The sequence below is a fragment of the Coptis chinensis genome, chromosome 7, assembly GCF_015680905.1.
Source record: "Coptis chinensis isolate HL-2020 chromosome 7, ASM1568090v1, whole genome shotgun sequence".
NCBI lineage: Eukaryota > Viridiplantae > Streptophyta > Magnoliopsida > Ranunculales > Ranunculaceae > Coptis > Coptis chinensis.
Window position 1 is genome coordinate 5323979 of NC_141462.1, and position 123297 is coordinate 5447275.

The 123297-nt window shown below is 36.5% G+C and overlaps 12 protein-coding genes, 2 long non-coding RNA genes and 3 pseudogenes across 18 annotated transcripts; 8 read left to right on the forward strand and 9 right to left on the reverse strand.

Annotated features, from left to right (window-relative positions):
• The first annotated feature begins 1924 nt into the window (after positions 1-1924).
• Positions 1925-2527, forward strand: LOC147485481 (secreted RxLR effector protein 161 pseudogene; annotated as a pseudogene).
• Positions 2528-4197: 1670 nt separating this feature from the next.
• Positions 4198-6409, reverse strand: LOC147485482 (F-box protein SKIP28-like). Its single transcript, XM_086571540.1, has 2 exons — positions 5866-6409; positions 4198-4790 (listed from the first exon to the last, which is right to left on the reverse strand). Exons 1-2 carry the CDS (start codon positions 6271-6273, stop codon positions 4284-4286), a joined length of 915 nt encoding a protein of 304 aa, XP_086427666.1. The 5' UTR covers positions 6274-6409; the 3' UTR covers positions 4198-4283.
• A 12021-nt stretch (positions 6410-18430) lies between these two features.
• LOC147485483 (uncharacterized) lies at positions 18431-20319 on the reverse strand. The gene is made up of 2 exons (XR_015201784.1): positions 19200-20319; positions 18431-19102 (listed from the first exon to the last, which is right to left on the reverse strand). It is a non-coding gene; the product is annotated as an uncharacterized LOC147485483 (long non-coding RNA).
• Positions 20320-20418: 99 nt separating this feature from the next.
• Positions 20419-20507, forward strand: LOC147485484 (U6atac minor spliceosomal RNA; annotated as a pseudogene).
• A 1913-nt stretch (positions 20508-22420) lies between these two features.
• Positions 22421-23809, forward strand: LOC147485485 (senescence-specific cysteine protease SAG39-like). Its single transcript, XM_086570661.1, has 2 exons — positions 22421-22946; positions 23064-23809. Exons 1-2 carry the CDS (start codon positions 22484-22486, stop codon positions 23651-23653), a joined length of 1053 nt encoding a protein of 350 aa, XP_086426787.1. The 5' UTR covers positions 22421-22483; the 3' UTR covers positions 23654-23809.
• Positions 23810-24162: 353 nt separating this feature from the next.
• On the reverse strand, positions 24163-26983 carry LOC147485486 (Dynein light chain type 1 family protein). Its single transcript, XM_086570662.1, has 2 exons — positions 26455-26983; positions 24163-24428 (listed from the first exon to the last, which is right to left on the reverse strand). Exons 1-2 carry the CDS (start codon positions 26686-26688, stop codon positions 24273-24275), a joined length of 390 nt encoding a protein of 129 aa, XP_086426788.1. The 5' UTR covers positions 26689-26983; the 3' UTR covers positions 24163-24272.
• A 424-nt stretch (positions 26984-27407) lies between these two features.
• Positions 27408-30651, reverse strand: LOC147485487 (uncharacterized). The gene is made up of 4 exons (XM_086570660.1): positions 30354-30651; positions 29898-30278; positions 28569-28983; positions 27408-27949 (listed from the first exon to the last, which is right to left on the reverse strand). Exons 1-4 carry the CDS (start codon positions 30550-30552, stop codon positions 27742-27744), a joined length of 1203 nt encoding a protein of 400 aa, XP_086426786.1. The 5' UTR covers positions 30553-30651; the 3' UTR covers positions 27408-27741.
• A 10421-nt stretch (positions 30652-41072) lies between these two features.
• LOC147485488 (uncharacterized) lies at positions 41073-45106 on the reverse strand. Its single transcript, XM_086572927.1, has 5 exons — positions 44851-45106; positions 44588-44776; positions 44368-44468; positions 44124-44248; positions 41073-41297 (listed from the first exon to the last, which is right to left on the reverse strand). Exons 2-5 carry the CDS (start codon positions 44653-44655, stop codon positions 41166-41168), a joined length of 426 nt encoding a protein of 141 aa, XP_086429053.1. The 5' UTR covers positions 44656-44776; positions 44851-45106; the 3' UTR covers positions 41073-41165.
• Positions 45107-49591: 4485 nt separating this feature from the next.
• Positions 49592-62107, reverse strand: LOC147485489 (uncharacterized). 3 transcript variants are annotated; one of them, XR_015202694.1, is made up of 9 exons: positions 61919-62107; positions 61721-61803; positions 61559-61619; positions 60176-60318; positions 51942-52232; positions 51760-51842; positions 51596-51682; positions 51266-51511; positions 49592-49606 (listed from the first exon to the last, which is right to left on the reverse strand). It is a non-coding gene; the product is annotated as an uncharacterized LOC147485489 (long non-coding RNA). The 3 variants fall into 3 exon arrangements; XR_015202693.1 differs by having other exon boundaries at positions 51760-52232; positions 61721-61799; positions 61919-62106; XR_015202692.1 differs by having other exon boundaries at positions 51760-52232; positions 61919-62105.
• Positions 62108-62314: 207 nt separating this feature from the next.
• LOC147485490 (F-box protein SKIP28-like) lies at positions 62315-63944 on the forward strand. Its single transcript, XM_086575136.1, has 2 exons — positions 62315-62908; positions 63224-63944. Exons 1-2 carry the CDS (start codon positions 62501-62503, stop codon positions 63800-63802), a joined length of 987 nt encoding a protein of 328 aa, XP_086431262.1. The 5' UTR covers positions 62315-62500; the 3' UTR covers positions 63803-63944.
• Positions 63945-68504: 4560 nt separating this feature from the next.
• On the forward strand, positions 68505-78297 carry LOC147485491 (aspartic proteinase PCS1-like). The gene is made up of 6 exons (XM_086573532.1): positions 68505-68655; positions 68744-68845; positions 69286-69401; positions 70110-70164; positions 70400-70451; positions 76675-78297. The coding sequence occupies exons 1-6, from the start codon at positions 68545-68547 to the stop codon at positions 77958-77960; spliced, it is 1722 nt and encodes a 573-aa protein (XP_086429658.1). The 5' UTR covers positions 68505-68544; the 3' UTR covers positions 77961-78297.
• Positions 78298-80603: 2306 nt separating this feature from the next.
• Positions 80604-86653, forward strand: LOC147485492 (uncharacterized). 2 transcript variants are annotated; one of them, XM_086571897.1, is made up of 9 exons: positions 80604-80941; positions 81017-81077; positions 81496-82208; positions 82481-82529; positions 82599-82727; positions 84479-84583; positions 84700-84791; positions 85009-85162; positions 86175-86653. In XM_086571897.1, the coding sequence occupies exons 1-9, from the start codon at positions 80808-80810 to the stop codon at positions 86445-86447; spliced, it is 1710 nt and encodes a 569-aa protein (XP_086428023.1). In that variant the 5' UTR covers positions 80604-80807; the 3' UTR covers positions 86448-86653. The 2 variants fall into 2 exon arrangements, with proteins under 2 accessions (XP_086428023.1, XP_086428024.1); XM_086571898.1 differs by lacking the exon at positions 82599-82727.
• A 1419-nt stretch (positions 86654-88072) lies between these two features.
• Positions 88073-89525, reverse strand: LOC147485493 (non-specific lipid transfer protein GPI-anchored 3-like). The gene is made up of 3 exons (XM_086572429.1): positions 89047-89525; positions 88356-88412; positions 88073-88258 (listed from the first exon to the last, which is right to left on the reverse strand). Exons 1-3 carry the CDS (start codon positions 89402-89404, stop codon positions 88164-88166), a joined length of 510 nt encoding a protein of 169 aa, XP_086428555.1. The 5' UTR covers positions 89405-89525; the 3' UTR covers positions 88073-88163.
• Positions 89526-101855: 12330 nt separating this feature from the next.
• On the forward strand, positions 101856-104822 carry LOC147485494 (Phosphoglycerate mutase family protein). The gene is made up of 7 exons (XM_086570080.1): positions 101856-101941; positions 102765-102891; positions 103002-103052; positions 103397-103507; positions 103622-103753; positions 103900-103975; positions 104418-104822. The coding sequence occupies exons 1-7, from the start codon at positions 101910-101912 to the stop codon at positions 104636-104638; spliced, it is 750 nt and encodes a 249-aa protein (XP_086426206.1). The 5' UTR covers positions 101856-101909; the 3' UTR covers positions 104639-104822.
• A 2406-nt stretch (positions 104823-107228) lies between these two features.
• Positions 107229-111261, reverse strand: LOC147485495 (uncharacterized). Its single transcript, XM_086573533.1, has 6 exons — positions 111125-111261; positions 110934-111005; positions 109590-109741; positions 108686-108769; positions 108286-108594; positions 107229-108076 (listed from the first exon to the last, which is right to left on the reverse strand). Exons 1-6 carry the CDS (start codon positions 111259-111261, stop codon positions 107229-107231), a joined length of 1602 nt encoding a protein of 533 aa, XP_086429659.1.
• A 34-nt stretch (positions 111262-111295) lies between these two features.
• Positions 111296-112878, forward strand: LOC147485496 (triacylglycerol lipase OBL1 pseudogene; annotated as a pseudogene). Its single transcript, XR_015202735.1, has 3 exons — positions 111296-111320; positions 111582-112231; positions 112341-112878. The product of XR_015202735.1 is annotated as a triacylglycerol lipase OBL1 pseudogene (transcript).
• Positions 112879-113531: 653 nt separating this feature from the next.
• On the reverse strand, positions 113532-120824 carry LOC147485497 (putative disease resistance protein At4g27220). The gene is made up of 2 exons (XM_086573535.1): positions 120773-120824; positions 113532-115273 (listed from the first exon to the last, which is right to left on the reverse strand). The coding sequence occupies exons 1-2, from the start codon at positions 120822-120824 to the stop codon at positions 113547-113549; spliced, it is 1779 nt and encodes a 592-aa protein (XP_086429661.1). The 3' UTR covers positions 113532-113546.
• Between the last annotated feature and the right edge of the window lie 2473 nt (positions 120825-123297).

Here is a 123297-nt window from a genome sequence, read left to right on the forward strand (position 1 = left end):
TTAAATAGGATGTTCATCTTGCTAGCTACATCTTGGCCAAAAGCATCCACCTGTTTCAACACAATCACAGAAGACTTAACTCATCTTTGGCACTGTAGATATGGTCATTTGAGCTTCAAAGGTCTGAGAACTCTTCAACAAAAGAGGATGGTGACTGGCTTGTCACAACTCAAGGCTCCTTCAAAGTTATGTAAAGACTGCATGGTGGGGAAGCAACAGAGAGATCCATTCCCAAAGAAGAGCACATGGAAGGCTTCTCAGAGACTTCAACTAGTACATGCTGATATCTGTGGACCAATCAAGCCCATCTCAAACAATAAGAAGAGGTACCTGATTAGTTTCATTGATGATTTTAGTTGTAAAACTTGGATTTATTTCTTGGTTGAGAAGTCAGAAGCCTTTGTTACTTTCAAAACTTTTAAGAATCGTGTCGAGAAAGAAACAAACTCATATATAAAGTGTCTACGTACTGATCGCGGAGGTGAATTTACATCACAAGAGTTCATCAATTTTTGTAATGTAAATGGTATAAGTAGACAAGCCGGTTACCGCGCGATACTCCACGCGTGTGAGCGGGATTGGCGGAAAGAAAGAATAGAATCATTATGAATATGGTTCGTAGCATGCTCTCAGAGAAGCAGATTCCAAGAAACCGGCTCGCCCGGAAGCGGTCAATTGGAGTTGCATATGTCTTTGAATCGAGTCCAACGTTCTTTGTGAGAAATATGACCCCAAAAGAAGCTTGGAGTGGAGTTAAACCATCCGTTGATTATTTTTGGGTTTTTGAATGTGTTTCTCATGTTCATGTGCCTGATAGTAAAAGAACAAAGCTCAATGACAAAAGCTTCAGTTATGTTTTGCTTGGCGTTAGTGAGGGGTAAAAGGCATATAGATTATATGATCCAGCTTCTCGAAAGATTATATTGAGCAGAGATGTTGTGTTTGAAGAAGATAAGAGTTGGGATTGGGACAAGAGGCATGAAGAAGCAGTTATAGCTGATTTGGAATTGGGTGACAGTGAAGAAGAAACAGCCGTAGTTGATAATAGTGAAGAAGAAACAGCCGTAGTCGATGACAATGAAGCTGATTTCAATGGTGATATAGGAGTGGAGAACTCGTCTTCCGATGAGCCAACTGAAGACAGTTCACCTAGCTCAAATGAAGGAAGAAACAGAAAACCACCATTCTGGATGATAGATTATGAAAGTGGAGAAGGCCTTTTTGAAGAAGAAGATGTGGAAAATATGGCCATGTTTGCAGCTGCAGATCCAATTTCTTATGAAGATGCCGTGAAAAATGCAAAATGGAGAAAAGCTATAGATTTGGAAATAGAGGCAATAGAAAAGAATGGTACATGGGAATTGACTGATTTACCTGCTGGAGGAAAGAAAATTGGAGTAAAATGGGTTTATAAAACAAAACTCAAGGAGAATGGGGAAGTCGATAAATACAAGGCACGATTGGTAGCAAAGGGATATGCTCAACAACATGGGATTGATTATACTGAAGTGTTTGCACTTGTGGCACGATTAGATACAATTCGTTTCGTTTGGTGATTGCTCTTGCAGCTCAGGAAGAATGAGCTATCTACCAACTAGACGTGAAGTCTGCTTTCTTACATGGTGAACTGCGCGAAGAAGTCTTTGTTGAACAACCTCGTGGTTATGAACATAAGGGTAATAAGCAGCAGAAGGTGTACAAGCTGAAAAAGGCCTTATATGGACTGAAGCAAGCTCCATGAGCTTGGTATAGTCGTATAGAGTTTTATTTTGTGAAGGAAGGGTTTGAAAGGTGCCATTGTGAACATACCTTGTTCATCAAAACAGAAGAAAAAGGTAAAATTTTGATTGTAAGTCTTTACGTTGATGATCTTATATTCACTGGCAATGATGAGTCTATGTTTGCTGAGTTTAAACAATCCATGATGCGTGAGTTTGACATGACTGATCTTGGGAAGATGAGATATTTTCTTGGTATTGAAGTAATGCAAAGATCTGATGGTATTTACATTAGTCAGAGGAAATATGCGCTGGAAGTGTTGGAGAGGTTTGGGATGGATAAAAGCAATCCAGTTCACAACCCAATTGTTCCGGGTACTAAGCTCTTGAAAGATGAAGATGGAGTAAAAGTAGACAACACTTTCTACAAGCAGGTCGTGGGAAGCCTTATGTATTTAAGTGTTACTCGACCAGATGTGATGTTTGTAGTAAGTCTTATCAGTAGATATATGAGAAATCCTACTGAACTTCACTTGCAAGCAGCAAAAAGAGTCTTAAGGTACTTGAGAGGTACAACTGACTTTGGTGTTTTTTACAAGAAGGGAGGAAGTGAGGAATTAATTGCCTACACAGATAGTGATTATGTTGGGGACTCAGAAGATAGGAAGAGCACGTCAGGGTATGAATTTTTAATGAGTTCAGGGGCAGTGTCTTGGTCTTCAAGAAAGCAGCCGGTAGTCACTTTATCCACCATTGAGGCAAAATTCATCGATCAGCGACTTCATGTGCTTGTTAAGCGGTGTGGTTGAGGAGGGTTTTGGAGAAGCTTAGTCACACACTCAAAGTAAGTCTACCACTCGTATATTGTGATAATAGTTCAAAGAATCAAGCTTTCCAAAAATCCGTTGATGCATGGACTCAAAAAACACATCGATGTTCGCTTTCATTTCCTTCGTGAACTCACAAAGGTTGAGGCGTGACGATGGTTCACTACAATACTAAGGAGCAAGTAGCGGATGTGATGACTAAACCTCTACAGTTGGATGCATTCTTGAAGCCCGGACCATGTCATGGTGTCCAAGATTTTGGTGTAAACTGATTGCTAGTAGCATTCAGTTTAAGGGAGGATGTTAAGTTGTTAGGATTTGTTACTGCTTTGTTAATAATCCCTATTATTAGGGGATTGTTTGCTTCTTTGCCATATTCTTTAGCTTCATACCACGTAGTGAAGTAGCGTTAAACGTGGGTTGCATCTTCCTCTGCTTTCAGTTACTTTGTAAGGCTATTTAAGCCAACTTGTTTTGTTCAATTCAATAAGATAATTCTCCCAACTCTTGCATACTTTACATCAGTTATTTGGTTCTTAACATGACCCACATTTGATGTATACAAAATGCATGACCTTTAGTTTTGACATACACAGTTAGAACAATCGGTACATAAAATTACCTAATCTAGAACTTTTGAAGGCGCTCCTGCATGACAAACAAACTTTAAAAAAAGTGAAGAAAAGTACTTCTTGATCAACTAGTCCATAGAGGAACTGCATAATACTAAGATGAGACTGATTCCCGAATTGCAACGATAAAAGAAGCTGATGCATTGAATTAACCTCGAGAAATCGGAAACTGGATGAAAAATGCATTGAACTAACCTCAAAGAAGAATAATTAATTAGAAATCGAAAACTAGATGCAACTGCATTGAACTAATCTCAAGAATAATTAACAGAAAATCCAAAACTAGATGCAACGAAAAATACATTGAGCTAACCTCAAAGAATAATTAACAAAAAATCGAAAATTGGATGCAAATACATTGAACTAGTGAATAATTAATGAGAAATCGGAAACTGAATACTCAATAAATAATTAACGGGAAATTGGAAATTTGATGCAAATGTATTGAACTAACATCAAAGAATAATTAATAGGAAATCGAAAATTGGATGGAACTGCATTGAACTAACATCAAAGAGTAATTAACAGAAAATCAGAAACTAGATGTAAATGCATTGAACTAACCTCAAAAAATAATTAATGTGAAATTGAAAACTGGATGGAAATGCATTGAACTAATTTCAAAGAATAATTAACAAAAAATTGTAAACTGGATGCAAATACATTGATTAAACTAATCTTAAATAATAATTAATAGAAAATCAGAATCTGGACGGAAATGCATTGAACTAACCTCGAAGCATAGTTGTATTATATGTAGTGGGAATGTCTCAACAAGTGTAGTTTTACATTTAAAATAGTGTTTATCATATTTTTTTTTTCGTATGATTGGGAATGTGTTTGCTATTCAAATAACTTCAATATATTCTTTGCCTCATTTGACATTCTCACAAAACTTCAGTCAAACTTCTATTATTAAACAACAAAAAAAACTGAAAGGTTTTATCAAAGGTGGGTTATTTATTTGGTTTTTATGGAGAATGAGGTTTTCACATTGCAAATTAAAATTTGGACGAGTGATCAATATAAAATTCATATCTCAATTTTTTAGAATAATTTAATATAACGACACCCGTTTATAGGACAGGTTCGAAACACTCTAAATTCTACATTAGATTACAATTACAATAGGGATTGTTACTCAGGTTGCATTGCCGAAGTTGAAGCCAACATTCCAGACATACTAGATTCAAGCAAACAGTTTCCCCTGTTTTATCGAAGTCGACACACCCTCCACACCCTTCACACCTTGGAATGCAGAGTAAGCATCCTTTACATGTAACCAAAGGTCTCTCATTCATACTCCTGCAGTTTTCCCTTGGGCATTCAAACACTAGTCTCACATCTTTGCACTTTGGGCATACCTCAATATCAATTGGATCTTGATCATTTTGTACTTGAAAATGACTGTAGCCCCGATACAATTTGGACTTTGGTTGGTTTTGTTCCTCTTGGTTTAATTTCAGACATGACTGAATTATCTGTAGGTGCTCCGTGGTTATGTTGTATATATTCTCCAACCGTAAGAACAATTTATTGTTGTGTTCTGCTAGTATCTTCACTACTCTTACAACTCCATCGGGTGTCAATTGGATGCAAGATGGTAAATAGAGCTGCAATTGACACTTATATTAGTTCATTTGTTAACATAGAAATTATCGGTAGTGTTAGACTGTTAGGCATATTTGTTTATTTGCATGTCATAATTTGCATCAAACAACTCAAAAAAAAAAATTTCTGTACTGCAAATCTGCAATTTGTTTCTATGTTAGCTTGTTAAAGTTAATACAAAATATCGATAAGCTCACCAACCGTGTTGATCAGTGATCACACCATATCCCCAAGCAGACCAATGAACTTAAAAAATACAGCTAAACAGGAAAAAAAGATAAAAGAAAGCTTTTTTTTGGGTACCAAACTATATATATTTTTATTAGAGATCTCTTTTTATTACTAAACATGTCTATATATTTTTTTTGGTACCAAACTATGTATATTTTTATTTTTATTTTTTGGTAAGACCATATACAGCCCCGGCTCCTAAAATGACCTTAAATAAGTACCAAATCTAAAACACCCACAATTTCACCTATAAAATAATTTAAAACCTAATCTTTTGTGCATATGATCTACTAACCATAAAGAACGTCTCTACAAAAATTCAACTCGTTTGATATCCTCTAACTTAGATAAAATTGTTTTCCACTTTTGAAAATATATATAAATGTCCAGAAATGTCTGTTTTTGAAATCATCTTTTGCCAATGTTAAAAATAGTCAAACGAGTTGAATTTTTGTAGAGATGTTTTTTATGGTCAGTAAATCATATGCACAAAAGATTAGGTTATAAATCATTTTGTAGGTGGAGTTATGGGTGTTTTAGATTTGGTACTTATTTAAGGTCCTTTTAAAAGCCGGGCTATATATATATATATATATCACACTAAAGTGCGTCAGGTACCTGAATATTACATATTATATGATCATCCTGCAAATGTCCTAGTAACCAAGCGGGTGTTTCCATCTCCCAAAAACAGTCTCTGAGATGATGAGCACTGGTCGCTAACAGATGTGCGACGTTATTACAATTTACTTAACATGTCTATATATGGAGCAAGTTCATATATATATTTTTGGTACCAAACTATATATATTTTTGAACAGAGATTTAGTGGTAAAATGCATATACCTTGTTGATATGAGGATTGTTCTGAATGACCCTAAGAAGTCCATCATCAGTAATTTTTACACAACTTGGCAAAACCAAACTTCTCAACCTCCCTTGCGCCTTGGATGTACATTTTAGCAAATTATCGTCGTTGATTCTCGAGTTCAGAGGTGGTTCAACGACGATATCTAGCCATAGTAGTATATCACTTTCAATGGCATCCCTCAATGATTTGCAAACTTGACTCATTCTAAGAAGTTCAAACAAGTTGAGGTAAGACAGGACCAGGACTAAAGCTTCATGGGGCTGTGCAGGTTCAACCAATTCTTCTCCAACCTTCAGACTAGATATCATATCATGAATGTATTGGGGGCTGGAACTAGACCTGGATTCATAGTTTTTCTTGTTCTCACTTTGTGATATATCCATGACTATAGAGCTCAAAGAATTTAGGAGAAAGAAAGGATAAGAGGTACGAATGACTTTTAGTTGGCCGAGAAGGATTTGGTCATGAGATAAATCAGTGACATTGCTTAAATTTTTATCCAATTATTAAAATCTCATTAATTTTGCCCAAGGACTGTTGCTATAAATGTGGACTACAATGTTGCCTAGAGCTAGATGTGGACTACAATGTTGCCTTTTACTCAGGTAACCAATATCTTGCAAAAGAGAATAGAACAATAATTTGAAATAAAGATAAACCATCCCCAACGTATCCTTGAAGGAACATCTGAGAGTCATGAAATGTGTTGGAGAAGAAGACAAGATGTCAGAATAGGAGGCTTGGTCGTCCATGAGCTACCGACCAAGTATTGGCTTATGTTGATTTTGCCTAGTTCGGCCAAGTTGAGCCGTTCCAGCTTTTGGGTTCGGGTGGTTTTCGGGGGTTTTGTGATACAAACCCAATTTCGTGTATATTTCGATTTACTTGTTGAAAACTATCGATATTTCGGCCATTAGGCTGGAGAGATTTGTGAGTTTCTTAAAAAAGAGGTTAAATAGATACATACTTAATTTCTTGTATAACTATTCACTAACTTCTTATATAATTCCAAATGAATTGAGAACAAATATACATAGGATGTTGTTGGGCATTCTCTTCTGTTGCAGCTGTGGAAGGTATTACTTAACTCTTAACGGGTAAGTTGATATCCTTATCTGATCTGAGCAAGAGCTTGTCGACTGTGACACTAGTGTGGATCAAGGCTGTGGAGGCGGTCTCATGGACAATGCCTTTGAATTCATTGAACAAAACGAAGGTCTCATGACAGAAGATAACTACCCCTACAAAGGAGTAGATGGGACTTGCAATGCGAAGAAGGAAAGCTTCTAAGCCTTGACCAAGATCAATGGCTATGAGGATGTTCCAACCAACAATGAGGCAAATTTTACTAAAGGCTATGGCTAACCAACCAATTTCATGTCGCCATTGATGCGGTGGTATTAAGGAGTCTCAAGAAGATCTCGATCAGGGCAAGAAAAGTCGAGCCGACTCATCAAAATATCACCAATCACATTGTAACAGCTCATCATATTGTAACTAACTTGTAACTGATTTCTGTTATATATATAAAAGACTTGTAAGATCATAATCAAGTAATGAAACAAACACATTTCATTCTCTTTTGTGTTCATTTTATTTTGGTATCAGAGCGGGGGAGAATCACCAAACAGTGTTCATCGATCAATTTGAGCTCAATCATTTTTTTTCTTATCTTTCAACAATGGCAAGAACAAACCAAACAAGTTTACCCTCAGACCCAAATCAATCTTCAAACCCCAATCAAATCAATACTAATGTTGAAGATCAAATCAACATTCAAAGTGAAGAACAAATCAACGTTGCTGCCGCTAATATTCTAGCACGTTTGAATCAAGAACACCAATCAATGTTACTGCTGCTGGTATGATTCCAACACAATTGAATCAAGATCAATTTCATAATCGTTTTTCTATTGCTGCTTCTATTCCAACAGACTTACAACAAAGAAATCGGAATTCGCAAGGTTTTGATATGATGAATCAAGGTTTTAATACCTTCAATCTACCAAATCAAGATTTCAGCTCTTTCAATGTTGGTTCTAATCTGACTTCAGCTCAATTCTTTAATGGATACAATGCTTCATTGGCGGTTCCACCAACTAATACATCATACTCATTTCAAAACATCTCTAACATGGTGCCTTTGAAGCTTAAGCGTGAAAATTATTTGATGTGGAAGCAGTTGTTCTAACCAGTTCTGAAAACTCATGATTTGATGGGTCTTATTGAAGCTACTGATTTATGTCCTTCTCGATTTCTTATGAATAACACTGACAATTTTACAAATATTGTGAATCCTCATTGTGTTGTTTGGGTAAAGAGAGACCAAATATTGTTGATTTGGATTAATGCGACTTTATTTGAAAAAGTCTTACCTTATACTGTCGGATTACCAACTGCTAGAGATCTATGGCTCACGTTAGAAAAGAGACTTAGTACAATCTCTGTAGCACATGTGATGCAATTGAAAAATCAGTTACAGGATTTTAAGAAGGGAGACTTGTCCATGGCGGATTACCTTTAGAAGATAAAAATTATTGCTGATAGCCTTGCAGCAATAGGGTCACCAATCTTAGATTATGATTTGATATATCATACACTAAGAGGATTACCTGAAGAGTATAATTCTTTCACCACATCAATCAGAATTAGATCTACTAATGATCCAGTTCACCCTGAGGAATTACATAGTCTCTTATTAAATGAAGAAATTACACTCATTCAAAGAAATAGAGGAGTTACTCTAAGTCCTGAGCAGATACATCAAGCTTTTGCAGCTTTTCAAATGAGTGGCAGAGGTTCTTATAATGCTAATAGAGGAAATGGTAGAAATTTTGGCAGAAGAAATGGAAATGGTTGAGGAAATGGCTCTTACAGAGGAAGAGGGTTTAATAATGGTATCAGTAATAATCAAGGTTACTACAATAGTGGTTTCAATAATGGTGGCTATAATCAAGGATACAACAATGGATACAATCAGAATGGTTATAACAAAGCTTCTAGGTCAACTTCTGGATCATCTAGACCTCAGTGTTAGATTTGCAACAAATATGGACACATTGCCCTAGATTGTCACAACAAGATGAATCATAGTTTCATTGGAAGGATACCACCTGCAAAACTTGCTATGTTGGCAAGTTTCAATGACACAAATCCTCAGTTCAATGAGCAAGGCAATGGCTCTCAGTTCAATGAGCAAGGCAATAACTCTCAGTTCAATGCATATCAGAATGCTTCTCATTAGTTTCCTGATTTTCATCAGAATGCATATCAAGCTTCCACACCTCATCAAAATGATTCATGCTGGTATGCTGATACTGGAGCCTCTAATCACCTCACTGCTGATCTGGCCAATCTAGCTTCTCATTCAGATTACAAGGGAAAAGATAAAGTACTTGTTGGCAATGGTCAAGGTTTGAAAATCCTTCACATTGGCTCCACTTCTTTTCATGTTCCTAATTCTACTCATGCGTTTCATCTTAAAAATATTCTTCATGTCCCTACTATAAAATATAATCTTCTCAGTGTTCATAAATTTGTTTATGATAATCATTGCATGCTAATTTTTACTCCCAATGCCTTTTTTGTCAAGGACATGGCATCAGGGAGGATGCTTTTCCAAGGACAAACTAAGAATGGTTTTTATCCTTTGCATCTCTCATCCCAGTCTCATTAGTTCATTCACTCTCCAACTGCTTTCATCACGAATAAAGCACCAACGTCTACTTGGCATAGCAGACTTGGACATCTTGCAACTCCCATTCTTCATCAGCTAACTCAAAATGCATTGATGTTCAAACTCAGCCAAATAAACTTTTGTTTTGTAATGATTGGGCTGTTGGAAAGATAACTAAACTTCCTTTTGTATCGTTTGTGTGCAAATCTACTGCACCATTACAGCTTTTACATATGGATCTTTGGGGTCCATCTCCAGTTATTTATGTTAGTGGTAATAGATTTTTTGCTACTATAGTAGATGATTTTTCCAAATACAGTTGGTTTTTTACTTTACAGTCTAAATCTCAATTTTGTTATGTTTTTCAATCCTTCAAAACTTTTATTGAGAATTTTCTATCTTATAAAATTAAAATAGTAAGATCTGACAATGGTGGTGAATTTATAAGTGACAAATTGGAAACCTTTTTGTACATGCCTGGTATTGCACATCAATTTACTTGTCCACACACTCCAGAGCAAAATGGAGTTGTGGAAAGGAAGCATAGACATATTTTGGATATGTCTCAAACTCTTATCTCTCAATCTTGTATTCCTTCTAAATATTGGGTAGATCTTTTCTCTACTGCAGTATATCTTATCAACAGATTACCATCTCCATCTCTTCTCTTTATCTCACCTTGGGAAAAACTTTTTCACAGAAAGCCAAACTATTCCATTCTTAAAACTTTTGGTTGTACCTGTTACCCCTGGTTGAGACCTTACACTAACAACAAATTAGAGTTAAGATCTAAGCCATGTGCTTTTATTGGATATTCTTTAAATCACAAAGGATATAGATGCCTTCATATTGAGTCTGGCAGAGTTTATATTTCAAGGCATGTTATTTTTAAGGGTTAACTAGTATTACCCCCCACTAGATGAGCCAATTAGGATCTCTCTCTCTCCCCCCCCCCCCCCTAGATGGGAAATTAGGGTCTCCCCCCTAAATACACAAAAAAAAAAGTCAAAGTGGGTTGACCAAAAAAATTTTGTGTGTATTTAGGGGGGAGTAATACTAGTTCACCCTATTTTTAATGAACATCAATTTCCTTTTCAAATATCCAGCTCTTCATCTTCTTATAATTGTAATCTTCCTCAACAGTTTCCAAAACAATCTTCTATTTCGTCATCTTCTTGTGAAACAGTTCCATCTATTCCTTCTTCTATTCAAACTTGTGATACTGGTTCAGTTCTTCCTCTCATCAATGCTATATCCATCCCTACTCCTTCAAACATTCATCCAATGCATACAAGAGCTAAACAAGGCATTTTCAAACCTAAAGCCTTTCATACAATCAAGCATCCTTTACCTCATGCATTGCATACTGCTTTTTCTAATATTCCTTCAACTCCAACTTGTTTCTCTCGAGCAATCAAGGATTCTAATTGGAAAGATGCCATGGTACTTGAGTTTAATGCATTGCTTAAGAACAGAACTTGGATTTTAGTGCCTCCCTCATTTGATCAAAATATAGTTGACAACAAGTGGGTGTTTAGGCTAAAACAAAAAGCTGATGGTGCTATTGATAAATATAAAGCAAGGTTAGTGGCCAAAGGTTTTAACCAGCAGTATGGATTTGATTACCTAGAAACATTTAGTCTTGTTGTTAAACCTACCACCATCAGACTCATCTTATCCATTGTAATCAATTTCAATTGGGAAATAAGGCAGTTGGATGTCTCCAATGCCTTTCTACATGGTCATTTGAAAGAGCAAGTTTTTATGAAGCAGCCACAAGGATTTACTGGTCCTATGAAGCCACATTATGTATGCAGACTTTTAAAATCCATCTATGGTCTTAAACAAGCACCTCGTGCTTGGTATGAGGAACTTTTTCAAGCCTTACTAAGAATTGGTTTTACTACATCTGCAGCAGATCATTCTCTATTCATCAAGAAAGATATGAAGTCAATCATCTACATCCTAGTTTATGTAGATGATATCCTTATTTTTGAAATATTTATTACTTTATTTAGTATTAGCAAGTATCTTGTAATCTTAGTAAGTGTATTATCTTTTCCTAGATATGTGGATCTAGGAGATCGTTTGTATTCATGGAGCTCCTTTTTGTATATATATCTGCTGGTTATATCAATAAAGACTATCAGAAATATTCATTAAACATATTTGACATGGTATCAAGAGCCAACTCCGATTCTCTTTCCACTACCCCATTACTATAGGAATCGGAGTTTTTTTTTGGTGTGTGGTTTCTTTTTCTGGTCATATAATACAAGTTGTTACACTATATCAGATTGTATTTATTACCCTCTTCTTCCTTATCGTTCTTGTCTATTGATCTAGTTTATTGTTTGTGTTATATATCATAATGACAGACTTACCTACCAATAGTGATTCCGTTGTTGTGCATTCCAATAACGATTCTACTGTCATGTCTACTATTTATATAAAAGAAATGTCCTCACTAATTACTCCAAAACGACTTGATGGTACTAACTACATCGAGTGGTCCTTGAATGCGCAGAACAAGATCAGGGGCAGAAAGCGTTGGGGCTTTATCTCTAGTACTAAGGCTGCTCCAACAAACATAAATTCTGAGGAATATGAAGCTTGGGAGGACGAGAACTGTCTGGTCAAGTCTTGGCTTCTTGATGTAATGACCAAGGACATTAGGTCAATTTTTCTTTGCTTGTCTACGGCCAAGGATATCTGGGACACTGCAAAACAAACTTACTTGGTCAGCCAAGATGCATCAAAGGGTTATCAGCTATATTGTGAGGGAATTTATGTCCACCAAAATGGCGGTTCTGTTATTCCTTATTTTGGAAAACTAAAGAAAATATGGAAAGAATTTGACGCTATTGAAGACTGCACTATGGAGTGTGCCAAGGACATTAAGAAATATACCACAAAGGTTAATTCTCAGCGTGTGTATGTTTTCTTGGCCAGACTTGATTCTCATTTGGATGTGGTTCATGGTCGTGTCCTTGCTAATAGACCACTTCTAGACATACAGTCCGTTTATGCTATAGTTTGTGCAGAGGCGAATCATCAGGACGCCATGCTTGGTGGACATCAAATGAAGGGACTGCTATGGCGGCTCGGAAATCATTTGCTCATCCGGATTCAAAGAAAGGAGTTCGTAAGTGTACCCATTGTAATGGTGATAACCATGTAGTTGATACCTGCTTTAAGCTCCATGGTTATCCAGATTGGCATCCAAAGGGTAAGATGGTGTCCCCCATGTCTTCTAATTCTAAGGAAGAGGGTTCCAGTTCGAATAGTCACTTAGTCACTGCTGTCGGATTTGTTGCCCAGTCAGGTATATCTAACTCTGCTCTTATTGCTTTTACTGGAAATAGTGATTGGATAATTGAAACGAGTGCTACTGATCATATGACTTGCGATCGCTATAAATTTAACCATTTCTCTTATAGTTGCTCCAAATCAGTCATTACTAATGCTAATGGTGTGTCATCTCCAGTTGTTGGCATGGTGTTGGCACTGTACCTATGTCCCTTTATTTATCTATCCATGATGTTTTATTTGTTCCATCACTAAACTGTAATCTTCTCTCTGTTAGCCACTTCACCAAATCTAATAATTGTGTTGCCTTGTTTTTTTCTACTCACTGTATTTTTCAGAACATCCATGCCAAGGAGAGGATTGGCAGTGGTAAACAAAGTGGAGGATTGTACTATCTGGAGGATGGTTTTCAACGGTCCAATCAAGGAGTACAAGCTCTTGTTATGAGTGACGATAAGGTTAATAAAAATAAAGGCGAGATTGGCTTTGGCATAGATGACTAGGACATCCCTCATTTGGTTATCTTAGGAGATTATTTCATCTTTATTTAATGGTTGTAGTCTTTCTGATTTTGCTTGTGAAACCTGTGTAATGGCGAAAAGCCATCGTACTGTTTTCTCTTCGAGTGATAATAAAGCTGATGCTCCTTTTTCTTTAGTTCATTCAGATGTTTGGGATCCTGCCCCACGTCCTACACATAACGGGATGAAATGGTTTATTACATTTGTCGATGACTGCACTCGGATGACCTGGGAATATTTTTTGAAACATAAAAGTGATGTCTATACAATTTTTCCCCTTTTCCATCTGATGGTGCTCACACAGTTTGGAATCTCTGTAAAGGTTGTTCGCTCTGATAAAGTATTTCAAAAAGGAATTGACTGGCTTTATGCATTCGGCTGATATTCTACATCAAACATCTTGCTCTTATTCCCCTCAGCAAAATGGGGTTACAAAACAAAAAAACATACATCTTTTGGAGGTCACTCGGTCTTTATTAATTGGTGGCCATGTCCCATCTCACTTATGGGGCGAAGCCTTGAACTCTGTTGTTTACTTGATGAATCATACACCTTCTAGTGTTGTCCAATTTCGGAGACCCTTAGATGTGTTTTCTGATCACTGTACGCTTCCGCCCATTGTTCATTTAGCACCCTATATTTTCGGGTGTGTGGTGTATGTTCACTTACATACATAACAACGCACCAAACTTGATCCACGTGCGTTGAAGTGTGTCTTTGTTGGGTATGGCTCAACTCAGAAGGGTTATAAGTGTTATCATCCATCTTCTAAATTTTTTTTTGTCTCAATGGATGTCATTTTCCATGAACACGACCTCTTTTATACAGAGATCACTGATTCTTCACTTCAGGGGGAGAATAGAAATAAAATGCAGAATCATGATGATATAATGGTCTTTGATTTATCGAGACCACAATCACTTAGTGATAAAAACTCAATAGAAGAAGTCGATGCAACCTCCACTGAGTGCTCAAGTGAAGGATGTGAATATCAAGTCCATGATAGTACATTACCTCCTACAACGGATCCACTAATCCAATCTTCTCCACAACAATCTTCTCCAGAAGACCCATTAGAGGTATCACCTGACTCTATTATTGTTGATTCCAATACTCATAATGTTGGTGAGTCTAATATTCATGATGTTAATCTACCTAGTCTTAATTCTGAACTAGTTCAATATCATCTTCCACCTCGATCTAACCATGGCCAACCACCAATTAAATATGAACTTGATCCTAAAGCTAAAGTGAAATATCCCATAAGCAACCATGTGTTATCTCACAAGTTGTCCAAGTCATATGCATCTTATGTATTCTAGTTATCATCTGTCTTTATTCCTAGTAAAATGCAGGAAGCTTTAGCAGATTCTAGATTGACCAAAGCTATGGCAGAAGAAATGGCAACACTGAAAAAGAATGCCACTTGGGAACTTGTAATCTTACCAAAGGGAAAGAAGACAGTGAGGTGCAGATGGGTATTTACAGTCAAGCTCAAAGCAGATGGGGATATTGAGAGATACAAAGCTCGGCTGGTTGCGAAAGGGTATACACAATCTTATGGTGTAGATTATCAAGAAACTTTTGCATCGGTTGCTAAACTCAATACTGTGAGAGTACTTTTGTCATTAGCAGCTAATAAAGATTGGCCTCTTCTTCAGTTTGATGTAAAAAATGTTTTCTTACATGGAGATCTTACTGAAGGAGTATATATGGATCCTCCCCCAGGTATACCAGAATACTCAGATACAACAATGGTCTGTAAACTAAAGAAGGCATTGTATGGGTTAAAACAGTCTCCAAGAGTTTGGTTTGGCAGGTTCACCAAGTCTATGAAGAAGTTCGGCTACAAACAAAGCTACTCGGATCACACTTTATTTTTAAAACACAGAAGAGGTAAAACACTGCTTTGATTATCTATGTTGATGATATGGTGGTACGTGACAGGTGATGACCATGAGGAGATTTCTAGTTTACAACAGTATCTGGCTTCTGAATTTGAAATGAAACAGCTCGGAGACCTTAAATATTTCCTTGGGATTGAGGTAGCCCGATAAAAAAATGGTATTTTCTTATCCCAGCGGAAATATATTCTTGATTTATTATCTGAGACGGGAATGCTCGGATGTAAGCCAATTGATACTCCCATTGAACAGAACCACAAGCTGTTTCTGTATTTGAATGCAACTCTAACCGATAAGGAGAGATATTAGAAGCTTGTAGGGAAATTGATCTATTTATCGCATACTAGGCCAGAAATTGTGTATGTAGTTAGTGTCGTGAGTCAATTCATGCATGACCCACGTAAACCTCATATGGATGCTGTAGAGCGCATATTGAGATATTTGAAATCTACTCTGGGTAAAGACTTATTGTTCTCAAATCATGATCACCTAAAAGTAGAAGGCTACACTGATGCAGATTGGGCAGGTTAAGCCGACAATAGAAGGTCTACCTCAGGATACTTCATTTTTGTAGGTGGAAACCTTATGACTTGGAGGAGTAAAAAATAGCCAGTAATATCAAGATCAAGTGCTGAAGCTGAATATAGAGGTATGACATATGGGGTATGTGAGTTGCTGTGGTTGAGAAATTTGTTGGAAGACTTGGGTTTTAAACCAAAAGTGAAAATGAATTTGTATTGTGACAATACGTCAATTATAGAGATAGCTCATAATCATGTTCAACATGATCGGACGAAGCATGTGGAGATTGATAGACATTTTATCAAAAAGAAACTTGTAGCTAGAATTATTACTTTTCCATTTGTAAAATTTGAAGACCAACTAGCTGATGTCCTTACTAAAGCAGTGGCTAGCAAGGTGTTTGTTGACTCTCTTGTCAAGTTGGGCATGTGCGATATCCACGAACCAACTTGAGGGAGGGTGTTGGAAGTACTAGCAAGTATCTTTATTTAGTATTAGCAAGTATCTTGTAATCTTAGTAAGTGTATTATTTTTTCCTAGATATGTGGATCTAGGAGATCGTTTGTATTCATGGAGCTCCTTCTTGTATATATATCTGCTGGTTATATCAATAAAGACTATCATAAATATTCATTAAACATCTTTGACACTTATTACAGGGAGTTCCAAAGCTGAGAGTTTGAAGGTTATTAGCCAATTAAGTTCTAAATTTGCTATGAAAGATCTTGGTCTGCTTCATTATTTCTTGGGATTGGAAGCACAACGAGATTCAAGAGGTATATTTTTGTGTTAGACAAAATATACTTATGATCTATTAAGGAAAGCAAATATGATTGATGCCAAACCAGCTCCCACACCTATTTCATCAAGTTGTAAATTGGATTCTCACTCTGGTGAGATTTTAACAGAACCTACTGTCTACAGATCTTTAGTGGGGGCACTTCAATATTTAACATGGACCAGGCCTAACATATCATTTGCAGTAAATATGGTGTGTCAATTCATGCATTCTCCAAGATCACCTCACATGGCAGCTGTAAAGAGAATTATCAGGTATTTGAAAGGTACTATTGATTATGGAGTATGGTTTACAAGGAGTCCTTTCAATCTTCAAGCTTATACGGATGCAGATTGGGCAGGTTGCCCTATGGATAGGAGGTCTATAACTGGTTTCTGCATCTTTCTTGGCAATAATCTTCTTTCTTGGTCTGCCAAGAAACAACACACAGTAGCAAGGTCAAGTACTGAAGCAGAGTACAGGTCTCGGCACACACAGCTGCAGAAATATATTGGATTTGTTTGCTACTCAAAGATTTATATATTCCTTTACTGAAACCTCTTATTTTTTGTGATAATATAAGTGTTATAGCTTTAGCTAATAATCCTATTTTTCATGTTAGAACTAAGCATGTAGAGATAGATTATCATTATATAAGAGAATTAGTTGTAAATAAAATTGTTGATATTCAATACTTGTGTACAAAAGATCAATTGGCAGATATCTTTACACAAGGTCTATCTTCTCAATGATTTCATCTGTTGCTCTCCAAGCTGTCAGTTATTTCGACTCCCTTCAGCTTGAAAGGGGTTATTAAGGAGTCTGAAGAAGATCTCAGTCAGGCAAGAAAAGTCAGAGCCAGCTCATCAAAATCATCAACCAATCACATTGTAACAGCTCATCATATTGTAACTAACTTGTAACTGATTTCTGTTATGTATATAAAGGACTTGTAAGATCATAATCAAGTAATGAAACAAACACATTTCATTCTCTCTTGTGTTCATTTTATTTAGTGGATCGTCCTTCCAATTCTACTCAAGTGGTGTATTTACTGGGGACTGCGGCACTCAATTGGATCATGGTGTCACCGCAGTTGGCTATATAATCACTACAGATGGAACTAATAAGTATTGGTTGGTTAGGAATAATTCATGGGGTACTTCATGGGGCGAAGAAGGATATATAAGGATGCAACGTGATATCTACGCTGAGGAAGATCTCTGTGGTATTGCCATGGATGCTTCCTACCTGACTGCATATAGTATGAAACATCTACCGATGTACATTGCTTAGATTGTAATTTCTGTTCTTGCTTCTGTGTATATGATTGATACCTACTAGTGTAAAAAGCAACGTAGAAGTTTGTAATGTTCAGCTTGTCAATGTTTATTTGATTCACGTAGACCTTTGTCCTTTCCACTACATAAACTTTTTGTCCATGGCCTTAATCCCAATGTTAAATATGATAATCTTCCTAAAAACCATAAACCATTAAATGGCAATGCACTGTAATTATATCTTGCTTCAATAATCTCATAAGAAAATTGTTGGTGCGTTGCAAGGCCATCAGTTGATGTACCATATGCAGAGTTCTAACTGCAATCCATTATACAGTATCTGCTAGAATTATCAATGCAACAGACAAATACAATACAAAATTTGAGAAAAAAAAAAAGAAAAAGAGAGAGAATTTTGTGGGCTCAGAACTGAACTCATCATCACATTTAATTTGAGGACTGCAATGGTATGCTAGTTGCTAGTCCTTGTTCTCTGAAATTGCTCAATCATCTCCTACTCTAATATATTAAACGAAAAGGAAAAAGAAAAGCCGAGAAATTCCTAATATATTAAGTATGTATGTTTCCTGTCTCCACACATAAGATGAGCACATGTAATACCTATAATTGCTCTAAAGAACTTAACAACAGTGTTGAAGAAAAGGGGGTAAAAGTGCAAATAATATAAGGGGAGTAGTAGCCAAAACCAAACAGAGTTTAAGTCCCAGAATAGGTATAGTATGATAATAGGAAGAGAGGAGAAAACAATGGACCTGGCTCTATGTAGAGGTGCATGTATAAAGCTTATCTAACAGATGTTATATACTGAAAGTCTAAAAAAGATTGCAATAGTATATATCGATGGTAGGATCATTAATTTCACCAAGAGAGCATTGAATCTACTTTCTAGCTTTCTTTGGTTTCTCAATAGTCCTCCATTCATCACCTTGAATCAAATGTGTTGTTAGCATATTTTCAGAGCCAACCTAAATAGTTTGCGAACTAATGCCTTCAACTGTGTTAGTAATATCTGGGACAATGTGGTCTTTGAAGACGCTCTCAATCTCTTTCTCATTACTATCCTCACCATCAATGACATGTGTATAATCATCTTCACTTGTATCCACAAGAGCTTCATACATATGATAGCGCTGGTTCTCAAGAACAGGCGGACTTTCAAAGAGATTGTCTTCGGTTTCTACAACAGTGCACAGTCTCCTAATCTGGCAACAGAAGATTGGACATCAACAGCAGTTGTGTCATTAGCAAATGCAGAAAATATGTTATCTTGTGTACTTATAATTGTAGTTGATGGCCTACCGTGGGATCCATTTGCAGGCTTAAAGCTGCGTACACGAACTTACGCATGCATTTCTTGCATATTCCCATTCAAAGCTTGATCAACACCAACATGTGAGTTTGAGTTTTTCTTTCTCCATATGGTTTTCACATGTCTCCACTTTGAGGGTTTGTTTACATTGTTGGTGTCTGGTTCAGCTCTAGGCACAACTCTAGGTTTGTACAGTGGAGGTGATGTTGGTTTACATTTTGTTGTAGCATGACCGAGCATCTTGCACTCAGTACAAATCAATGGCTTCAATGGATATTGAAACTCCACAGTAGCAATTTTAGAGGATCTAATTCTGATTTGCAGAGTAGTTGGAAGCTCCTTCGTCGCATCAATCTCCACGCATACTCTCGCAAAGGAAAGCATCATCTTCTCTTCTGTATTTTTGTCCATAAACAGTGGCTTACCAATTGTGCTTGCAATCTTACTTAATCCCGTTGCATTCCATAATTGCTTAGGGACTTTGTGAAATTTGACCCACAAAGGAACGTTTTTTATGGAGCCCCTGCTATCCTCAATTTCCCTTGTCCACTTTCTGATGATGAAGAGTTTCCCCATCATATGGAAAGATCCCTCATCCAACACATAATCCCTATCTTCTAAATTGTGAAACCCAAAATAAAACATGTCTCCATCTAATGAGATGTCAAGCTGGCCTTTTAGATTCCATTTCTTCTCCACTTGGGTCTTCACGATAGAGTATAGGAAAAAGCCTACAATTTTGTCCTCCCATTCCTTTGCACCATGTTCTAGAATTTCTTCCTCAATCTCAAGTACTCCATCATTAAAAATTCGGAAGAACAGCAGTGGGAGGCTGTTCTTCCGTTAGCAGATTTGCTAGCAAGGCCAACGGTTCTTCAATGATTTGCAAAGAATCATCAAGGCGGCCATTTGGGAAGGTGTGGTTTGGAGTTTGGTTTGAGGAGATGTTAGGATCATAGTTTAAGATGGTCTCTGGTGTTAAGGATGGGTTTTGGGGGGGGAGAGGGGTGGTGGAGGGGTTGGCCCTCTCCGGCCATAGGAGAGAGGTAATCAAATTTCTAGAAAAGGAGGGAGGAAAACAGTCTCTATTGGTTAGGAATGATACACATCGAGGTATATCATGAGTCATGACACTACAAGCAGGTTAGTCTATTAGTCTCACATCGAACAAGTAATGATACACATCGAGGTATATCATGACACTACAAGCCTGACAGGGACGGGAGCAGCTTTCAGGCTTACCTGTTACCACACCTGGTTAAGGCTACCCACTTCGGTGAATCTTACCAATTTTTTTTGAAGAACTTGAAGCTAGATTTTGCTGTTAATTGAAAATCATCAGCAAAACATACATAATTAATACAAAAATACTTCTAGCGAAGAAGGTAAAATCACTAACAAAAAACAAAGTATTGGGATGATATTTTGGGACTCACTTTGTTGTGATTGCGAAAGATTCTTTTGTAACTACGAGAAAACACAAACTCATCTTAGGAAGGATCATCCTAAGATTGTTAAGAACATTATGACTAGGAAGTAGGATTACTATCTCTACTTTCTTAGGTTCGAATGTAGCATGGTCAATGTGTTATCTTAAGCATGGACCAAAATATCGATAATATATCCGATATATATTGGTATTTTGGTACACTGATATCGATATTTCCGACATATATCCACCGAATATAGAACTCTTTTTTCCAGATATATATCGGAATTTCCGATATAAAACTTTATATCGCCGATATAATCGATATATCCGATATATATCGGTTGATTTTTTGACCATTTTTTAATATAAATCTAATATTTTCAATATATTTCCGATATTTCTGATATTACATTTCCGATATATTCGATATTTCCGATATTTTAAATAGTTTGGACTGGTTACCAAAAAAATAGATATATCCGATATATATCGGTTTTTGGGTACACCGATATATTCATCGATATCGATATTTTGGGCCTTGATCTTAATTATGTTAAGGAGACTTTCTAAGATTTAACTATTTGCAATATAAGAGGTGGGGGTTTACTTTAACCCCAGCTTAATTTTTCAAAAAAAAAAAAACAAAACAAAAAAAAGATTGTATCAACCGAAAGGATGCACTTAAGGGCTAGTAGTGGAACGGGAACTTAGGTGCTCACAAGGTTACCCAGAAAACATTTTCACACAAACATGGTTCCAGAAGTCAATATGGTATTCCTCCAAAATCAATTTGAACCGTGCATAATATGAATCATTAACATTGGTTAATGTTGGATCGTGTATCCAATCGGCACAAGTGTGTGGTAAAAATTCACGAGTGATGGGTATAATCAACCTCACATCGTAAGATAAAACATCGCGTGATGTTGCCATGTCAGGATGCATGGATCCTTGACTTGGGTGCATCAATTAGATGTGGTAAAAAGATGTCAAAATGTTAGCCAACTATTGTAATTAATTTATTGCAAACTTTGGTTACGGATGAGCTTGGGTATATAAGGAATATACTCATTGATTGTATTGATTATATTTTTCTAGAATCATGTCATATACAAGGTAACATATGCTTAATCTATGGAGTTTACGGATGATATGATATGAATTGGCTATATATACACGTATAGAATAATAGAAATCACGCAAAAGATATTTTTAGTGATACAAAACCAACTCATCCTTAACCAGTAATCCGATATTGTTTCCTTCTCTATTCTCTTAGTCTAACAGTTAATTGTTATCCTATTACCGGTCTCACATTTTTTTACCAGTTGGCCAAGTCATTTGACTGCTAAATTTGGAGACTACGACGGTGATGGTTGACCACTATATTGCCTTTTCACTCGGTTGCAGGTACATTATCTTTTGAAAGAGACTAAGCAATTTAATATACATTTATAGTTCTTTCAAACGTCCCCTTGAAGTACCATATGAGAGTGAGGCATACAAAGACTGTTACATTGGATTAAAGTAGTAATATATTTGTCTTAATGTTAAAATTTATTCACAAAGAACATATGTTATGCTGCTGAGAGAATTATATTATTATCGACGTAAGAGGTAAGGTAGAGGCACAATGTCGAGTTTAACGATCAAACTAAATTGTTAATCGTAGTCAATTGAAACTTTTCCGGCACACTAATGAATATCCTATCGAATCCATTTAGTGGTCAATGGCAGAAATGTATCTATATAAAGTAGGACTGAGAATGTGATTACTCACTCAGTAGTCAGTACCAGTATTACATCTGCATTGTACCTTAATCCCAAGTCAAACTGCAAATCATGGTTATCATTTCATCTTGCCAATCGAAATGCATTTATGTGATTTTGTTTGTTTTGGTAATCTGCGCATCTCATGCAATATCATTGCGCACACTCCGTGACCATAGTGAGGGAATGTCACTATCCATGGAAGATAGACATGAGCAATGGATGACTGATTACGGGAGAACCTACAAGGACACGGCTGAGAAACAGATGCGTTTCCAAATATTTAAGACCAATGTCGAGTTTATTGACACTTTCCACAACAAGAATGGAAACCAACGATATACAGTAAGTGTCAATGAATTTGCAGATCAGACCAATGAAGAATTCATTGCATCTCGTAACGGATTCAAGAAGCCATCATCCCAATCCAAATACTCTACATCCTTCAGGTACGAAAATGTAACAGCTGTGCCAACCACCATGGATTGGCGTCAAAAAGGAGCCGTCACACCCATCAAGAACCAAGGCAACTGTGGTAAGTAAAATCGGTCTTCAAAAGTACTGATCCTGTAGCTGTGCAACTATAATTTCTAATATAAGCTACTCAGTGACTTCTAAAATCAATACAATCGAATTTGAACAAAATATGTAGGTTGTTGCTGGGCGTTCTCTGCTGTAGCAGCTATGGAAGGTATTAGTCAACTCTCAACAGGTAAGTTGATATCCTTATCTGAGCAAGAGCTTGTCGACTGTGACACTAGTGTGGATCAAGGCTGTGGAGGCGGTCTCATGGACAACGCCTTTAAATTCATTGAACAAAACAAAGGTCTCACGACAGAAGGTAACTACCCCTACAAAGGAGTAGATGGGACTTGCAATGCGAAAAAGGCAGCTTCTAGCGCAGCCAAGATCAATGGCTATGAGGATGTTCCAGCCAACAGTGAAGCAGCTTTACTAAAGGCTGTGGCTAACCAACCAATTTCAGTAGCCATTGATGCCAGTGGATCGGCCTTCCAATTCTACTCAAGTGGTGTATTCACTGGAGACTGTGGCACTCAATTGGATCATGGTGTTACCGCAGTTGGCTATGGAACTGCTACAGATGGGACAAAATATTGGTTGGTAAAGAATTCTTGGGGTACTACTTGGGGTGAAGAAGGATACATAAGAATGCAACGTGATATTGATGCTGAAGAAGGTCTCTGTGGTATTGCTATGGATGCTTCCTATCCTACTGCTTAGTAAGAAATGTACATCTTTTGATGGATTTTGTTTGTACTGTATCTATTGTTCGTAATTCTGTGTGAAGAAGGTGCTGGTGTAAAAGTTGTGTAGATTTTAAACTTTCAGTCTTGTATCATATTGCTCTAAAAGTAAAAGTTACTTGTTCCAACTAAATCTTACACAGATCTTCTAATCCTAATGTTGAACTTAGCAAAAAAAAATCCTACTGTTGAGTAAAAGGATCCCAAGACCATTTAATGACACTGTGCAGTAAAACTTGTTTTCATCTCCAAAGTCAATCAAACATGGTGCCATGCAAGACCTTATAGGCTTATATTGACATACCATACCCAGTGTTTAACTCATAATTGGTTCCCATGCATATCTAGTACCGTGAAAGTCTCTGAAAGAAGAAATAACTAATGCACACTAAATGAACTGGTCACATTCACACCAGTTAGTACAACGGCTTACTAACCAAAAACATATTTTTTTCTTCAAGAATCTCCTACTGTAACCAATGCATATGGCAAAGCGAAGGTCTAAAATTTGTATTTGCGTAGTCTCACGAGTGTACAAATAAAATAAGTTATCAAATATATATTTCCACAAGCCACATGAGAACTTGTAATAATTGTCAGTGATCTAAAGGCTCAACAGTAGTCTTGAAGAGAAGGACATAAACCTTATCTATAGAGAAGTACAAAAATCCTCCCGCAGAATGTGTGACATAGGAACCAAAGCTTGTACCGACTATGCAATGCCAGGCAGGACCATATGATGAGTCGAATTCCTGATCCAGAAGAGACAAAAGAGAACACATTAAAATCCTATTTCATCCTGTGCTATATCAAACACATTTGAAACAAGCAGTACCCAGAAGAGAACACATTAAAATCCTATTTCATCCTGTGCTATATCAAACACATTTGAAACAAGCAGTACCCAGATTTGCTTGTCAACAAGATCATCAAGGGCTGCAGTGAAGCAAACTTTGTTACTCACTGTTAGTAAGTTCCATTGGTTGACATCAATTTCTTTATTTTGCTAATTTACTTATTTTTTCCAATTATTAGAATCTTCTTATTAAGGACGTGCCTTTCCATTCACTTCCCAAACTAAAGAAGTACTTTCTTGGGGTGGTGGAGGAAGATGTCTAAATTTCAGGAGACAGTGAGGATATCTATTCTTCACTCAATCCTTTAATTCATATGTTAGGAGAAAAATAACTAACACGAGAGAAAAGTTTCGTCACAATGCATAAGCAACCAGGACTATAGCAGTTATCATGCTCAACAATTAATTTTATCTCATAACCTGAGTTTTAGTCTTCTAGACTACACGACTGAATTTCCTATGTCTCAAGTTAATACAGATTTTTTTAAAAGTGTTTTCTTGGGTTCTCAGACATTCGACTGTCTTCTTGACAATCCACATTCCACAGTGACAGAGGAGTTGGCGACACGTTGCTTCTGACACAAATAAAAATTGAAAAGGTAGGATATTTTAGTAGTTTCTCAGCCTTTCCTATCCTAGGGAATGGTCTTAAACATTCAAACAACTAAGAGCATCCTAGGGAATGGTATTAAACGTTCAAACAACTAAGAGCATCCTTCCATGATCAGCCTATATTAGTTTCTTGTTGTGGCATTTGGGGAGGTCATTATACATTTATACTTATATGTTTCTGTATTTCATGCTTAGTTTCAGATGATCTTCTTCATTGGCCTCCACAGCTCAAGGTCAATGGTAAAAATGGTAGGGCAGATCTTCAAGTCCAAACAGCTCTGTTGCCCATTCCACAGCATTCCAGTTGACTAAATAAAAACCAGTAAAAACAAGATACAGGAAAATGCTAAGACATGTCAGAGTTTCCTCTATTAAGCCTTTCCATCAATTCTTTATCACTCCAAGCTCAAGTTCCTACAGCTTACAGTAGGACTCTAGTAGAGTCTAGTAAGTAAAAGAACAAAATAATAACGATACTAGAGCCAAGTTATTTGTGTATTGACCAATCCAGATTATTTTATATATCGCGCTTTACTAGGGACTCTGTGTCTTGTGTTCATAAATCTAGGGAAGATCTATATGTCCCTTTATGCCATCAGTAAGGTAAGACCAAAACTCTAGGTAAATCTCATATCAGACGCATGTGAATACCCAAATATATTACTCTTCAATGTGCATATTAGGATATAAAATATTACTCAGGTGCTCTAGTGCCAACTGCCAAGCATTATAATATCCTAATACAAGTGACATGAGTCCACAGCATTTCTGGTCCATTATCACCAAATGCTTCACTTTATTGAAACATTCAGTGCATCCAAGAGACATTCATATCTTAATATAATCTTTCGACTAACATTTGGGAAATTTTCCCAAAAGAGTTTGCCTTCCTTAGGGCTTAGATGTGTTTAACTTCTACAACATTGCACCGCCTTTATTACCTTTCGAATTTAAACATATTCGTAATGGAGATGGTGCAATGTGGTAGAGCTGCGTATGTTTCCGCTTCACCTGAACACAACCTCAAAGTATACCACTCTCCTCACCATTTTCACATCACTAACACGTTTTCAAAGAGGGAAAAGGAAATTGCACCAACTAAAATGAGCCCATTTCAACCACTATAAACTTGATTAAAAAGGAATCAACCATACATTTAAAATAACCATTAACCACATAAATTCAAGGAACTATAACTAGTTAAACTCAGGAAAAAGGAGTAATCTCTAAAAACTTCTATTCAACAAAAACTGCAAACAACAAAAAAAAAGAAAAAAGAGAGATGGGGTTTCATATATATATAAATATACCTTCTTCAAAGCTAAAGCAAGACGTTTGCTGTCAAGTTTCTTGTTGGGCATAGAGTCAAGTGAATCTCTAGCACATTTAAAGGCTTGGTTTTGAAGTGACAAAGACATATCTGAAGCTCTAACTCGGACATTAAGTAGTTCAGTCTCTTCTTCTTGTTCAACAGCTTTCTTTTTCTTTATAAGACTACTTAGAAACTTGCTTCTTCTTTCTAACTCTTCTTCTGCTTTCTCCATTCTCTTTTGCTCATCTCACTCTCTTTTTTCCTTCTTCTTGTTCAAATGCTTTACTTGTTGTTGTTGTTGTTGTTGGGTGTCATGATTTTGTTTAAAAGAGTGAAGAAAAGTGAGTGAGTGTGAGACAAGAAAAGGCAAAAGAATGAGTGAAACATGGGAAAAAGAGACACAGTCAAACTCTACTGGATTCGAAGACTGTATAAATAAATTCTCTCTTTTTCACTTTTTCAGTGATAGATTCTGAAGAGACACTCTTTGCTACAAAGTTTTTATTTTCGCAGATTGATTCCGGCCTAGTCAAGTGACGACACGTCTACCACTAAACAATCTGTTGTTGAAAGCGTTTACACGTGTCAGAGCCTTGGTTAAGCACATCACTTCTCGAAAACATACTACAGTAGCAGTTACTACTTACTAGTTGGTAAATTATTGGTTCTCCAGTTCTCATGCTGGAAATTGAAATAGCAAGAATCAGCTTGGATTTCAGGTTTGTATGTCAACTGACCAATCCGTTTGCAATAAATGGGAAACATTCAAATAACACACTTCAACTGCAAAATATACTCTTGTGAGTGCGGGATTTATTCCCGACGTGGTGGCCTCCAGGCTAGTACAGGTTCCAACCACCCACGAACACCCCTCCTCGGCAGTGCCATGAAAAAATTTCCTTAACCAAAAAAAAAACAAAGTAAAATATACTGAAATTTGCACTAATTAGGTGAGTCAAAAGTTCAGTAGCCGTAGGTTTAATGATTTCGGAAGAACAAATGTAGAGTACAGAATGAGACGAGATGTAAATGCGTCCAGTGTACAGTACCAGCCACTGAGTTACATACAGCCTTTGAAAAGCAAGAATCAAACATGTATACAAGATTTCAATTAGGGGCCGGAATGCCAGATACATTGTTAAAAGTGGGGAAGCACGTCCAAACTTCTAATAATCTCATTCCATAGCCTTAGGAAAAAGGCCTCTCTGGAAAGTTAAAACTGATCTGTTATTTCAGGCGATGGGCGGAAAGATGCTACAATGTATAAGCTCCAACTGCCGCAATCTCACAGAAGTTTTTCAGCAGATTGAGAACTATTTGTTTTCCTTGTCTTAGCATGTAGCCTCTCCATGAATGCTGGGTTCGCCTTGAGTCTCTCCTTGTGGTAAGAAGTTCGAGTGTCCTCCACAAGCTTTCGGGCTTTGGCAGCTTCCTCGATCAAGGAAAGTAAAGTCCTCATACAATCCTTTCTGTTCTCCTCCCGGTGCTCAAATCTATTAAAACAAATATAGACAAACAAAGAAATAAATAAATGAAAAGAACAAACATGAACATTTTGGCTCGCATCACAGCAGCATGTGTTGAAAAAGGTAAGATATAGTGTGAGACTGTGAGCATGCCGCTCCCCCCTCCCAAAAAAAAAAAAAAAACAACATACACACACACACACACACACACACACGGTGCCCATCCCATGAAAACATCAACAGAGGAAAAAACATTGATACCATCTTCTCATTTTAGCTTTATTTCTTGGAGTTCCTTGCAGCCCACTTCTAGGCAACAGGGAAATCAGCTCACCCTTTTCACAAAAAGGGCGGCTCCTAATGGCAGAACCAAGGTCATGCAAGCGAAGCAGCATTCTTTAGATTTTTCTGGGGATAGAATCCTAATTGCATAACCAAGGACTTATCAGGAGACATGATATGGAACAATTTTATATTCATGAGCACCTTCTCTTGAGAAGGTTGTGTTTTTCTTCTCTTCCATCTTAATAAGCTCTAAAATTTCGTAAAAAAAAGGTCATTAAGAAAGTGGGGCGACCATGAAGACATATAATCAGCTCATAAACCGGTGAGGAAGGGAAAATTTAAAGTAACTAACAAAGCTTACCTCTCACTGGTGATTGTAAGCTCATCCTTGCCAGGATTGTACCTTTTACCAACTAATTCCCTTAGCCTGCGAAAAGCATGCTTTGAGAGACCAAGCTCTTTAACAGTGACTGAGAGCTTCACTTTTCTGTTTTTAGGGTGCCATGCATCACCACCAGGACCAAAGACTACACGTTGTTGCCACCTTAAAATTGGTCCCTCGCCAGGCGGATCATCCGATTCCAACTTCTTGTCTGGTCCACTGGTCTCATATTCCTCTGGGGACTTTTCTGCCGCCGTTATTTCCATACATTCCTGAACCAACTGATCTTCAAACTCCTTAAACAACTTGTATGCTGCCTCCGGTTCAATCTCTCCCCTATCACACATATCCCCAAGCTCATTGTATTTCTCTTCCACCTTTTTCTTTATCTCATCTAAGAAAGTAGGTAGATGGAAAGGAAGAATTACAAGAACATCAAGACTTGTATCATTCAAACTACCGGAGAAATCAGAAACATATCACAAAGTTGAACGCATATCTAACAATAGCACTAACAATGGAAATGGGAAATGTGCGAGAGAAAAGCCTTTGGCCTCTCTCTAATCTCTCCAAAATAAGCCACCCACACAACACATATAATGTGCACGATCCTAACAACCACACAGACAAAAATATGCACTCAGCCACTTAAATCTTAGATAAGGGAAGTACATAAAAATGATAATAATTATAAATAGATTATTCAGTTCTACCAGATTTACAAATTTCAACATACACACACACACAAATAAATAAATAAACACCTTACATAGCTCCAACATCATGCTGAAAACAAAAGTTATTTTCTTCGTATCTTATCAGCTTATTTTATTGTTGCAATTTGGGGGTTCCTAATCAGATCTCATCTTAGTGTTATGCAGTTCCTCTATGGACCAGTCGATCAAGAAGTACTTACCTTCACTTTTTTAAGTTTTTTTGTCATGCAGGAGCGCCTTCAAAAGTTCTAGATTAGCTAATTTTATGTACCGATTCTTCTAACTGTATATGTCAAAACTAAAGGTCATGCATTTGTATAATTGTATACATCACAACTTAAGTTCATATCATTTCAAAAGAAGGAAAAGTTGTTGTAGAGTTTCTCCCTACCAACAAGTGTATGCCTATACGTGTATTCTCCTATTCTGCACGTACACAAGATGGAAACGGAAATGAAAAATCACCATTAACGTAACACAATCATTTACAAAAATCATCACGGAAATTGATCTGAAAATGTAATTCGTCGAATTAAAACACGGTATCGAATGACAAAGCAAGAGCAAAGTATTTGAAGAATAAATAAAATACCAGGAAGAAGCTTATCCCAGTGTTCCATATCCTCGAGAATATCTTCACACTCTTTAGTAACCTTAAACGCCCCATTGTTCACCGCATCCTGAAGTAATTCTTTCCACTTTTCATCATCCATATTAAAATACTTGTCCTTCACCAACTTTTTCATCACGTAATCTCTCGCATTGTACAAATCATCAATATCCTCATCAGTCGAACATAATTCCTCGAAATCATCTTCAATTTCCTCATCCGAAGGGTCGCCCTCTTCCAAAGGCACATCATCAGTATCTCCATGGTCACCCACAAACCTTCTCTTAAACACCGCCTGCACTATCGCCGGAAGGTCTTCGTCATTTTCCCCTTTAACATATTTTTCAATCATAGCCTTCAAATCTACAACAAAATTCACAAATTAAACTCAATAGACACTAAATTAATCTAAAAATTGAAACTTTGACACTAAAATACCTTCAGTGCTGACATCTTTGCCACCAAAAGGGACAGCATCATTTGATGGATCAGTAATTTTAGTTTCTGAATTGTCATTATCAGAAGAGAAGAATCTCAAGTTTAATTGAAGAGGGAAAATAGATTGTTTGAATGGTTTTGGAGAAAAATGGATATGTCTAGTATACAATGGGGTAAATTTGAGTAAAACTCTTCTCATTGTTTGGAAATGTGAATAGGGGATTTAGGGTTTAGAGGGTTTTAGAAATTTTTTACAGGTGAAGAAGAAAATGAAACACCACTGAAATATTGCAACATCAAATGCCGTGAGATATCGTAGATAATATATATCGTGTAAAAACTTGAAAAAATCGGTCAGCAAAACCAATGGGTCAGGGCCCTACCAATCCATTTGCGTGAGGGGTGATAAAAGGGCCGGGCCGGGCTAGCCCGCCTCTCAAACCATAAAAGCCCTCGTGATTGAGGGCCGGATCATCCCTCCCCTATTTTGTATTGAGGGCCGGGTCGAGTAGGGTCAAGCATAAAAACTCATGCCCTTAACCCGCCCCTCGACCCTCATTTTTGAGGGCCAAATGAGGGCCAGTCGGGCCCGATCTAATTATACTTGACTAATTTTATTTATATTTTTTTTTACAATTTTTTATTTATTTTTATCATAGTTTGATTATGTATATCAATTTTAACTAAGTATACAAAACTAATTGTTATGCCTTTAGAAAATAATAATAATAAATAGAGATGGTGGAAGAGATGATATTTTTAAAACATCTACATTTTTCATACTTAACTATGTTGTTACTTGTTAGGTTGAATTTGTTTTTATGTATGACTTATATACATATCATTAAATCAATTACAAAAAAACGCATATGTTATGTTGTATTCTAATTTATCCACTATTGAAAACTAATTTAGTGATTTTTTTTTATACAACTTAGATAATTAGAGTATAATACATAAATATAATATAAAATAACAAGAAAACGTATGAGAGCCAAGTGAGGGCTGGTGAGGGCCGGGCTCATGCTTCAAAACTTAGACCCTAGCCCACCCCTTATAAGCATGAGGGCCGGGCCGGCTAGCCCGCCACTCAAATATGTGAGGGCCAACTTTTGAGGCTTGAACATGCAATTTTGAGGGGCGGGTCGGGGCGGGTTGAGGGCCTGAGGGCCAAATTATCACCTTTATATTGGCGTGACCATTAGGGAACCCGGGTGTTTATAAATTGAAAGTTTATTCTAAACTAGTTAATTGACCCGACTTGCTACATTAATAGTGGATGATCTTACAATTAAGTGACCCAAAAGTTGCATATCATTTATTTTGTTAGCAATTTATAGTTTAGATTAATTGATCATTTTTTTCTCTTAGTTTAGATGAAATGTGATCATTTGAGCTCAATTGTTTAATTGTTTAATGATAATCAAGTGTGTGGGAACAAAGTTTATAGAAGTTGGATATACGGAACTTCAGTAATTTGTTGAACATGTGTTTTAGTAAGTGGAAAATTAAATTGACAAGTTTTTGATTGAATCTAACAATTCAAGTCTGAATATCTTTGCCAAAAAAAAAAACTCGTACTTCGAAAACCACAACGGGAAGATATATGTTTGATCTCAAATCTTAATTGCTCAATATCACAACTATTTAGCTAGATTTGAAGTTACTCACCACTGAAGTATCCCTATCATAGGAAAGTTACATGCAACAACCTGAATGACAATGTAAAGAAAACTACAAACATATGACCTGTATTCCAATTTTATATATTCTGCTACAAAGGTTGGGAATGCATATGCACCCATAGGTTATGTTGCTTCTTCTCACGATCATATCCACACAACCCACTGCTTCAGCTCCTTTCTATCACGGCTAGAGAAAAGAAGTTCTATATTACATTGGATGGTGAGCTCATCATGTCTATCCCTGCCTCTTTTATCACAGACGCTTCTAGGAGTTCCTTCCCAAATAGTGTTAGCCGTCACCGTTGCCATAGTTGGAGTTCCGAGTCACGGATTGATCACCATGAATCGCATGAATGCATAGAGGCCATGCGGAGCTGGAAGGCTTCAAAAGGCAGACCGAAATATTGGCCAAAACAATTGAAGACGTGCCAAAGCAAATTTATAGAAAAACATTTGTTCTGGTCCAACACTCCCATTACATAGTTTAGAAAAATTAATTCGTAGACCGTGTTGTTCAATTATTATTTACAACCTTAAATATCATAATATAGTCTCACTCTCAGATCATATTCTAGTAGCACATAGAATGAACAATGCATACCCCCATGCATATAAAAGAATAAATGCTTTAATTCATTCAATGTGTGTCTATACTCTGTATCATAATGCAAGACAGATATTGTATACTAAATCACAAAGTTGGACATGGTTCATGAAAATCAAATAAAGTTTCAGGTTTGTAACCAAGTTTATTATGATAAAAAGAAATCGTAGGTCCAAGATCACATTAATTATTAATATAAAGAAGAAACACGCACTGCTGTAGCTTTAGACACAACCACTACTTGCAGTTTTTAGAAAATCCAAAATTCAGTTGGAAGTCTGAAAAAACACAAAATAAAAGATAAATTTTAGCTCAAAAAACAAACCTAGCCTTAGTATATGGAAGTTATTCTATATAATCTCCCCACATACATGTTTTATTTTTTCGATAATGGAACCAATAGATGCTCATTTGAAATCGAACCCATTAGAGGTCACATCTTATGACCTTAGACAAAGCACCAATGGTCATCCAGCAACTTCCTCTATGAAATCACTCGGAACATAAACATTGCTTGCCTTCGTAATATGCCCTAAAAGATCATTTTAAAATGTTAAAATTAAATCCCCAATATATGGATTAAACGATACAACTGAAATTGATTCAAGGAAATTGAAAATTAATAATTTAGGTTCGGGATAAGGTATATATAGAGTTAGAATTAAAATTGCATTTAGTGGTGATCTGCAAGAATGAACTCGAATTCCCGCAAAACAATTATCACCTTCAATTGATAAACTCAGTAACAAATAGAAATTGAATAGGTGATCGCAAACATCGGTCAAACACAAATCAAACACCATAATATACTCACTTGATGCTTCGCTACGTCAGTTTGCATCACCTTTAATAACGCATACAATAATGTCGTTTTTTCACACCCCTTTAATTCAACCAAATCCATCTATTCAACCTAGTAATCACTTTGGAATAGACAATAAATTAAATCAATGAGTAAAAATTGATCATGATAAAGTTATCGAGTTTACCCCATTTTGTACTTTGTAACTCTGAATAACTTAAGAGTGTACTGAGAAATAATCCATTACATTAGTTGGTGCATTCAAACTTTCTCCTAGCTAAGATTCATCATACTCCATAAGGGGACTCGAAAAACTCCTCATTTGTGCTCCTTTCTCCTTGTTCGGTTATTCATTGCTCTAGAATCCACCCAATTCAGTGATTCATTAAAAGCAAACTGCGCAAGGACTACATAAGGACCACAAAGATTCAGACTCTCAAGATTTTTACAATAATTAAAAAAATTAGAGATTGCTGCATATAGCAGTACTTCAAACAACACATATCTTTACTTGGATCTCGATCTGGCGGCACAAAGTTGTAAGGCGAAAGGAGAAGAAAGGGTTTTGGTTTTAGAGGAAGGAGATGAGGGTTTCCATGAGAGAGAGGAGGGGTAGGCGAAGGGGTTGTCAAGGAGGTATAGAATAGCTAATTAAGCTAGCATAATTGCAAAAGGCAATGCCAAAAGAAATCTAAGATCTTTTTTTAGTAAAGACGCTTATGGGAAATAAGCAAAATACTTAGATCTTAGACATTCACTTGATATTGGTGAAAATTAATTGTCAATTTAATTCACCAAAAAGGCACTTTCTTACTTCAAATAAATGGTAGTTTAATCATAAAACTTGTGTTCCCTTGGTATGCAGATTGAACTGTCTAAGAAATTATAGAATCACTAAAGTTGAAGGATCTAATCCTTCTTATTTTATTCCTTTAGCAAATTAGATGGTCATATGGACTATGTCCATGGCAAGCACAAAACAGATAGAAAAAGTGCATGAAGAAAGCTATTTCCAATAGTGGCTAGACTGTATGAGCACTTAAAAATTATTGTGAGCCCATATACAAAGTCCCTTCCCAACTACCAGCTGCCCACACTTCCCATCTAATTCAAGAATAAGCCTTTATAGACACTATATTAGTGCTAGAAGTCTTGATTGAATCCTAGCCCTTCCGATACTATCTGAAATACTAAAACCCTCCCTGTAATCAGAGGGGCAACGACTATTGACAATCTTTTATAGAAGTCATAAAAGCCATTTAGTAAAAATCCTATGGAAGGAGTACTCACACATACCTGGTTGATGTTTGATGTGGTCGATCTCTTGGCAACCAAAACAATTGATAGTGGATAATCACTACAACATGGAGGGAGTTAGGAAATGACATGAACAAAATATGAAGTCATGCCTTGCTTAAACAATATTGTTGATTGTGTCATGCTCCCGTGGATTACGGACCAGTTCTTGTGTCAACGTTTCCTGTCAATTTGTATCATCACATTAGAATTCAAATCTATTAGATTTCACAATGAAAACAAAGTTAAGAAAAACCTGATTTATATAAATGTCATTGATATCACTAAAATGAAATTCAGTGGTAAAAAATACCTATTTGTTCAAGTCGATATCGACTTTCTCATAAAGGAGTAATAATACATATTGTAGGCCATTTCAACCTAGAAGAAAAATGAAATATAACCCCATACCCCTTGCTTACGGTAAAAATGACAATCTAATGTATTAGCTCAACCCTTCTTATATGAAAAAAAAATTAACCACACATGTTTATAACCACACATGTTCATATAGGATGACTCAAGTTATAATACACTGAATATTGGCAGTGTAAAGAAGCAGCAATATTATAAATATTTACAGTTTCCTTGAGTGTATTATTAGCAATCCTCGAGCTGAGTGTCATCCACTACATATAAAAATGTGGCCTCGCACATAAACAAAAGTAAAGCAACCAACCCATTAGTCCAAAGCTCTTTCACTTTCTTAAATGTATTTACCTGCTGAAAATGCGCGAGGTGAATTGCTCACTGCCAAGAACACACTTGACCCTTGGACGTGAAGTAAGTAAATAGATTCACATATAAGCCTCTGATCAAATAGAATGAAGATAAATAGATGGCGCACCCTAATCATTTTAACAGTCTGAAAACCAAGTAGAATTTTTGTTGGTTAAAATAGAGCCCAATGTGTAGACAAACTTAGTTCACTAAAAACATTAATCGAATAATAGCAGAAGATCTATTGACAACCATGTGTCACATCGGATCTTAACAGTAACAAAAAAAAAGACAGTACGCATTAGCAGCTCCTGGTAAGACGACTGATTGTAAAGGTGGTAAAACACCCCAGACAAAATCACCCACATATACAATGTCAACGAATTTCCAGAAGCTTGGATTGCTCAGTGATATCCTTCAACCCATTGAGACCATTTGACAAACACAGCCACTGGAAACAGATATAACAACGAAACTATACTAATCCAACCATATAAATTCAGCCCATTCACTTGCTTAAAACTCTATAAACTACGTTTCGAGTAAATGTTCCTAAGAACATAACCAACATCACTAATCAAAGCACCCCAAAGACCTTGAACATTGAATGTCACTTCAGTTACAGCAGCAAGTAAACAACCAAACATAATAGGAAGAATAGAAAGCCAGACACTTAACACTTAACGGGTACCCTTATGTTGCCAGATACTAATGTCATACTAAAACATTACAATACTCAATAGTGGTTCCATAGTCCAATTTGAGAATGCAACATATAAGTTGCCAAATACTAATGTCATGCTAAAACATTTACCTGAATCAAGTCAATCGCTCCTCATAAGACACCCCCAACCATCTGGGGGAAATCATCGAAGCTCCAAAGATCCAGTGAGCTCCCACCATTCAGAGTAGTATCCCTACTGAATAGGCTATCCATTGAACCATCCCAGCTTCACTCAAGATATGGGATTTAAAGAAACTTCATATGAGACTCAAAAGCAGATAGCTATCCAGAAAAATTCTTGGCTGTATTTCCATCAACTGGCACCGCAATCTCAGAATTGGTCTTCTGTTTCTTACTTGGGTTAGCATTATGCTCATTACTTTCTATAACAGTTGAGGACAGATGTTATTTCTGGAGTCTCAGGTTCCTGGTTTCCCATCCAAATTCGGAACAACTGAGAGAGTTGCTCCCTTCGAAGTAAAACACAACGTGTCTCCATCAGCAGGGGTAAAAGACTGGAATCCACTTTGATCTTTCATTGAAGCGAAATGACCAATAAAATCTGGCCCCAGGAGTGGGGGTTTCTCTTCCACAAACCCAAGAGAGTCATCACTCGTGTAGTTCATCAAACTAAAATCCTGATTAAACATTGGCATCTGCAAGGTGTGGTTGCCAGTAGGCAATGCTTTCTGTGGATTTGTTTTCACAGCGCGAGTTTGAGCATCGGGGGAATTCTGTTGAGGGAAATTAACCTTAGCTTTGTTTCCACGGATCCTGCATGCCTCAGCATCATAAGCTTTTGCATCTTCTTCAGCGGTGTTGAAAGTTCCAAGCCACACCCGACTGATCTCTATTGCCCATTTCCCCCATGGACGCTGTATGATACCTCTGTAGTATGTACTGATACTTCCTTTCCCTCTTTGCGGACTTCTCAGCAGATCCATTGAATTCCACATTTTTCAAAGTAGCAGATGTTTCTACAAAATCGAAAAAAAACAAACAAATTCATATACCATGCACCCTTCTTACAAAACCATAGCTAGCCATAACAATGAAACCACCCATGACCTCTTTAGTTTTGGCCAACGAAAAACAACTATGCACAAAGGCCTTTAAGTTATTCTATTTCCAACCTTTCTATTCAATATAAACCCTAATTGAGAAGAAGGTAGAGGAATCTCTCTGTTGACGTATGTTTTTTATAATTGAGAAGAAGAAGATTTTGTTGATGAGTTTTGGGGTTTTCTCAAGAATGTGTAATATAGAATTGGGTTTCTAATATTTAGCTTCCTTAAACAATTGGGTAGAAGCTGCCATAGGAGCTAAATATGGTGGCGATGAGAGATGAGAGAGGGAGAGAGGTATAGAGGTTTTTCTTTTGTTTAGTTTAGTTTTTTTTTTTTTTTTCAGCAGCTCTTCTAAAAGCTAGCCTTAGAGTTTATATACACTCAAAGCTGATCAATATACTTCTCATAAACCTATAGTACGTATGTAACATGAGTGCCACAAACCAGGAATCCAGCCCTATTTAAATTTATTCACAGAAAGTGCATAGTGAAAGAACCTAGGACCTTTCTCTTGATAGTACAAAATAACTTGGTGAAAATATCTAACACATCATTGTGGATTATATATATATAACATAGAAATGTGGTTTTAAAGTTCTAAAGTTTAAACTAAAATGGCTAACTATAGAATTTCCCAAACATATTCATGTCAAATGGTATACTCTACAGAAATATAAAAACCAAAGCATAATTTTAGATCTAGAAACAAGCAATTAGTATTACTTGCTATTTCTAAATAGCATAAATATATGGAAGAGATGGAATTGACTTACTCTATTGCAATATTTCCACCAAGGCCTCCATATTTGCAATGCACATGGACTGCACTTCAGCCTCTCCTCTATGCATAATATAAATAAATAGAAATCAAGTTATACAAAATCCAGCAAATCCAAATTTACAAACTCAAAGAATTAATTTCGTATTCGTTCAAATTTCTTATTTTTGAAAAAAAAATGTTATGGTAGAACCAATGAAAATCAGAAGAGTGCATATCCAACATGCACAATGGCGCTTATCATCAAGTGACGAAATAGAAGATCTCCATGCATGACAAGTTACACTATATCATTCTAAGGAGTTCTCCTCAGGTAGTCAATTAGGCCAATTTCGGATACACATCCCTTCCTAAAAAAGAAATTGTGAGAAGAATAGAGACGCAACTGCCTAGAAAAGAGAATATAAAAACATAGCAATCAAATAAAACACATTTTCTTGGCTTAGTAGCTACACAATACAATATCATCACTTTTGCTTAAAAGAACAGTAGCAAATCACAAATAATTAAATATCTTAAATCATTTCTTAAAATCTTATTTAATTTTTTAATTGGATATACCACGATAAAATGTTGTTAACCTTGACGATATCTTGGTAGTTATTATTGAACATTGAAACAACTCGCTACTAAGCATGCCAACCATAAGGATTACTAAACTACAGAAACAACTCTGTGAAGTGTTGATTGTAAACATTTCAATTAAATATTTTAAGAGTTTTCAATAAACTTTTCTATTTGCTATTTGGTTTTAGAGAAAAATGTTTGTAGCATAAAGAACTCAAAAATGAAGAACTCACCTTCCACTTTGGGAAACGACATGTACAACTACATAAATTCACATAGTAAGAGCATGCCCAGATTCCACTCTTAATAACTTGAAAACATTTTCCAACCAACAATACTGAAAATGGAGAAATACAATATTAGGCATGGAACTAAATATACAACTAGAAATAGCAAGGGAGTTACCATTTCTATTCCATTAATGCCATGAACTGATGAAGTTAGTTTTAGAATTTACTCATCTAAAAGTTTGGTGTTGCATATTGGTACCTTACACTATTTATATTATTAGTTTTGACACGACATAAAAATCCAACGCAGTTATAGTTTACATGACCTTCATTTTGAGTGAGGCGGATCAATATTCACACAGTGAATATGATCATAGAGAGCAATAAAAGAAGATCATTGAATGCCATATAGAGCTAAGAAAGCACCCCGCTCAATACAATTAGGAAACATACAATAATAAACAACTGTATTTAGTAAACTCTAAAAAGTATAGATAAATTTTAGAAGCGAAATATGGAGATTGGCATAGCCACATGCTCTTTCTAGATTAGATTAGATTAGATTTAAGAATATGAGAATTAAACTTCATAAGAAACCATTTTTTTTTATTTCGTCTTGGATTCTCCATAAAACAGTGGTATTCATCTTTTCTGAACAATGAAATATGAGAAGAAGATGTACTATGGAAGAGAAGGAAACAAATTAAAACAAAAAATTAATCAAACTACTATTGATGAACCTTTTCTAATGATGAACCAAGGCAACGTCTTCTTCTTGGTCGAGGTTAAAGTTCATACAAACAACCAAATTGAAGAATTTTTTTTAGAAATTCAAATTGCAAATGTCCTAAAGGTTATGAGCCTTTAGGAAAATCCATGTTTTAAGAAAATCTCATATTTAAACTTACCAACTAATATCCCATTTTAACTAACCTAGCATGTTCCAACCCGAATGGACGCATAGAATTAGTAAGAATTAGACTTGGATTTTGCAGGAAACATATTGGAAACCCATCTATATTGATAGGAATCCATGAAGTGTCATACTATATCCAAGTGAACATCTACAACCAACGGAAATCAAATCCTAAACCCTAAGCAATTAAAAGATGTTTACATGTTTAAACACGTTAAGTAACCATACAATATCAAGCTCGAGTTACACGTGAATATAGAAGTTAATTCTCAATATCTAGTTACGACATTAAGAGAAGATTGTCCCAAAATATGATGCTAGTTTGAAATTTCAGAGCTCATCACTGCAAGCTTTGTTTTTTGCGTCAAATGTATACATGTTCACATACCCTTCCCATTACTGAATTTCTTATTTTTTGGGATTGCTTACAGCTAGTTCAAAGCAACTATAAGCTTTGTTTGGATTGTTATCAATAAGCAATCCCATATGCTGATATGCGCTATCAAGCTCATAAGCTCATTTGATAGTTTTCTTTATAAGCTGCTTTGACTTTCTTCGCTGGATGTTGGCTAATAAGGTTAATGTGCTTACAAATGTCATAAATGGAAGCACATATACACTTATTAAAAACTCAACAACGTGGGAATTGAAAAAAGTGTGCCTAAACCCCAACTTTTGCTATTAACTAATAGTTTATCACAACCACAGATACATGCACATTACAACTAAACATAAATTTAATTAGTAAAATTTCTACTACACTAATATATTCCATTCGATTGATGAATTTTTTTTTTGTAAACAAAGATAAGAGAGTAAGGATAACCCCATCAATAGATACCTTTCACTTCTAATCAAATTTAATGTTGTATACTTAAAGTATAGATCAAATAAATCATACATAAGCTAAAAAACCAAAATCTCATACCCATTGCTTATTAACCTATGTAAATCATTGGAGAAAGGAAGAGAGAGGTTGAGTTTAATCTACTTAGCTTAAAGCCCTAAAAAGTTTAATCTAATTCGGAGCCTACCTATTTTATAAGAAGAAAAGAGGTGTGAGACCATAGTTCAGAACGACACATTGATTTTAAGTACTATTCAAATACAAAAACAATAACAAAATTTAGGCCACCACTACTTTGTCATGAAGGGAAATAATTTGGAGCTCTGAAATCTTGACAGGTTGTGCATTTTATTTTTTTGGGAAATTGTATTTCTATGTCGACTATCTCTGTTTTATCATACATACTCTAGTTTTAGGACACTAAATACTCAAATATGTGAAGAACCCATGTCCTTTATAATGAAAAAAAAATGAGGAAAGTTTTACCCTAGTGTGGCAGAACCATTTGACAGAATGGGTGAAGGTGGGTGTCGTCCTGGTAATGGTATCTATTGGAACTACCGTGATTACAATTATTTAGATAGAAGAAAATTTAAATTTGTTAACCTTGAAGCAAATTGCTATTACCTTTTTTATTAGGCCGCCTTGATCGTATTGTCCCATGGACTGAAATCTCCTTTTATGATTATATGAAATGCCTTCCAAATGCTACAATAAGCAAGCCAAATAAAAATTGGTTCAAAAAAGAAACTCTTACACTACATACTTTAATAGATTTATTCTTTTATTCTAACCTGATTGATTTCTCATTGTCTGGGGAGTTTCTAAGTAGAGAAACAATGGTTTGGTGAGATTCAATCGTGTTGTCGTTTTTTATATTCCTTCTACCATTAGGCTCGAATCAATTTTGTTCTGGCCTTATTTTCTATTTCAATTGTTCGCCATTCTTAACCCCAAAAAAACAACAAACCCACCCGACTTTGCCAAAAAAAAACAGTGGTGTTTTCAGTGTCAACTTTTCTTCACGGTTTTTTTTTTTCTATAGTCTATTTCCAGGTGAAATTCAATATGTATTCTACCAATGGATTCTAGAGATATATATCACTCCTTTTATTGACTAATCCATAAACATTTGCTAGTCGTCAAACGTGAATAACCAAGGAGTTATTAACACTTGAAACAATATTAACATATTCTCAGCTAAGATTCTCTCATAAACAACTTTGATAATCTTACGGCTAGTCTAGAAAAAGAAAAAAAGAATATAAAGCGGAAGCAGTAGGAAGGAGGAATCATAAACAACGTACTTTGTTTTGCCCCATGAAATTCAACGTTGAACTCATTGGTTCAATCATTAATTTGCCTCATACTGGCAAAGGCTTAAATCTGTAATATTTTACAAAATTCAAAGTATATGCTATAGAACGCAAAATATTTCTTAAAGAATGGAAGCGAGCAGGCAGGAAGGAAGGTTGTGAAGAATACACTTAATTTACCACCTGACTCATTAAAGGAGTCAATTTAGATCATAAGATGAGATGCTCACATCTATCAAGGACTTTTGGTTATCAGTCAAGTTACTTTACCAAAACATAATTAAAAAATATATTTGAAAAAAATATATGGGATTAAGTGCTCGCATTAAGAAGTAGGAGAATGTCAATAGCACTATTGATGCTGATTGAAGTGCTTGTTTTTCCTTATCTGTTAGTTCATCTCTTTTTTCTTTGTAGCTGGATTGATTGTCAAGATATTAGAGCATCTGGGATACTTAATCCGCTCATATTCTGAGAACAAATGCTCTGCAAGGTATCAAAAGGAAACACACATGCAAATGCGTAAGTGCCACTATAGTACTCAAAGAATCACAACCATAAAATTAACAATGCCGGAACTGTTGGGTATTTACGGCACAGAATGCCCAATAATATTTTCTTCGAACAAATTGCCATTTATGATAAAGTTCATCGATTTACCTCTCATTGCTTTTACAGATTATAAAGAGAATTTTGAAAACCATAGACAACTGGGAGAGACGGCATGCTGATTTGTAGTTTGGATGAACTTTTCCATTAACAGTTCTTATATCTTCAAAGCTCTATGACTATATTGAGATGCATATAGTAGTACCATACTCGTGGTGTGAAGTAGAAGAAAATCTTTGATTGAATCGATTCCAAAACCACAAAATGAAAAAATAAATTACTGAAAAAAAACTTGAAGCAGAAGCGACGGTGAGTTGAATTGATGCTTGATATTCTCAACAAATTGCTTCATCTTTGTGGAGTTTGAATAGTTGATAAAATTGTGTAAATAAATCAGATATGGAGCCAGGGTTGCTTGGTGGATGGAACGATAAAACATCATCTTTTTTTTTTTTTTTGTTTTGATAGCTTTCTTCTTCAATTTGTAGAGAGGTATTAAAGTAGAGAGTTTAGTGAGAAATCTAAAAAATTTGATTTTAAGTTGCCAAAGGATTTAAATTAAATGAGAAAAGAGATGTGTACCTTTAATTTCTTGCGCCATTGAGAAGAATACGATGGAAGAGAGATTCGACCTAGTTTCATGTGAATCAAAGTGAGAAAAGAGAAAATGAATGAAACTTTGGTTTTAACCAAGCCTCGTCTCTTTCTGCAAAATCCAATCCAATTAATGTTCAAAAAAATCTTTTGAGATAATTTTGTGGGGTTCTTCACTGGAGTTGAATCCGGTAAGTGAGGGGAGAAGAAAGGGTTATTTTATGCGATGAATTGTTTATGCATTTAGTTAAATTAAAACTGAGTTGTATTTTTTTTTTTTTTTTGGTTGTTATTACTTGGGGATGAAAGAAAGCATTCAGCAAAGAGAGATAACTTGTTGTAGCCTCCAAACTGAGTAAGAGCGAGAAACTTAGAAGGAAAGTTACTAATGAGAGGGATAACTTGCCTTCAATCCGCTTTGTAATTAGTTTGGTGTCCACATAATAGAGAAACCCTAAATGAAGAAGAATTTCATTTTTTGGTTTTGACCAAGGGTGTGTTGTTGTTTTATTTGGGTTACCCTAAATCCGATTCCTTCAACAGTTTATGTAATAAAAGCTGCATCTTGGCAACATCATTTTCAGTGAGATTCCAAATAAGACTGCCGGAATGTATTGTTCTCGGTATCTTACTGCACTTTTTACCTAGTCTGTATACATTACAATCCAATGTTTTTGCTATGAAGTTCTCATGAGTAACCTAGCTAATACGTACAGTAGTGGAAATCCATAGTGCTTTTCCCCTATATGTTGGTTTTCTAATTTGCATACCTATGGTCCCCTTGAAGGATCCAAGGCATATAACTTTGTAGTATAAACATGGTGTTTGACCATTGCAGTTATAATATTTGCCAACGGACGGATTGACATCATCAAACAGAAAAGGACAGACTAAAAACTTTAACTTAAGCCCAAAGAAACACAAAATAAAAATGGAATACAGAAACATGAAAATTAAAATAGACTAATATCACGTAACACGCATAAATCAATTAAGGAATAAAAAAGGAACATACCTGGTTTGAAAAGAGTTCCTTGGATAATTTTTTTTTTTCAAATTTTCGGCATATATGAATTATGCTGAATTCTATAATAGTTGACCCGACTATAGCATCGCTGTGTCCTGAGAGCTTAGTGCATTCTACATGTAGAAGTTTCAAAATGAAAAACATATAACACACACAAGACATACGTCCACCAAATAAAATATATATTACCATAAGAAAACATCAACAAAAAGAGAAATATATAGAAATTTACCAATTGCAACCAAGAGAAAGAACAATTGTGGAATTCCATCAAACCTCCATGTTACAATCCATGTTACAGCAGCAAGCGACCGTCTCGTCTTGCACTTCTTCCTACTATCAAAAGACGATTTCATATTGTTGAAGGAAATACCTAACATAGATTTGAAATATTATATATTTAAGCCTAAGCAAATAACTTCTATTGCAGTCTAAGTTTATGCATAGAATACCTGTTCCTCAGTATGAGATTTAAAACTGAAGTGCCAAAGCGTAAACGTTGGTGAAGAGAAATGGTCATAGAACTCGAAGCACAAATTTACCGCTTCGATAAAGTCTCGCATTGTAAAATGTTGCTCCTTGATGACCTTGTCTCCCAAGGACTTCAAACTCATTATGGACAGAGGGCAAGCATTGTGAATCTAGGGAAGAAAATAAACTTAAATTAGTGAGAGAGTGTAAGAGGAGGGAGGCGAGTTACATTAATCATACTTACTTTGCTAGAAATCCAAATAGAAATAAGAGCGATGAGCTAGATATTGCATTCTCTCAAGGGTTGTTACAAAAGCCAATTTGTTGTTCGACTATTTTTCGCTATGAAGCTGAAGTGGAGGACGACAATGAATCTCTGGTAGATTGAAATAAACTTGATGACTTGAGCTGTTTCCAACCCATTTTCTCCTTCTACACTTGCTCACTGTGAAAGCAAAAAAAATCGAATTTAATAGAATAAATTTTCAAATCAATGAGAGAAAAAGAGTTGTGCATCGTGTTTTCAAATGTAAATTAGTAATATAAATAGAAAACTGTTAGAATTTAGTTAGGGTTTTCACTAGGGCAGGGAATCGGGTCGGGTTTGACCCGAATCCGACCCGACCCGAACCCGAATAGTTCGGGTTCGGGTCAATTTTTATATCCGTTTATTTATTCGGGTCGGGGTCAGGTTTGTCGGATTCGGGTTCGGATATATTTTTTGGGCTTTTTTTGAATTTTTAGTGTTATCCGATTGGGTTAGTCGGGTTCGGATATTAAATTTCGGATGTAATCGGGTTTGGGTTCAGGTTCGAATATTAAAACTATTCGGATTCGGATTCGGATATAGCCATATCTGACCCAAACCCGACCCGATCCCTGTCCCAGTTTTCACATACCTTGTTTGTCTAAAGCACTCTAAGAAAATCCCATGTCTCTCTATGAACATGGGGAACCACAGCTAAAATCATCTCGAGATTGTAGAGATACATTCAAGGAAAAGCTGAGATCTATTTTTGTGAGAGAAGATGCTAGTATTTTTTCTTTTTGACGAATAATTGAAAAAGGGCGTGGATTTCATTTTTTTTTTACGAATGATTATTTTTGCCCCAAAAAGCTGACGTATGTATCATGATTTGAGAATAAATGGGCAATGACTGACCTCTTGGGAGCATTCTCAACTACTCGATATTAAACGTCTTCCATCCCAACTCACGTGTATGAAACTCTTCGAGGACTGGGAAGTTGAAAGAGGCTAGTTGAATTGAGCGGTCACCAACCATACAACAAATAAGCTAACTAATGAAAGTTTAAACCTTACCATCTCGTTCAATAGAGTCATTATGTTATATTCAGCTCCAACACGCCATGCATGATTGTGCCATGCATTTCAAAAAAATAGTATGTGAGTACTAAATGGTTCAGATTAATCAATGTGAAAGAAAGTAAATGTCACTTGCATTCAAAAAATGTAAGCAAAAGAGAATGCATCTTCCCTCAAGTCAATTGACCAACCTCCATAGACTATAATACCTATTTAACATGTAAGAAATGAGTTGGCCTCCTCATGAAACTCGTCCAAAAAACAAAGATGATAGTTAACTAATGCTCAACCTTCAACCTTTATCAACACGTTGACAGAAAAAACACCTAAATCTATTATTCAATATAACCATTTGAAATTAAACTAACTAACCGTCCATAGTTCCACACAAATCCCATTTCCAAATCAACACGCTCAGGCTTGCTACATATTTCTTGTCACTCTGTTACAAACTACAAACTACTTTAGGAATTTTGAGGCTTTATTTATTAGGGTACATACGCATCTCTCTCCATCACTTCCATATTACTTCTAAATAGCATACCAAGTAATCAATGAAATCTTGCAGCACAAACTTAATATACTGAGCATATTATATAAACTGCATGCCAGCTACCAATCAAAATGGTCTTAGTTCACCAATTAAGTTTAATCAAACTAACAATGTAATAATATCATGAGAGTCACGTGCAGGATCGCTGATCGTGTTTTTATAATTTCCCATTTTTATTATTATAGCAATACATAAGATCAACCCATGGTATATGCAAAGGGGATAAAATCTTTGAGTTACCAAATTTTCCAAGTTCTCATTTCATGTACATCTAATATAAGTATGTAACTTTGCATATTTCCAACTCAATTCAAATGAAGAACCAAGAATTATAATTTTTTTTGATAAAATTCAGCAATTCCATATGTAATACTTGGTAGTAGACCAATATGGAGAAACTAGCTACTTTGAATGATTGCTAATACTTAATACATAGTTTCAACCATACTCTAGATTATGCTTTTCTAGTAGCTTATGAAATAAGCAAGTAAATCAGACCAACATTTGAGAATTATTATATCAAGAGTTTGACTAGAAAAGTATTTCTAGACATACTAAAGTGAGAAACTCATGCTGATATTGAAACAAAAATATATATTAGATCCAAAATGTGCAGTGGGTGCAGAAAAGAAGAGTGGTGCTAAGACTAAGTGTCATACCAGCAAAACATTTCTAATTCTATAAATACATTTCCGTTATGAATCTATCCCATCAGGCCAACACCAAGAGTTATGCAACTATGTCTCAGAACTATTAAAAGTTGAAAGACTTGTTCCTCATACTGACCAACATACTTATAACAGTAAGCAAATCATGTTCAGACCCATAACCTATTGTTAATGCATGAGGAACATTGACACCTATATCAAAACATCAGCCCTGAAATTTGATTCCTCATTCACTGTATCTATCGCCAGTACAAAGTGAAAATATATGAGACTTTGAGGCATTACACTAAAATCACCATATAGTTAAAAATAGGGGTTAAAGTTTGAGTAAAAAAAGTAGCGTGCAAGTAATTCTGAAACTAAAATAGATAGAAACAGGTGATCATACCTATTTACAAATACAACAGAATAATCCCTCAAGTTCCTTTGAACTCCTAAGCAAGAAGTCAAGTAACAAAGACCCTAGAAGGATACATTCTCCTTGCAAAGAATGTCTCACTCATGAATTTCATGCTAAGTTACTCACTCACCTTCAGTCGATCACTGATCTCAATAACCTCATTTTCAAAATCATGTATATTTCTTGTTAGCCCTGTTGTAAGCAAACCCTTAATTTACAAACAACAACCATATCAATCAAGTGACAAAGTCTCCCAAAAAAATTTATAAAGGTAAAAAGCAACTATAATATCTCCAATATCTCAAAAATCAGTGAGAGCTCTTCAATTTTTGGAGAGAAATCGAGATTTTTTATTATTTTTTTTCAATCGATCGTTCAAAACCATTTTGTTTGATTTTTCATATATATATATAGGGTGAAAGGAGAAGAAAGGGTTTTGGCTTTAGAGGTAGGAGATGAGGGTTTCCATGAGAGAGGGGTCGGGTAGACGAAGGGAAATTCATATGTAATATCAAACTATAAAACAGTTTGTTTAGAGCTTTTGTGGAGAGTTTTGTTTTGTATGAACTGATGAGGAGAAGATATCTGTGCCCAGAGCTTTTTAGCTCATTTCTTTTTTTCGTGAAGGATTTTTTTTTTTTTTTTATCTTTTGTTTGGATTACGAACAATTTAAATGGGTAAAAAGGGGCGTACAATTCCTTTTTTTTCCTGCCGAATTTTTCTTAAATCTGAGGTGTCCACTTTAGAGTAAAAAGGGGGCTGACGTGGCTTCCTGGGAGCATTCTCAACTACTCAATATTAATGGTTTTTTATTTGGGCGATGTGGGACTTTACTTAATGCCCCCAACTTTATGGACCCGCAGTTATCTAGAGTAAAAGGCAATATAGAGTTCAGATGTATGCAGTCTTTTGAACCATGGTGTATTATTGAAGCCATGTCAATCTCTTGGCAAACTAATGTAAGGGCATCTCCAATGGGGGGTGTAAAATTACACCTCCGCATAGGCTCTATCTAGATGTCATTAGGATTTTACAATTTAAATTGCAAATTATTGTATAGCCCATAAATATCCTCTCTATTGTTCCCAATGGAAAAGTGTAAAAAAATCACTACGTCAAAATAACAATATAGGGACGGCTATTGGCCGTTGTATTGTTCCTAAAACAACGGCCATTGGTCATAACACAGGCCGTCCGTAAAATCAAAGTCGTTTCGAAATACAACGACTACTAACCGTAGTATTATTTAAACATAACCACGGCTATTGACCATAGTTAATATTAATCTATTCAACTGCTGAGGACTGTGGTTTTGGATATATCTTCGACGGTTAGTGGCCGTTGGTGACTATATTTTTTATTTACAGGAAAAGATATTTAAAACTTGGGAAACAACTGCTAGTGGCTGTCCTTTTCTATAAATTTTATTTTAATTAAAATTTTGTTTTTTAAAAAAATTCTGAACAAACTTGATAGGTGTACCTGCAACAGAAAATCACATATAAAACAACTTCACAACATATTCATTTTCCCAAAAACTTCTATATATATATATATATACATAAGTTGAAATTTACAAAAGCTTGATAGAAAAAAATAGAGATCTAGCTAGTAGCTGTTTAATCTCTAAAGTGATAGCCTTACGTACATAAGTTCCATAACACCACATCTATACTTCCTTCCTTTACAAGACCATAGTTATCCTATGTATTTGACGTCTCAAAAGTAACAAAAAAGCACCAAATAAATTCACTTCTATGCCAGGAGCTTCAAGGGGCTTAATCAAGAAATAAGTACATACAACCTTGACCAACTGATGATATCACCAGGCTCGACATCTCCTAGCGTTCCATCTCCATCATAAAGCGGACTATCGTAGTCAAGTATCTCATCAATGCGGATGTTATAGGAAGCTGCAGATGATGTCATATCGGTACAGACTTGTCCAAGTGCTACCACCCTTTTTGTTACAAAACTTCTCACTAGACAACTAGCGAATGGAGGAAAGTCTACATGTGACTTTTCTTAACGGTAGAGTAGCGTCGCATTGGCTGCTGTATACATTAAGATAACACAATAACTCTCTAAGGACAAATATACAATCAATATTCAATACAGTGATACACACGCCGCAAAGTATTTTATGCGTAAAAGCATTCAAGATATATTATTATTAATTCCTAACTTAATCCAAACGACACGTGGTCACATCCCCACATAATCAAAAACATAAAGAAAGAAAGAAAGAAAGAACAACTAAGACAGATAACAATCTTACAACATGTCATATAGAACAACATAATCATGTCATGAGTCATGACACCACCTCTATAACGCCCCAAATCTCAAGCAACTACATACCTAATATACATGACTTTCCTAGAAAAAATTCGGCAAAGTCCCCTCTGTATTTTCAACATTTCATAAATATAAAATCGTCATAACCTGAAAATTTAATAAAAATACATCCAAACCAAATATAAAACCTCATACTTCAGTCGTAAATTCAACTACTAAAAGATATACTGATTCGTAGAACCGGCTACTTAACCATCTCGACCAATGCCAGTTAAGTCAAGTAACCTATTAATCCTCAAATAAGAAGAAAACTATGAAATATACAAACATCCCAGAAACCCTAATACACGACTTATACAATGCAACTAAGATACCTACATCTCCACGTTACCAGAACAACCTCAACAAACCCATCTAACCCTACATATTTCAAATACACCCATAAAGAAGGATTGACAAGTGCCAGATCACTTGAGTACCAAACAAATAAAGCCCACAAAATAAACCCTACTTCCCTCTTTTTCTATTTTTCAGCCCACAAATAAAGCCCTAAAGTCTAAAGAAAAAGAAAAAATAGAGTGCAGCTAGCTAGGTGCAGTAGCGGAGATGCACGTATACACAAGAGCAAGAGGAGTATACACAAGAGAAAAAAAATATTTAATTTTCTTCCAATGCCTTAGTTTTTACCAACCTTAATTAGTAGTTCTATAAATCTACCTTCTAACCTATTTACTAAATAAGTTGCTAGTCTGACTGGTTCCAGTTTTTTAATATCAAATTTATGACTAGTTATGCAATAAAATTGCTTATGTAAGTTATTGTTAGATAATGAAGGTGACAGAGATTGAACATATTTAGTTCTTGGCTATATGCAGATCAAAGTCAAGGTACCAAGAACAATTCAGTTCATGATCTTGTCATTCTTCATCAGCTTGGTATTGAATGCAGACCCAAACCAGCCACTACCATCAAACATCCAGGTCACTTGGATCCCACTGACAATGGCACAATCAAGGTATACTACGATGGTTTTCCTTTCGGAAAACTAGACAGTGCTGGACTCGGATTAATTTTCAAAGATGAATTATCTTAAAGGAATCTACACTCAAGGTCTGGGCATAGTCACAAGCTAAGAACAAGCTAAACATTTGGTTAGAAATTAACTCCATATCTGTTGCCCAACCCATCTACACATACCAGAGAACTATGTCTTGTTTCAAATGACCTACTAAAGTAGTCACATGCCTTTGTATTCATTCCCAATCATAGCAACCTCATATCACATAATATCTATATCCAAGACTATACACATACAATACAAGCTATTTTATAAGATAGCTATATCCAATGTCCACTTTTGTTAGGCAATTATGACAAAATTAAGCTAGCAGTAGTACAAATAATATATAATTTACCTAAGATGAACTGCCCCTAGTAGAAGATTATTGTCGCATTGTTGCTACTTCTTCTTCAAGTTTCTTTCGAGCACTAGACTCTTCATCAAGTCGTCCTATGACGGTCACATAGTTTGCATCAATTGTCTCACGAGCTCTTTTATTTCTTTGAGCGATCTCTTTGTAAGGCTTCGATGCATGGTACGAAGTTTTTGACACTCCAATGCCTAGGCCTCGAGTACGCCTCCTCCTATCACGACCACAAACCTAAATCAAGCATTAAAAAGTTGCACTTCATAAAATATTTCTTACGAAGGAAAATACAACGAGATAATGGTAATCAATACACACCAAAGCAACTGGATCATTATCTAAATCTTTTTACACCAGATCTAGGTTGACGCTAGTAATTCGCTTGATTTCCTCCTATGAAAGAATCTATATTCAAGTACATATCCTGATTATTTATTAGTTTAACAATAAACAAGACATATAACAAGGAAAATAGTTCTTACCATAGTTTCTAGAGAATCAGGAAGGAAACCACCATCTTTTGTTCTGTGGGTGCCCAAAAATCCTTCCGTCCGAGTAACTGTACCTGTAGGATTGTTCTTTTCTATAGAAAGGAATCCGACTTTTAAACACAAAATGAAACTTTAAACTAAAATAAGACTATATCAGCTGAGATATAAATTACCAACTCCTTAATCACACAAGCCGAGCCCTTTCTACCAGTTGTATGCTTGTTTTTCATCTTCATCTTAGAAACTTTCCATTTTCTCTCTTAGCCTGTTCTACTTCCGTACATGTCAACAAATTGTTCCCAATCTTCCTTTTTAACAAGTGGTGGTACATTTCTCTTTCATTCAAGATCTGTAGGAAACTTGTCATACCACTTGCAACGAAGACCGGATTTTCTTTGTTTCCAAGCTATGTTAATCTTATGCAAAGTGGTGCCTTTTTGACAAGGTGGAAGATCAAATTCCTCCTAAAAAAGAAAGCAATTAGAAATGAGAATGGTACTAGTTGATAAATGATATTATGAATTTAATAATTTTGGGTCAATTTGAGATACCCCTGTTAAATCGAGAGAGAGATACCCCCCCAACTAACGTCTCCCGCCAGTGAATTAGTTTCTACTGACCAAAACACCCCTGTGTCCATTTGAGGAGTTTGCCAACGTTGATTAATTGTCCACGTAATCATTTAAGCAGCACCATTGATCTAACCAACGGATGTGATGATTTAACCGTTATAGAGTTTTACAGGGGGGTATCTCAAATAGTTTTACATATTACATGGGGGATTCTAACATAAAAATATATTGTATACTGCAGTATGGTAGTTAGAGATATGTAACTTAAGTTGTCATATGCAGAAATGGTATTGTTCGGCTCTATGTTTTCGAACAGAAGGTTTGAGTAGTCTACAGATGTATGTTGTAAGAAGTGGCATAACATATAAGTATAACAGTTATAGTATCATATCTACTCGTAAATTATACCCAATATATAAAGTAGGGTTGTCCACGGTTCGGTTCGGGTCGGTTTAGTCCAAATATATGGACCAAATCATAAGGGTCGGTTCCTAACTTCCCAAACCGTAACCAAACCGCAGCAGAAGAAAACCAAATTGTAACCGAACTGTAAAATCGGTTCGGTTCGGTTTAAAACCGAATCTATTGACTTAAAGCTCAACTAACAAAAAAATTCACTTCACCACGGGCTCATTTAATAGAGGTCCATTCCAACAACTTTGAATCAGGCCCTGCCGCCCAGGCGCATGATTACTACTAGGGAATCTATTGGCCCAAACTATTTATAACTTTGTTGTAAGAAACTTGGCTTGCTCATAGATGATATGGGACTAAACATATTGAATAAAAATAGACTTTCTATGATATCACTTTGAAAAAAGTGAATATGTATGATTTTTATGTTTGCAATTGAAACATTTTAAGTTGTTTCTACATCAAGGAAACACTACTTCTCAATTAATTTGATCAAAATCAAGAGGTAGGGATCTATGTGGAGAAAGAAATCCATGTTAAGGATCCTTATTAGTTGTTTCATTGTGCATATGTATATGTATCTCTCAAAATTGTTATGATAACTAGTAAAGCTTATGGGTTTTTTTTGGATTGATTGCAACGATTGTGTTAAATTTGTTTTGCTAAATAATGGGGTTCTTTTGAATTTGGTGATAAGTAGTAAAGTTTATGGATATAGGAGTTAGAAACTTAGAACTGATGACTTGCTGGAAGAATTGGTTACATGAAGGAAAATGGGTTACTCATCTTTCATTGCAAAGTCAAGAATTTAGTCCCATATCAAGGAAAATGAAGAATCATTAGACCAAAGTCTTTATAAGTTGGCTTGTTTGCTACCTTGTGCTTACATGTGGTCGGAGCCCCTATGTCTCATCACAGAAGTGTTGGACGTTTGGTAATAATTGCTTCTGAGCCCAGCAAATTTAGTATATTTAAATATTTATAAACGGTCCGGTTTGGTTTATCTCGGTTAACCGAAGGGTCAAATCGTGAGTCGAACCGATTAGATTCGGTTTTGCTTTTATGAACTGAGAACCGAACCAAGACATTTGAAAACTAAAAAAAGTGGCCAGTTCGGTGCGGTTCGGTTTTTCGGTTTTTATGAACAGTGATAAGTGCTCAAAAAGTACAATTTAACCCTCGATTATGCCTCTTGTTTAGCCATCTTAGTGGACTAATAGTGTTTGTAAATTATGTTTTAAGATCTACAGGTGAAAAATGGAGTTTTGTAGAATATTAGAGAAAAATGGGTAAAACAGAGCAATACAGAGCATTAAGGATCACATGGGAAGCCTGTGGACAATCATGGAAAAGGCCAAGGAATTGAAACTATTAAAATGCGACTTGGACCTATTTTAAAGCCTATTTGGAAGTCCAAGGCCAAAGGATTCGTTGCTTGGACCAAAGCCCGCAAAAGAGGATAAAATGATAGAGCAGAAGAGACAAAATAGGCTTACGCGTCTGGGACGCATAGATCGAGCGTCCAGACGCATTGATCAAGTATGGGATGCATGGATCAAGCATCCAGACGCATTGATCAAGTCTGGGATGCATGAATAGTGCGTCCAGACGCATGAATCGACACTGTAGCCAATTCCTTCTCAGTTTTGGAGATGAAGTTGGACTCTGGAAGAAGTCTATTTGTATTAGGAAACAAATGACGGTTTGGAATGCTTCTAGAGCTCATTGTAACCCCTATAAATAGAGGACCTAAGTGCCTCATGTAATAGGCCAATTCACTTATACTCTTGTCTCCAGACTTGAGGCAGAGAGAGATTAATAATAAAAGATCGGTTTTAACTAGCTGAGTCTTAATAAATTAGTCTTTCTAGTCTTATGTTCTTCGACTTTTCTTCTTCTCGTTCTTCGTGTTCTTCCTTCTTTATGGAAGGCTAATCTTCTCCTTCAAGGGAGAAGATGAAGCCGGTGCTTAGGGTTTGTTGATTCTTATGGTTTATGGTGTTCTTCAATCAAGTTAGTTCTTTATGTTTTTAGTTATTAATTCCATTGCCCAGACCAGGGGATGGAAGTATAGATTAAGGTTTTTATTTATTGAAATCGAATATCATGCTAGTTTAGGGTTTTATTTATTGCAATTGAATATTTGCTAGTGACATGCTTTTATTTATTGCAATTGAATATAATGCTAGAATAGGGTTTTATTTATTGTAATTGAATATTATACTATTATTCTCTACTTTTCTTCTAGTTGTGTAGTGTTTTAGAGTAAGGGAAGTATTCCTTGTGTTTGCCTTAGATGGTGATTCATTGAATAGCTGCTCAAGCTCATATAAAAGGAAAGAAGATACTAGTAACATGAACATAGGAACAACCTTAAGTAGAGTTATTCGTTAACGATGTTTCGTCCAAGAGGGCATCGACACTCGCTCGATTGCCGAATTGTAGTCTACTTGTGAGAAGAACCATGAAGCAGAAGGTCCTAGATTAAAAGTATTGGTGGATTCTAATATCTTGAATTCCCTCTCTTATAAATTCTCAATAGTTTAGTTTAGTTTAGTTTAGCATTAGAATCTATAATATCTATAATCATAGTTTTTAATCCCTCAAACCTCCTTTCCAGTCATGTCCTTCATATAAACATACACTTAAAAGTGGAACGATACCCTACTCATCCTTTACTTATTGAGGGATAATTAGGTTTTGATACGCTTCTATTTTGTTCAACGACCATCATCTATCTACATCATCCATATACCATCTCATCTACACACAAAAAGGAGGGAGTGTCAAACAACCCTAATATAAAGCATCTTCAATGCTACTCTATTGTCCTACGTGTAGAGTGGGCAGCTCAAATTTTCTACACCAACCATCTATACTCTATATCAAGTTGACAACTCACCATACTCTATTTTGGGGGTTGTGGAGGTACAGTTTAGGCATGACCTTACAATCTCGGAGAATAGGGTCTGTATAAGATGTTTGACTGAACTCAGGTCGGTGCTCTGAGTTGCCTACGTATCCAGTTCTCTGATGAACTAGAATCAAGTCAGACATAGTTCATTTTGAGTGATTGAGTTGGAGATGGAGAGAATGTGAGCCCCCTTTAGAATGGAGAAGACGCCTCCTTTTATAGGCGTAGATCCCCCTTTATTTTGTGTTGTCTTGATGATTGCTTTTACTCCTTCCGTTATGAAGTAATGATCTGTCATTAATGATGTTGTTGACCAGCTTGCAGCGGTTACGTTTCCTAGGTCGTTTGGACGACCTAAGGTTTGGACGACCTAACCTTAGGTCGTATGTACAATCTACTTGTAGTCTGGACACATGGTCTGCCACGAGTGGTTGAGAGTGGAGGGTACTGACATAGCCCCCTTTCTTTATATCACTGTTTGTAGAATAGTGTTGTAAAGAAAGATAATAAAGGAGACCGCATGTCTTACTTGGTTAAAAATGGAGATTGATGCGAATTGAATCTTCTGTGTTTGTAGGCTGGATGTTGTTTGTTGCTTAGAGCTTTGTTGGGAGTTGATGTGGTAGTGCACAGATTGTAGCTCGTAGTGCGTAGATCGTAAATCGTATGTCGTAGCTCGTAGTGCGTAGATCGTAGATTGATTTTGACTGATAATTAGCCTTTGAGTGGTAATTACAGTTGAATCAAACTTAACTCTGGCATTGGTGTTAAGTTGATTGTACGCCTTTTGGGGGCGTTTTTGTTGATAGTTAGCATTTTGAGGGTGTCACTATAGTTGATAGCTAGCCTTTTGGGGGCGTCACTATGATTGATAACTAGCCTTTTGGAGGGCGTCACTATGATTGATAGCTAGCCTTTTGGGGGCGTCACTATGGTTGAATCAAGTTTAACCCTGGCATTGGTGTTAAGTTGATTGTATACCTTTTGGGGGCATTTTTGTTGATAGTTAGCCTTTTGAGGGCGTCATTATGGTTGATAGCTAGCCTTTTGGGGGCGTCACTATGATTGATAGCTAGCCTTTTGGGGGCGTCACTATGGTTGAATCAAGCTTAACCCTGGCGTTGGTGTTAAGTTGATTGTACGCCTTTTGGGGGCGTTTTTGTTGATAGTTAGCCTTTTGAGGGCGCCACTATGGTTAATAGCTAGCCTTTTGGGGGCGCTATTGTTGTCGTAGATGCCATTTGAGCTGGCTGGTTAGTAAGCCTTTTGGGGGCATTACTATGATTGATCGTTAACCTTTAACTAGCGTGTTTATCACTAACCCCCAGTTCGTAGTAGAAGCAGCCCTTTGTGGGTGTTAATGTTATTTAGCCCCAGTGAAATAACTTGTCCTAGTTCGGAGATGGCTATGGCTATCCCCCCAGCTTGATTGGCTTGCAATAAACTGCAAGGGAGTGAGCTTCCAATTTGCAATTCGAGTGACTCACTGGTTTGTAGTATATGTGAACTGTCGAGGAGGGAACTATGTGCTTTGAATTGTTATATCTGATTCGGGAACACTTGGATACTTCTCAATTTTTAATGACAAAGTATTGCTTTTCCTTGATTTGTTATTTCAATTGATGATGGATATACTGGAAACTTTTTGTGTGTGGTATAACTCCATGGTGAGTGAGCTTTTTTATATTGATTGACATCATCGACGCGAGCTTTGCGGTGTGGTCAGTCTAGGACAACCTGGAATATTGATGTTCGTTCAAGCTCCAGTGAACTGATGACAAGCTATGTACAAACTGAACTGAAAGTGATTGTGTTCGAGTTGAACTGATAGTTGGAATATTGGTTGCTTCTTCCAGGTTGTAGACTTGCTCTGCCCTGACTTGAGGATGACTTGATTTAAGAACGACCTACCCTAAGGAAGACCTGAGCTGAGGACGACTTGATCAGAGGATGAGCTGATATGAGGATGAGCTGACTTGATGATGAGCTGATCTGAGGATGAGCTATTTTGAGGATGAGATGACTTGAGGACGACATGTCTTGAGGACGACCTAAGTTGAGGATGAGCTGACTTGAGGACGGCCTGTCTTGAGGACGACCTGAGCTGAGGATGAGCTGTTATGAGGATGAGCTAAGCTGAGGATGAGCTGTTTTGAGGACAACCTATCTTGAGGATGACCTGGGTTGAGGGTGAGCTGTTCTGAGGATGAGCTGATATTTAGCTAGTATGTGTTTTGGTATTTTGGCCATAACTTTGGCTACAGTTGTCAGAATCACGCGTGTGAGCCCAATTCGGAAAGATCTCGGCGGCGCCCACGCTGTCACCACTGAGGCGTTCCATGGTGGCTAATTTCGAGGTCAAAATCCACTGTTTTCTCCTTTAAATTCACTTTTTTCTATTTTTGTCCGACCTGAGCTGATGATGCGCTGATCTGATGGACGACTTGGATGAGGACGACCTAAAGGAGGATGACCTGGCTAAGGATGACCTGAGTTGATGATGACTTGACTTGATGATGTGCTGATCTGATGGATGACCTGGCTAAGGATGACCTGGCTGAGGACGACCTAGAGGAGGACGACCTGGCTGAGGATGACCTGAGCTGAGGATGACCTGACTTGATGATGTGCTAATCTGATGGATAACTTGGAGGAGGATGACCTGAGTTGAGGATGACCTGACTTGATAATGCGCTGATCTGATGGATGACCTGGCTAAGGATGACCTGAGATGATGGAAGGTTGATGGACGACCTGGAAAAGGTCTTTGCATGAGATATGGCTGAGGTTTTGATATAGCTCTGTGATGAGTTGTGCTGGTGTGCGCTTCTCCTCATTGATATTAACATGCTCTAAAATTTCTGTTTGAGAGTGGTTGAATCAGCACCTTAGTTGACCTGGTAAGGAGCAACCTGTAAGTTGGATTCCTGGATCTGTATTGTCATCAATTCGCCGTAAAGGAACGTGTGACATGGTGGTAGTTGCATCCCTCGGGTTGGTACTGGATCGACTGCAAGTGATCTGTAAATATGAAATATATCTTGTAACATAAAAGTGTGCACAGATTATCCGAATTGATCTAAGATTAAAGATTAGTATAAATGAAGGATAGTTGAATGTAGACTTATCTCTTACAACGCTGACTTTTCGCTTGCTGCCATTGATAGTTGAATGGAAGAATGCTGACTATTCTTCCCTGGTGGTTTTACCAAGTTTTGTAGGCTTGAGAAAATGGTGTGAATGCTTTTTCTTAAGAAAACAAACTGGTAGACGGCGCCAATGTGGAGGTACAATTTAGGCATGACCTTACAATCTCGGAGAATAAGGTTTGTATAAGATGTTTGACTGAACTCAGGTCGGTGCTCTGAGTTGCCTTACAATCAAGTCAGACGTAGTTCATGTGGAGTGATTGAGTTGGAGATGGAGAGAATGTGAGCCCCCTTTAGAATGGAGAAGACACCTCCTTTTATACGCGTAGATCCCCCTTTTATGCTGTCTTAATGATTGCTTTTACTCCTTCCGTTATGAAGTAATGATCTGTCATTAATGATGTTGTTGACCAGCTTGCAGCGGTTACGTTTCTTAGGTTGTTTGGACGACCTGACCTTAGGTCATTTGGACAACCTGACCTTAGGTCGTATGCACGACCTACTTGTAGTCTGGACACGTGGTCTGCCACGAGTGGTTGAGAGTGGAGGGTACTGACAGGGGTCAAATATAGAGCTTGATTTGCTTTATCAAGTGTCACTCCATACTAGCTGCCCAAGTTGCCACATGTGCGAACAACCGAATTTAATTACTTTTCTATCACTATGAATAATTTCTAATTCAAGGATGGTGTGTTGATATGTTAAAAACATATGATTCTTTTTGCAAGTGTGTGCTTCAGTTGTGGAAGGACTTATACAGTGTCGTACACAGCTTATACATTGTCGCGCACAGCTTATACATTGTCGCGCACAACTTATACATTGTTGTATATAAACTTTCTCTGTTATATAGTGTCATGCACAGCTTATACATTGTCGTATATAAGCTTATATATTGTCGTATATAAACTTTCTCTGTTATATAGTGTCGTGCACAGCTTATACTTGTCGTATATAAGCTGCCCAGGAACAGGTTGTTCAAGACACTATATATAAGCTGTCTTCAAACATGTCCGTTAAAGAGAAAGCCTGAACAAAGCAATACTTCACATTTAGTTGAAAAAACCATTTCACATTCAGTTCAAAATAGATCAATGGTGCTGCTTAAATGATTACATGGACAATTAATCCACGTTGGCAAACTCCTCAAATGGACACAGGGATGTTTTGGTCAGTAGAAACTAATTCACTGACGGGAGACATTAGTTAGGGGGTATCTCACTCGTTTTTCAAAACGCGGGGTGGGGGGGGTATCTCAAAAAAAAACTTCTCAAACAGGGGTATCTCAAATCAATAATTTTTCAAGTTAAAAAAATAATATGAATTAAAAAGATGATATGGATCAGACTTGTACATACCAAGATGCAGTAGGCCAATCGTAGCATGTTATTAGTATGTGCGTTCTAACCACCTTCCCTATAGCTGTAACATACTTTGCTTTATTCTCTCCAATAGGTTGTCCATCGTCATTGATTCTACTAGTTTTTGTGGACCTTGGTAACTAAAACAAACACTTTAGCAATCAATAAGAAGCATTCATAAGATAATTAATGAGTAGTACTATGTGGTTTACCTCGTTCTTGTGTCACAGGTCAGTGAACAAGGTGAAGCACACAAACATCTAAAACGAAGCTAGGACAGCACATAAACAGAAGAATTCACACATTCAAGTACAATACTTTGATTAGAATAAATATAAAAGACATACACCAGATAAAAATAAGTTTTACAATTAAGTTCCGTTAGCTCAAAATCAGTTTTCTAAAGCAAGAATGACACATACACATTTAAGTACCAAGTACCATACCCGATTAACAAATTAGCATAAACTATGATTAGTATGGAGTAAAATTATGCAAAGGGTTGGAACTTCGGAACTTTATATATAGTCAATCTATACTTTGTACTTCTATAGTTTGTCTATAATCTATACCACGCCATACAAATTTAATTGTGTGTTCAGTTCGCAAATGTAGTCGCCTCACGTGTTCACTGAACCATGAGACGAGTCAAACAAGTTAGGGGTGGTCAGATCCTTTTTTGCCAATCACACAAAGAGAATAAACGAGATCGAATCCTAAGTTTTAACTACGCATTCAATGATACCTCATAAGACTTTCATATTTACATCCTTAAATGTGCACCTTCCAAGGCCACATAAAATGATGTAGTATTTCAACCTCCATAGCTTGATTCAGAAATAGAGAAACAACTGAATATTGAAAGTGAACACATGTAGGCATTAAAGAGCCATTTTTGGTTGGAAAGCGAAATGGAACCTAACAAAAGATGGTGTCATGGTAATTAGATATTCAAACCGTTTAGGCTTGTAAATAAAGTTAAATTCTGCGTGTACTTGGGAACTTCATATATAGTCTGCCTATACTCTGTACTTCTACAGTCTGTCACTCTGTCTCTGTAGAGATTATCACAAAATTCAACAAGCCAGTCCCCTCCCCCCTTTCCCCAAAACAAATCAATATTAATTAAATAACCATAATAATAAATTGAAAATGTTAATAATAAGGTCACAAGATATATACCCACACAAAATAATTGAGTAAAATGAGAAAATTCAGCAACACATTAGGAAACATATACTATTTAATTCTCTAAACCAGCTACAATAATCTTAGATCGAGCACAAACACAGACATGGACAAAAACATATGACCCATGAATATTTCACTTGACAATAAAAAGTAAAAACAAAAATTAGGAAACCCATTATATGATTTTACCTTCCGTAGTTGAGTGAAAATGGTTTAAGAAATTTGTCGGATGATTTGCAAGCACCTTGACCTGTTGTAACTCCAAAAAAAAAACAAACTTCAACATTTAAAGATAGAAACTTCAACATTTCCTACCGTATAGAGTGAAATAACTAACACAAATAAAATTACCAAATAGCTTGATACTTTTAACTATGTGGAGAGTCACAAGCAACTAGTTACAAGCTTCAAATGTTGTAACTCCACATCTCTGTCTTTGTCCAAATTAAAAAAAACAAACGATTCAGTTGAGGAAGATGAAGAGGAAAGCCAAAATAATCATAAATAATTAAATTTGAAAAGTTTTAATAAAAAGAGAAAGATCAATACCCCAGCTAAAAGTTTTATCCAACACCAAAGTAAAATGATTAATTTCTTTTGTTGAACAAAAGAATTAAGATAAGAGGAGTGAAATTTTAAGTTCCCCCTAAAATGAAATAGAGGCGGGGAGAGAGGGAAACAAGTGTTTTGGGGATGAAAATTTTGGAGCAGAAATGATCGACTGATTGAAACCGTCTATGATTATTAAGACTGTGATGGGCCGTCCTTTTCACTTCTTGGGCCGTCAATAGTAATACAACTATTACTAACCGTCCTTCTTCAAGTGTAGCCCGTGTCCTATATTTCCCATTTTGACGCAGTGAAATTCAATTTTAAACTCGGTCAACATGTCCCAACATGTCCCTTCAAGTGTCGTCCGAGTTTTAAATTTTCAAATTATGATTTTAGAAATAGATAAGGACGACACTTCAAGTGACGTCCGAACATTTCTTTTGTTGAGACGGGGAATTCCCCCCAAGAGATGCTCTAAATGTAAATATCTCATGGGTGGGTAATTAGCTCTGAACTATCCATTATCCTTCTCAGCCAAGCAAAGTCATTCATACCTCTTATCCTTTTAGTTCTACAGTCATGGATATATCACAAAGTGAGAGAAAGAAAAGCTATGAATCCATGTCTAGTTCCAGCCCCCAATCCATTCATGATATGATGTCTAGTCTGAAGATTGGAGAAGAATTGGTCGAACCTGCACAACCCCATGAAGCTTTAGTCCTTATCCTGTCTTACCTCAATTTGTTTGAACTTCTTAGAATGAATCAAGTTTGCAAATCACTGAGGGATGCCATTGACAGTGATATACTACTATGGCTAGATATCGTCGTTGAACCACCTCTGAACTTGAGAATCAATGACGATAATTTGCTAAAATTTACATCCAAGGCGCAAGGGAGGTTGAGAAGTTTGGTTTTGCCAAGTTGTGTAAGAATTACTGATGATGGGCTTCTTAGGGTCATTCAGAACAATCCTCATATAAACAAGGTATGCATTTTACTACTATAAAATCCTCTGTTCAAGTTTTTCTTTTGTCATTTTCCTGTTTAGGTGTATTTTCGAAGTTAATTCATTGGTCTGTCTGGGCCTTTGGGGATTGGATTGGAATGATGTGACAAACATGGTTCGTGAGCTTATCGATATTTCGTATTAACTTTAACAATTGACATAGAAACAAATTGCAGTACAGAGGATTTGGAGTTGTTATGCAAATTATGACAAAATAAACCTATATGCCTAACATGCACTACAGATGATTTCTATCTATATAAGGAAACGAACTAATATATGTGTCAATTGCAGCTCTATATACCATCATGCAGCCAATTGACACCTGATGGAGTTGTAAGAGCAGTGAAGATACTAGCAAAACACAACAACAAATTGTTTTTAAGGTTGGAGAATATATACAACATAACCAAGGAGCACCTACAAATAATATACTCATGTCTGAAATTAAACCCAGAGGAACAAAACCGACAAAAGTCCAAATTGTATCTTGGCTATGGTCATTTTCAAGTACAAAATGATCTAGATCCAATTGATATTGAGGTATGCCCGAAGTGCAAAGATGTGAGACTAGTGTTTGAATGCCCAAGGGAAAGCTGCAGGAGTAAGAATAAGAGGCCTTTGGCTGCATGTAAAGGATGCTTACTCTGCATTCCAAGGTGTGAAGGGTGTGGGGGATGTGTCGACTTAGATGATGAAATAGGGGAAACTGTTTGCTTGGATCTAGTATGTCTGGAATGTTGGCTTCAGCTTCGGAAATGCAACCTCTGTAACAAGCCGTATTGTAATCGACATGTCGATAAAATAGAATGGAGTCGACCTGATTCTTATGGATTTGTTTGTGAAGTTTGTTCTACAGAAACAGAATCATAGTTGGCAAGGCCTTCTAAACTGAAAAATGGATTTGATCCGTCACCATTGCTACTACGATCATTTGCGTATCAAATATTTCAGTCTAATTTAATGTAACTTCGCTATATATGGAAATTCTGACACTTTGAGTCATTAGACTAAATGGTACTCATTGACACACTAACTATTGATTCATTGGTGAGTATTGGCTTCTTTCCTTGGCAGAGAATCTGTATCTTCCCCCTTCGCTCAGAGGCGAAATTATTGGCCTAAATAAGTACATTGTAGCAGCCTACGATGGGACCGTCACTCGGTTAGTGGGGAGACAATTTTGTTACCATTCGGCTCCACATTCATAATCAGGAGACGACTTTTGCTTTTGTATTACATATGGTCATGCATTTAACTTACTGAACTTGTAGCAATGTGCTTCATATCCTACTAGGGGTGGGAATTTGGCCCTAACGACCCTAACCCGGTCCTGACCGATCCGACCCTAAGTCCTATAAAGCTCTCACAACTAAAGCCCTCACAGAGTTTAGAGCAGGGCCGACCCGACCCTAATGCCTTCTAAGGCAGAGTCAGGGCTAAGATTCTGAAACATAGGCCCGACCCTAACCAAGCCCTAGTTATAATTTCACTATAAAATACACAACTAAAACTATCCAACTCCTTGTTACATATTTTCAATTAAAATAACATGTCATTTATAATTTATCACACTGGTATGGGTACTTCTAATAACTTGTCTTATATCATAAAAACTTGTAAACCTAATTGTTTTATCTCACAACGACTCTCTCGCCTAACCTAGTCGCCAAGAACAATACGAAAACCGGGCACTAAATTTAATGAAAAAAATAGGTTGGCGTCGGTAAAACTCATTCCATACTCTTATTTGTCTTTGTGTTCTTCAATGTTAAATGTAATTTTAGTGAGATTTGAGTACAAGAAATAACGGATTTGTGTCAGTGAAAGCTCATTCCAAAATGTGTCTTGTGCATTTTAACTGTAATTTTGAAATCAGAAAATTAGTCTAGAGGAGTTAGTTATAAATATTTAGTAGTCCTAAGACTCTTCTTAAATTTTTTTAGAATTTAATACCCCAATTTGACCAGAATATGGAACTAACCACCTATTATCCAACTTTACCAGGAATAGACGAAAATATCCTCACTTGAAAACAAACATAACCGACTATCTACCCAGTAACATAGTGGGATACAAAACAAAAAATTGAATTTCACACAAAAATTTCACTTACTACCTGCCTTTACATTTAAAAATGCATATAATGAAAAGAAGGCATCTAGGGTGCATCAGAGTGTATGAGTGCGCAGGAATGAGAGCCCTTGGACATTACTTCTTTGCTGCAATACACCAGTACTTGTGCCTATATGAGTGGCTCAAATACTATACGCTGAGTACACCCTGTGCACACTAGCTTTTCGGTAATGAAAAAACTAAAAATATTATGCCTCCAATATTTTGTAGAGGCATTTAACACTAGTCGTTAAGTCTAAACCTCAAACCACTAGACACTAAACCCAAAATCTTTATAAACTAGACCCTAAGCCTAAACCCTAAACCTTAAGACACTAAACCCTAACCCCTATAAACTAGACCCTAAGCCTAAAGCCTAAACCTTAAGACACTAAACCATAATCCATATATCCTAAATTTATAAACATTAAATCCTAAACCAACCCGTTTCATTTAATAGTAGTTAATCAAACCCACAAAATAAATAATCAAATGCATTTTGTATCTGCATTTTAAAATGCGTGGTGTATATGCATTTTAAAATGTATAAGTTTATAACGTGGTGCATCTGCATTTTAAAATATATAAATTTATAACGTGGTGCATCTGTATTTTAAAATATGTAAGTTTATAACATGGTGCATCTGCATTTTAAAATGTATAAATTTATAACGTCCACATTCGGATGAAAACAGATAGTGTCAAATTTAACTTTTGGAGCAATACACGTTACTTTTTACTAAAAATTCTATTCAAACCCCAAAATCTACTTTTTTTGTTCTAGTAGTTATCTTATCTAAAGGTAGTTATCTTATTCAATCTTATTCTGGTAGTTATCTTATCTACAATTAGTTATCTTGGAAGGGAAAAAAAAGAGAATAATTTATATTAAAAAAATAGGTGGGCGCCCCTGGTCTCGAAGTCAAAAGCTTAGATTCTAAAGATTTTCTATAAAAAAACACTTACGGAGGATAAAAACAATATAGGGGTATTAAAACCCAAAAAAAATATGGATAGGGCTTTTGAGTGGTTTTTTTTTTAAATGAGACTCTCTAGCCCAATTTTTTGATTTTGAAATATAAATATGAGTCTCTATGTACTTCAGTTTATTAGATTGTAGATATGCATTTTAAATTGTTGGACTTATCAAGAATTATTATTAGATTGGTTGTTATTCAAATTTCAAAGTGGTGGGACTTTGAGTTTGCAAATCTTTGAAATTTTTTTGTAATCCTACCTATATTAATATCCGTTTCTTCCAATATGCTCACAGAGAGCCACATCAGCAATATTTTTAAAAAAGTCCTCACTTAAAAAATAATTACAATGTTGATTACCAAGCTAGCCTTATTATTGGTGTGTTTAGCAAATTATAAAAAAACGTTTTGGTCTTTTCTCATGTGTAGGAAAACAAAAACCAAATACACGCTCATATTTGAGTTATACGCCGGGGTAATTGAGTAATTAACCACCGAAAACAGAAACAAAACCTCACCCTACTCCAAACTCTCTCAAAATATCAACATATCTCTAATCTCTCTATACAATTTCTCAAGAAGAAGATCGAAAAACCTCAAAGGGGGTAGTGTTGGTCGAAATTTTAGCTTTGCACGGAAGTTATTGAAACTCTTTCTCTACGCACATAGATGAAGACGCGTTCTAACTTTCGAACTCAAATAACTCCCTCTTCTTATGTTCATGCTCAGTGCACGTAATATCCATAGGCGTAGTAGGTTCACTTTCGAGACGCAATTATCAGAGTCAGCCTCATTATGAACATCTATCTCTAAAGAAAAGAAGACAAGATCGATGAATCCTCCAATTGGGACAAGAGTATCAAAAAGAAAAGAGTAATTGATCCCACCAAGCTGCAAAATGCTCAAATGCCCACTCTCTCCGAACACAGGTAGGACCGATGAATCCCGTGTCGGTGAAGTTTTTCATCGCGGTTTGGATGTTTTGTGGTCAATCGTTTGTTACTTTGTTAAATTCTTGGTATACAACTGCATCATTATCTTATCTTGGGTTAAGAAGCACCATATTCCTCTTCTAAAGGTCTGAATTACTCTCTCAAGTTCATCAGTTTAGCTTTACTTTATGCATAAGATTATCACTTCTACTAGCTTTTGTTATGATGCCTAGCAGCACTTTGCAAAATACTTTGTATTAAGTATTTAGATAGTCTACACCGACTACGCACTTAAATTTAAGTCATTACTTGATTGTGTTTTTACAAGTAGAATCACCTTTTTTATTTGTCGAGGTTCTTCCTGAGTTCCTGGTACATGGATTCATATTTAGCCTTTAGTTGCTTTCCATTGCTACAAGCGGTAGAAAAGATTGTGTTTCCTGATAAAGTTTATCATCGTGTTCGCCACCTCTGTCAGAATAAATACATTGTATTAATTAATGCATAAGGGTAACCGTGGAGACCTAATTCATTCCTTACTAAGCATGCATCCGTCATTTTTCTGAATAGGTCTCTTACATTCAGGACAAGCCTTCGGATTAGCTAATATCCAGTTGACGTTTTCAGACTCATCACTATTCTTCAAGATCCACTTGGTCACTATGAGCGTCCTCCGCACAAACATTGTAGCTCTCACTTCCAACTTCAAAATCTATAGCATTCTCATAGCCAAGTGCAGGACACCACTTGATTTTATGATTGCTTTCAACAAAGGTTCTAAGAAGGTAACGGGAATACTTCTCCTTACTTTCATTAGAAACCAAAGAATTGATCATGTCATGACAAACAGCGTGACATGAGGGATCAGGACATCGCAACACTAAACACCCAGGGACATCATTAATTGTTGTGCCAACATAACCTTTCCAACATTTTTTACGAAAGGGATTACCACAAGCAGCGGCATGCATTCTACTTTAAGTCTTTTAGCTTCTAGCTATATAATTCCTTATTCGATACTTAGGTGTTTTCTTTTAGCAGGGCTCCTACGTACTTTGTCGCCTATTTCAAAATCGATCCCAGCAATCTTCGTTTTCTTGACAAAACGAGTGTAGAAAGGTAAGTCTATAGTAAAGATTACGATGTTGTGTAGCTTTTAGAATTTTTTCGTTTGTAGCTATAGAAGCCGTCTCACTTAGAAGCATCTGTTAGCTGGTTCCACTCCATTGATGTTTGTTTTTATAGCAGCTATATCAAATGTAATTGCATATTTCTTGGATGTTCTCTCTGAATTATTACAGATGTGGACTCTTATGGATATTAATATGTGTGGACATGAAGGGTGTGATGAAAGGTGGAAGAGCCACACAAGAAATATCTTGGGCGTTTTTCATGGTGTATAGAGACTTAGAGATTATCAGGTGACAAACAATTGAAGCTCAAAGTGTCAGAAACCAATAAGAAAAGAGATAGAGATCTCAAGAGATAAGGACTCCACCCTCACAGCCTCACTACTTCTATTAATCGAAATGTACCAACAAATTTTTGTTTAGAAGCCTTGCAAAAAGCAAACCTCATAAAAAAAAAGGTTATGGAGGAGGAGAAGAGTACTGCAAGTAATGTTGCACGTGCGATAGCTGCAATGATGGATTGGAGTTCTTCTTCAGAAACTAGAAACACTGCTCTTTCTTACTTAGAATCTGTAACTTTTTTTTTTTTTTTTTTTTGCTTCAAATCCTTCAATAGTGCTTTTTAATAATAGACTGATCAATACATTTGTTTGTTTGTAGATAAAATCCGGAGATATTCGGACTCTAGCAGGCACATCCTTTATTTTAGTCAGGAAAGATTGGTCTTCTGAGATTCGGTTGCATGTGTTCAAAATGCTGCAGGTCCTCCTGTTCCACTATTCTTTCCTGTTTTATTATGATTATTATTATACTCCTGTTTTAGTGACATTCACCCTGTATATTGCAAATTTTAACAATAGAATCCATTCACTAGATATGGAGCATTCTCATGTGTTAATCACCGTAGAAGTTTAGCAGTAAAGACAATTTGTGAGAGTTGAAAGAAGAATAAACAATTTTGATTTGAGTTAATAGATTGCATTGCGTTAAATACCTCTTTTTTGACTTTTCTTGATTTTAATACCGATCTCATACATTGATACTACTGAACTCTTTGCTTTTGCTGATAATATCTTTTCTTACTATGTACACTAAAAAAAACATATTGTATACTGTGGTTTTGAAACACATTCAAATGCTTAACACTTTATGGAATTAAGGAAGTTAGTATTTGCTGAATGACCCAATTGCCTTTTGGTTAGCTGACAGGAAAATTATTTAGTGGCAGTGAAGGATTCTTTTTTCTCCTTAAACCATTCCACAAAGAAATAGCAGAGGAAAGTAATACTAAGGAACATCGCTTAAGGCTTCCAAAACAGTAAGTGTATATGTACACTATCACTTCTAATTGAATCATCAAATTCTAGATAAAATTAGAAAGCTTGTACGTAAGAAAATAAGTCATGCAATGAATAATTTGATGTTTTCTCATAAACATTGTATGGGTTTCCAAATCAGTTACTTAGTGGCCAAATAAGTAGAGAACTGTCTTAAGTCAATGTCCAAATTGAATCTATCTGAGATTGTCACCGTTGTTCTTTTATTGATTCTTGCAATGGTTTGAAGATGCTAATTTTTTTAAAGTTTATGCCTTGACTAAGTAAACATTTTTTTAGGGAAGATTTGAATTTGAACGTTACTTTATTCAAAGACATGTATAATGTTCTTGATAGAGTCAGTCTTTTCTCATTTCAACAAAGACCATGGTTATGTAATAATGTGTCTGCCTTTCATGCATGAATTAATGCCATAGAGCAGGTGTTATTTTCAACAGTTCGTATCCCCTTGCCTAAAGCATAAGGAGAAGTGACAAGTACATTCTCATTTATTAGTGCACTAAAGTGACCTATTATATTAAGCATCTTGAAAGGATTTACTAAACAAATAGTTGGGCCATTAAACAACTTTTTTGTATAATGGAAAGTGTATAGCGAGTGGATGGTATGATCAATTCTTTACTTCTTTAGGGAATACATGGACATATTGGCTATCGATTTACTTCTTTTTGATGTCATGCATTTTACAGAGGCTACATTACATCAACACTGCTCCTATATAGAGCTGAGAAGATTATGCGCCAGGTGATAATCAAAAGTGTCATTACTTGATTAAGTTAACGAGTGTACATCATGTACTCATGTTGATACATGCTTTTATATATATTTCATTATAGTATAAAAATTATTTGGTACCAATGCATCATAATATCATGTGGTGGTCAACATTATGGCAGTAAGTATGATCAAAGTCAAAACGTATATCATAGTTAGTTGATGTTAATTGCTATTGTTTGAAATGTTTCCATACCATTGTCAGTTTATTCCAGTTGACATTGATTTTGTGTATATGAACTTAATTGGAACACCAGGTATGATCAAAGTCAAAATGTACTATACAACAAGTTTTACTCCTTTTATCGCACTTCTTTATTAAAAAAAACTCAAATATGTTTTTGGACACCATATGGCTAGGTTATTCATGCTGATTTATTTTTGTATTCTTTTATTTCATTGTAAGAATTCAGTTAAGGTATAATTGTTCATTTCAAATGTATATATGACTTTGTCAATAGTTTTATTGCTATTTTTTTTTCTGAAGTTTATATATAAGCGAGGAAAATTGCAAGTCTGTCATGTACAAAAACACTGGACACTGTAAACGCTAACTTTTAAGACTAAAAGTACCGTAACATCTTTCTTCAACACAAACTTATGAGCTTAATAACAAACATACCCAAAATATGTATTTACTAATGTGGTCTAATCTCTATAGTAGTAAGCGACCATAGGGCGACAAAGTGATTAAATTAGTATAAATGAGTTTTAAAACTGATGCAGTAAAAAGAAGAAAATATATAGGCCCGGCCCTAAACTATTAAAGAGGGCTTAGAGTAGGGTCAGGGCTTGAAATTTAGACTTATGACCCGGCTCAACCCGGCTCTAATAACTGAAAGGCTTTAAATATTTAGAGCCGGGCTAGCCCGACCCAGCCCATTGCCCACCACTATATCCTACCATTGAAACCTCTTGACGTGTAAATTCCAAAACTAAAATCCTGAGTACTAATTAATCTGCTATATACAACATCTCCACTACCACTGGCATAGCTGACTACGAAAACCAAGGCCCATCTGACCTCCGATCCGTCGTCATCCGTGCTACATACTACCCACCATTACGAAATCAACCACTTTCTTAGTTTCTTGTAAACACCACTATACCCGTAAATACCCAAGCAACCACTTACCTGCCACTACCACGTCCGCTTTCTCTGTCATCACCAAAGCACAAAAATTAACAAAACCACCATCACTACCAAAGTACCAAAGTAGTTACCAAAGAAAATTTCAAGTGACATATTAATGCCAAACTAAATGTATCGGCATACTTTTGGTAGTTGGGCTACCCTAACCATGTCCATAGCATAGTTCAAACTATTCAATAGGCTGCAATTTCAAAGGAGTAACTGAAATTCTGCCGGAAATTTTCAGCCCATACATATACGTTGGATATTGGACTCTATAGTATATACATATATGCGGACCGTGCTATGCACCCGTTGGAAGAAATGTAAGTCATTATAATTCTAATTTTGATTGTAGGATTGGAAGAAAGGTCAAGAATAAAGGGAGCTATTTTGTATATATTTTTTAAGTTGTTTGATAATTTCAAACTCACTAAAAGAGGAATGGCTAAATAATGAAAAATGAGAGATTTTGATTTGCCTACTAAGAGAGTTGGGGGAGGGTTCGTGAAACCGGGTATTGTAGAGATAATATCATATAGTGTAGAGATAATGTGAGAAATATCACAAAATCAATCAAATTTTCTTCTAGAAATCCATACTCCATAAAAAAAAAAAAAAAAAAAAGGGGATATTGAATCAGTTTTGAATTTTTGATAGAATACTAAAATTAATTAATAACTAGCATGGTTCACAAGAATAAGTGGACAGCAAGCGCGCGGTTTGCTAATTTAAAACCAAATGTGGACGTAATACTATAGATATCAAGATAATGCATGGACGCGGCAGGAATAATTTGCTAAGTACCACCAAGTCTCCTTCATGAAATGAATTTGTTCAAACCTTGGTTTAATGACAAGATGATGAACGATATTGGAATTGACCTAGAGAAATAGACAGTAACGTTGAAGTGGTTCAATGAGATAAGATAAGATGATTGCAGCTAGTTAGCAGCTTAGCATGCAATAATCATAGAGAAGTGAGAAATACGCATTACACGTGTATATATATATATATGCTTGAGTCAACTATTGTTGGAATATCACGGTCATTGATGGGTCCAATCCGGTGGTGATCAAGTATCACTCAGCCTAGTTCACAACAAAACAACCTAAGCAATCAGACCCATGCACCCAGCCTAGTTCACTACAAAACAATCTAAATAAACTCTAGTAGGTCAACCTTGTAGTTGTCTGCAATGCCAAATATTTCGATGTCGGGCTATCAAAAACCGATATATATTGTATATATCGATCTATCAAAAAAATATCAGAAATATTATTGATATATTAATAAAAATCGGTCAAAGATTGTCAAAATCAACAATATATATCATATATATCGATCAATACATATTGATATATATTTCGATGTCGGACAATATATTGGACCTCCAAAAACCGATATATATTGTATATATCAATATAATGGTGGATATATATTCTTTTGTTTTGTATGTCAATATATCAAAACATATCAGAAATATCGTTGATATATTAATAAAAATCGATCACAAATTATCAAAATCAATGATATATATATATATATATATCATTGATATCGGTCGGTGATATTTTGGAAATATCGACAATATTTTGGTCCTTGGTTGGTAGTAGTGTAACCATAGTTCAAGATTTTGAAATCTATAGAATTCCGACAAATCCAAAAATCGGAATTCCAGGTTTTATTCCGCTATATTCCGAGTGCATTTCAAAATTTATGTTTTTTCTACCCTTGATCCGGAATTCCAAATTTCTCAAAAAAACAAAATATTCGGCGGAATTCCGTCCGTGGAAATCAATAACTATGAGTGTAGCACGTAGTGGCTCACTTCTGTCAAGTTCTATGTAGGTAGATATCACTATTTTGTCCGACGTGACACGCAGCCAAATTTAGGGCCATGCATGGTGCTCTCACAGATATCACCCAAGCATGATACTGCCCCGACCGTAGCTAGGCATCATCTGCGGTAGGCTTGGGACTAATTGCACTTCTGTCCGCACCTAATTAAAAATCTCCGCCTTGGACTAAAACTGGCCCAGCCAAATTATCAGACTCTGATGTTTAACAGTTAACACGCAGGAACTCGTCCAGATTTAGGGACCACACACCGCATGTATTGCAATCCAACTCAACTATATCATGTTACAGAGTCCCTTTACGAAGTCCTAATTAGACTCTTTCAAAAGCAAAAGAGGCACCCGGCCATACCCCTTTTTTCCCCTAAATTTTAAAAGCTAGCAAGCAATGGTATGACGGCATGACCTATGAGAGTGCAGTGTGAATCACAGTAAGGCTCGAAGTCTAACTCTCAAAAGATATCACAAAATGATGAAACCTACTAGTGCATGACAGAATACAGATAACGCCTTGTGATCATTTCTTGACTGAAGAGAGATCGTCTCGGTCTCATTGTTTTTTATTTCAAAATTGGGACCAGTCGATTCTACCGACTACTCTTTGTGTTTGCCGAAAAGGCCAAATGTTTAATTAATGGTTTGATTGTCTTGAAGCAAGAATCCAGCTTTTTCCTATTAATCTCCAACTTTCCAAGACAAGCAGATCCATTGAAATGTGCTTTGTTACTTACCACCTTCGTCAATTTTCATAAAGTTGCTGGTTCTTTTCAAATTCCAATATCAACTTCAGTACTATAATAGTATAATCCACTTTTGCCCTCAATTATACACTCTGAACTTGTCTTGGAGAAGGGCATGTCGTTCATTTAGAGACCACATTATACATTATACTTACGTGGTTGTATTTTTGGGTAATTATGTTCTAATCAAAGTTAAGAACTTTCCTTCATTTACATTCAAAGAATGATCAAATGGTCCCAGAACACATTATAGTAATCAAAGTGTTCCATACTTGCATCCTTTCAGAATAGCAAGTTGTTTCCTATGTGATTGCTAGTCAACAAAAGCCAACCAAAAGGATATAGGATTAGGAGGTAACAGTGTAACAGTGATAAAGAACAACCATTGGATAGGTTGGCTGGCATACGTACAAGGTGGGACATAACCAGGAATCTAAGTTTAGAGTACAATTGTCGAATTTTTTTATCTGAATTTTTTTGAGTGCGAATCGTTACAGTTTACTAGTATAGTAATACACGTTTTTTAATTCCCGACACCTGCTTTATCCAGTCTCTAGAGTTAGAATTGTATATTCAGAAGTCCTGATAGCTTAAGACCTATCGTTGTGCACTTGTGCACCCGCACTTGCTACCATAAAATATCTGCATTGAGGATCAGAGGTTGCGTATGTGCAGTGTCGAAGCCAGGAATCCCCTTCACATGGGGCACCAAACGTCTCAGCTAAATCATAATTTGTTTTCCCCAGCTAGTAATATATCACCTTACATATATGGGGAAATTAAAAATTCAACAATAAATCATATGCATCAATATAATTTGAAATTTCAAAAGTTTGAAATTCAACATGTTATACATCACATATTTCACAATCCGTGCTTCGAAAAATCTACAGAAAATGAGAAAATTAAAATACATATCAAGTTTTCATACGAAAATTTAGACTTGACTTGTGAAACTTACACAAGGATCAAAACTATCTTCTAGCTGTTTGTAGACGTTTTAAAATACTCCATATCACTTTTAAGTCAATAATTTTGCAAAGTCAAGTAATGTAAATTTCGTTAAGAAATAATATTATTCTTAATACATTGGTTGATGAGAAAACAATTGTCCATTTCATTTTGGTCCTTTAGTGATTGTGGTATCAATGCGTTATCGATGGCGAGTATTGAAATGGTGGGTGGGTACATTTATATGGGAGGATTTCATGGCACTAGATAATAGATATTGGTAATTTCAGTAAGTATACTTCAGTTTTTCTACCAAATTCACCTGGGGCACGTGTCCCATGTGGTTCCGCCACTGCGTATGTGCGTGGTGGAACCATGGAAGTAAACAGAATAAATCATATGATGACCAAATTTAACAAAATAAGTATTAATTGGAGAAAGAATAACTAGAGAAGCATTTCCTAGCTACATAAAATGTATACTAATGCCAAAATGTTATAGGCATTTGTATGTTCTTGTAATAATAATAGCATATGTAGATAGGTTTTGGTAGGTCATGGGTAGATGAATATCCAATTTAAAACCAATTGATAACAAGTGGAGAGCCCCAATAACTTATATATCTCAATGCAAGACTTAACATATCATGTGGGACTAAACATCTCAACAATGGGTGTTGGTACACACGAGGCTTAAAAAAGAGATTAGCTAGCCATGCCTTTTTGTGAAGAAAAAACCGGCGTGAATCCCCCCTGCCACAAGAGGCAATGACAAGAAACTCAATATCACTTCAGAGGTGAGGTACAGACTAGTATACTACATAGTTTGGACCAACCAGTTAGGCTACACTATGGGGTACTTGGGAAGTTGGGTCTTGGGTGTATAAGCGAGCAATACTACACTGACACACGAAAAATAACATAGTCAAGACACAGTGACGTGCCATGTTGCGGCAATATCAATGTTGCAGTGGCGAAAATAAGAGTCAAAAATTTTTTTTCTCTCACTCAAAACATTTATTCTCTTTCCATTATCATCTTTCCATTTTTATTTTCCCATTCTCATATTTTCTTTATAGCAAATCATCAATTCCATTGATTTTCCATGGTACAACATTGATGTTGCAGTGGTTTTCATGATGCAACATTGATGTTGAAGTGATATTTCTAGTCAACATTCAAGTTGTAGTGGTTTTAACATTGATGTTGCAGTGATATTTCCCGATGCAACATTGACGTTGCAGTGATTTTCATGGTACAACATTAATATTGTAGTGGTACTTTTCGATGCAACATTGATGTTGCAATGATGGTTTTTCATAGTGCAACATTAATGTTACAGTGCCACGTCAATATATCGGTTAACTGTGTCAAATTCTCTGTGTCAGTGTAGAATTATTGGTGTATAAGCATACCAATTGAGGTGTTCTAAAACACAAACATAAACCAAATTATAAAAAGAACAATAAAAAGTTAATAAAAAACCCAAAATTACAAACACAAGACAAGATTCAATAAAGATTTGTTGGGGGTTTTGGTTACATTAACTCACAAATGAAGAAATTTGACAAAACCATTAAATCCAAATTCTAGAATTATGATTTGTTGGAGCTAATTAACTTCTTCTCAGACATTTGTTAGGTAAGCACTCACCTACCAAGTAGCAACAGCCAAACCAAAGTCCAAGGCACACGCATGACCCGTGACCACTGGATGCCGTCTTTCAAAGAAAATCAAATATATATAAACCTCAACTGCACTTCTCATCAAAGTGTTTGAAACTGCAATTCAATTTGTTTAAATGGCTTTAGCACATTGTGTTCCTCTTTTTGTGATATTCATGTTTCTTCAACTAAACCTCTATCTTTGTTCATTAGACACACTAGTTTTATCCCTTAAAACTCAAGTTATTCCATCAAGACCCTCAACTAAGCTCACCTTCCACCATAACATTAGCTTAACAGTTCTTCTCAATGTAGGAACACCACCACAAACTGTTTCAATGGTTCTAGATACAGGAAGTGAGCTATCATGGCTTCACTGCAAAAGCAGTCCCAACCTCAAGTCCATATTCAACCCAGTCCGCTCTTCTTCTTATTCTCCAGTCCCATGTACTTCTACAACTTGCACAACTCGTACCCGCGACTTATCTATACCGGCTTCTTGCGACGTCAAGAAGCTATGCCACACCACTTTATCTTACGCTGATGCTTCGTCGTCTGAAGGGAATCTAGCCTACGACACATTTCATATTGGAAGCTCAGCTGTTCCTGGTACTGTATTCGGATGCATGGACACTAGCTTCAGTAGTAATTCCGAAGAGGATTCGAAGAATACTGGACTACTGGGTATGAATAGAGGATCTTTGTCATTAGTATCCCAATTGGGAATGTCCAAATTCTCTTATTGCATCTCTAATCGTGATTCGACCGGTGTTTTAGTCCTCGGAGACTCGAGTTTTCCTTGGTTGAAGCCATTAAGTTACACCCCTTTAATCCAAAATACAGACCCATTACCGTACAATGATCGTGTCGCTTACACGGTCCAGTTAGAAGGAATCCGAGTTTCGCAGAAGCAACTGGCTCTGCCTAAGTCTATATTCGTTCCTGACCACACTGGAGCAGGCCAAACTATGATCGATTCAGGGACTCAGTTTACGTTCTTGCTCGGTCCTGCTTATACCGCGTTAAGGAATGAGTTCTTGGAACAGACTAAAGGGGTATTGAAGGTTTTATGGGATCCCAATTTCGTATTCCAAAATGCAATGGATCTATGCTATTTGGTTCCAGTGAGTCAAGTGAATTTGCCAGTGTTGCCAACAGTGAGCTTAATGTTTCGGGGAGCTGAAATGGTGATACGGGGGGATCGGCTGTTGTATCGTGTACCAGGTGAGGTAAGGGGAGGTAATTCAGTTTACTGTTTTACTTTTGGGAATTCAGAACTTTTGGGTTTAGAAGCATATATAATTGGACATCACCATCAACATAATATGTGGATGGAATTTGATCTTACAAATTCTAGAATGGGTTTTGCACCTATTGAGTGTGATATGGCTAGCCAGAAACTGGGTATGGCTAACACATAAGATGGTCCGATGTACAAAGTGTGGACAACCTACACTATCCAATTAACAGTTGATGCCCAAGCCCCAAAGTGCAAGGATGCCAGAATAGTATTTGAGTGCCGAAGGGGGCACGACAAGAGTAAAACATGATGGATTCTTGGATGTGAAGGATACTTGTTTTGCATTCCTAGGTGTGAAGGGTGCCGATGGACGCCTTGACCTAGGAGAAACAGGGGAAACCGTGTGCTTCGATGTCGTATACTTGGGGCTGTTAGCTCGAAATGCTAACTCTGCAAAGTTGTAACATGCCTTACTGTAATATTCAAAATGTTAATGAAATAGTTTTGGATTGACCTGATTTTTTTTCTGGATTTGTTTGTGATCTTGGTTCTATAGAAATGGAATGATGGTTGGGAAAGCATTTTGAACTTAAAGATGAATAGTTAACTGCGCATCATGTAGTTGATTATTGATTATTCAGAAAGGTTAACCTGATGAGCCCATGCTTCAGGTTAACTATCCAAAGGCTAAGATAGATGAAATGTAGCATAAGTACCAAACTGTACTAATTCTGACAGTCTTTAAATCGGTTGAGTACGTTTTGATTAAATGGTATTTTACTTTCTGTTTGAAATATTGAAGTGGTAATTGCATCGGTGAGTAGGCAAATCCTATCATTTTTGTTATAACGTATAAGAACTAACAACAATGATTGTGTACGGACAATGTATTTTTTTGGTAACTGTATGGTCTGACTTATATAGCTAGATGATGGTTTTTGTGTAATTTGCATTCAGCCAATCATCCATTCATGCTGAAAGTGACTAAATTGCGTGTTTCTTAAGGAATGAGAGGATAGACAATGAGAACAAGAAACACTGTTGGCTCAATATTAGCATTCATAACTGGCACAGGCATTGACAAGTGTGTATTGCCAATTTGCCATTGACGTCTTCTTCTGTTTTACTTTTACTTCGATTCTCACATGATTCTTGCAAAGGTACTCTCATAATCTAATTGGCATCTAGGCATCTAGCCCCTATTGGGCTATCCCGAGGATATCCTTCCGAAAATCAAAAACAAAAAGAAAGGAAGAGAATGTGAATTTGTTTTTGATTTTCGAGATCCAACGGTATCGGATGTCGTCCCTATAAGGATATCCTCGGAGTAGACGAACTTATTTTTTTTTTTGATAAAGTCTAGCCCCCAATTCAATGTTGGTACGGGATTTAATTTTTTTTAGATGATATATTAATGAAAACCAGTAAAGTACAAAGTACAATACAGTTTATACTTTTCTTTAGAGTAGACACTTGAGGGAGATCCTCAATTACGATCCGTTAGTATAGCCATCTCCATAGAAGTCGCCAGCATACTGTCCCAATTCACCATCAAGTCTGTGAAAGAGAAGTTTGACCTATTATTGCATTGTGCGCTCCCATCCAAAACCATAAAATACATTTGATAGCCTGAATGATTCTATCAACCACTACACCACTGTTGCAGAAAATCACATTGTTCCTTGAGTTCCATAATCCCCATATAATGGCATATGATTGTAGGCACCATAGTTGAGCTTTGAATCCATTACATATTGGATGGCGGGCCAATTTATGAGCATATCACACACTGACGTAAAGTGGGAAATTTTGCATATCACACAAAGGTGCTCAATATACACTTCACTCATCCGGCACAATGCCATCGATTAAGGATCATCAAACTTCTGTTTCTCAATTTGTTGACCAAAAGGATCCTTCCCCAAAGAGCACACTATAAGAAGAATTTGATTTTTTATGGGACTTCAATTTTCCACATGATTTGGTATGGAAATGGAGAGGTGGCAGCCACCCTGGTTCTACTATCTTTAACCAGTTGAACGTAGAAAGATCCCCATTTATTCTGTTGTTGTAACATCTATACCACCATGCTGGTTTAGTAACGGGGCAACGGGCAGAGCAACAAAAATATCTCCAGGCTCCAAGGCTGTCAATTAAGATTGAGTCGTTGAGAAAAAGTATGCAGTTCATAGTCTTAGTCTATCACATATTCACATTAGTATTCAACATGCATAATACATTTCTTAATTTTCTCATACCTATTAAACTATGTTTGGTTTTCATAATTTTGAGTTCCCCATCGTATGACAGCTATGAATTTATACTGTTAGAGCCTCCCTAGAAATGATACTGTCATCACGAAAACCTTCCTAGTAAAATGAAAGAAGTGTTGCAAAATTATAAACCCGTAAACAAAAATTGAAATGGCAAACTCATCGATCACAAGATTACGCTATGTCGAAACTTTACGTTTTTTTTTTTGTCAAATAGAGTTTTTCTAGACTCCAAATTTCATGGACACAATAGCACTTACTTAGAGATCATCATTGTTACCAAGTCTCCCATGCAATTTAGATGAACTTCAGTTTTACATAAAACTTTCAACTTCTTTCGACGAGTCTTGAAAAATCCCGAAAACAAAAAAATATATCATATCGGACCGTTGGGTCTCGGAATATATGATTCGTGGTAGTCCAGGCCTGGCCATTATATAACCGTTAGCCACAATTATCTCAACTCTCCGTACCCACCAACAATATTAGTCCTAAAGATACGAGACATTGAAATCCAGCCATATTAATCATCGATACACATAAATAGACTCGCGCCACATTTGCGTGACAGTTAGTGTTTTTTTGCGTGACAGTTGGTTAAAAACACACTCAAAATCTCCCCCCTCTTTTCTTTTCCACTTGCCCAAAAAAACAGAAAAAACGTTAAAATAAAACCCTAACTTCTTGAAATTAACTGAAATTTTGAAATTTCGAGATGTCAACTAGTTTTCAATGCAAGAGCTAAGGAATTAACAATGGGGACTGAAGTAGTTTCTGTGAAGGTGGAAAGAGAATTTTGTGATGAAATTGATCACATTCCACTTAATGAACGCCTGACATTGCTTCTTGCTAGTGGTGATGTTCAACAAGCAAGAAAAAGACCTAAATTGTGAGTCATTGTCTTTGTTTTATAGAAATTTGAGTTAAAGATTGGTTTTTTAATGTTTTTTTGGATTTTTTGTAGGTGTTTGGAGTTGGGGAATGATGGGTTTGGAAAAAAGGAAGAAGATGATGGTTCTTGGCAGGTGTGTTTTTGTGTTTTTTTACTTGCTGTGTTTAAGGTTACAGTAGTAGGCTTGGAATTTATATTGTTGAGCTTGCGTCATTATATCTTGTAATATGTATCTACACTTTGGCTTTGGCACAAGGATAGGTTTCCCCATTGTGATTATTGGTTCGAATTGTGGAAACAGTCTTTTTAAATGCTTGGTAAGGCTGTATACATCTTAGCCTTACCAGGCCCTGTGCATTGGGATAGCCTAGAAATGTTAGGCATTGTCCATTGTGAAATTTGTCGCATATATGTGATTTAATAAGTTTGATCATATATGTCTCTGACTTAATGCTTGGATTTTCATGATTAGGAAGCTAATGTATTATACATATTATACTCTTCAATTTGTATCCTGTTAATAAAGTCTTTATTGAATTTGTTCTGCACAGGGGATTTCTGTTTTAAGGTCTACTTCAAATATGGATGATATTAACCATCAGAATGCTTGGAAGGAACAGAGTCATTTATTGGAGGAACAAATCTCAATAGTTAGAAATGATTCTCTTGGCATCGCCAAAGGAAATTCTACTTCAATGCCAATAAGTTTAAGTGTTGATTTTCCAAGTAGTAACAATGCACCAAATGGAAGTGATTTCCAAGCGAGCCTCTCACCTAAACCTGGCAATTTTCTGGGAACTCAAGAATATGGCGACCAAATTTTATCGCAAGAAGTTTCTACCAAGGGTGAATCACCTGTCCGACAGGAGCCTGTGGCTTCAGATGCAAACGACGTGCATGTTTCAGCTCTGTCAACCTCTCTTGTCACTGTGAAATCCGAAACCTTGGAGAGTGGTTTAGAGAGCCAATACGAGAATACCATGGGTATTTTACCGATGAATAACAACATGATGGAAGTGAAAGGGGAAATTGGAACGTGGGAAGAATCGTATGAGGATATTTATGATGATGTCATAGACCATATGTCTCTGCAACAAAGGAAAGAGTTGCTTCTTGCAAGAAGTTCGCTAACTTTGGATAGTTCCAGAAATTTGAAGTGCTTAAGAAAAACTTTGCCTTCCTCCTTTGAATGTGATCCCACTCTTTCTGAAAATGCTAAACCTGAAGGCATAATTCGGCAACGCAAAAGGAAAAAAACTGCAACGTAAGTTCTGCTCTATTAATATACTCTTTGTATACTAGGTTACATGGGCACGCCATATTTTGAAAAAAATCCGTGTCGGATACGTGTCCATGTCGGACACATATTGTTTGTAATTTACCTCGAATTTTGATATTTTGCCGTGTCCGACAATTCGTATCCATGTCCGATACGGACACACCTACTCGTGTCAATGTAACCTAGTTTGTATATTTACTTGGCAGTTGGTAATTTTTAGTTCTTGGTTCTCAGTTATACTTGAAATGTATTAACAGGGATTCGGTGGAAACAGCACTTGAAGAAGATGCTCCTGGACTTCTTAAGGTATTATAAGCATGTTCCAGGTTTCTATGTGATGGGTGGTGGGATGAATTTTTTGTAAAATTTTCGTAGGTTTTAGTTGACAAAGGAATTACTGTTGATGAAATCAAGCTGTATGGAGGGGACATGAATAGTGAGAATGCCTTCAATATATCATCTGAAGAAGACAGCTTCGGAGATCTTGAAGCTGTGGTTTCTAAGGTTCAACTAAACGTGTCCACTCATGATGTCTTTTACAAGTTTATTTATTTATTCTTGTTTTGTCTTATAAAGGATCTTTCCAGGACCGCATCTTGTCTGTCATTTTATCCTTTTTCTCCTTTTCAAATCCCTAATCCTGGATTAAATTGGAGCTACTTAATCGGCCTTGTCACTCACTCTCTCTCTCTTGATCGATAATACTGTATTTAATAAATAGCAATGCAGTTATATGTGTGGCTACCCCTGTACCCCTTAGCAAGACACTTAGAAACGTCTCAAACACACAACCTCAAAGAACCTAATGTAGGCACCCTACCATCATTTAGACAATAATATTGTTTCATCCTTCTAATAAAGGAATCCTGACAAATTTGTTGCTTTTATATGGTACAGTTGGGTTACTTTCAAAATTATATGAGCATTGTGGGAAACCTACCTTAAGTATGATTCCCCCAGCAATCTAGTATATCCATACCTTTGAAATGAGTGCATTTGTAATTGACTAAATGGGAACAATTAGTGGCGGTACTCATGGTTCCCATTGGCTGAGGTGGTAAGGCTGTCGGATATTGAAGCCTGACCAGACGGGATGACCACCTTCATGCTCAACAACTAACCACTTAAAAAATTTACAACTTGTTTTTATTTTATTTATTTGCTCAGTTAAGTTATTAAGGATGAAGAGTAAAAGCCAGTAAATACCAACTGGGAACTGTTACAGTTTCCATCAGATATTACAACTGGTTAGAGCACATATTTTTTGGTCGATAGAATCATGACTCGAGTGTTTGTCAGATGTGCTCTGTTGAGCAAGTTCACTTTCAATTCTCGAGGTGAGGGCTCTTGTTACATACATCTATTGACAAATGTCTTGTTGGAGTTTAAAAGAAGTGACTGTCATGTTGGGTTACATATACTCAAGGATACTAATGAAGTAAGCCCAAACCCTCAAAACAAGAAGATAAAAAGCCGTTAAGGAAGAAAATTGCACCACCAGGGAATTATACTTGAGACTGGATTCTGACTGAGAACAAGATCTTCAAGGCTTAGTGCAAACATAGAAGAAAATTAAGAGATTTTTTCCAAACAGAGCCAGCCTGCCAGTGGACTCACACCATTATTGAACATGAGATGAGCAATCATATAATTGGAGCGTAACAAAAAGGGTAAAAAACTGATCATCAGTAATCTATGTTTGCTAACTTTTTGTTAATCAGGAGGAATTCTCCATGGAAAGACACGAGGAATAGAAAGACCAATTGAGGGACACTCTAGACCACCAAGCTTCTAAGAGGAGGTGGAGGACTATGATTGTGAGAAAATGTCTGTACCTAGTGGTGGTACTAGGAACATGCAGATAGTGTACCTATGCCTTAAGTGCCCAAACTCGTATGTGGTGAATGGATGAGTACTGGTTCTCTCTAGCAAAGCAGGCAGGGATTTTAAAATCAAAATCCTAGGACATGGTCCAGTTGTCTAACATAGAGCAAGAAAGATGGAAATGACTGGGAGATGAAGAAACAAACTCCCTGATTGAAAAGTATGTATCTTGATAGGTTGAATGGAAAAGGATTCATGTTGCCGACCCAATATATGGAATGTCCCCTTGATAATGTAGATGACCAGGCATCTGGTGACCAACAATTTTATTAAGCTGACAGTGAACTATCTGCAATTATTTTGTAAGTAATGCCTTGTCGTATATTTACAACTTGATAATAACCATTTTATTTATTTTGCTACCATTTCAGTTATTTACACAGCGCAGCGCTCTTTTGAAGTTTGCTTCACTGAATAAGACAAATGTGTCAAGAGTTAGTTATTGCTTGGCTTGCTTACTTTCTCTAGTTGAGCAGGCAAGTAGTCTTTTTATGATCATATATTTCATTGAGGAGACAACAGTATTACTTACTCATTCGAGGTCGTGTACTACAAATATATACTGTTTATTCTAAAATTTCCTTATTCACAGACTCGATATCTACAGTTTCTGAAATGGCCTGTTGAATGGGGATGGTGTCGAGATCTCCAGTCATTTATATTTGTCTTTGAAAGACATAACAGGTGCTACACTGTCTCTGTGGTTGCCTTTTTCTTTTTTCTTTCTTTTTTTTTTTGGGTGGCTCTTGAAAGCCTATGAATGGTTTGAGATTGTGGTCCTGCTGGGTTTGTGATGTCTCAGCTGAGAAATTTTGAGATGGAACGATGCTTTGATATGAATTTAGTCCTATGTTCAATGAACTGGGTGATATGGTAACATTTTGTTTTCATCTAAATACAGAATAGTTTTAGAGCGGCCAGAATATGGGTATGCAACATATTTCTTTGAGCTTGTGAACTCTTTATCCGTTGAGTGGCAGATTAAGCGATTGGTAACTGCAATGAAGCTTACAACCTGTAGCAGGACCACCCTAATTGAGAACAAATGTTTATTGGTAATACCTGCTATACATCTCATGTACATCACTCCTATTGTTTTTGGTTTTCAATATTTTATTTTAAGTTTTACCAATAAAAAAAAAACATATATATTTTGTTGAGCTGTTTGCTGATCTAATGACTCATCTAACTCGCTTCATGAAATTAGTAAAATTACCATTGATAGTGTATTGATTTTAAGCAACTTTATTGTGTCTGTAAGAGTTTCATGGTTTTTCTCCACATGCTTGTGAATCCATACGTATTACTGGAAATCGTCCTTGATATTCGCTGTATTATTATGGACTATGTAAATCTGTTGGAGTTTTACTACGGTTTTGTCAACAGCACCTATAGAAAGTTGTGACTCTTGGTAATTAACTAATGCTAGGGATGTTTAACAGCCACGTAATTACTGAATAATTGGATAAACTTTGGGGTTAGTTGCTAGTCCGTTCAGGAGAGGCTAGGCCTAGTTGATTGGGAATTAATAGGGCAATTCTCTCGAATAATTTTCTGTTTTCTCTTAGATTTTTCCCTCCACATATAGTTTATGATGTCTTAAAGAAAAATTACTTGCTAACTAGAAAATTGACTTGAGCATGTGGCATGGTGAATAGCGAGTACGAGGCGATTAATTACCTATTTAACTTCCCAGAGACTGAATTCAGTATTTTTTCCAATATTGCTGAAATCCTCAGCCAGAGCTTGAAACTAAAATATAAAGAAGAGACTTTGATAGATGTAGAGGGTGAAAGGATTATCTAGGAAGGTTTGCCAAGTTAAACACTGATTTTTGGGAATTATTATATTTTAAATACCTGCATACATCTTATGCTTCTGTCCGCATAGCTTTACCAATTCATCACTAATTATGCATGTGGAAGGAAAGCAAATGGTATAGCTGACGAGTAAACTTTCAGTTACTCTTTAGTTGAACTAATGTGTTTGCTAAGAATTAAGAAATTAGAAGTCATATTCTTTTATTTTCTATTTTAAGTTGACTCTTGTGCATTGATATTGCATAAGGTTGGGGAAGATCTGACCGAGGGGGAAGCACGTGTGTTGGAAGAATATGGTTGGATGCCAAATACTGGGCTAGGATCAATGCTCAACTACTGTGATAGAGTTGTTCATGACAGGAAGAATGAGGCTGATGTCTCAGAATGGAGATCGAAAATAGGGAAGCTGCTGATGAATGGATATGATGGAGGAACCATTGTATTGTCCAATCTCCCGAAAAATTTCAAGGGATACAAGCACAGTCAAGGGCCAAGAGATCGTATTGAAGCTTTGAACTGAGTCACTTCCGTCATATGTAAAATCTTGTTTTAAACAATAGAAACATTCTGTACATATTAAGTGACTAGACTAGATGCTCATTTAGTAAGAAACAGGATACTGAAGTTTGGTGATGATCAATTGGATGAAGGTATGCCTTATTCCTGATAGTTAGAGTTGACCAAATCAATTATATGTTGTAGAAATATAAAGTGTGGGGTTGTGCAGTTTCGTTTTTTGGTACTTCAAGCAAGCTACCGCCGCTAATAGCTTCACAAATGGATTACCGGCACAAGACTTTCTTTCGCACCTCATTAAATGGTGTTTCATGTTTTGTTTGTCTAGTTCTATAGTGATTTTATATGTGATAGTCTCTAAAATAAAAGATGGGTTTAGTAATATTACACCCTGCAGGCATTTTTTCCCTCGTTCTGCAATGTTTGTCTATTCCCCTGAACTGAATGGCCTTTGAAGTACCATTATCCTGTAGTTGCTGAATTTATTCATCAACCAATTTGGCAGGAAATTGTCGATGTACGGTACCAAGTAGTTCATCTTTCCGTTGAGGCCAAAAGATCTGGTGAGCACAACCCAACTCCTGCATCAGTCTTTGGTGGCAGGGTCCTCTCCAACTTGACTTGCTTCCATGATACTATGTGAAGTTTCCGTACACAGAGGGTGGTATACTGGAATGTTCAAATTCTTATCTAAACCATATTATTGTTCAGGATGCTTATCAAAGACTGTTTGAAAATTACCTAAATTCTTGTAGCTAATAAAGTGATGCAAGTCAAGATCAATTAAATTTATGGAATTCAAAAGATTAGTCCATATCGATTTTTTTTTTAACTTTAGAAATTACTTATTTTATGTATTTTCGATTTTTTCGATATTTAGGATTCTAGTGTATTTTTAGATGTTTCCAGATTGGTATTTGAAGTGTTTTAAGTAGTTTTAGGCCCTTTTAGTTAGTAGTATCAATTTAGGATTTTTCTAGATGTTTCCATTTCCAATTTGAAGTGTTTGGAAGGCATATAAATATGATTTTAAGTTGTAATATGAAAATTAGCCTATTGATTAATGAAAATTTGTTTAGAGAAGTGTTTTCTCTTGAATCAACAAGTCCTGGATGCCTTTCAATTTTTAAGTAAGTTCTTTGTGAATTTCAATTGATTCGAAGAAAATTCGTCGAGTTCCAGATAACGTTATTTGTGACGTTCAACTGATTAGTTTGAAAATTTTAAGTTTCTCCACCACGCCCTGCATCATGAAGATCACTCTGGAACGAACTTTTTCCATTACCTTTTTCAAACAAACAATAACGAGTATATAGCATTTCAGAGCGGGCCAATTGCCGTTACCCAGGCATCTCATTATGCTTCACTCTACTGTCAAATGATAGAGACAAATTCCATTAAAACATTGTTCTTCAGGACGCTTGTCAGCGAAGATCTTTTCATAAAATTATTCCCAACGAGAGAACCAGGCTGCCTAAACCTACATTTTCAGATTGACAGACAATTTGCTGGGCAAATATACATCAAGAGTTGCCTAAGATAGTCAGATTCTTCATAATCATCGTCCTAACTGTGGATATGAAGTCCGTGTACCATCATAATAAGATTACCTGGAATCAGAACAAAAGCTTGGAAAAACATCATCGCATTCATTTGAAAATACTCTCTTATGAATAATCTGACTCCCTTAAAGATGTCCTGTATTAAAGAACCAACATGTTTACAATGCTACTGAGAAAAATAAAGACATGAAGAGAGACATGACACCATATCCACCAACTAGAGATAATCCATTAGCTGCATTTTTTTTGGTACCTGAAAATTAGAACATATAAAGTACATAGTAACAATCATCAATAGATCAAATGCCATTCACTAAGAAAGGAAAATGAAGTAATTTCCTTCAACTCACCATCAGATGGACTGGCTGGAGCTGGCGGAGTCGCTGATGATGTAGGAGGTGCGGCATCTGCATTGAAATGGAATGTAAAAAGTTACTGCAAGCAGAATCATTATGGAGTGTCTCTGATTAATATGAGGATTCGATAATAAGCTAAACAGCCATTTCCCGCATACATGTGTGATATTCATTTATCCCGGCCAGCCACATGTGTGCAACATTGGGTAGAAAAAAATACATTAGATGTTCATGATCGCATCAAATGCGCAAGTTTCCCTAGTTGCACTTGCACTATATTAGGGAGGACACAATAACAGCACACCCTTTAATTACGACTGAATTTGGGGAGCTTTAGAATGATCTCACGTTCTCCTTATTTCCTTAACTAATAATCAAGTCTAAAATTTTAGACGGGAGCAGATTTTTTTTTTTTTTTTTCTCAAGTCAGTTCACATTACATGCGAAACAAAATCTAATGACTCTGATTTCAAACACCAGGCCAGTGGAAATAATAATAATAATAAAAATAATAAAAAGTTGATAAACATGGACAGAATCTCCTTGGCATTCGATACGAATGTAGGGGGCATATATGATCCAATACTATAAGATCCAACTAAAATTGAAAACAAAAAACTAACTAATATAACATAACAAAAAATGTGGAAAGAAAGAAATCTAGAGAAGTGAGTTATTCACACACCTTTATTGCAAACACTAATATCAACCTTGGCATCACATGCTTTGGGAAGCTTTAGAGCATCATTTTGGGTAACATTGAGACTCTTCAAAAGAGTAGGATTATTGAAGATATCACAAAGGCACTTTGCATCATTGGCAATCATATCCTTCAATGGAACGCAACAGGAAGAAGGTGGTGCGGATGGATTTTGCAAATATGGTTGGCAGGGAATTAGATGTTGCATGCATGGCATTGAAACACCACCTAAACCACCACCTAAACCACCAGAAGCTTGACTAATATCTCGAGAAAAACTCAGAGAAACACATGAAGAAAAAGAGAAAAATATTAGGAACATGAAGTTAAACGAAAAATCCATGATTAAGTTTTGTGTTGAGAAGAGATTTTGTTCTTTTCTTTTTGCTCTTTTGGGCTTTTCTAATGTTTTGAAGAACAGATTGGTTTTAGTTGTGGTGTATTTATGGAGATTTCTTCTTATGGTGCGAATTTCATGTTTCATTTCACCCACGTAGCCAGTTACCAAAAAAACATTTCACCCACGTAGCCCGATTGCCACGCTAACTCACATGTAAAAAGGGCTGCAATTTAGAAATTGTTATTGCCTTGGATGTTGGACCTAGTCCAGCCCAATTCAAAGTGAATACATCAACTCACCCAACCCAATCTTGGTCTATTGTTTGGGCCTAGGCCAGTAGATCATGGTAATGATGGTATACATACAATCTTTACCTATACTCCCACTCCTAGAGAGCACACCGAGTAGTGCTACACGGACCTATTATTGCGACTCACTATTTGAATAATATTGGTTTGCATTGTAATACACACGGACACGTATCTCTATATAAATCAATGATTATGACTTTTGACATATCAGTAGGTCAAAATAGTAAGTCAAATAAGTGTGTCCGTGTAGCATATATAAAGTACTGGAGCACACCCGGACTGGAAAAATGTTCTTACATTTGTGTCCCAACAAAACCAAGTTTTTAAAAGAGCCATCAAACATAAAGGTAACAACCACCTTAACCTCCTATTGCCCTCAACCAAAATACAACTCTCTCTTCTTCTCCTTCTTCAATCATCGATGCACACATTTCCCAAAATCCAAAATGTACACCCTCAAAATATGTACAACCAAACCCCTCTATTCTCTTTCTCGAATCATCAACATACACATTCTTAACTCTCAACCCCTTCCACATTTTAACTCTCACAAATCAAAATACTCAATCTCTCTACCACTCAACTCGATGATCTATCAATACCCAACTCTCATATATGAGTTACTCATCTCGGCACAACCATCAATCCCTCAATGTTGAAAGAATTGGAGAGCATATAGTGTTAGAAGCTAGAGTCAATTGATCATGAAGAAAAATAGATCACCTTAGAGAGGATCGAAAAAGATATGGATGATGACATAATAAGTGGAGTATTTGAAATTCTGACAAATCGTCCGTGTCCCGACATCAAACTTAGAAGAACTATTCGGCAACTAGTTGTCAGGTATAGTAACAATGTTTGGCTCCGGAAAAACCGACAATTATATTCTCTTCTGACACCCATTTTACATTTTGGAGATAGTTTTCTAGTATTGTTTTGTCGTTTGTGTAGATTCTCTTCCACTTAAGTACCATGAAATACAAGAATTACGGCAACCTGATGATACCGACAACATTTTGGAGATAGTTTTCTAGCATACTGGCTTCAATGTTTAGTGTCATGCTCCAAATTTCATAATGACTAAATACTTAAGACACGCGGCATTTCCAGTCATTACGAAACTCGAGACGTGATACGTGGTAACAAGGTCAAATGAATAAGACTAGTAAAAAAAAATCATTAATTAACAAATGCAACAAAATAACTTAAATAGAGTTCTAAAATGTGAGGTGTTACATATACGTACACTTCTCAAAAGAAATCTCATCCCGAGATTTGGAAAGAGAGTGAGATACACCATGAACCTCAAAACATGCTCCCCACGAATGTTTTTAAGAATATAATACATTATAGGTATGAACAATCAATGATTGTTCATACTTCAATAGATATTCTTAATGATCATACATTATGTTGAGGCATATATGAACCCCAAATAAGTATGAACAATGGTTGTTCTTACTATATACACCGGGTTGTTTCGGTTGGTCCGGCCATTTATTATTTCGTGTCAGGAGTATACTTGACATTTTATCTACTTGAGCCATTTTTTATTTCGCGCCAAGAGTATACTTGACCTTTCATCTACCCGGTCATTTATTAAAAAAAATGTGGTGTTGAGAGTTAATTTTTTAGTCGTTTTGTCCTTGAGAGTCACTCCTTGATTAAAAAAAGGAAAACGTAATGTAATATAGAAACATTTGGTCAAGCATGCATTGAAGTGAACTCATCTATCTATATCTTAATATTAAAGTGAACTTAGGTCGGGTGTTAGCCCAAGCCTCCGACTTTAATTTTGTTAGTCTTGGGCTAACATTTCAGATCCGTACGAGGTCTAAGTTTGGTCATGTAAAATCAAAGCCCGACTCGATTTCAAGTTGGGCTCATGTTAGAACATCAAATAACCGAAAAACCCATGCCCGTGTGCATATATATATGTACATATATCTTCCATTCCTTTTATTCATCTTGTCATAAATAAGGTTGAGAACATCTATTTTAGAGAACATAATATAATCAATTAGGTTAGTTTCACTTTCAAATAATCAAATCCCTTTGATTTCGTTAGAAAATTACAATTTCAATATTATTTACCTCCTAATTTCGAAAAAAATTGGGTTGACATATTTTGGCCGAGGTAGGGCTTGGGTTGAAAATTTAAAGACCAACTAGGGCTTGGTCTCAGGTTTGGGTTAAATCATTTGAAACTTGGGTTGGGCTTAGGTTAGGCCTCAACCCAACCCCTCATTAAAGCTTGCACAAAAGGCATTTTTTGAATTCTATTAAAATTCCATGTCATCTCCTATTAAAATGGGAATTCCTCCATTTATTGAAAAAGGAATTTATAGCACTTCTATATAAAATAAGAATCCTTCTCCTATTAAAACATGAATCACACTTCTAAATTAAGTCAACTATTAAAATGGGATCCCCCTCCTCCTAATTAAAAATGGGTTTCTTAAAGCATAATTAAAACAATTTGTTAGGAAATTAAAAAGATTTTCAAAACTCAATTAAAACAAAACGAATGAAATTCAAATGCATTTTCAACTAAAACATATCTTTTTCCCAATTAAAACATAAAATTCGTATAGATTCTGGAGTAGGTTTTCAAAAGAGCCAGTGCATATGCACGTGCCTACTTCCTAGTAGTTATGGTTTTGGCTTTCAATAATATGGGGAATGGAAAAAAAAAAAAAAAAAAAACTTTTTAGTATTTGATTTTTCCCTGGGACTATTATATCTTACTTCCTTACTTGTGTTTTATTTGGATATGCTTGTTAGAGGCTTTTTTTTTGGTAATTGCAATTTATATATTTTATGTTTCTAAATGTACATACAGCAGTTTTGTCATTAAACAGTAAAGCAAACACAAAGATAGGTGTTGTGTTGCACCATAACGAGGTATATCCCAGCGAAAGCTGATCGAGACAACTCTTCAGGTACTTCCTGCCGAATGGGAATAGGATTTATCCACCAATTATTATCAGCCGCCTAATCTGAACCAATTTTCACAAACTTGTCAGCCACAAAATTGTTCTCTTTATAGCTCCAGATAAGTTCAAAACTTGTGTTTGCTACTAGTAGCTCCTTGATGTATGTGATTACTGATTGAATCTCCCAAGGTATGTGGTGAGAAATCCTCACAATGTAGTTATACAGATATTGTGAGTCAGTTTCAAAGATCACATTTGCCATATTTAGCTTATGAGCTAAGTATAAACTAGTTCTCAACGCGGTTGTTTCAGCTAGTAGAGTTGATCCTCTAGAAATTGGTGTGGTGAAACCTACTATAAAGGCACCATCAGTATTCCGTAGTACACCTCCTGCACCTAAGGGACCTGGATTACCAAAAGACGATCCATCCACTTTGAATTTTAGGAACGGCGAAGGGGGTGATTGCCAAGAAATAGCAATAGTTGATATGGCCGGTGCATATGTGGTGGTAGTTGAATGCACCCGTATGAGCTCATTTGTAAACTTCTTTGCTTTTAGATCAGTTCAGAAGGGTTGGGTGGTCCCGCCATTGGCTGGAAACGATATTTGTTTCTCTCTAACCAGGTGAACCACATAATCGAAGTGAAAAGCATTTGCAGATACTCCACCTTATTTGTATGGCTTACACACTGGTATATATCAAACAACCAAGACTTAAACTGGACTCTTTGAGCTGAATTGATGGCTTGTGATAAATTTGCTCCATACCAAACCGCTCGAGTAAAAGTACAATTGTCAAATAAATGGAAAAGTGACTCATCATGTTAAGCACAAAGATAGCACATAGGATCAACCACAAAAGTCTTTGTGGCCAAAAAATCAGTAGTTGGAATAACACTTTGAGTACCTTGCCAGATGAAGAAATGAAGCTTATACGGTACCTTCATGGACCATATTCTCTTATAAAAAGGAGCATAATGAACATCGTCAAATCGAAGAGACTTCATGACAATGGCATATGCGCTCTTGACAGTGTAAACTTCATTCTTATCTAGTGCCCAGAAACGAGTTTATTTTCCTTCTAGTCTATTATATATATAGTGTGTTTTTTACGGTTCTTTCTAGGAGGTACTTGAGGATCTCCCTCAAAATCACCGTCATGTAGTGACCTCTGTATGTTTTGTATACACCAATAAAATGGAATCAAGTATTATTAATTAAAGTGTGTAGGCTAGGAAATATCTTATTAAGCATTTTTTTTTCTTGGTTAAAAAGTAAATAAAATGGATGCAGGGACCCCCTAAAGTTCAAACATTGGTTAATGTGGTTATAAGAGTTTCTAGCTCAATTGATTGTGTACCCCGAGAAGTTGCAACTTTGTATCCCACGTGTTTAGAATATCGGATTTGAGTTGAGGGGGGAGCAGGGGACCCCAACACATAAAAATCAAGGAATCTTAAGTTGTTAGGGGGGGGGGGGGTATTTTTGAGGAATTTTAAGTATTTGGAATTATATTTTTTCAATCCCAATTCCAAATGATCGAAAACTTCCAAACAGACTTCAAGTGCTGGTTGGGATTTTTTTTTCTTATGTAATTATGTGATGGGCATGTGATCCTTCGGGATAGAGACAAAGTGCTGCTACGATAAGTGGACTAATTAGCAAAAAGAAGTTTTCATTGACAAGGTGGAGACGCATTGGCGTGAGCATTCGGGATAGGGTCTTTAGCCCTCTAAATATTTCCAAAAAAAATAAAAAAATAAAAATAAAATAAACTCTTGTTTTGAAGACAGGTTCACTAAGAAATTAGGGTTTTCACTGGGTCGGTCTATCGTGCAATTATGCAAACTGATCGACTTTGTTTATAGTCTAAGAGTTCAGTTCTCTAACCGTGTTATAGAGGAACCGGACTCATAGTCTAATTGCGAGTTTGCGACCACACATATTGCTTAATAATTAATATGTCGTTTAATACATTCCCTGGTTCCTAAGAGGGCACTCTCCGACCCAGAACCGGTTCTGGTTAAGAGAAAATACATCCGGTTCACTAAAAAATTAGAGGGGCATGCTCCTTGTAACTGGGTGACTTGATCTAGTGGTTTTTAATAATGTTTTTCTCGGTTACCAACAGTCGTAACTCATAAACAAACTTGGATTTGTATCTCTCCTTTCACACTTTCCTTTTGTCTTGATCAGGTAACCTCTCTCTCTAAAAAAAAGGTGCTACTTTCTTTTCTTTCACATCACCAATCACCAAACCCATTTTCTCATTACAGATATAGATGTTATGAAACGAAAGTGTGAAAGAAACGGTTTCATGAATCTCAAGTAATTTGTTTGCTAAAGGTTCGAACTTCTGTCCCATTAAAATTTTGTGCGCTCATTTCTTGGATTGTTTGTCATAGGCAAAGGCACCACCGCACCATATGGGATTCTAAATTGAAGACATTGCAATTATTGTTCAAAGCATAGTAAAGTGGTATCTAGTTGCTGACAATTGCTCAAAATATTGGTGTTTAGTTGCTGAAAAATGTTGGTATCTAGTTGCTGAAAATTGTAATAGTAAAGCATAACGAAATTAAAATGGTTCAATTTCGGTATCCAGTTGCTAATTTGATAAATGGTATATAGTTGCTGAAAATTGCTCAAAATTTTGGTGTTCAGTTGTTGAAAATTGTATTTGTAAAGCGGTAACTGGCTAGTTACTAAAACCCAATTTCGATCCAATTAACGACTGAAAATTCGCTTTGCCTGAACTAGAGCTCCCATTGTCTTCATTGAGAATATTACAAATTACTTAAACATTTGGTGCTTAATTGATGAAAGTTGTTAGTTAGTCAACTACTACAATTACATTAGCTATATTCATTAAGACCCTTCATTAATCAATATTTATCAATGTTCCATCGTAGGTATATTCTGTTACAACTTGGGGGATGCCTAGTGACCCAAATGCCATTGCTCTTGGCATTAGCCTTAAAGCCCAATTTGTCATTGATGGTTCACAATGTCGCCACCATTGCTTCATTGGTGGAGGAACCGGACATGCTTCTACAAGTTCAATATAAATGGTATCTAGTTGCTGAAAATTGCTCAAAATGTTGGTGTTTAGTTGCTGAAAATTGTATTTGTAAAGCGGTAACTAATTATCGAAATTAAAACTCAATTTCGGTATCCAGTTACTAATTTGATAAATGGTATCTAGTTGTTGAAAATTGCTCAAACTTTTGGTGTTCAGTTGCTGAAAATTGTATTTGTAAAGTAGTAACCAGTTATCGAAATTAACATAAGATTGAGAAGATTACAACATTCTACGATTCCTCTTTTTTCCCCTTCCCTTTCACAATAACTTTTGTCCCAAACCCATGACATATGTTGTCAACTTCTACTTCCAATTCCAATGTAAGCTTTCAATGTGTTTAAATTAGACTTAAATTCAACAAAAAGAAAATAGTTAGACATATACCCAACTTAAAGAAAACAATTGAAATGGAGAAGATAAGTCAAACAAATTACCTTGCAAGTGTGTGGATTGGGTGAGTTTTCATGCTCACCACCTCCCATAGTTTTGAGTTTTTGTAAGTTTCTATATTAGGAATGGAGAAGAAGTGTTTAAAGAGAAGTAGATTTGAGGGTGGGGAAAGAAAGAGAGTAGAAAAAGGGCTAAAATTTGGATTTGAATTTAAGGGGGAAGCCAAAAAGTTGAAAATGAGTTTTGAGTTTGATTTTGAGAAAGAAATTCAAATCAACTTAAAAAGAGAATAAATTGATTTCGGAATTTCATAAAAACAATTGGGTAAAATATTGAAATAGTATTGAATTATTGAATAATTGGTTGAAATATCAAAATTGTTTTGAAATATTGAAATAATTTGTCGAAATGAAAACTTAATTTCGGATGTCAAGATATCGAAATAATTGAAATATTGAAATATCGAGATGTCTAACCCTAAACCCTAAATTAGAAATATTGAGGAATCTCAAATTTTGATACCATTACAAATTAACAAAATAATAAAAAATAATATATATAATAAAATAGGTGTTAGATTAGATAATGAATATTAATTTCCAAATATACTAGATGTTAGATACTATATTCAAAATATAGTTAGAAGTGTATTATTTTTTTTTTAAGTGGAAATTTTATTGATACTAATAAGGAATTTTACAAATAATTAGGACAAGCATGCAACAAGCTGCACTGCAAGTCTTTTATGAATAGCAAATCATATCCTTCTAAAAACAAACTCGTTAGAACCAGCTGTCATAACGTTACTGTTCATAACTTTCTGAAGTCTTTTGAGAAGCTCAACAGATTGTTGTTCCAAGAAACCGAAAGTGTCGAAACTAAACGGAATGAAACAATGCTGGTTAGCCCTGCAAGCTTCCTCATGCTTCACCATCTTCCCTATCGCTGCTCTCTTAGCTACTTCTCCCACCTCAAAGTCATTATTCCCCAACCCTACCAACGGAGAGACTCCAGTTATATCAACACATGTATGTTTCCCCTCAGACCAACTATAAATCAAGACATCCGCAGGCCGAAAACCCTAATCAAAATATAGTTAGAACTGTATTTTTTTTTTCGAAATATAGTTCTATTATTGTTAGAACTGTATTGGCTAAACCCTAAATATATGTACAGTTGCTACATACCAATTCTAAAATCTTAAATAATAACCAAAATATTTTATTATGGAATGGAAAATGGGTTTAAATTATATCATTTAATCAAACTTTAATTTGTTGGTAAAAATTTAGATGTTAAATCGATTCAAATAAAGTGTAGTTAGAACGATACTGTTTCAAATCCTAACTCCTAAACATAAGTAAACTTGCTACTAATTCTGAAATAAAAAATTACAACCCAAACGTTTTATTATAGATTGGAGAACGGGTTAATTTAAATAATTATATCATTTAATCCAATTTTAATATATTGGTAAAAATTTAGATATTAGATTCAAAGTGTAGTTAGAACTACACTAATTCAAACTCTAAACCCTAAACATAAGTATAGTTGCTACTAATTCCGAAATAAAAAATTATAACCTAAACGTTTTATTATAGATTGGAGAATGGGTTTAAATTATATTATATAATCCAATTTTAATTTGTTGGTAAAAATTTAGATGTTAGATTCAAAGTCTAGTTGGAACTGTATTTATTCAAACCCTAAACCCTAGAGACATGTACAATTGCTACCAATTCAAAAATAAAAAATTATGACCGGCCTAAATGTTTTCTACTTGTTGGAACTAAATTATCACCTAAAACAACTACAAATAAGTTAAAATATATTAATTATTAATCAAATTATTATCAAATAGATGATGAAACATTTAAATATTGGAATTTGACAACACACCAACAAGATACCGAATGGTTTAAGAATTTTCAGTGTCTATTTGTTGTATCTTTACTTGGTAAATGATAACCCGACACTGTAATTTATAGTTATGTTTCAGCAACCCGTTACCGTGGTTTATGGTATTTTACAGCAATGTGTTACCGTTTCTCAAAATAGCACATACATTAAGATTACACAAAAATTATTTTGAAATCTAAGATTCAAACTATCGTAATCTATTTAGTTTCAATTCCATTAGGCAATTCCAATTACATCAATCTCTAATTTATTCTTTTTCATGTTCAATTGGTTCTTCTAACATCATATAATCTTCAATTTATTCGACATTAAGATGTGGATAGTTGTATTACGATAAATCGTTCATTTGAGAGTTGGGTAATGATACATACTCCATTTGAGAATTAAAATATAGAGGTATTGAGAGTTGAGAAGTAGAGGAAAATTGAGTTGAGTTGAGTCAAGGAAAATTGAATTGGATGTAGATAATTGGATAAGGATAGTATATTTTGATAGTGTATAAAGTTGCATAATGCAAATTAGTTAGTTAAGGGCAATAGGAAGTTACCACTATTTTTTATGGGGAGTGCCCTCTTAGAAAACATGGGTTTTAAGTTGGGATACAAATGTAATAATAAGTTTACGGTGGAAGAGTGCCCTCTTAGAAATGGAGAGTGTATTTAAGCTCTGTTTGGTAGTGTGAATAGAGAGTCCATATTCAGGAATTAGTGAGGTGGCAATCATGTTTACCTTGTATAGGTGTTTGGTCTGTCTAAAACATGGATACTCTAGTAAGCCCCTTGAATTGAGGGAACACAAAAGTGTGGATAAGCAAATCCAAAGGAAAAGCCCAGATTCACTAAAACGTGTTTTCTATCCATGAGAGAAAAATAATAATAATAATAATAATAATAATAACACGTAAATAATGCTCTCCCTATCTCTTTCTCCCCCTCCCTCTCTCTCTCTTTTCATGAGAATCCTAGTAATTGAACCATAAACCTTATGTATTTTCTCTCTCTCTCCATCTTTTTTATTTTCTCACATTAAAAGTTTTTTTTTCCTCCAAAAAATGGTGTTTAAATCTTCACATTATTCATTAAATTGGGATTTTCTTTTTTTTTGGGATGTTTTTTGTATAAATCAATTGGGTGTTTATGTATTCAATATTTAATTAGAGTTTTTTTTCCTTTTATTTGTTTATGAGTTTTTATTTGTTTTTAAGTTTTTATTTGCAAATTTTGTATATGATTTTTTTTTTTAGTTTTTCTTTTGTATGATATAAAAAATGAGTATATAGGTGTGAATGTCAACCAAACAGTAGCCAAGTAAAACGTGTGACAGGATAAGAGGCAGATACACAAATATTTCATCTCATGATTTGTATCACCTAATCATAGTTAAGTAATGCAATATCTCTTGCAGCCAAACAGAGCTTTAAGATTACCCATCTTGAAATTTCATGTGAAGAAACTAGATCTCTACACATGCGCTGATTCACACTTCGTTCTGGTGCAAACTTTGCTTGCTTCTCTCTGGTCTCAATCGAACTGAATTTGAGACATAACACCACCAAATATTTTGTGTGCGCTGATCTTTAAGTGGTGTACCATACGTAATATTGTTCTAACGACATGTACGTAATGTATCACATGTGCTGATATGCCACTCCAAGCAATGGGGAGGTCCCATAAACTTCTTGAATGATATTAGAGAGGGAATGCACCCGACAAAGCCCTTCTTCTTTATTCCACTCTATATTTCATAAAAACAACATTTCGAAAAAAAAAAAAATGAAATTGCATATTGATTGCAGATTATTGTAAGTGGATTGAAGTGCAAAAATGACAAGACAAGTGTCTTCTGTCTTCCCCTGTATGATAGAGCTTGTGGGTCTGCTTAGAGTATATAATTGAGAATAAACCTCCTTTAGATGACATATCTCTCTTCCGCAATGATAGCCTTTTTTTTTCGATGGGAATGATAGCTTATTTTGATTATGATTACTAACTAAACGGCTCCCTGATAGGCTGATATATGATTAAGTGTGCATCAAATGTCCTTTGACATACCAACTAGCTAGTGTAATCGAGCCGCTTATTTCGTCTTATTCTTCTTGTGTCTTTTTGTGACGAAATGGACTCAAGTAGCTGTATAAATCACAAAATTTCTGATATATACACAAAATTTGTGACAAAATTTCTCATAAGCTCACAAGTCACTCACACGAGAACCTGTAGTTGATGAGATTAACTACCTTTTCAAATCCCCATTTTGTTTTATGTTTTACTATTTTACGGAAAGTGGATATACCCTGCGTTCCAATTGTTCCTCTATGAGTTTGAAATTTGAACTATTATTCATGTGCATGCAGTGGACTCCTTGTTTGAGTTTGTCTTAGGAATCTAAAATAAATTGAGGTATCTAGACTTGTATTGGTGTTCTTGTTTTAATTAAATCAGACCCGGAGCTCTGGTATACTAGTTATCTTATCTAAATGCACTTATGCACCAGATAGAACCTTATATATAAACAATATAATGAAACGACAGTAGTTTAAACATTTTCAAGTCTCAGGTGGCCATGTGCCTTAATTTGATAGTTACGTTACCTCCAATCAATGTTTGCCACTTCAATCAAGTGGTCTTCAAATAGTCTCAATAGAATAATATATATTTATGTTAATTAACGACTTAATTCAGATTTGTGACATAGTTATTATTTAGTCACAGGAAAGTAACATCTCTTAGTGATCTATCCCCCTCTGACGCGAGTTAATCAGCCACGTCTACTGAATGATGACCATTCTTTTCTTAATCAATACTTGTCTATGACTAATACATAATAACAAAATTCATTCGCATGGTAATGGAGAAGGCTAAAAAAGCGGATTACGTATTATATCTAAATCAGCAAGTATGATGATATTAATTCAAAAAAAAAATAGTGAAGCAGTTTGAGAATTTGATCTTAATGATGTAATACGTGTAGAGTTAGTATGCCATCAGCATGCCAAAACATCTCGAACCATTCTTTCTATTTTGTAAATTTTTTTCAAATTTTTTGCTATTCTAACTTTTGGCAAAAAATAAAACTAAAATGTAGGCAACAGTGCAGAACCACGTTAAATTTTGGTGTTCGTTTCTTTTTACAGTTTTTATTTTCGTTGTGGACTTGTGTAGTTGTGGTAGTTTAGTTGTTATCTACAATACTTGTTTTTAATGGTTGCTGGTTTTTCTTTACAAAAAGTTGAAAATTTTGAGAAAAAACAAATAATCATAAGATTTAAGTTAAATCATATAAATCATTTAACACAAATCATATCCTAACTTCCTAAATCCTAAGTACAAGTGGACCGAAAAATAGAAAAAAGGATATACAAATATACAAAACTGACACCTCTGCTCGACCAAATACCAGTTCAGGAACTTCATACATGACAAGTGAACAGAACTCTGTGTAATGAAGAAACAATTATAAAACGGTTGAACTAACCTGAAAATATATGCACTGCATGTTGGGATCATATATTGAATAATTGAGCAGAACAAAACCACCCAAACATTGTCAATGAATATACTATTGGACACGTGGCTGGTCCTTATTGCTCCCAATTTGTTCGTAGATCTCATGAGAGTACAGACATAGAATAAAAAAAGGAACCAATCTGCAATTATTGAAAAAACAGTTGCACATTTTGTAAAACTCAATTTATTATCTCTTAAAATTATTGCAATGCCCTTTAATAATTTCTGAACAATAATTCAGAGATGTGGGCCGTGGGGGACGGATTTTGTCTATAAATACACTCTCTAAACTCTCCTTCTTATAACTCCAACTTCACTAGCATTTCCATCAAATCCTTTTATCCACTCTCTTCCTACAAGAAATGGCAACTTGCCTTGTCTCAAATGAACCAACGTAAGTTGTAATCCAAATATCCACTTATCATGTTAGTATGGTCGCTATCTAAGCAACTGTTCTATCATCATTAAAATCCCATTATACTCTATCCATTTTTCCTCCCCCATTTTCTAAACTAACCGTTTTGCTTATATTTTTCTTATGATATATAAGAGAATTCATATGTCTACATGCAATACCTATTTAGCCACATTTTGTTGATACATATACTGTGTGGATTCCCTAATACTTCATCTATCTAGCGTTTTTTCATTATTATTATAAGTATCATTCATCTTGTATAGACTGCATTTGTTGCCAAAATTTTGAGGATGCTTAATGTTGAATATCACATTCCTTTTAAGAGGTGCATAAGCCATTGTGCATCTAAGAGATGCTTAGGAGAGTACACATATATAGCTTCGAACTTCATATTTATTTTTATTATTTTTGGGCAACATAAATGAATATTGGACTCCCGTTCGATCGGGTCGTCATTGGCTGTACCCGTACCATGATCTATCGTGGATATAGTAACATGCAAAATGTCATTTTTAAAAATAATGCAATTAAAATTGAAAGAAAATGTTAAACTCAAACTTTTTATATACACCTCTAGACAGGATCACCACTTGATTCTGGTTGTTATTGTTCTTTCTTTTACACATATACATTCATCCTCTCCCACCTTTTCCCATTCTTAATAAAAATCCCAACTCATTTAGCGAAAAAAACTTTTGATATACACAAATAACCTTAAACATTAGTATTCACATTAATGCCATACAGTACATACGTTGTATATGTTTTTTTTAGTGCTAAATTCAATTGTGGTCATCAGAATCAACCCGCTGGTGGCTATTGCAAGCGCCACAGAAGATCGTGTGCCTGAAATCCCTCGTGATGTAGCTGAGATTGTTGTAGTCCGTCATGGGGAGACTACATGGAATGCCGCAGGAATAATTCAGGTATAATTCAATAATATGAAAATGTAGTGATATTTAGCTTGGGGAACGTACACAATATTATTTCAAATTTCATATTTTCGTTTTCTAATTTGGATGTGTATACTTTACAGGGTGAGCTAGAATCGGACCTTAACGAAGTGGGATGGAAGCAAGCAGCAGCGGTTAACATCTTAACTGATCATTTCGATGCCCTACTAAAAAAAATTTAACATATATTAATAATAATGACAAGTAAAAAGTCTAGTGAACTTTTGTAATTAAAAAAAAAAAATGTAATTTTTATTAATCACCATTGAACTGAGAAAATATTCTAAGTCATGACTGAAATAATATTTGTTACTTCTTGGTCTTCTTTAATTTATACATGAACAGCTTATGATAAATGTGACAAGAAAATGTAATGTCAAGCATCCCACACAAACAATTTGGAAATCACGAAGTGGGGACTACAATATCCCTTCATCAATTTTAACTATCTATCAGAACTTTAATTCAATGTCTACAGATAGCTGAGAGATTGGCCAAAGAACAAAAACCTGTAGCAATATACTCATCAGACCTTAAGCGTGCCAAAGACACGGCGGAAATGATTGCGAAAAAGTGGCACATCCCTGAGGTAATTTTGTTGTTAATTATACTTCAAACAGTTAAACTGTTATAATGTTATATAATAGCAAAGTTATATCAAGTTGCATTGGTGAGTCGTAATATATATGGCTGGTTTTGGCAGGTGATCGTGGTACCAGAGTTGAAGGAGAGACATGTAGGAAGCTTACAAGGTTTGGTTTGGGGTGAGATTAAAGAGAAGGAGCCTGAAGCTTACCATGCATTTTTCTCCTCACAAAATGACCTTGAAATTCCTGTAAGATACGTATACTCAAGATTTGTATGTGTACAGTACAGAAGAGACTACCATATTTTACAATATAACTTTTGTTGTGTTCGCTAGATAGCTAAGAAGCCTAAGAGAAGCATTTTTATTAGCCTTTGTTTCTAATGAATTTGCAGGGTGGCGGAGAGAGTTTTGACCAGCTCTGTGAGAGATCTGTTGCTGCTCTTGAAGAAATTGCATCCAGGCACAAGGGTAATCTTTGCTCGCTCGCTCGCTCTTACTTTTTTTTTACTAGAGTTAGAAAGTCGGGATACAAAGATATCTATGTAAATCAGATTTTATAAAATCAAAATGACTAAGCGATCTGGTTGTCATTATGCAATTATGCATGGACTGATGGACTCCAACCCAAAAAAACAAAAACTATGCTTAGACTCCATTAACTAGACCCCACATGTCGTGCCTAATCAGTGTACATAAAGTCGATCAATAACTATGGCACGTACTATAACCCACTCTTCAATCCAGCACCCTGGGACTCTCGGAGTATATTAAATGTGGTAGCCCATGAGAACCTACTTGCGTCCATCTCTTACTTTCTATCCATAAAAGATTCACGTTATTTTCCTTCCCATGGAGAATGGTTTCTAATCTGAATTTGTATGGTCTTCAAAATGTTCCTTGTTTCATACAGGTGAACGCGTTGTTGTGGTCACTCATGGGGGTGTATTGAGAGCGATTTACATGTCAGTGACTCGTGAGCCAACGGCTGGGAAGATTATGAATGGATCGGTCAATGTACTCCATCTCTCAGACAAAAAATGGGCATTCAATTCATGGAGCGATGTAAGCCATCTCAATGAAGTTGGGTTCCTCCAAAGGGGATTCAATGGAGACACTCTACTACAGCAATAGGAACATTGAGGCGTGCATGATCAAGCTATTCAAGTATGAGAAAGCATAAGAAGAGGATAATTTATAATGAGGCTTGAGTAATATTATTGTTATTATTCATATGAATTGAATAAGGCATATTCTCAAGTTGGATGTTTCAAAGTAGGCCATTGCACTGTTTGTTTAATATATTTCTTTGTATACATTTATGTATGCATGATGTGAATGCATTGTAAATTTGTAATGCAAAATGGGAAATGGGATTAATCAACTTTATGAATATCAGTCTCATTGTGTAGCCAGCTCGTGGCACAAGCAAATGGGTGTTCAAGCAATCGAATATTCGAATCGTGTGAGCCATATCAATGCAGTAGGATTCCTCCAACACGGTCAGTTCAGAATTACGAATTGAGTTGCATTGTCTGCTTTTATTTGAGTTGTTAACGTGAGTGAAGTTCAAAATTTCTTATAAGTTTGTGGGATTTCTTTATCAATAATATGAGTATGCATCGGTCTTTTTAAGTCTTGAAACCGGTCCTTGAGATTGATAGTTAGCATAGTTTATTTGGATTCTAATTGTAAATGGTAATTGTAATTATATAAGAGAGATTCATATATTTATTTATTTTTTTAATAAAATGGAAGATAATTATGTTATTTAAGTGATATTAGAGAGATTCTTTTTTTAAATTAGTTGTTTAATAATGGCAAAAATAAAGTTTGGGATCAGTGGCAATCTCGTAGTTTTTTTTAATTTAAATGAGAGAGAAACGTATGAAAACTATGGTTTTACTCCTCCCTCACCTATACTATTTATTTTTTGACCTTAAATGAACCCATTTAGGAGTATAACCGAAAAGATTCACTGTTGACATTTCTTTTAAAGAAGTTAGATTAGAGAGATTCTTTTAAATTATTTAATAAAATAAAACTTGTTTTAAATGGGAAATTGGGGTAATTATTTAAAGTTATTCTATTTAAAGAAGTTAGATTAATTCTTTTAAAAAAATGACCTGGGGTAATTAAATTTTATTAATTAATTCAAAAATTAATAAAAGTGGAGTTTATTCTAAATTTAGTGAGAGAGGTGTTTCTAAATTAAATAAATAAAAATATCTTAAATTACCTACTCGATATTAAGAAGGGTATTCCGGAAGACCCGGCTATCATATAGTGTAGATATTAGGATTAATGCTCGTCCATCGCTTGCATAGTTGCATGCTAGTCTTTTACTCTTTTTACTCTTAATCTCCTATTAGTCTTTCAGCAAGTATGAACAATGAACTGGATATATTAGGTAGTGGAGAAATCAACCTTGATTAGCAAATCCTTGAAAAAACACTTTAGCCACTAATTTCAAAAGTACAACTTCTTAATTACGTTATTTAAGCCAGTCTACTTGTACTCCAGACGATTCTTCAAAGTGGACTTGAATCCAAAAAGTGACTGTCAAACCCATTTAGAGTACATTGTTGTACACTTGTACTCCCTCAACCCTCTCTAAACTCTGAAGTACGATGGTGCAGTACAGTGTTAAGTGTTTGTTTTGCTAAAGCAGTACAGTGGTAAGTTGCTCATGTATGTTTATAAGTAATGTTATATATATATAGCCCGCTCTCATTGTTAGTTATCAATCAATGCGGAAAGAACCAAAGAGGTTGTGGAGTTCAACAGGGGTAACATGAGAACACACGAGAGAGTCTAACACTTGACTGTTCATGTGTTCTCAGGTCGCCCCTGCTGAATCTTCCCCTACCATTTATGTTCAGGGCCATCCTTATTCACATCCATCTGAATTAATTGATTAGCTTGGATGCAAAACTTCAACATAATTAATTCAGCAGAACAGGTTAGTACCATGTTTCCTTTAATCTTTTATATATTTTTTTCCATTATATAAATTATATATTTTACACTGCAATGTTCAAAATAAAGGAGAAAAGGAATGGGGATTTCAGAAGGTGACTGTTCAGAAATAGATCAGTCTTGTGTATGAGCCATCGGAAATGATGATTATAAATACACGTACAGAAATTTATTTACTGTATGTAGTTGGAGAACCATCACAGATTCAACAATGCAATGAGCCTGAAATGTATCTCCTCAGTTCTCCTTAGCCGAATACTGATTCAATTATTTTAAAATGAAATTTACAAGTTCATTGCAAAATAGAAATTTTCTTCTGCAGGCACAGGAAAATAACGTCCAAATCCTAATCTTACGGATCATTCCTCCCCATCACAATTTATTTACCCGAGTGACAGAAGCAAAGCATCAATAAAGTCAATGCATTAACTTCTTTATAAGTTTCTGGCTCCCACAGTCCCACGGATTAGTTTACCAGTCCTACCAAAGTTCTAAGTGTAATCATATTCCAGGTATCATAAAACCCGTATGACACAAATTGTTACTAAAAAACTGATCACAAGCAAAGTTTACATATAACCAAACTCAAACGGTAGAAAAAGTGTATATACCTACAACATCATTGGTTGAGTGCTTGGTCCTTCTCTAAAAGTATGCAAGATCTTGCACCAGGAAGGTCCTACATTGGGAGAACTACACAGCTTCAATATAAATTAGAACAGAAAACAGTACCATTGTCAGTGAATCACACCAAAATCCTGACAGCAGACTCAATAGCAAGCAACTCCTCCGCCCAAACCTTCTTATAAACACCGCCAATCATCAATTGACCTTTGACGGGGTTTAGTAACAAGTCTGGGTCATCTGCTTGACCATCCTCAACTGCGTTCCTCTCGTCAATAGCATTTGTTTTCTCTAACAGTCCGACATCATATGTCATTCCACTACAGATATTCAATTCCCAGGACTCCTTACCTACAGGAAATTTTTGAACCTCAGGCAGGATGACGACCCTATCAAGAATAGGAAGAACACCTGTAGAACCCAGAGCACAAGGCAACATACCAATTGGGCATGGGTTCCAGGCCTTAGCTACTTTCCACCTGCCTTCGCTGTTTATATCAGCGCTGCTTGCCACCATACTGGTTGCTTTACCCTTGTTCCGACGCTGTTTAAGGAACTCCAGCATTTCTGCGGCCTGACGGATGGATGAGTCTTGTTGGTTGGTAATGTGTGCAGTATCAATATGCACAGAGCTTTGCTCAGCACTATCCAAGTTTGGTAAGCTTAATGAAGGTAGTTTCTTGAGTCTCTCAACCATAGTGCTACTTCCAATTATCTGTGCAAGAAGCATAGCGGATCTTGCAAGCTGTCTATTGCCAGGAGAATATAATAAACATTTTTTCAAGATTTTTGCTAGTGTTACTTTTGGCACAACATTCATATCCACTGAAGAATTGTGGATTTCATTCCCACGTACTATCGAACTGGCATGCTGCTTTACTCTTTTATAATGCCAAAGAACCTGAGATGAGAGTTGTTCTATCTGAAGATCTTCAGCCTTGGATTGTGAGCATGCGAGAGATTCCTTGTCTGTGGAAGATTCACAAAGAAAAACAATGGAAAAACGCCATTAGAGGGATCTGATAAAGTTCTATAACTTCACCATAGTGTCAGTATGACACTGATGATGGATCTTGAACTCATTTTTTCTTTTGTTAGAATGTGGAAATAATAGGTAAGGAAAATTCACATCTGTTAAATATTTCCAAGTATTAAAAACAAATTGCGTAGAAGATTACCAATTTCATATTTCATGGTATCCCACCTCTCCAGTGTTTGAAAAACTGCCTGAAGCATGATTAAGATCAAGTCCGGTTCTCTACTTGACAATCTGGTTATCACAAGTTTAAGTAGATTAGTTAACCCTGTTTGGGTTCTCGAATCTCCAGATATTTGCTCCACTCCAGAATCATGGAGAGGCTCTACCACATTTGAGGAGTCAAATGCCTTCACGAGGAGGTCCAGCAGCACCGCAACTACCTCCGAAGGGGAAGAAGTATATAACTGAAAAAGTTTCCGAAGAATTCTTGTAATATGTTTCTTAGGACCTGAGATCAGATCACATTGGACTCATCAGCACAAACACACAAAAGAATGTACAAATGTAAGGATTTACCAAAGCTTGACAAGATCAATTACCTTGAGATTGAGAACCATGAAGCTTTTTGACCGTATGGGAGAAAAGGTTAAAACGTGCAAGAATCACACTGGACTGTTTGCTACCTGGAAATGATAAATATAAGTAAGTGTCTAATCCACCGAAGATGGAAATTTTATCTTATGTGACCGTATCCACATAAAAGAACACTGACGCAGTATATGGCTTGTGAACTACCAAAAAATCAAAATGCTCTCTATGAAATATTAACTCAATACTCAATAGACAATCCCCGGCATAATCAAAACGAGTATTTTTCTAACATTCCCCAAGAGACAATAATGGAGAAACAGATAAATGGATGCAGGAATGAACTGGATTAGGCAAAAAGTAGAATACACAACAGTAAAAAACATTAGCCCAGAAAAACTTTCAGTACTGGCCATAAAAAACCCTGATAACTGTAAGAATAAACAAGGACATGCAAAATCTCATGCAGTATGAAAAGGAAAATCTTTCATTTCACAAATAGATATTGCTTCTATTTTATCTTAACTTTTTTTTTATCCGTATGGATTGCAAATTAATCAAGCACCGCAAATGTACATATGCATAAGGAAATTGAGAGGCAAACAGATAATATCAGTAAATAAAGCAGCAATTGAATAAGAAAATTTGAGACTTACGTTTTCTCTTCATTGGCAGTGAACCAAGTTGTGAAGATTCATTTGTATTTAAGTAAAAAGCTAGCTCATGAACTATAGATTTAACTTTCTTTCTAACAAAGTCTATAGTATCCCTTTGGGACAGAATTGCATTCTTTTGAGGCTCCCAATAATAAGATTTTACCCACTCAAGCACCTGACATTGACAAAAGGAAAGCTCAATCACAAAATAGACAAACTTTGAAGAATTTCAAACGTAAGCACATATAAGGGGAGGTACCAGTACGGAATGATGACCAATCAAATATACTGGCATCAACCATCCGAATGTAGAAACAATTCACACTTTTACGATGGATCAGAAACAAAATACTACCTTCACAGAAGCAAGCTGAACTAGCCAAAGAGAAGGGAGATCTCAATGAGAAGCCTCTACAAATACAAGAAACAAATCAACAGAACATAATTAAAACAGCAGGAACAAAGAGCACAACCCCAATATATAAACATATTAAGTGATAAAAGATAGAGAAATGTTCTCACCCTGATAACTGTAAGATCAACCAGCATCAACCAGCATGGTAAACCAATTTCTAAAGCTTTATCAGCAATCGAACCCTCTGTTTCGTAGCGGCCCTTGTGAGCAACACCATTTACAAGTAAGGGTGGAATTCGAGCTAAACAAGCCGAGCTTTACCATGCTCAAGTGAGCAACGAGTTTTAAATTGAGCTCCAGTTTTAAACAAGCCCTTGTTATTTTACACTACAAATCAAAACCAGAACTTTAATTTGAGCTCGAGCACGGCTCATATAGTAAAAGCTCAAGCCGAGCTTAAACGAGCCAATGTCTCAAATTCCACCCTTATTTACAAGCCTTGCACAAATAAAATGAAGCTGAGTAAACATGTCTATTCTCAAGGCATAACATGAAACAACAGAACCTAAAAGATTAAGGTCTTTTTTTTCCTTAAGAAATATACTTACGTGGACCATTTCATATAAGAATGTTTTGCATGTGTCTCTAAGATTTTCAGATTCATGAAATCAGTAAATAATTCCTGGACATAAACTTCTTCTTGAAGTATGAGTGAAGACATCAGGTAAGGAAGTAAGTGATTAAGGCTTGTAGTATATTCTTTTTCCTAATTACAAATTTGTGGTGTGTGTGTTTTTGGGGGGGAGGGGGTTGCGCCATGACTTATCTGTCCCCAAAGTGAAGCTGTTATTTATAGATGAAAGGATATAAATCCAGGCAAGGCAACCCTACACCTCAAACAATACTAAGCATATCCAACTAAAAGACGACAAATAATCAAATTGCCACTCAAGAATGAATTGAGGACCCAAATATTGTTTATACAAATTTCAATCGCTTTGACTCAACTATGATCAAACTCGAGTCCTTCCTTTCTTCAACGGGTGTACAAATATTTGTCCTCAAAATTAGCAAAAAAAAATTCTTAAAATAGCAGTTAAACGTATATACTCCCATTCGATCGCCCACACAACTTCTAGCTAGTATACAACCTCTAGCAACAAGTGAGCTGCAAACTTGCAATCACACTAAAAGTACATTTTTTTGCAAACCCACATTACTAATTTTTTAAAAAATTTACGCATTCACCTCATTATCGCCATAGAATGTAGCATAGCCAGAATTACTTCTGACTCCATAGCATCACTGTTCAAATCCTCTCTATATAACAGCAAATACAAAATTTCAATATAAAAAATTTAACTCAGTAAAGACTACTAAGTCACCTAACCCACTAAGAAGATATAAAGTTCAAATTTCAGCTCTCATATTCAAACTACCTTAAACATCCAATATTATTTGACACTTCACCTCGACACCCCACTAGGACCTGCAAGTGTGCACTTATGGTTACCAGAATATGCGTCCCATACTTGAACAAGCCAATCAAAACTTCCAGAAGCAAGCAATTTCCCATCAGCACTGAAGGCTAAACTGGTAATGGAGTTTGAATGACCTGCATAAAACAAGATGGAGGTATACAAAAAAAAAAGCCAAAACCTCCAAAGAATGAAATGGCAATCCAAGGATATACCAGGCTGATCTCCCTGACCAATGCTCCCATATCATCTTCACCAATGTTTCAATTTTACATCCTGATTCGGTACCATTTGTGTCAATTGCAAAATAATTAGATTTGCACCTAGCTGTATACCGTAATACATTAATTAAACTGATGAACTGAAGCTCACTAAGGAGAAGTTGATAGCTCTAATGTATTTTATCCATATTAATTAGAACTCTCATGTGTCTTATCTATATTAATTTCAGAGTATCTGCAAAGTGAAGATGGTCAAGCTTTCATCTTCTGCAATCGACGAAACAATGCCCAACTGATCGTGGTCTCTTTTCGTGGCACGGAACCCTTCAGTGGAAGAGATTGGGCCTCAGACGTCGACTTATCTTGGATCGGAATGGGTGAAATGGGAAGAGTCCATTTAGGCTTCATGAAAGCTTTGGGGCTCCAAGATGAAAAGGACTATAAGAAAGGTTGGCCCAAGGACTACACAGGATCTAAAAACTTGGCTTACTACAAGCTGAGAGAAACATTGAAGACTTTGCTGGAACAAAACAAAGGTGCTAGGATTTTAGTTACAGGGCACAGCTTAGGTGGTGCACTTGCCATCTTATTTCCTTCAGTACTTGTATTGCACGAAGAAGAAACCATCATGAGTAGCTTGTTAGGAGTTTATACTTTTGGGCAGCCTAGAGTTGGAGATAAAGATTTTGGTAATTTCATGAAGTCACAGTTGAATGTGATATTTAAAAGGTATTATAGGGTTGTTTTCAGGTATGATGTTGTCCCTAGGATTCCATTTGATGATCCAGTCTCTCAATTTTCACATTTTGGTGGTTGCCTCTACTTTCGAAGCTGGTACAAAGGCGAGGTACGTTACTGTTCAGATTATGATCACCTAAACTCTATTTATGCGTCGATCGTGTAAGATTTACATATAATTAGTAATGGTTATTCTTGTGTACTTGATGGAAAAACAGGTGCTGAAGCATGAACCCAATGAAAACTATTTCAACCCATTGTACATTCCATCAAAGTACTAAAATGCTTTATTGGACCTGTTTAGAGGCATCTTCGCTCGAATAAGGCCTGGAAAAGATTTCAAAGAGAGTTTGGTCTCAATTCTTTATAGGCTTTTTGGGCTTTTGGTTCCTGGTCTCGCTTCACATAGCCCCAGGGACTATGTCAATGGTGTGAGGCTCGCTGAAGTTAAAATCAAGCAGGATGATGCTGAAGAATTTATTGGATTTTAAGATCTTCGAAAATTCACCATTGTACAAGTGATTGAAATTTCAGTCAGGCAACCTATTTTCTGGAGATTCAAATTACTGAAAATGTGTACAGTGCCTATGTTCTTGGTATGAAAGCAGTGTATGATCTGGTGATCTTCTTCGTGTTCGCAGGCGTAGGAGTTGTAATATGTTAAAGTTAGGTAACAGTGTCTAGGGGGGATTGGAAGCTAAATTAATGATGAAATTAAACAAAAAAAAATTGATAAATGATGCTTTGAATATTCAATGCGGAGATATTTTAGGTGGAAGCAAAGCTTTTTCTCTATATTCTGAGAAATTATACTTCTTTTATGCATACCGGACTACTGGTATTAAGTGTGTGATGGTAAGAAGCATGTCTACTAGATCTAGCTTGAGAGTTTCTCCACATAAAATAGCCCTTTTACTGTCTACACTTTATATATCGATCAATATTGTTTGTCCCTGAAGGGCCCTTTTTTTCTTAATATATATGATAACATACTTGGGATTAGTTACTTTGTGAAAAGCAATTCATGTTTATGATCTATTTCATATTGGACTTATTATGGTTGTTGAATTTCATTTGTGATTTCCCTCTTGAAATCTTGTATTGTTGTCTCTTAATGAGTACTTCATGTATAGAAATAATGAGCATGCTCCTTTCTCCCTTTTACTTCTCTTTGTGCATTCCTGATTTGGAGTAAAATTTTAGGTATGTCTCTTGTGTTGCGGGGCGTCCAGTAGAAGGATCAGTGCCTCCCTCAAAAGTGGCATATGTGGCAAAAGAACTTCGTGACATGGGTTGCTCTGAGATTTCCCTCGGTGATACAATTGGTGTTGGTACACCTGGCCCTGTTCTGAACCATTTCTTCTGCTTTTATGTCAGCCATGTAACTATCAATTTGGTTCTTAGAGTTTCTCTAATTTCCACTATCAATTTTCAATTCCAGATTCATTGAGATAAAGTATTTCAAGGCGGTTAAGTTTTACAACTGGGGATATATTCGTCAGCTTAGAACACTCATTCATGCGAAGCGTACGGAGGTTTGTAAGACTTGAGAGTGATGCTGGAAGTGATCTAATCTTGGTGTTACTTAGATCTAGAGTCAAAAGGTTTGTCATTTCTTGAAAAAAATTGGAAGGAATTTCATTTAAATCATTAAAGCCATTCAAAGATAAGGTTAAGAGGTTTGGAGCTTTAATCTGAGAGGGGAGAGGATGATACCTGATTTTTGTATCCATCAATGACAATCGCTTGCATTTTTCCAACTCCATATCTGGCCACTCGTCGAAACTCATTTTAGCTTTAACAATGAATTCATTTCTTTCTTCACATTTTGCAATTGATACTGCCTCATCGCGGACGACATCATGCATCATAATGCTTTCATCGTCGTCTTTCAACAACAAACCTGCAGATGTAAGCTTCTCAACTGTGGCCTGCAATCTGTTCCTTGCTTCCTCGAAAGTGTTTACATCTCTAATCAGCTTTTCTCCCATCATGTAACCGAACAGCACATCAGGTGGGATCTCAAAGTCTTCTGGAAACATACAGCAAAATAAGAAGCACATTTTGGTTGTCTCATCTTGCAGAAAGTAATAGCTCAATCTTATGGAAGCATTGACAGGCTCCATCTTTTCAGAGATTGACTTCTTTAGTCGTGCTAGTGTATCGTTCCAAACAGCAATATCGCCCTTGTTTCTCAAAGCCAAACCCAAGGTAACGATTGCCAAGGGCAAACCTTTACATTCCTTCACAATGTTTCCAGCAACCGTTTTGAAAAGATCGACAACACCACCAGCTTTACTTCGAAATAGATTCCATGAGTCTTCTTCCGATAAGACTTTAACTTCAATCTTTTCGTCCATTTCCATACTTTCACACACGCCTTGGATCCTTGTTGTGAAAATGACCTTGCAGCTATTTCCCGCATTTTTGTAAGGAATGCCTACTTCAACTAACTCCATGCGCTCCCATACATCATCTAAGCACAGAAGAGTTGTTTTTCTTTCTTGATTAAGTCTCTGCCACAGTTGTGCTGCTTTTGTAGACCTGAGATTTCCTGTAAATTTCAGGTCCAATTTCTCTGCAATAGCATCTTGGATCGTTTCCAAGACGGGCTTCTGAGACACGACAACCATCACAACCTCATCAAAGACTTTCTCCTTTTTCAGTTGGGCCATTACTGCTTTCATCAACATGGTCTTGCCAACTCCCGGCATCCCATATATCCCGACTAAGCTGTTTTCATCAGCTCTCAATGCCGCAATGACTTCCGATTTAGTCGCCTCCCTTGATGCAAAAGTTTTAAAATCACCAACAGGCTCGGGTTCATAGCTTTGAACAGGCCTAGCGTCGGACACATTATTTTCGCCAAACTTAGACCCCTCTCCCAAGTGTTTCTGGATATCAACATTTTTCTTTGCTGCTTTTCTACCAAGACTGAAACGAGAGCAAGTAACCCACCCTTTCCACCAGCTATTAATATCTCCTGCTTCACTTTTTAGCTGTGTTGCTTCTTCAAATAAAGGATCTGCCTGTTCCAGCCATGTGTCCACAGTGTTCCTTATCAAATGGTTATTATTCCGGGCTGCATCGACCCAGGACCGAACATCTCTTCTATTTGCTTCTAGTGCAGCAATATTTGTTGGAGTTATCCCTCACATGAGGAGAGAAACCGAGCCGACGTAAACGGGCAAACTTCGACATCGCTAGAAGTCGAGGGCCAAGGCCAGATAGCGACTCGCCGCTGAGTTCCGATAGAATAGGCGACCCGCTTCCAGTCAAATTCGTGGGCCCTTGCTACAAGATTCCATGAATTTGGTTTTTGGAGATAAAAACCAAAATCAAGGTTTTTTGGAAAACAAAAACCTAACAAGTCAGAAGGATTGGAATCCAGACTAAAACAAAGAGAGATAACCTTTACAGAGATACAACCCTGTAAAGAGATAAGAGTGATCTAGTAAGGTGAGAGACTGAAAGGAGAGATTGCAATCTTCCTTCCCACTTTATTAAGAACTGGCTCTTGTGGAAGTAGGCATCATTGGCCGAACCACGGTAAATCTTTGTGTTGTGGTTTGCTTTTACTACTTTACATTATTATCTGTTGTTAATAGTTGTTTAGCGAGTTGGGCATGTTAGTATAGGTAGTTTGTGATATTTGAGATTTATCTAGAGTAGAAGTGTGTTCATACAAGTTATCTGTGTAGTGGGGGAACCGATTGGTATTGGTATAATCCCCAACAAGTGGTATCGAGCCTTTGGTTAGAATAGCCTGGGTGTTATCCGAATCTTGGTAGGAAGGTGTTTGTTTGTGAAATTCCCGAGAGAAGATTTGAGGTTAAATAACTTGTAGAGATGGACCATTCGTGAACACTCGTATGATGAGTCGAATAGGAAGAACTACACCATCCGAAAGCCAAGATGGAAGACTTGCTATCCGCAAAAAGGACTTGGCACTTCCCATTGAGAATGAGGGAGTAAAACCCGAAAAAGACCGATGAGGCCGAAAGTGGAAAAAGCTGACGAAAAAGCGATTGGATACATTCGACGATGGATTGACGACGTTGTCTTTCACCATGTGGCCCAAGAGACTACAACCTTCGCCTATGGAAGAAACTCGAAGACCTTTATGAGAGAGGAAGTCGGGTGGAAACAAAGTGCTAGTCGTTAAGAAGTTTGCGCATTAACGGCGAAGTACCAAGAAGGTTCTTCAATGTCCGAAAGCATCTTAATGAAGTACGTAATATCATCAATCGATGCATTTGATGAAGATCAATTTGGGGAGACGAAGTTGAGGCTTTGTTTCTATTAGGCTCTCTACCCAAAGTTGGGAGACATTAGCGTTTCTACATGGAGCAGCCAAGGATGGAATTGTTACCATGGAGATGGCTACCACGCCTTTGTTGAATGAGGAGACTAGAAGGAGTGCAAGAAGCTCTTCTTCACACTCGAGATCCTTTTTCACGAGAAGCGGGGAGCGGTCGAAGCGAGAAAACCATCTCGTTCTAGAGGTGATGATGAAGTAAATCTAGGGGTGAAAGTTTAGAACTCCTAAGGCGTAGAGGCAATGTTACTATTGTGCCACCAAAGGCCACTTCAGATATGAGTGCGGAGAATTAATTGAAGAGGGATGAGAAGAATAACGTGTACATGAAGACATGGTGCGAGGAACGGAAACACAGGAGAGATACTACCGCACTAGTCGACGATCTAGTGGGGAATCAGGTCGATTGTGGTGTGTCTTTGTCTTAGTACCTCATGTCCGAACCGAGTGGGTGATAGATCAGGAGCATCCTATCACGCCACACCGCGCGGGGATTCTTCACTACCTACATTTTGTGGTGAATATGGTGAAGTGAGGATGGGTAAATGATGGAGTCTCAAGATTATAGGCATTGGAGATGTTCATATAGAAACCAATGTCGGCTACACCTTGACACTCAAGGATGTAAGACATGTCCCCGACATACGGTTAAGCCTAATTTCGGCCGGAAATTAGATGACGATGGCTTTGTAAACTCGTTTGGTAACGGGTGTGGAAACCGACCGGCAGGTTCCATTGTAGCAGCGTGAGGAAAGAAAACTTGCTCTCTTTACAAAACACAGGGCTAGTTTGTGTAAAGCGAAGCGAATCGCGTAAGAAGAAACTTTCATCCGAGGCGTGGCACAAGAGATCGCGGTCACATGGGCATAAAAGGGATGGAAGTTCTTGCTAAGCAAAAGGTCGTGCGGACATTAAAGGTACACATTTAAATACATGTACTCATTGTTTGGTAGGAAAGCAACACAGGTGTCTTTCCAAAGATTCCGTCTCCACGAAAAGGACACCGCCCTTGAACTAGTGCAATACGGACTTATGTGGTCCTATGAGAGTGAAGTCCCACTGGGGAGTTTTCCGACTTTTGACATTCATTGATGATGCGTCAAGAAAGATATGGGCCTATAGTCGAAGACCAAGGATGAAGTACTTGGCGTGTTTGAGAAATTCCACAGCATGGTGGAAAGAGAGACTGGGAAGTTGTTGAAGTGTATTCGCTCAGATAATGGGGGTGAGTATATTGGGCCATTTGAAGAGTATTGCCAGAGTCATGGGATTCGTCATGAGCAGACCGTTCCCAAGACACCGCAACAGAATGGAATAGCAGAGAGAATGAACCGTACCATTGTAGAGAGGATGAGATGCATGCTATCTCACTCTAAGCTACCTAGAGCCTCTACCGGGTAGAAGCAATGCTGCAGTACCGTGCATGTGATAAACCCGTCACTGAAGAAAGCCTCTGAATAGTGATTATCCAGAGAGAGTATGGTCAGGTAGAGATGTTGATTATGGATACTTGAGGGTATTTGGGTGCAAGGCATTTGTGCATATTCCAAAGGATGAGAGATCCAAGCTTGATGACAAAGCCAAGCAGTGCATTTTTCTGGGTTATGGAGATGAAAAGTTTGGTTACAAACTCTATGATCCGATTAACAAGAAAGTAATCCGAAGTCGAGATGTTGTGTTCTTAGAAGACCAAACCATAGCAGACTTTGAGGAGGGTGAGAAGCTACAGGCTTTCACCAATGATCTTGTTGATTCAGAACCAGAAGTTCCTACTGTGGAACGTGTAGAAGGCATTGAGAATGCAGAGAACCATGAGTTTGAAGCTCATGATGAGAATCCTATTGCTCATGATGGGATAGAACCTATTGGTATAGAAGATGCAGATGAGATGCATGAACCACCACCGAGAAAGCAAGCGAAGTGTATCCTCCGAGGCACCCGGCCAGATGGGGCAAGGAGGGTCGACGAGGAGGGAGAATAGCTTCAACCGGTATCCACCACATACGACGCGTGCTACTATTGGATGGTGGAGAACCTATGTACTATCAAGAGGCACTTGAAGGTACGCAGACAAAGAAAAGTGGTTGAAGGCCATGCATGACGAGATGGATTCTTTGTATAAGAATCACGCTTATGAGTTAGTTGAGAAACCCAGGGGGAGAAAAGTTCTCAAGAATAAGTGGATATACAAAGTCAAGCATGAGGAGAACAATCCTCACCCAAGGCACAAAGCTCGCCTTGTTGTGAAGCGGATTCGGTCAAAGGAAAGGAATTGACTTTGATGAGATTTTCTCTCTCGTAGTGAAGATGACTTCTATCCGGGTGGTATTGGGTATGGCCGCTAAAGTATGAACCTAGAGGTTGAGCAGCTAGATGTTAAGATGCTTTTCTTCATGGAGACCTTGAAGAAGATGTCTACATGGACCAACCGTAGGGTTTGAGGTCAAAGGCAAGGAGCACCTAGTATGCAAGTTGATAAAGAGCTTGTATGGGTTGAAGCAAGCACCGAGACGATGGTACATAAAGTTTGACTCCTTTATGGTGAAGCAAGGATACAAGAAGTCCGCTCGATCATTGTCGTTTGTTCGAGATTTCGGATGGGGATTTCATTGGCTATTCTTTGTATGTGGATGATATATTGATAGTTGGCCCAAACATCAACAAGATATCCAAGCTGAAGAAAGACTTGAGTAAGTCCTTTGAGATGAAGGATTTGGGTCAAGCAAAGCAGATACTTGGGATGGATCACTCGTGACAGAAAGAGTGGAAAGTTGTGGCTTTCTCAAGAAAGCTACATTGAGAAGGTGTTGAAGAGATTCAACATGGATCGCCGCCGCCGGTCGGTCCGCTTGGTGGCGGCCCGCATGACCAAAGAGATGTGTCCTAAGGGTGAGCATGAGCAGAGTCGATGGAAAAGATTCCTTATGCATCCGCAGCGGCGCTTTGATGTATGCCATGGGTGTACTAGACCGGATATTGCTTTTCGCCGTTGGGGTTGTAAGCGATTTCTATCAAATCCGGGTAAAGAGCATTGGGAAGGTGTTAAGTGGATATTGAGATATCTCAAAGGCACTTCCAAATCATGTTTGTGCTTTGGTGGAAGTAGGCCCTTACTTGAAGGCTACATCGATGCGATCATGGCGGTGATGTTGATTTCGATGAAGTCCACCTCCGGTTATCCGGGTTACTTTTGGGGGAGCGGTTTCTTGGCAATCTAAGTTGCAAAAGTGTGTTGCCCCTCCACTACAGAAGCGAGTATATTGCGCCACCGAGTGTTGCAAAGAGTTGCTATGGATGAAGAGGTTCTTGACTAACTAGGGCTAAAGCGTAAAACAGTTTGTAGTTCTATGTGACGGTCGGGCGCCATCCACTTGAGCAAGAATCCGAAGTTTTCATTCTAGATCCAAGCACATACACGCGGCGTTATCATTGGATTAGAGAAGTACTTTCGAAGACAAGCATTTGTGTATCGAGAAGATCCATACCGACAAGAACGGGTCGGATATGATGACCAAAGTCTTACCGAAGGGTAAGTTTGATGTTTGTTGCGGCTATTGCCGGAATGGCGACACTCCTCCCTGTTGATTTGGCAATTGCATGGAGGTAACCCCTCCTTGTTAGGGAGGGGAGATTGTTGGAGTTATCCCTCACATGAGGAGAGAAACCGAGCCGATCGAGAAACGGGCAAACTTCGACATCGCGAAGTCGAGTCGCTGGCGCCGAAGTTCCAGAGAATAGAGGCGACCCGCCAGAGTGGATGGCCGCCAGCTCGGCCAGTCTTTAAGCGACCAGCTCGAGTAGCGCCAGCCGGGCCAGTCAAATTTCGTGGGCCCTTGCTACAAGATACCCGCGAATTTGGTTTTGGAGATAAAACCAAAATCAAGGTTTTGGAAAACAAAACCTAACAAGTCGGAAGGATTGGAATCGGACTAAAACAAAGAGATAACCTTTCTGGAGATACAACCACAGCAAAGAGATAAGAGTGATCTAGTAAGGTGAGAGACCTGAAAGGAGAGATTGTAATCTTCCTTCCCACTTTATTAAGAACTGGCTCTTGTGGAAGTAGGCATCATTGGCCGAACCACGGTAAATCTTTGTGTTGTGGTTTGCTTTTACTGCTTTACATTATTATCTGTTGTTAATAGTTGTTTAGCGAGTTGGGCATGTTAGTATAGGTAGTTTGTGATATTTGAGATTTATCTGGAGTAAAAGTGTGTTCATACAAGTTATCTGTGTAGTGGGGGAACCGATTGGTATTGGTATAATCCCCAACAATATTGGCACCGAGGTTTTTGATATTTCTTTTGAAATGGCAAATATAATTAAGCTCACGTTCAACATGACTAATAACAGACTTGGTAACTTCTCCAGTAACGGGATCCATTGTAGTTATCTGGTGTGATTAAGAACTACAAAGAATACAAATGATGAAATGGAAGATGTTTGGAAAGGAAGAGGTTATTAGTTGTTTGCTTGATGAGATACACATATTTGCCGAGAGAGCTCCTTTATAAACGAATGCTATGTTAGGATATTGGCTTGTATTCATCAAAGTGTTTTATTCGTAATCCAATTCCTTACTTGCCTGCCAAAAAAAATTGTACTCATCAAAGTGAAAAGAAAAAAAAAATGAAAAAGAAAGTCAAGTAAGCAAGAATGAATACCCGCATTTAAATTTTAGATATGCCGCGAAGTCGAAACCGCTTTTAATTATTATTTTCTCTCTCTTATGGCTTTTTTTTTGTTTTTTTTTTTTGATGCAAATCATACTATTATATATTACCCAAATTAAACAAACACAGGATAGCAGTTTGAGTTCACTATACAACTAGGGAGATCCGAGCTTCCTAGCTGCCTCCGAGCCCATGCAGCTAGTAAATCAGCATCTCCTTTGAAAGACCTACTAATCCATCTAAAAACAAACGACTTACTACCAGATAGCACTGAGTTTATACATGTTTTTACCCCTTCCCATTCCCATCTGCAAGAGCTTGTATGTAGAGCTCCAATAACTTCCATGTTGTCCCCTTGCATCACAAAATCCTTTTGTCAATTTACTTTTTGCCGTAAAAGGTCGCTTTACTGCGCCTTCTAGTTGATTTCTTCTTTGATCAAGGCCTTGAACCGCCTAACAGTTGCCCCCACTATACATCCTTCATCATTTGTAGCAATAGCTCCTGCTCCAGCCCATCCAGTTTTCCTGCAGAAAGAGGCATCAAACCTAATTATTATGCTATCATTTGGAATGCTACAGAAATCTTCCTCAAGTTGCATAAACTTAGTATTAGAAAAAGGTGGAGGGTTGGTAGATTCTTCTCTGTATGCCAAAAAGCATTTTTCAGCTCCCCCTCTGCTCTTCCTGATTATTCCTTCTCGGTTAGCCTTTTTTTTTTCGAACTTGATTTCATTCCTAGCTTGCCAAATGTGGTGCAGCATGAACATAAGATGTGTCCCAGCTAGCCTTCTCTCATTGTTTTTACTACAGCACCACCTCACTGCCTGATCCCATCTTTCTCTAACCGACAGCTGTTGCTCCTTGTGAATTTTCATCCCTAGTTGGGATCTAAACCAGACAGTTCGTACCCATTCACAATTGTAAAATATATGCTCTGCAGTTTCCAGCTCCTTAGAGCAGAAGGGACAACTAAAGTCTCCTGTCATATGCTTTTCAGCAAGGGTGGCTCCCATAGGAAGCACCTGCATATACATTTTCCACAGGAAAAGCTGTATGTGTGCTGGGGCAGGTGTCTTCCACATGTGCCTAAGAGTGATAGGATTGCATCTGGAGCTTTGTCCCACTTCTTCCTTAGAGTGGAGGAAGTGATAAGTTGATCTAACAGTAAAACTGCCATATCTGTCTTTTTGCCATCTCAGTCTATCAGCTGCCTCTACTTGTGGCTTGATATTGACCTCTAGGATCTTTTGGCAAGTGATAGGATCTAGGAATTGACTAATCTTAGTCTCATCCCAGCCACTTTTATCTGCACAAAACAGATCAAAGACCACTTTATTCTGCCAAGCTGGCCCCTCCACCCCTAGCTCCTCCAAGGTAGTGGATTGCATATCAACCAAGGGTCTTTCATAATAGAAATGGAATTCCCATCTCCAATGGCCCAGATGAGGCCACCACTTATCTCATTAAAGGTTTTGTGGATACCCTTCCAAAAATAGGATGCCTTGTCAGGAGGTTTTTTAACATCCCCTATCCAGTCATTACCATAGATACTGAACATTGTTCTTGTCCATAGGGAATTCACATCAGTGGCTGCTTTCCATGAAAGCTTAGCCATCATAACTTTATTAATATCTCTGGCTTTTCTCAAGCCCAAGCCACCAGAGTGTTTTGGTTAGCAAATATGCTCCCACCCTATGGTGTGAGCACCTTTTGATTGGTCTTTACCAGACCACCAGAAATCTCGACATGCCTTGTCAATCTTGTTACAAGAAGCCACAGGGAGCAGATAAGTTGACATGGCATATATAGGGGTGGCCTGGATCACAGCTTGGATGAGGGTTGTCCTCCCAGCCTGTGATAGATCTTTGGCTTTCCACCTTCTAATCTTCTTATTTATTTTGTCAACCAGATAATCAAAATCCTCTGTCTTTTTCCTTGTCAACATAATGGGTACCCCCAGGTATTTCTCTTTTGGGGCAAAGTTTCTAACTTTCTAGAATCTTTTGATTCTGATCTTTTGCCTGTAGGAGACATTCCTACTAAAAAAGATACTGGATTTCTCATAGTTAATGTTCTGGCCTGAGGCCTCACAATAATCATCCAGTATCCTTTTTAGAGTTCCACTTTCAGCCATGCTAGCTTTGGTGAATAGGATGAGATCATCAGCATACAGCAAGTGAGT

What these genes read in the sequence shown, in the direction of transcription:
- LOC147485482 (XM_086571540.1), bottom strand. Translation starts at nt 6,273, where the DNA reads ATGGATATATCACAAAGTGAGAACAAGAAAAACTATGAATCCAGGTCT. An exon ending in ACAATCCTCATATCAACAAG is followed by an intron (nt 4,791 to 5,865) that starts GTATATGCATTT and finishes TGTCAATTGCAG; the next exon opens with CTCTATTTACCATCTTGCAT.
- LOC147485485 (XM_086570661.1), top strand. Translation starts at nt 22,484, where the DNA reads ATGGTTATCATTTCATCTTGCCAATCGAAATGCATTTATGTGATTTTG. An exon ending in CAAGAACCAAGGCAACTGTG is followed by an intron (nt 22,947 to 23,063) that starts GTAAGTAAAATC and finishes CAAAATATGTAG; the next exon opens with GTTGTTGCTGGGCGTTCTCT.
- LOC147485486 (XM_086570662.1), bottom strand. Translation starts at nt 26,688, where the DNA reads ATGGAGAAAGCAGAAGAAGAGTTAGAAAGAAGAAGCAAGTTTCTAAGT. An exon ending in TTGCTTTAGCTTTGAAGAAG is followed by an intron (nt 24,429 to 26,454) that starts GTATATTTATAT and finishes CTTCTGGATCAG; the next exon opens with GAATTCGACTCATCATATGG.
- LOC147485487 (XM_086570660.1), bottom strand. Translation starts at nt 30,552, where the DNA reads ATGAGAAGAGTTTTACTCAAATTTACCCCATTGTATACTAGACATATC. An exon ending in CTGGGATAAGCTTCTTCCTG is followed by an intron (nt 28,984 to 29,897) that starts GTATTTTATTTA and finishes CTACTTTCTTAG; the next exon opens with ATGAGATAAAGAAAAAGGTG. An exon ending in CTTACAATCACCAGTGAGAG is followed by an intron (nt 27,950 to 28,568) that starts GTAAGCTTTGTT and finishes TTGTTTTAATAG; the next exon opens with ATTTGAGCACCGGGAGGAGA.
- LOC147485488 (XM_086572927.1), bottom strand. Translation starts at nt 44,655, where the DNA reads ATGACCATTTCTCTTCACCAACGTTTACGCTTTGGCACTTCAGTTTTA. An exon ending in CTTTCTCTTGGTTGCAATTG is followed by an intron (nt 44,249 to 44,367) that starts GTAAATTTCTAT and finishes TTCTACATGTAG; the next exon opens with AATGCACTAAGCTCTCAGGA. An exon ending in AGGAACTCTTTTCAAACCAG is followed by an intron (nt 41,298 to 44,123) that starts GTATGTTCCTTT and finishes TGCTTATTGTAG; the next exon opens with CATTTGGAAGGCATTTCATA.
- LOC147485490 (XM_086575136.1), top strand. Translation starts at nt 62,501, where the DNA reads ATGGATATATCACAAAGTGAGAGAAAGAAAAGCTATGAATCCATGTCT. An exon ending in ACAATCCTCATATAAACAAG is followed by an intron (nt 62,909 to 63,223) that starts GTATGCATTTTA and finishes TGTCAATTGCAG; the next exon opens with CTCTATATACCATCATGCAG.
- LOC147485491 (XM_086573532.1), top strand. Translation starts at nt 68,545, where the DNA reads ATGGAGGAGGAGAAGAGTACTGCAAGTAATGTTGCACGTGCGATAGCT. An exon ending in CTCTTTCTTACTTAGAATCT is followed by an intron (nt 68,656 to 68,743) that starts GTAACTTTTTTT and finishes GTTTGTTTGTAG; the next exon opens with ATAAAATCCGGAGATATTCG. An exon ending in GAACTTAATTGGAACACCAG is followed by an intron (nt 70,452 to 76,674) that starts GTATGATCAAAG and finishes TTCAATTTGTTT; the next exon opens with AAATGGCTTTAGCACATTGT.
- LOC147485492 (XM_086571897.1), top strand. Translation starts at nt 80,808, where the DNA reads ATGGGGACTGAAGTAGTTTCTGTGAAGGTGGAAAGAGAATTTTGTGAT. An exon ending in AAGATGATGGTTCTTGGCAG is followed by an intron (nt 81,078 to 81,495) that starts GTGTGTTTTTGT and finishes TGTTCTGCACAG; the next exon opens with GGGATTTCTGTTTTAAGGTC. An exon ending in TTGAAGCTGTGGTTTCTAAG is followed by an intron (nt 82,728 to 84,478) that starts GTTCAACTAAAC and finishes CTACCATTTCAG; the next exon opens with TTATTTACACAGCGCAGCGC.
- LOC147485493 (XM_086572429.1), bottom strand. Translation starts at nt 89,404, where the DNA reads ATGGATTTTTCGTTTAACTTCATGTTCCTAATATTTTTCTCTTTTTCT. An exon ending in TATTAGTGTTTGCAATAAAG is followed by an intron (nt 88,413 to 89,046) that starts GTGTGTGAATAA and finishes ATTTCAATGCAG; the next exon opens with ATGCCGCACCTCCTACATCA. An exon ending in TCCAGCCAGTCCATCTGATG is followed by an intron (nt 88,259 to 88,355) that starts GTGAGTTGAAGG and finishes TCTAATTTTCAG; the next exon opens with GTACCAAAAAAAATGCAGCT.
- LOC147485494 (XM_086570080.1), top strand. Translation starts at nt 101,910, where the DNA reads ATGGCAACTTGCCTTGTCTCAAATGAACCAAC. An exon ending in GATGGAAGCAAGCAGCAGCG is followed by an intron (nt 103,053 to 103,396) that starts GTTAACATCTTA and finishes CAATGTCTACAG; the next exon opens with ATAGCTGAGAGATTGGCCAA. An exon ending in AAAATGACCTTGAAATTCCT is followed by an intron (nt 103,754 to 103,899) that starts GTAAGATACGTA and finishes ATGAATTTGCAG; the next exon opens with GGTGGCGGAGAGAGTTTTGA.
- LOC147485495 (XM_086573533.1), bottom strand. Translation starts at nt 111,261, where the DNA reads ATGGGAAATTGCTTGCTTCTGGAAGTTTTGATTGGCTTGTTCAAGTAT. An exon ending in CATTCTATGGCGATAATGAG is followed by an intron (nt 109,742 to 110,933) that starts GTGAATGCGTAA and finishes TTGTATTTGTAG; the next exon opens with AGGCTTCTCATTGAGATCTC. An exon ending in TCATGGTTCTCAATCTCAAG is followed by an intron (nt 108,595 to 108,685) that starts GTAATTGATCTT and finishes ATCTGATCTCAG; the next exon opens with GTCCTAAGAAACATATTACA.
- LOC147485497 (XM_086573535.1), bottom strand. Translation starts at nt 120,824, where the DNA reads ATGGATCCCGTTACTGGAGAAGTTACCAAGTCTGTTATTAGTCATGTT. An exon ending in TGTTATTAGTCATGTTGAAC is followed by an intron (nt 115,274 to 120,772) that starts GTGAGCTTAATT and finishes TCCTCATGTGAG; the next exon opens with GGATAACTCCAACAAATATT.